This window comes from Somniosus microcephalus, unplaced genomic scaffold (assembly GCF_052327205.1).
Source record: "Somniosus microcephalus isolate GS21.2 unplaced genomic scaffold, FLI_Smic_1.0 unresolved_chr4, whole genome shotgun sequence".
NCBI lineage: Eukaryota > Metazoa > Chordata > Chondrichthyes > Squaliformes > Somniosidae > Somniosus > Somniosus microcephalus.
The window spans coordinates 43,400,193-43,522,884 of NW_028225182.1; the positions used below are offsets into that span (position 1 = coordinate 43,400,193).

At 50.6% G+C, this 122,692-nt stretch overlaps 2 protein-coding genes across 3 annotated transcripts; one reads left to right on the forward strand and one right to left on the reverse strand.

Annotated features, from left to right (window-relative positions):
* Positions 1–14,202: 14,202 nt before the first annotated feature.
* Positions 14,203–59,727, reverse strand: LOC147090646 (serine protease 55-like). Its single transcript, XM_085977140.1, has 5 exons — positions 59,554–59,727; positions 39,675–39,861; positions 34,339–34,595; positions 28,474–28,607; positions 14,203–14,592 (listed from the first exon to the last, which is right to left on the reverse strand). Exons 1-5 carry the CDS (start codon positions 59,696–59,698, stop codon positions 14,212–14,214), a joined length of 1,104 nt encoding a protein of 367 aa, XP_085833266.1. The 5' UTR covers positions 59,699–59,727; the 3' UTR covers positions 14,203–14,211.
* Positions 59,728–66,591: 6,864 nt separating this feature from the next.
* On the forward strand, positions 66,592–103,468 carry LOC147090647 (leucine-rich repeat-containing protein 55-like). Of its 2 annotated transcripts, none has more exons than XM_085977411.1 (3): positions 66,592–67,362; positions 67,560–68,324; positions 101,725–103,468. In XM_085977411.1, exons 2-3 carry the CDS (start codon positions 67,721–67,723, stop codon positions 101,970–101,972), a joined length of 852 nt encoding a protein of 283 aa, XP_085833537.1. In that variant the 5' UTR covers positions 66,592–67,362; positions 67,560–67,720; the 3' UTR covers positions 101,973–103,468. The 2 variants fall into 2 exon arrangements, with proteins under 2 accessions (XP_085833537.1, XP_085833538.1); XM_085977412.1 differs by having other exon boundaries at positions 101,737–103,468.
* The last annotated feature ends 19,224 nt before the right edge of the window (positions 103,469–122,692 follow it).

Consider the following 122,692-nt stretch of genomic DNA (forward strand, 5'->3'; position numbering starts at 1 on the left):
GCCCAATATTTATCCCTCAGCCAACAGCACTAAAAAAAAAACATAGAAACCTAGAAGATAGGAGCAGGAGTAGGCCATTCGGCCCCTCGAGCCTGCTCCGCCATTCAATGAGATCATGGCTGATCATCCACATTCAGTACCCTGCCCCTGCTTTCTCCCCATATCCCTTGATCCCTTTAGCCTTAAGAAATATATCCAACTCCTTCTTGAATATATTTAATGAACTGGCCTCCACCGCCCTCTGTGGCAGAGAATTTCACAGGTTCACCACTCTCTAGGTGAAGAAATTCCTCCTCATCTCAGTCGTAAATGGCTTACCCCTTATCCTTAGACTGTGACCCCTGGTTCTGGACTCCCCCCCCCCATCAGGAACATCCTTCCTGCATCTAGTCTGTCCAGGCCTGACAGAATTTTATAGGTTTCGATGAGATCCCCTCTCAATCTTCTAAACTCCAGTGAGTATAAGCCCAATCGACCCAATCTCTCCTCATACATCATTCCTGCCATCCCAGGTATCAGCCTGGTGAATCTTCGCTGCGCTCCTTCCATGGCGAGAACATCCTTCCTCAGATAAGGCGACCCAGAGGATCTGGTCATTGCTGTTTGTGGGAGCTTGCTGTGCTCAGATTGGCTGCCGCGTTTCCTACATTACAACAGCGACTCCACTTCAAAAAGTGCTTCACTGGCTGTAAAGAGCTTTGGGTCGTCCTGAGGTCGTGAGAGGTGCTGTAGATATTGTAATGATCAATAACATGTCATTCTATAGTGGACACTAGGTGGAGCCGTAGAGCTGTGTAGAGCTGTATATAAGACTACACTACCCAGCTGTATGTATATTAAGACTACATTACCCATGAGGCACTAGGCCACCCACAAGGCAGCAGTCAAGATGGATGCCTCTACAGATACTGTACCTAGTCCACATGTGCTCAATAAAAGTGTCTAGCAAAAGCTAGCTGTGTTCATAATAAGAATGTTTATTTATTAATGAACCTAAGAGATATGTAAGTCTTTCTGGGTTTTTTTATTGGCCAAAGGACAAGCGGATCTTCCACACAAGACATCTGTGAATATTGAAGAGAGAATTTTGAGGCGTCGGATGTTCTCCCCATTGTTTCATCTTTCTCCTCTTCCTCCAGGACTGGCTCTTTACTGGGTTCCAGTCCCGTGGGTACATCAGCCCAGTGGCCATTCTTCACACGAGAGCCTGGACCTTGACTGTATACGGGCTATTTGACCTTGAAGCGGTGGGGGGAGAGTGGGAGGGGGCGGCATTACGGGTGGCCCCCAAACTTCTTCCTCACCCACTGCCAACACACAAAATAAATAAGGAGAATCTGTGTTATCTGTTTCCACTGGCAGGGTCGGTAACCAGAGGACAATCTAAAATAATTGGCAAAAAAGCTAGAGAGGAGATGAGGAGAATTTTTTTTATGCAGCGAGTTGTTATGATAAGAACGTAAGAAATAGGAGCAGGAGTCGGCCATTCGGCCCCTCGAGCCTGCTCCGCCATTCAATAAGATCATGGCTGATCTTCTACCTCATCTCCACTTTCCTGCACTATCCCCATATCCCTTGATTCATTTAATATTCAAAAATCTATCGATCTCTGTCTTGAATATACTCAACGACTGAGCCTCCACAGCCCTCTGGGGTCGAGAATTTCAAAGATTCACCACCCTCTGAGTGAAGAAATTTCTCCTCATCTCAGTCCTAAATGGCCGACCCCTTATTCTGAGACTGTGACCCCTGATCCTAGACTCCCCAGCCAGGGGAAACATTCTCCCTGCATCTACCCTGTCAAACCCTGTAAGAATTTTGTATGTTTCAATGAGATCACCTCTCATACTTCTAAACTCTAGGGAATATAGGCCTAGTCTACTCAATCTCTCCTCATAGGACAATCCCCCCATCCCAGGAACCAGTCTGGTGAACCTTCGTTGCACTCCCTCTATGGCAAGTATATCCTTCCTTAGGTAAGGAGACCAACACTGTACACAATGATCTGGAATACACTGCCAGCACCTGCTGTCCTTGGGAGCAGAGGTTATGATCTGAAGTTGTTGAACTCAATGTTGAGGCCAATGTTGAGGGCTTCACAAATAGAGGTATAGAGTACAAAAGTGTGGAAATTATAATGAACCTTTTTAAAACACTGGTTCAGCCCCAACTGGAGTATTGTGTCCAATTCTGGCCACCGCACTTTAGGAATGATGTGAAGGCCTTAGAGAGGGTGCAGATAAAATTTACGAGAATGATTCCAAGAATGAGGGACTTCAGTTACGTTGATAGACTGGAGAAGCTGGGGTTGTTCTCCTTAGAGCAGAGAAGATTGAGAGGAGATTTGATAGAGGTGTTCAAAATCACGAGGGGTCTGGACAGAGTAGATAGAGGGAAACTGTTCCCATTGGCGGAAGAGTCGAGAACCAGAAGGCACAGATTTAAGGTGACTGGCAAAAGAATCAAAGGCGAGGTAAGAAAAAACTTTTTTACGCAGCGAGTGGTTAGGATCTGGAATTCACTGCCTGAAAGGGTGGTGGAGGCAGATTCAATCGTGGCTTTCAAAAGGGAGTTGGATAAGTAGCTGAAGGAAAGAAATTTGCAGGGCTACGGGGAAAGGGCGGGGGAGTGGGACTAGCTGAGAGTCGGCACGGGCTCGTCGGGCCGAATGGCCTTCTTCCGCACTGTAACCATTCTATGATTCTATAAGGTTGCAAAGTGCCTAATCGAAAGATGAGGGGCTGTTCCTCGAGCTTCTGTTGAGCTTCATTGGAACAGTGGGGGAGGCCGAGGACGGAGAGGTCAGAGTGGGATGGAAAATTAACGCAAGCGGAAGCTCGGGGTCTCGCTTGTGGACTGAAGGGAGGTGTTTAGCAAAGCGGTCACCCAATCTGCATTTGGTCTCCCCAGCGTAGAGGAGGCCGCATGGTGAGCAGGGAAGAAGTTAACTGGACCTAGGCCAGAGACTGGACCACTCAAACCTTCTCGATCTGTTCTAGTCAATCGCCCAGTGTATAAAGTCGTTGAGCGGTGATGGAGGGGGCGAATTGGTACTTCTAAAAAACGATGGCACTAAGGAGATTAGCACCCAGCTCCGAAGATTTGCAGGCAATTCTGAAGCCAAAGTGGACGGCACTCCGTCTGCACTGAAGCTGGATCCGGCCTACGCACGGTTTAATGAGTCCATTAACAAAAGATTGGCAAGTAATTTCACTCAGCGAATCAAGCGGCAAAAAGGGGACTGATTAGCGAAGGGCCACATGAGGGTGACATTCAACTGAGATTTGTCGAATTCTCGTCAACTGCAGCACTAAAGGCCCACTTGACCTTTCAGAGAAGCCGCTTCCTTTGATGGCCTGCGTTAAGGAGCTTTGGGTAGTTAAGTGGGGAAGAGGCGTTAGAAGGCTTGAAGCTGTCAGAGAATAAAATCATAGAATAGCACAGCACAGAAGGAGGCCATTCGGCCCATCGAGTCTGCGCCGGCTCTTTCGAAGAGCAATCCAGTTACTCCCACTCCCCTCGCTTTTTCTCCTTCAAGTATTTATCCAATTGCCTTTCGAAGGCTACTATTGAATCTATATCCACCACCCTATCAGGCAGCGCATTCCAAATCCCAACCACCCATTGTGTAAATTTTTTTTTCCTCATGTCGCCTCTGGTTCTTTTGCCAATCACCTTAAACCTGTGTCCTCTGGCTATCGGCCCTTCGGTCACTGGAAACAGTTTCTCTTTATTTATTCGATCTAAACCTTCATGATTTTGAACACCTCGATCAATCTCCTCTTAGCCTGCTCTGCTCTAAGGAGAACAACCCCAGAAATATTAGATTCATATTATGCCATAATGGGATTTAAACTCATTGGCCTAAAAATTCGGTGGGGCGCCAAGTTCGCCTGGGAACCGGAAGTCCCGCCCCGGAAGGAGCCGGGAGCGCCAGCGGGATATTCAGTTTGAGCGCCCCAAACGGAAGCCCGGTGCTGCTCGAGGTGCCCGCGTCCGTCTTGGGGCGCTGAAACTGAATATCGCAGTGCAACGACGGCGCGCTGCGGTACTGCAGGCCTTCCTCCCCTTCTTAAAGGGGAGGGGCCTGCACCAGCGTGATCTCCGATCGCGAGTGCCGGCAAAAGAGCCCGGCACCGAGGAGAGGTGCCGGGCTCTTGGGACACAGTCGGCACTGCCCGGGGGGAGGGGGGTGTCAGGAGGCCGGGGAGGGTGGCGCGAGGAGGTGCTGGCAGGCGGCCACCGAAAAAATGGCCGCCCCGCACCTCCCCTTTCATTTGCGCCACTACCGCCACAGGTAGGCCCCACTGAACCGGTCGCGATTTGCGACCGGCGCTACGGGGGGGGGGCGCGACCCAATATCGCGTTCGGGGCGGTAGCGGGGCGCTGCGCACACCGATGACATCATCGGTGGCGGCGCAGCGCTACAGGCTAACGCCGCCATTAGCGCCCTGCTAAATATCGCGGGAGGCATGGCCAGTGGCGCTAAAGCCACTCAGTGCCCTCTTTAGGCGCTAACTGGTGGCGCAGCCCACCGAATTTCTAGGCCATTAACTCTGGGTTGCTAATCCAATATAACCGTATCCAGCTTTATGCTATTGTACTGGATTTTTAAAAATTTGTTTATGGTATATGGACGTCGCTGGCAAGGCCAGCATTTATTGCCCATCCCTAATTGCCCTTGAGAATTACTCTTGAACCCCTGCAGTCCGTGTGGTGAAGGTGCTCCCACAGTGCTGCTAGGGAGGGAGTTGCGGGATATTGACCCAGCGACGATGAAGGATCGGCCGATATATTTCCAAGTCAGGATGGTGTGTGACTCAGAGGGGAACTTGGAGGTGGTGGTGTTCCCATGCGCCTGCTGCCCTTGTCCTTCTAGGTGGTAGAGGTCGTGGGTTTGGGAGGTGCTGCCGAAGAAGCCTTGGTGAGTTGCTGCAGTGCATCTTGTAGATGTTACACACTGCAGCCACGGTATGCCGGTGGTGGAGGGAGTGAATGTTTAAGGTGGTAGATGGGGTGCCAATCAAGCAGGCTGCTTTGTCTTGGATGGTGTCGAGCTTCTTGAGTGTTGTTGGAGCTGCACTCATCCAGGCAAGTGGGGAGTATTCCATCACACTCCTGACTTGTGCCTTGTAGATGGTGGAAAGGCCTTGGGGAGTCAGGAGGTGAGACACTCGCCGCAGAATACCCAGCCTCTGACCTGCTCTTATTGCCACAGTATTTATGTGGCTGGTCCAGTTAAGTTTCTGGTCAATGGTGACCCCCAGGATGTTGATGGTGGGGGATTCAGTGATGGTAATGCCATTGAATGTCAAGGGGTGGTGGTTAGACTCTCGCTTGTTGGAGATAGTCATTGCCTGGCAGTTGTGTGGCATGAATGTTACCTGCCGCTTATCAGCCCAAGCCTGAACATCGTCCAGGTCTTGCTGCATGCGGGCATGGACTGCTTCATTATCTGAGGAATTGCGAATGGCACTGAACACTGTGCAAACATCAGCAAACATCCCCATTTCTGACCTTATGATGGAGGGAAGGTAATTGATGAAGCAGCTGAAGATGTTTGGGCTGAGGACACTGCCCTGAGGAACTCCTGCAGCGATGTCCTGGGGCTGAGATGATTGGCCTCCAACCACCACAACCATCTTCCTTTGTGCTAGGTATGCCTGCAGCCAGTGGAGCGTTTTCCCCCCGATTCCCATTGACTTCAGTTTTACTAGGGCTCCTTGATGCCAGACTCGGTCAAATGCTGCCTTGATGTCAAGAGCAGTCAGTCTCAGCTCACCTCTGGAATTCAGCTTTTTTTGTCCATGTTTGGACAAAGACTGCAATGAGGTCTGGAGCTGAGTGGTCCTGGTGGAACCCAAACTGAGCTTTGGCGAGCAGGGTATTGGTGAGTAAGTGCCGTTTGATAGCACTGTCGACAACACCTTCCGTCACCTTGCTGATGGTTGAGAGTAGATCATCACAGATGTTTCCAAACAAGCCAAGAATGGTCTCTGGGTGGCAGGGGACAACCTGATGGTGCCTGCCTCTAAAGCAGTGAAGCACGGTATCAGCCATGGCTGAGTGGGTAGCACTCTTGTCTTCAAGTCAGATGGTTGTGGGTTCAAGGCCCCCTCCAGAGACTTGAACACTTAATCCAGGCTGACACTGTGAAGCACTTTGGGACATCCTGTGGCCATGAAAGGTGCTACTAAAATACAAGTCCTTTCTTTCTGTCATCCCCCTACCTCTTGCTTGGTGACCTTTGCCCTCCTGTAGAGCACCGTGGGCGTGATCTGTTATATGTGAAAGGCATTGTAGTGGTGCAGTTTGTTGCGGCTGAAACAGAATTCTTCATCCTGGACTCGAGTGTCAGATGTAAGACCTTAGGGATAGATTCTTGTTGTTCACTAAAACCTGCAGAAGAGGCTTAGAGTCATAGAGTCATAGAGTCATAGCGTTATACAGCACAGAAAGAGGCCCTTTGGCCCATCGTGTCTGCGCTGTCCATCAAGCCCTGTCCAGTCTAATCCCATTTTCCAGCATTTGGTCCATAGCCTTGTATGCAATGGCATTTCAAGTGCTCATCTAAATGCTTCTTGAATGTTGTGAGGGTTCCTGCCTCTACCACCCTTTCAGGCAGTGAGTTCCAGACTCCAACCACCCTCTGGGTGAAAAAGTTCCCCCTCAAATCCCCTCCAAACCTCCTGCCCCTTACCTTGAATCTATGCCCCCTTGTTATTGACCCCCCTACTAAGGGGAAAAGTTCCTCTTTATCTACCCTATCTATGCCCCTCATAATTTTGTACACCTCAATCAGGTCCCCCCTCAGCCTTCTCTGCTCCAAGGAAAACAACCCCAGCCTGTTTAGTCTTTCTTCATAGCTGAGGCGCTCCATCCCAGGTAACATCCTGGTGAATCTTCTCTGCACCCTCTCCAAAGCAATAATATCCTTCCTATAGTGAGGCGACCAGGACTGCACACAGTACTCCAGCTGTGGCCTCACCAGCGTTTTGTACAGCTCCATCATAACCTCCCTGCTCTTATATTCTATGCCTCGGCTAATGAAGGCAAGTATCCCATATGCCTTTTTAACCACCTTATCTACCTGTTCCGCTGCCTTCAGGGATCTATGTACATGTACACCAAGGTCCCTCTGACCCTCTGTACTTCCTAGGGTCCTACCACTCATTGTGTATTCCCTTGCCTTATTTGTCCGTCCAAAATGCATCACCTCGCACTTTTCAGGGTTAAATTCCATTTGCCACTTTTCCGCCCATCTGACCAACCCGTTTATATCGTCCTGTAGCCTGAGGCTTTCCTCCTCGCAATTTACCACCCCACCAATTTTCGTGTCATCTGCGAACTTACTGATCATACCTTTTACATTCTCATCCAAATCATTTATGTAGATCACAAACAGCAAGGGTCCCAGCACCGATCCCTGAGGTACCCCACTGGACACAGGCTTCCAGTCACAAAAGCAACCTTCGACCATCACCCTCTGCCTCCTGCCACTCAGCCAGTTTAGGATCCAACGCGCCAAGGCACCCTGGATACCATGGGCTCTTACCTTCTTGACCAGTCTCCTATGCGGGACTTTGTCAAAAGCTTTACTGAAATCCATGTAAACCACATCCACAGCATTTCCCTCATCCACACACCTAGTCACCCCCTCGAAAAATTCAATCAGATTGGTCAGACATGATTTACCCTTGGTTTACTGGAATGGCCCCGGAGATGAGGGACTTCAGTTGTGTGGATAGGCTGGAGAAGCTGGGGTTGTTCTCCTTAGAGCAGAGAAGGTTAAGAGGGGATTTGATAGAGGTGTTCAGAATTACGTGGGGTTTTGATAGAGTAAATTACGAGAAACTGCTCCCAGTGGCAGAAGGGTCGCTAACCAGAGGGACACAGATTTAAGGTGATTGGCAAAAGAACCAGAGGCGACAGGAGGAAACATTTTTTCAGGCAGCGAGTTGTTGTGATCTGCAACGCGCTGCCTGAAAGGGCGGGGGAAGCAGATTTAACAGTAACTTTCGAAAGAGAATTGGATAAATACTTGAAGGGAAAAAAAATGACAGGGAAATGGGGAACGAGCAGGGGGAGTGGAACTGATTGGATAGCTCTACCAAAGAGCCAGCACTGGCACGATGGGCCGAATGGCTTCCTTCTGTACTGTAGCAAGTGCTTCATTGGCTGTAAAGCGCTTTGAGATGTCCGGTGGTCGTGAAAGGCGCTATAGTCTTTCTTTCTGTGCTAACATCTCCTTCAGTGTCGAATTTTGATTGATGATCGGTCCTGTGAAATGCCTTGGGGGCGATTTACTACGTTAAAGGTGCTGTATAAATGCAATTTGTTGTTGATTCCAAGACCCCAAAGGAGCTCATTGGTGAAACTAGGCCTAAATCTACCACCATAAACATTCACTCCCTCCACCGCCGGCGCACCGTGGCTGCAGTGTGTACCCTCTACAAGATGCACTGCAGCAACTCGCCAAGGCTTCTTCAGCAGCACCTCCCAAACCCGCCAACTTTTCCACCTAGAAGGACAAGGGCAGCAGGCGCATGGGAACACCGACAGCTCCAAGTTCCCCGCCAAGTCACACACACCATCCTTACTTGGAAATATATCGGCCGATCCTTCATCGTCGCTGGGTTAAAATCCTGGAACTCCCTCCCTAACAGCACTGTGGGAGCGCCGTCACCACACGGACTGCAGCGGTTCAAGAAGGCGGCTCACCACCACCTTCTCAAGGGCAATTAGGGATGGGCAATAAATGCTGGTCTTGCCAGCGACGCCCACATCCCATAAAAATGAATATTAAAAAAAAATACTTCTGTAATTAAATGATAACAGATTCCCAGGATGCTAATTCACTAATGACTTATTTAATTGAGTTGTAAGTTTAGGAGACAGATTGCTCTCTTGGTGAATAGAGTGATAGTAAATGAAGAGCGAGATTAGAGGCACCTCATTATGCTAATTGGTGTTGCTCTACTATTAATTAGATTTATGAATGATGAATCTCTTTCGAAAGCTGCTAGGCTGTTTTAAGGCATGATTGAAACAAGCATAGCATGCTTCTGTGGAACACCACGGCACTCCGATTTTAAAATTCTCACCTTCGTTTTCAAGTAGTCCATGGCCTCGCACCGCCCCCCTCGCCACCTCTGTAACCTCCTCCAGCCCTACAACCCTCCTGAGATCTCTGCGCTCCTCCAATTCTGGTCTCTTGAGGATCCCCGATTTCCATCGCTCCACCATTGGCGGCCGCGCCTTCAGCTGCTTGGGCCCCAAGCTCCGGAATTCCCTCCCTAATCCTCTCCGCCTCTCCCTCTTCTCCTCCTTTAGGACGCTCCTTAAAGCCGACCTCTTTGACCAAGCTTTTGGTCACCTGTGCTATTATCTCCTTACGTGGCTCAATGTCGAATTTTGGTTGATGATGGCTCCTGTGAAACACCATGGGGTGTTTTACTGTGATAAAGGGGCTATATAAATGCAAGTTGATGTTGTGAAAGGCCCCAAAGTGCTTCACATTGGCCAGTGTGCATACTGAGCAGCGGCAGAGGAGTTGGGCAGTTAACGGGGGTGCTAACGGGAGGTGCACAGGCACCCAATTCCACCCCCTTTCAATCCAATGCATTGGAGGTCAGGACAGGGACAATGGGCAAATGGGACTTGGGACAGTGAGGGACAATGGGACTTGGGACAGCGAGGGACAATGGGAAAATGGGACAGTGAGGGACAATGGGACTTGGGACAGTGAGGGACAATGGGAATTGGGACAGCGAGGGACAATGGGACTTGGGACTTGGGACAGTGAGGGACAATGGGACTTGGGACAGCGAGGGGCAATGGGACTTGGGACAGCGAGGGACAATGGGACTTGGGACAGTGAGGGACAATGGGACTTGGGACTTGGGACAGTGAGGGACAATGGGCAAATGGGACTTGGGACAGCGAGGGACAATGGGACTTGAGACAGCGAGGGACAATGGGACTTGGGACAGTGAGGGACAATGGGACTTGGGACAGTGAGGGACAATGGGCAAATGGGACTTGGGACAGCGAGGGACAATGGGACTTGAGACAGCGAGGGACAATGGGACTTGGGACAGCGAGGGACAATGGGACTTGGGACAGTGAGGGACAATGGGACTTGGGACAGTGAGGGACAATGGGACTTGAGACAGCGAGGGACAATGGGACTTGGGACAGTGAGGGACAATGGGACTTGGGACAGTGAGGGACAATGGGAAAATGGGACTTGGTGGAGGATAGGGACAATGGGCAAATGGGACAGCCTGAGAGGGCAGCTGTGGCCACGATTTAATGTCTCATCCCAAAGACGGCGTCTCCGACAGTGCAGCACACCTTCAGTACTGCGCTGATGCATTAGCCTAGATTATGTGCCCACGTTTTAGAGTAGGGCTTGAAACCCACGTACCTCCTGACTCAGAACTCAAAGGGGGAGAAATTCAGTGGGCTGCGCCACCAGTTAGCACCTAAAAAGGGCACTCAGTGGCTTTAGCGCCACTGGCCACGCCTCCCACGATATTTAGCTGGGGCGCTAATGGCGGCATTAGCCTGTTGCGCTGCGCCACCACCGATGACGTCATCGGTGTGCACAGCGCCCCGCTACCGCCCCGATCGCGATATTTGGCAGCGACCGCCTCTGTAGCGCCGCTCGCTAATCGCGCCCTGTTCACGGGGCCTACCTGTGGCGGCAGTGGCGCAAATTAAGGTGGAGGTGCGGGGCGGCCGGTTTTTTCGGCGGCCGCCTGCCAACACCTCCGTCCCCGGCCTCCTGTTCTCCCCCCGCGGCATTGCCAGCTGCTTTCCGAGAGCCCGGCACTTCTCCTCGGTGCCGGGCTCTTTTGCCGGCACTCGCGATCGCTCATCGCGCTGGTGCAGGCCCCTCCCCCTTAAGAATGGGAGGAAGGCCTGCAGTACCGCAACGCTGTGATATTCAGTTTCAGCGCCCTAAGAGGGACGCGGAGCGCCTCGAGCCTCGCCCCGTGTCCCTCTTGGGGCGCTCAAGCTGAATTTCCGGCGGTCGCTACTGCTCCGATCGCTGCGCTAATTCCGGCGCCCAGGCGTGCTTGGCGCCCCGTTTGTGGCTCCACCCAGTTTCTCCCCCAAAGTGTTACCACTGAGCTAAGACTGAAATCCCACGAGACACCAGCTGTTGTGCTATTGGAGAGGTGGACTTCTCGATGGGCATGGGCCAACAAAATTAACACATATTTACCAATCTAATTCAGAGAGGCCGCACGACAGCAGGTCTGCAAATTGGGGAGTCTTCTACTTGGTGCTGTAGGGGGCGCTCTTCTGAGACTGGGTCTTCAACTCGCGTATGGGTTTGGCTAGAGCATGAATATCAACCTGGGCCCAGAAGACATCTGACGCCTCTCCGGTTAGCAGATTTCTATGAGTTATGAATAACAACACAATATGCCAACAATAAAAATGTTTATCTGAAATGCTAGCAATGCTTTCCTTTAGGCAGCTGATTTGTCCTTCTGAAGTTACTATTGGGATCCTTGGAATTGTGGCAGTATCTCCAGGGCCCCCATACACAGAATTTGGAAACTGTCGATGTAGAGGGAGCTTTACTCTGTATCTAACCCCGTGCTGTACCTGTTCTGGGAATGTTTGATGGGACAGTGTAGGGGGAGCTTTACTCTGTATCTAACCCGTGCTGTTCCTGCCCTGGGAGTGTTTGATGGGGCAGTGTAGAGGGAGCTTTACTCTGTATCTAACCCGTGCTGTACCTGCCCTGGGAGTGTTTGATGTGACAGTGTGGAGCGAGCTTTACTCTGTATCTAACCCTGTGCTGTACCTGTTCTGGGAATGTTTGATGGGACAGTGTAGGGGGAGCTTTACTCTGTATCTAACCCGTGCTGTACCTGCCCTGGGAGTGTTTGATGGGGCAGTGTAGAGGGAGCTTTACTCTGTATCTAACCCGTGCTGTACCTGCCCTGGGAGTGTTTGATGGGACAGTGTAGAGGGAGCTTTACTCTGTATCTAACCCGTGCTGTACCTGCCCTGGGACTGTTTGATGGGACAGTGTAGAGGGAGCTTTACTCTGCATCTAACCCGTGCTGTTCCTGCCCTGGGAGTGTTTGATGGGGCAGTGTAGAGGGAGCTTTACTCTGTATCTAACCCGTGTTGTTCCTGCCCTGGGAGTGTTTGATGGGGCAGTGTAGAGGGAGCTTTACTCTGTATCTAACCCGTGCTGTACCTGCCCTGGGAGTATTTGATGGGACAGTGTAGGGGAAGTTTTACTCTGTATCTATCCCGTGCTGTACCTGTTCTGGGAGTGTTTGACGGGACAGTGTAGAGGGAGCTTTACTCTCAATCTAACCCGTGAGGGAGCTTTACTCTCTATCTAACCCATGCTGTACCTGCCCTGAGAGTGTTTGATCGGACAGTGTAGAGGGAGCTTTACTCTGTATCTAACCCATGCTGTACCTGCCCTGGGAGTGTTTGATGGGACAGTGTAGAGGGAGCTTTACTCTCTATCTAACTTGTGCTGTACCTGCCCTGGGAGTGTTTGATGGGACAGTGTAAATCACGGGATTGGGGGTAATATTCTGGCATGGGTGGAGGATTGGCTCTCTAACAGAAAGCAGAGAGTTGGGATAAATGGTTCGTTCTCAGACTGGCAATCAGTAACTAGTGGTGTTCTGCAGGGGTCAGTGCTGGGTCCCGAACTCTTTACAATCTATATTAACGATTTGGAGGAGGGGACCGAGTGTAACATATCAAAGTTTGCAGATGATACAAAGATGGGAGGGAAAGTAGTGAGTGAGGAGGACATAAAAAACCTGCAAAGGAACATAGACAGGCTAAGTAAGTGGGCAGAGATTTGGCAGATGGAATACAGTACTGGAAAGTGTGAGGTTATGCACTTTGGCAGGAAAAATCATAGAGCAAGATATTATCTTAATGGCAAAAAACTGGAAAGTACTGTAGTACAAAGGGATCTGGGGGTCCTGGTGCACGGAACTCAAAAAGTTAGTATGCAGGTGCAGCAAGTGATCAAGAAGGCCAATGGAATGTTGGCTTTTATTGCTAGGGGGATGGAATATAAAAACAGGGAGGTATTGCTGCAGTTGTACAAGGTATTGGTGAGACCGCACCTGGAATACTGCATACAGTTTTGGTGACCATACTTAAGAAAAGACATACTTGCTCTCGAGTCAGTACAAAGAAGGTTCACTCGGTTAATCCCGGGGATGAGGGGATGGACATATGAGGAGAGGTTGAGTAGATTGGGACGCTACTCATTGGAGTTCAGAAGAATGAGAGGCGATCTTATTGAAACATATAAGATTGTGAAGGGGCTTGATCGGGTGGATGCGGTGAGGATGTTCCCAATGATGGGTGAAACTGGAACTGGGGGGCATAATCTTAGAATAAGGGACTGCTCTTTCAAAACTGAGATGAGGAGAAACTTCTTCACTAAGAGGGTGGTAGGTTTGTGGAATTTGCTGCCCCAGAAAGCTGTGGAAGCTACATCATTAAATAAATTTAAAACAGAAATAGATAGTTTCCTAGAAGTAAGGGGAATTAAGGGTTACGGGGAGCGGGCAGGAAATTGGACATGAGTCTAGGTTCGGAATGGTCATGGCCCTGTGGGTAGTGGAGTGGGCCCAGGGGCCGTGTAGCCTGGTTCTGCTCCTACTGTGTTCTAATTCTGTGTTAGATTTCAGGAGATGGTTTTATTCCTGTTCCTGGCTGGGGTGGAGATCGCCTTTACAGAAGGTAAGTACTGTAGAAAATATAGGGACAGAGTGATCTCCTGGACGAGTTTCGATCGCCTCGATTGGTCGGAGAGGAATTTCCCAGATTTTTTCTCCCAAATTGGCCATTGGGTTTTTTATCTGGTTTTTCGCCTCTCCCGGGAGATCACATGGGTTTGGGTGGATGGAGAGTGATAGAAGAGTTGAGGTTAGGATCAGATCAGCCATGATCTTATTGAATGGTAGAGCAGGCTCGAGGGGCCAATTGGCCTACTCCTGCTCCTATTTCTTATGTTCTTATGTTTATGTTCTGTATCTAACCCCGTGCTGTACCTGCCCTGGGAGTGTTTGATGGGACAGTGTAGAGGAAGCTTTACTCTGTATCTAACCTGTGCTGTACCTGCCCTGGGAGTGTATGATGGGACAGTGTAGTGGGAGCTGACACCAGTAAGTTCCTCATCCTTTGGAAATATTATTTAGTTTATTTATCGATCTCGGTGAATACAATTCTCCACGTAAAGGTAATTATTGAGAAGAAGACATTGCTGTGGTAAGGTCGGGGGCTGGCAGATGGTTGAGCCACACTCTGGTTCGTCACGAGTTGGAAGGGGATTGGAATCTCCGCCGAAGAGTTTGGGTTCGACACTTGCCTTGATGACCCCGAAAAAGTGTCCTTTCTGGGGATGTAGGGCTTCCCGGCCTTTTCAGCCGTGGCTTCAAGCCAGTCGATGTAGTTTGAAAGCACAGTGTACACACCTGGACTCTTGGATTCCGCGCAGCCTTTTCCCCAGCTCACAATCCCAACCTGGATCCACGAGTCCGAGTTGGGACCCTCACACATCAATGGGCCCCCGCTGTCTCCCTGTAAAGCAAGCACAAGCCACTTGGGGTTTGCATCTTCGAAAACCTCTCCATTACATTGGCCCAGAAATTCGGGTCGGGGGCTTCCCGCGGGTGTAAGCCCCTGACCTGCACTTACCTAGCGTGCCGGCCGTTGAGCTGTGGGCCCGTGTGGAATTCCGATCCTGGGCCTGCTCCAACTGCCGGCGCGCAGTGCTTGCGCATCCCAGGGGCGTAGTTAGTTCGATGCGTCCCCTGGGATCACGTGGGCCACGGGCAGCCAATCGGAGCAGGGAATGCTCCATTCATAAGTCTTGACAGGAAGTGCTGTCAAGACTTCTAAATACTACGACCCCAAAATAGCACTAAACCTTCAAATAATTTTTAAAAACATCACGTTTTTTAAATAAACTATAAATTACATTAAATAACTATTGTAAACAATAATTTAAATTTTTGAAAAAAATAATTTTATGTTCTAACGGGGCTAAAAATAAACTTACCTTGCTTTAAAGTATTTAAAAATAATAAACCTGTGGAAAAAATGTTTCAATTTTAATTAATTCACCACTTACCTTGTAAAAAGCAGGCCTTACGTCTGCTTTTTAAATTTCTAAATCCTGCAGACTTACCCTCACGGGAAAACCTGTAAAAAAAACCTAAGTTCGATGCGCACGTGCTGCATCTCCTGCGCACGCATTCGACCTCTGAACCCCTGCTTTCAGGGGAACGGAAGTGCCGGTTTCCCGCGCATGCGCAGTGCATGCAGGAAACCGGCACTTCCATTGGGCCTACGGGTGAGTACCCCGTGCGTACTCACCCGTGGAGACCCGAGTTTCTGGGCCAATGTCTTCATCACTAAGCTCACCTACTTCCAACTCCGTAACATCGCCCGTCTCCGCCCTGTCTCAGCCCATCTGCTGCTGAAACCCTCATCCGCGCCTTTGTTACCTCTAGACTCGACTATTTCGACGCACTCCTGTCCGGCCTCCCACATTACACCCTCCATCAACTTGTGCTCATCCAAAACTCTGCCGCCCCGTGTCCTAACTCGCACCGAGTCCCGTTCACCCATCACCCCCTGTGCTCGCTGCCCCGTGTCCTAACTCGCACCGAGTCCCGTTCACCCATCACCCCCTGTGCTCGCTGCCCCGTGTCCTAACTCGCACCGAGTCCCGTTCACCCATCACCCCCTGTGCTTGCTGCCCCGTGTCCTAACTCACCCCGAGTCCCGTTCGCCCATCACCCCCTGTGCTCACTGCCCCGTGTCCTAACTCGCACCAAGTCCCGTTCACCCATCACCCCCTGTGCTCGCTGCCCCGTGTCCTAACTCACACCCAGTCCCGTTCACCCATCACCCCCTGTGCTCGCTGCCCCGTGTCCTAACTCACACCGAGTCCCGTTCACCCATCACCCCCCTGTGCTCGCTGCCCCGTGTCCTAACTCGCACCGAGTCCCGTTCACCCATCACCCCCCTGTGCTCGCTGCCCCGTGTCCTAACTCGCACCGAGTCCCGTTCACCCATCACCCCCTGTGCTCGCTGCCCCGTGTCCTAACTCGCACCGAGTCCCGTTCACCCATCACCCCCTGTGCTCGCTGCCCCGTGTCCTAACTCACCCCGAGTCCCGTTCGCCCATCACCCCCTGTGCTCACTGCCCCGTGTCCTAACTCGCACCAAGTCCCGTTCACCCATCACCCCCTGTGCTCGCTGCCCCGTGTCCTAACTCACACCGAGTCCCGTTCACCCATCACCCCCTGTGCTCGCTGTCCCGTGTCCTAACTCACACCGAGTCCCGTTCACCCATCACCCCCTGTGCTCGCTGCCCCGTGTCCTAACTCACACCGAGTCCCGTTCACCCATCACCCCCTGTGCTCGCTGACCTACACTGGCTCCCGGTCCGGCAACGCCTCGATTTCAAAATTCTCAGCCTTGTTTTCAAATCATTCCATGGCCTCGCCCCCTCCCTATCTCTGTAACCTCCCTCCAGCCCTACAACCCTCCGAGATCTCTGCGCTCCTCCAATTCTGCCCTCTTGCGCATCCACGATTTTAATCGCTCCACCATTGGCGGCCATGCCTTCAGCTGCCTGGGTCCTAAGCTCTGGAATTCCCTCCCTAACCCTCTCCACTTCTCTCTCACCTCCTTTAATAAGCTCCCTTAAACCTATCTCTTTGACCAAGCTTTAGGTCACCTGCCCTAATGGGCCAGAAATTAGGTTCGGGGGCTTGCCGCGTGTGCAAGCCCCCGATGTGCACTTACCCGGCGCGCCGACATCTGAAGCCTGGGCCTGCTTGGAATTCCTGTCACTGGCCCGGTTCAGATGTCGGCGCGATGTGCTTACCTGATCCAGCGGCGTAGTTAGTGCGATGTGCCGGCTGGGATCAGGTGAGCACTGGGCAGCCAATCAGGGGAGGGAAAACTTCATTCATGAGTTTGATAGTAAGAACTGTCAAACTCATGAAAAGTACGGGCGCCCAAAAGATTAGTTTAACTTTAAATAAAATTAAAAAAAACATCCCAATAATTAAATAAACTATAAATAACTTTAAAAAACTATTTTAAACAATTAATCAAATTTTTGCAAAAAATAATTTTTTAAGCAATCGGGTCTAATAATAAACTTACCTTACTGTAAAGTCCTTAAAAACAATAAAGCTGTGGAAAAAATGTTATAATTTTAAATAATAGACCACTTACCTTCAAGAATCCAGTCCTTATGCCTCCTTTTTATATGTGTAAAAAGTTCAGGCCCTTACACACGGGCAAACCTGTCAAAAAGAAGGAAGTTCAATGCGTGCGCACAGAGTCCCGCGCGCACGCGTTGGACCTCTGAAACCCTTGGAGGAAATGCCGGTTTCCCGCGCATGCGCTGTGCATGCTGAAATCCGGCACTTCCAACGGGCCCACGTGTGAGTACCCCGTCCGTACTCATGCGTTGGGACCGGAATTACTGGCCCAATATCTCCTTATGTGGCTCGGTGTCAAATTTTGTTTGATAATCGTTCCTGTGAAGCGCCTTGGGACATTTTACTACGTTAAAGGCGCTGTATAAATGCACGTTGTTGTCTTATAACCAATGTTTTCCTGCTCTTCTACGGACCCTTGCTGAGGGGGCGGGGGGGGGTGCGGGGGGTAAAGTTTCACCAGCACTTCCCGTCCCCGAGACCATTCCTTAGCTCTCCTCCTTCACTGAGCTGTATAGTGTCATGGTCAGATCGCACCTTGAGGACTGTGCCCGGTTTCAGTTGCCAAGATTTATGCATTGGAGGCAGCGTGGAGAAGAGTCACAAAGTCTCATCCCTCGTGTCAGGGGTCCTACTTGTGAGGGACGACCGGAGTGACCTGGGCTTGGAAGCCGAGTCGAGCGGTGCGGTCATGTTAATGCGAATACTTTTCTGGTCCTATCGTGCCTATCGTGCAAACAGATCAATGGAGGATGCAATCACAACTGCTCTACACTCGGCACTGAATCACTTAGATGGTAAGGAGACCTACATCAGAATGCTGTTCAGAGACTACAGCTCAGCATTCAACACTATCGTTCCCAACAAGCTGGCCACCAAACTCCAAACTTTTGGCCTGAACACTTCCCTCTGCAACTGGACCCTGGACTTCCTAACAAACAGACCCCAGTCTGTCAAATTAGGTAACCACACCTCCCCCCCCCCGACCCTGAACACGGGGGCCCCACAAGGATGTGTGCTGAGCCCCCTCCTCGACTCCCTCTTCACCCACGACTGTGTGGCTGTTCATGGTTCCAACACCATCATCAAGTTTGCGGATGATACCACGGTAGTAGGCCAGATCACCAACAACGATGAGTCAGCCTACAGGGAGGAGGTCCAGCATCTCGTGAAGTGGTGCGCCGATAACAACCTGGCCCTTAACATCAAGAAAACCAAAGAAATCATTGTGGACTTCAGGAAGTCCAAAGGCGGAAGTCACACCCCCATCCACATCAATGGGGCTGTGGTGGAAAGGGTGGACAGCTTTAAGTTCCTCGGAGTCCACATCACGGAAGACCTCTCCTGGTCCCTCAATACCTCCTCTCTGGTGAAGAAGGCCCAGCAGCGCCTATATTTCCTAAGGAGGCTGAAGGGATGTAACCTGTCACCCCTGATCCTCTCTAACTTTTACCGCTGCACAATAGAGAGCATCCTGACGAACTGTATCACAGTGTGGTACGGCAGCTGTAGCTACTATGACTGGAAAGCCCTGCAGCGGGTAGTCAAAACTGCCCAACGCATTACCGGCACCCGGCTACCGACCATAGAGCACATATACCAGAAACGCTGTCTACGGAGGTCACGGTCCATCATCAAAGACCCTACCCACCCCAGCCACAGTCTGTTCGCCCTCCTGCCATCTGGGAGACGCTACAGATGCATTCGCACCCGTACGACCAGATTTAGGAACAGCTTCTTTCCCAGGGCTGTCATCCTACTGAACTCCACAAATAAACTCTAAAGCCCACACATCTGCCAATGCACTATATTATGGTTATGTTTATGTTAATATATTACAAGCCAAATGTATGTTGAATGTTTAAATGTCTTAATCCAAATGTACACTCTCGGGAGCCGCAAGCCTACATTTCGTTGTACTGCACTTGTGCACTAACAATGACAGTAAAAGTTGATTTGATTTGATTTTGATTTTTGAACTGCGGCAGTCATGGGGCCTAGTGAAGGCCTGTCTATGGAACACTGCCCCTTTCATAGAATCATAGAAATTTACGGCACAGAAGGAGGCCATTCGGCCCATCGTGACTTTGCCGGCCAAAAAAGAGCGATCCAGCCTAATCCCACTTTCCCAGCACTTGGTCCGTAGCCCTGCAGGTTACGGCACTTCAAGAAAATATCCAAGTACTTTTTAAACGCAATGAGGGTTTCTGCCTCGACCACCCTTTCAGGCAGTGAGTTCCAGACCCCCACCGCCCTCTGGGTGAAAAAAGTTCTCCTCAAGTCCCCTCTAATCCTTCTACCAATTACTTTAAATCCATGCCCTCCTGGTTATTGACCCCTCTGCTAAGGGAAATAGGTCCTTCCTATCCACGCTATCTAGGCCCCTCCTAACTTTTGCCTATTAGGGGAAGGAACACGGGAACAGGAGTAGGTCCATTCAGCCCCTCGATCCTGATCCACCATTCAGTTAGATCTGTACCTCATCCCCATTTACCCGCCTTTGCCCCATAGCCTTTGACACCCTTACCCAATATCCACAGCCTTTTGGGGGAGAGAGTGGCAGATTTCCACTCCCCTTTGTGTGAAGTGGAGAGGATGGATAAGAGGGTGCGGGGCAGCGGGGGGGGGAGTGGGGTGGGGGGGGGCAGTGGATTACCACTGTGAGAGAGGTTTTTTTTTCAAACGGGTGCTGAGAGAGCGATTGGAACACTGCTCTGGTGCTTCAGTTGCGTTGTGGCGGGTGCCCTAATTTAAATAATTTGGGGTTGCGGGGGGGGGGTCGGTGGGTAGGCTGCCCGTTGAGTCGATTACTCAGCTCCGGCCGAGTCTTGTTCCGCACTGGTCACCCACAGAGGGACAGGTGGCAGGACACCCACTGTCATGTTACCCCGGGCCCCCTCGTTATGCCAGGCTCCTGCTCGAAACATAGAAACATAGAAAAATAGGAGCAGGAGTAGGCCATTCGGCCCTTCGAGCCTGCTCCGCCATACAATATGATCATGGCTGATCCTCTATCTCAATACCATATTCCCGCTCTCTCCCCATACCCCTTGATGCCTTTTGTGTCTAGAAATCGATCGATCTCCTTCTTAAATATATTCAGTGACTTGGCCTCCACAGCCTTCTGTGGTAGAGAATTCCACAGGTTCACCACAACCTGAGTGAAGAAATTTCTCCTCATCTCAGTCCTAAATGTCCTACCCCGTATCCTGAGACTGTGACCCCTTGTTCTAGACCCCCCCAGCCAGGGGAAACATCCTCCCTGCATCCAGTCTGTCTAGCCGTCAGAATTTTATATGTTTCCACGAGATCCCCTCTCATTCTTCTAAACTCTAGTGAATACAGGCCTAGTCGACCCAATCTCTCCTCATACGACAGTCATCCCAGGAATCAGTCTGGTGAACCTTCGCTGCACTCCCTCTATGGAAAGTATATCCTTTCTTAGGTAAGGAGACCAAAGCTGCACACGGTACTCCAGGTGTGGACTCACCAAGGCCCTGTATAACTGTAGCAATACATCCTTGCTGCTGTACTCAAACCCGAAGAACGGCCATTGACCGCCAAGGTACCGAGGATAACCTGCGCGCGTGGTGCCACACGGGACCTGTTCAGGCGCACGGGATCTCAGTCTGGGCCGTGAGTTCTGGGCGGCACTCACTTCAGGACTGCGATAGAGGCTCGGCTTAGAATCAGGGCGCTGGTGATAGGGGCTTGCACCTGCGACCTTTGACCCAGGGGTCAGAATGATACCAACCGAGCCAATCATCACCAGCGTGGGGTGACTATCGTCAGGGCTCGTGTGACTGTCCACCGCACCTCTTTATCCATCGTGTATGATGGGAATTCTTCGGTGGGAATCCCACATTAGCTGAGTATTAGTTCTAGGCTCAGATCTTTTAACTTCCATATTTTGGTTCCCAGAATAATACTTCTGAAGGAATTTGCGGCCTTCATTTCTGTCTGAGCCGCCATATTGTCTTGGTATGTATGATACCTGCAATATTGGTAACTGAACACTAGATGACCTCCTAATGGGAGTAAGCACATTGCAGCAATTTCACTCCAAGGTCTCTCCTGTGGTGCTTTTGACAAGTAGATTCCAGAAAGTCTGGAAAAAGAATGGGTTTGTTACCCCCGCCAATATTTGGACTTACCGCATTGGAGATGTGGTCTTCCCGGATGACATCTCGGCAACTGAGCCAATACTGGTACAGCTTTGTGCCGTGTCACTGCCCGGAGGGGTTACCATGGCAACGTTGAAGGCCCCTCGTTAGGCTTTAACCAGTGGCCAGGTTTCAGTGGTCTGTAGGATTGAAGCGCAAAAGGATTTGGAGAGCTGTCTCCTGGCTTATCTGTTCCATTTTTTTCCCCATTCGTTTGCAGGATGTGGGCGTCGCTGGCAAGGCCATCATTTATTGCCCATCCCTAATTGCCCTTGAGAAGGTGGTAGTGAGCCGCCTTATAGAGTCATAGAGTCATACAGCACAGAAAGAGGCCCTTCGGCCCATTGTGTCCGCGTCGGCCATCAAGCCCTGTCCATTCTAATCCCATTTTCCAGCACTTGGTCCGTAGCCTTGTATGCTCTGGCGTTTCAAGTGCTCATCTAAATGCTTCTTGAATGTTGTGAGGGTTCCTGCCTCTACCACCCTTTCAGGCAGTGAGTTCCAGATTCCAACCACCCTCTGGGTGAAAAAGTTTTTCCTCAAATCCCCTCTAAACCTCCTGCCCCTTACCTTGAAACTATGCCCCCTGGTTATTGACCCCTCTACTAAGGGGAAAAGTTCCTTTCTATATACCCTAACTATGCCCCTCATAATTTTGTAAACCTCAATCAGGTCCCTGCTCAGCCTTCTCTGCTCTAAGGAAAACAACCCCAGCCTGCCCAGTCTCTCTTCATAGCTGAAGCGCTCCAGCCCAGGTAACATCCTGGTTAATCTCCTCTGCACCCTCTCCAATGCAATCACATCCTTCCTATACTGTGGCGACCAGAACTGCACACAGTATTCCAGCTGTGGCCTAACTAGCGTTTTGTACAGCTCCGTCATAACCTCCCTGCTCTTATATTTTATGCCTCGGCTAATGAAGGCAAGTATCCCATATGCTTTTTTAACCACCTTATCTACCTGTCCTGCTGCCTTCAGGGATCTATGTACATGCACACCAAGGTCCCTCTGATCCTCTGTCCTTCCTAGGGTCCTACCATTCATTGTGTGTTCCCTTGCCTTGCTAGTCCTCCCAAAATGCATCACCTCACACTTTTCAGGGTTAAATTCCATTTACCACTGTTCTGCCCATCTGACCAACACGTCTATATCATCCTGTAGCCTGAGGCTTCCCTCCTCGCTATTTACCACTCCACCAATTTTCGTGTATCTGCAAACTTACTGATCATACCTCCTACATTCATATCTAAATCATTAATGTACACTACAAACAGCAAAGGACCCAGCACCGATCCCTGTGGTACACCACTGGACACAGGCTTCCAGTCACAAAAACAACTTTCAACCATCACCCTCTGCCTCCTGCTACTAAGCCAATTTTGGATCCAATGTGCCAAATTGCCCTGGATCCCATGGGCTCTTACCTTCTTGACCAGTCTCCCATGCGGGACTTTGTCAAAAGCCTTACTGAAGTCCATGTAGACAACATAAACTGCACTACCCTCATCCACGCACCCAGTCACCCCCTCGAAAAATTCAATCAAATTGGTTAGACATGATCGCCCCCTGACAAAGCCATGCTGGCTATTCTTGATTAATCGTTGCCTCTCCAAGTGGAGACTAATTCTGTCCCTCAGAATTTTTTCCAATAATTTCCCTACCACTGATGTTCGGCTCACTGGCCTGTAATTCCCTGGTTTATCCCTACTACCCTTCTTGAGTAATGTTACTATGTTAGCTGTTCTCCAGTCCTCTGGCACCTCCCCTGTGGCCAGAGAGGTTCTGAAAAATTGTGTCAGCGCCCCTGCAATCTCCTCCCTTGCCTCACACAGCAGCCTGGGATACATCTCGTCTGGGCCTGGGGATTTATCCACTTTTAATCCCACTAAAACCGCTAGTATGTCCTCCCTCTCAATGCTAATTTGTTCAAGTATATCACAACCCCCCTGCCTGATTTCTATGCCTACATCATCCTTCTCCATAGTGAACACAGATGCAAAATATTCATTTAAAACCTCATCTACATCTTCCGGCTCTACACACAGATTGCCACTTTGGTCCCTAATGGGCCCTACTCTTTCCCTGGTTATCCTCTTGCCCTTAATATACTTATAAAACACCTTGGGATTTTCCTTTATTTTGCCCACCAGTGTTTTTTCATGCCCTCTCTTCGCTCTCCTAATTTCTTTTTTAAGTACCCCCCTGCACTTTCTATACTCCTCTAGGGCTTCCACTGTTTTTAGTCCTTTGTATCTGCCAAAAGCCTCCCTTTATTCCCTAATCCATTCTTGTATATTCCTTGACATCCAGGGTTCCCTGAACTTGTTGGCCCCACCCTTGACCTTTACGGGAACATGTTGGCGTTGTACTCTCCTTTCTGAATGACTCCCACTGCCTTCTTGAACCGCTGCAGTCCATGATACTTTGTAACAACTGAGTGACTCGCTCGGCCATTTCAGAGGGCAGTTAAGAGTCAACCACATTGCTGTGGGTCTGGAGTCACATATAGGCCAGACCGGGTAAGGACAGCAGATTGCCCTCTCTAAAGGACATTATTGAACCAGATGGTTTTTACGACAATGCGGTCACCATTACCAACACTTTTTATTCCAGATTTATTTAATTAACTGAATTTAAGAAAAGATATACTTGCTCTCGAGGCAGTTCAGAGAAGGTTCACTCGGTTGATTCCGGAGATAAGGGGGTTGACGTATGAGGAAAGGTTGAGTAGGTTGGGCCTCTACTCATTGGAGTTCAGAAGAATGAGAGGCAATCTTATCGGAAACATATAAGATTGTGAGTGGGCTTGATCGGGTGGATGCGGGGAGGATGTTTCCACTGATGGGTGAGACTAGAACTAGGGGGCATAATCTTAGAATAAGGGGCTGCCCTTTCAAAACTGAGATGAGGAGAAACTTCTTCACTCAGAGGGTAGTAAATCTGTGGAATTTGCTACCTCAGAGAGCTGTGGAAGCTGCGCCATTAAATAAATTTAAAACGGAGATAGACAGTGTCCTAGCTGATAAGGGAATTAGGGGTTACGGGGAGAGGGCAGGGAAGTGGATGTGAGTCTAGGTTCGGATCAGCCATGATCCTATTGAATGGCGGAGCAGGCCCGAGGGGCCATATGGCCTACTCCTGCTCCTTATGTTCTTATGAATTTAAATTCCCCAGCTGTCCTGGTGAGATTTGAACTCATAGTTTCATGTCTCATTATTACAGGCTTCTGGCTTATTAGTATAGCAACATAACCACTATGCTACCGTATCTGCCGCAGGGACTGCTGAAGGCCAGACATGGTGGGTCTCCTAAGTCATTGTAAAGAAGGAAGGGGCAATCTTGCTTTTATGTAACACCATCGCATCTTCAGGAAGCTCCAAAGCACTTCACAGCCAATGAATAAAGAATGACTTGTACTTGTATTGCACCTTTCACAACCAGCGAATGTCCCAAAGCGCTTACAGCCAATGAAGTACGTTTGAAGTGGAGTCAACTGTTGTAACATAGGAAACAGGGCAGCCAATTTGTGCACATCAAGCTCCCACAAGCAGCAGTGAGATAAATGACCAGATCATCCGCTCCGTATTGGCTTTGGTTGAGAGAGGAATGTTGAACAGGACACCGGGAGAGAGCTCTCGTGCTCGTCTACAACTGGTAGATGAAATAAAAACAGAAAATGGTGGAAACACTCAGCAAGTCGGTTTGCTGTAGCGTGCTGTTAAAACAAACTCTGTGGACTGTTTGCTGTAGTGTGCAGTTTAAGTAGACTCTGTGGACTGTTTGCTGTGGTGCACTGTTTAAATAAACTCTGTGGACTGTTTGCTGTACTGTGCAGTTTAAGTAGACTCTGTGGACTGTTTGCTATAGTGCGCTGTTTAAATAGACTCTGTGGACTGTTTGCTGTAGTGTGCAGTTTAAGTAGACTCTGTGGACTGTTTGCTGTAGTATGCTGTTTAAATAGACGCTGTGGACTGTTTGCTGTAATGTGCTGTTTAAACAGACTCTGTGAACTGTTTGATGTAGTGTGCTGTTTAAACAGACTGTTTGCTGAGTAATTAGTTTGATTGCTGTAAAATAAATGGTCTGCTGTGAGTCCTGCCTTAATTCCCACCTCCAATTGGGTGACCGCTTTGCGGATCCCCTCCATTCAGTCTGCAAGCATGACCCAGAGCTTCCAGTCGCCTGTCACTTTAATTCTCCGCTCCACTCCCACTCTAACCTCTCTGTCCTCGACCTCCTACACTGTTCCAACAAAACTCAACGTAAGCTCGAGGAACAGCACCTCATCTTTTGATTAGGCACTTTACAGCCTTCTGGACTCAACATCGAGTTTAACAATTTCAGACCATAACCTCGACCCCCTTTTTTTTCAGATAGCAGCTGTTGATGATTCTGCCTTCTCAGTTACACCTCTTCTAGACCCATCTTTTGCTTCTTCACTTGTCCAATTACCATCTCCTTTTGCTTTATACAATCATCCCTTTTTGTCATTTAATCTCTCCTGCCTTTCTCCCTATCACAGACCTTTTGTTCATTCTTTGTTGTCCCTCCATAAGGTTGAGGTCATCCAAAACTCTGCTGCCTGTGTCCTAACTCTCTCCAAGTCCCGCTCACCCATCACCCCCTGTGCTCGCTGACCTACATTGGCTCCCAGTTAAGCAACGTCTCGATTTTATAATTCTCATCCTTGTTTTCAAATCCTCCATGGCCTCGCCCCTCCTTATCTCTGTGATCACCTCCAGCCCTATAATTTCCCTAGACCTCAGCACTTCGCCTATTCTGGCCTTTTGATTATAATCGCTCCACCACTGGCGGCCGTGCCTTCAGCTGCCTAGGTCCTAAGCTCTGGAATTCCCTCCCCAAACCTCTCCACCTCTCCACTTCTCTTTCCTTCTTAAAACCTATCTATGAAAGGGAAATCGTGTTTGACAAATTTATTAGAGTTTTTTGAGGATGTAACTAGCAGGGTAGATAAAGGGGAACCAGTGGATGTTGTATATTTGGATTTCCAAAAGGCATTCGATAAGGTGCCACATAAAAGGTTATTACAGAAGATTAATCTCCTTTTGCTTTATACAATCATCCCAGGCTGATACCTGGGATGGCAGGAATGACGTATGAGGAGAGATTGGGTCGATTGGGCTTGTACTCGCTGGAGTTTAGAAGAATGAGAGGGGATCTCATTGAAACTTATAAAATTCTGACAGGACTGGACAGACTAGATGCAGGAAGGATGTTCCCGATGGTCGGGGAGCCCAGAACCAGGGGTCACAGTCTAAGGATAAGGGGTAGGCCATTTAGGACAGAAATGAGGAGGAATTTCTTCACCCAGAGAGTGGTGAACCTGTGGAATTCTCTACCACAGAAGGCAGTGGAGGCCAATGCATTAAATATATTCAAGAAGGAGTTGGATATATTTCTTAAGGCTAAAGGGATCAAGGGATATGGGGAGAAAGCAGGGACAGGGTACTGAATTTGGATGATCAGCCATGATCGCATTGAATGGTGGAGCAGGCTCGAGGGGCCGAATGGCCTACTCCTGCTCCTATCTTCTATGTTTCTATTAGGGCTCATGGGGTTGGGGCTAATATAGCAGCATGGATAGAGGATTGGTTAACAGACAGAAAACAGAGAGTAGGGATAAATGGATCTTTTTCAGGTTGGCAGGCTGTAACTAGTGGAGTGCTGCAGGATCAGTGTTGGGGCCTCAGCTATTTACAATCTAAATTAATGACTTAGATGAAGGGACCGAGTGTAATGTATCCAAGTTTGCTGATGATACAAAGCTAGGTGGGACAGTAAGCTGTGAGGAGAACACAGAGTCTGCAAAGGGATATAGATAGACTAAGTGAGTGGGCAGTAAAGTGGCAGATGGAGTATAATGTGGGGAAATGTGAGGTTATTCACTTTGGTAGGAAGAATAGAAAAACAGAATATTTTTTAAATGGTGAGAAACTTTCAAATGTTGGTGTTGAGAGAGATTTGGGTGTCCTCGTGCAAGAAACACAGAAAGCGAGCATGCAGGTACAGCAAGCAATAAGGAAGGCAAATGGCATGTTGACCTTTATTACAAGGGGGTCAGAGTATAAGAGTGAGGAAGTCTTGCTACAATTGTACGGGGCCTTGGTGAGACCACACCTGGAGAACTGGGCACAGTTTTGGTCTCCTTATCTAAGGAAGGATATACTTGCCTTGGAGGCGGTGCAACAAAGGTTCACTAGATTGATTCCTGGGATGATTGGGCTGTCCTATGAGGAGAGATTGTGTAGAATGGGCCGATACTCTCTGGAGTTTAGAAGAATGAGAGGTGATCTCATTGAAACATACAAGATTCTGAGGGGGATTGACAGGGTAGGTGCTGAGAGACTGTTTCCCCTGGCTGGGGAGTCTAGAATCAGGGGTCACAGTCTCAGAATAAGGGGTCGGCCATTTAAGACCGAGATGAGGAGGAATTTCTTCACTCAGGGTTGTGAATCTTTGGAATTCTCTGCCCCAGAGGGCTGCGAATGCTGAGTTGTTGAGTATATTCAAAGCTGAGATCGATAGATTTTTGAACTCTGGGGGAATCAAGGGATATGGAGATCGGGCGAGAAAGTGGAGTTGAGATGGAAGATCAGCCATGATATTATTGAATGGCGGAGCAGGCTCGAGGGGCCGAATGGTCCACTCCTCCTGTTACTTCTTATGTTCTTATGTACCCCTTCGACCAAACTTCTGGTCATTTGCCCTAACATCTCCTTATATGGCTCGGTGTCAAATTTTGTTTTGTATTTGATAACACTCCTGTGAAGCGCCTTGGGATGATTTATTATGTTAAAGGCGCTATATAAATATATAAGTTGTTGTTGTCCCGTTGGATTGGTCAATGGTTCTTTTCCTTTGCGACACGTAAACATCCCTTGCTTTTCGCTACATGACGGGAGTGATGTTTTTGCAGATCGTGGGAAGGCTTTCGATTGGGCAGGCAGCGTAAAGACGGATAACGGTGCATAACCGGGGTCGAGGAATTTCCTTTCCCTTCACCGCCCCTCGCCCCAAAAAAACACAAATATTACCTGGCAGGCATCTCGGCCGCCTTCCTCGTAACCGGCGCACAGCATGTTCCTGGTGATGCTGGGCATCCATTTCCGGCAACTGTGCCAGTCAATCAGCTCCACTTCCACCTCCTGCAGGATCACCGGCACCTTTGCTGTGGAAAGGGATCGGCCAAAGATTTACTGCTTCACTTCAGCTCCGGGCGAAACAAACGGGGGGAGAGGGAATGAGGGTGGGGAGGAGGGGAATCGAGGGAGGGAGAATGAGGGTGGGGAGGAGGGGAAATTGAGGGAGGGAGAACGAGGGTAGGGAGGAGGGGAAATTGAGGGAGGGAGAACGAGGGTGGGGAGGAGGGGAATCGAGGGAGGGAGAATGAGGGTGGGGAGGAGGGGAATCGAGGGAGGGAGAACGAGGGTGGGGAGGAGGGGAATCGAGGGAGGGAGAATGAGGGTGGGGAGGAGGGGAATCGAGGGAGGGGGATCGAGGGAGGGAGAACGAGGGTGGGGAGGAGGGGAAATTGAGGGAGGGAGAACGAGGGTGGGGAGGAGGGGAATCGAGGGAGGGAGAACGAGGGTGGGGAGGAGGGGAATCGAGGGAGGGAGAACGAGGGTGGGGAGGAGGGGAAATCGAGGGAGGGAGAATGAGGGTGGGGAGGAGGGGAATCGAGGGAGGGAGAATGAGGGTGGGGAGGAGGGGAATCGAGGGAGGGAGAATGAGGGTGGGGAGGAGGGGAAATTGAGGGAGGGAGAACGAGGGTGGGGAGGAGGGGAAATCGAGGGAGGGAGAACGAGGGTGGGGAGGAGGGGAATTGAGGGTGGGGGAATGAGGGGAATTGAGGGTGGGGGAATGAGGATGGGGGAATGAGGGGAATTGAGGGTGGGGGAATGAGGGTGGGGGAATGAGGGGAAGGAGGGAGGGAGAATGAGGGTGGGGGAGGAGGGGAATCAAGAGAGGGAGAACGAGGGTGGGGAGGAGGGGAATCGAGGGAGGGAGAACGAGGGTGGGGAGGAGGGGAAATTGAGGGAGGGAGAACGAGGGTGGGGAGGAGGGGAATCGAGGGAGGGAGAACAAGGGTGGGGAGGGGGGAAATTGAGGGAGGGAGAACAAGGGTGGGGAGGAGGGGAAATTGAGGAAGGGAGAACAAGGGTGGGGAGGAGGGGAATCGAGGCAGGGAGAATGAGGGTGGGAAGAAGGGGAATTGAGTGAGGGCGAATGAGGGTGGGGTGGAGGGGAATCAAGAGAGGGAGAACGAGGGTGGGGAGGAGGGGAAATTGAGGGAGGGAGAGTGAGGGTGGGGAGGAGGGGAAATTGAGGGAGGGAGAATGAGGGTGGGAAGGAGGGGAATTGAGGGAGGGAGAATGAGGGTGGGGAGGGGGGGAAACGAGGGAGGGAGAATGAGGGTGGGAAGGAGGGGAATTGAGGCAGGGAGAATGAAGGTGGGGAGGAGGGGAATCGAGGCAGGGAGAATGAGGGTGGGAAGGAGGGGAAACAAGGGAGGGAGAATGAGGGTGGGAAGGAGGGGAATCGAGGCAGGGAGAATGAGGGTGGGAAGGAGGGGAATCGAGGGAGGGAGAATGAGTGTGGGAAGGAGGGGAATCGAGGGAGGGAGAACGAGGGTGGGGAGGAGGGGAAATTGAGGGAGGGAGAATGAGGGTGGGGAGGAGGGGAAATTGAGGGAGGGAGAATGAGGGTGGGAAGGAGGGGAATTGAGGGAGGGAGAATGAGGGTGGGGAGGGGGGGAAACGAGGCAGGGAGAATGAGGGTGGGGAGGAGGGGAATTGAGGCAGGGAGAATGAAGGTGGGGAGGAGGGGAATCGAGGCAGGGAGAATGAAGGTGGGGAGGAGGGGAATCGAGGCAGGGAGAATGAGGGTGGGGAGGAGGGGAATCAAGAGAGGGTCAGCTAGAGTGGATCGCTGGAGTGAGTGGGCTGTAAAAGTACTTACATTTATTCAGCCCCTTTCCCATCCTCAGGACGTCCCACAGTGCTTCATAACCATTTATTTCCTCGTGAAGCGCAGTGTCTTGCAGGCAACTGTGGTGGCCTTTGTGTGTACAGCAAGATCCCACAAACAGCAAGTGGGATAAAAGACCACAGAATCCACTTTTGTTGGGGTTTAGTTGAGGGTGGAATGCTGGCCAGAACTCTTCCCTCCTTATCTTCCAACGGTGCCACGGGATCTTTTACATCCACCCGAACAGGGCCTCGATTAGGCTTGGCTCAGTTGGTAACACATTTCGCCTCTGAAGCCAGAAGGTCTATGGGTTCAAAGTCCCACTCGAGAGACTTGAGCGCAAAAAATCCAGGCTGACGCTCCCAGTTCCAGTGCTGAGGGAGTGCTGCACTGCCGAAGGTGCTGCCTTTCACATGAGAGGCTCCGTCTGCCCCCTCGGGTGGACGTAAAAGATCCCACGGTCACTATTTCGAAGAAGAGCAGGGGAGTTCTCCCCGGTGTGCTGGGCCAATATGTATCCCTCAATCAACATCACTAAAAACAGATTATCTGGCCATTATCACATTGCTGTTTGTGGGAGCTTGTTGTGCGCAAATTGGCTGCCGTGTTTCCTACATTACAACCGTGGCTACACTTCAAAAAGTACTTCATTGGCTGTGAAGCGCTTTGTGACGTCCTGAGGCAGTAGCTAAATGAGAGGTGATTTCATTGAAACATCTAAGATTGATCTGAGATCATCTCTCCTTCTTCTAAACTCCAGAGAACATAGGCCCGCTGTACTCAACCTCTCCCCATAGGAGAGGCCTCTCATCCCAGGAGGCCATGAGCCAGCGACTTAGCAAGGGAAACATTTTTTTTGTGTGGCACGGTGGACGAGACACAGGCGCCGACCAATTCCTTTCCTCCCTCGGCCTGGGCTCGATTTTTGAGCCTAGGCCCCCCAAAGGTGAAAGGTCAGTGTCAGCACCACCGCGCTGCCCGAGCTCCTGGCCGCACTTTCGCTCTTTACGCGACGGCTTCGAGCCCTTGTGGATTACAAAGCAGAGGTTTAGCAGGAGAAGCGTTAAGTGTATCTAGAGCAGCAGGTCTGAAAATAGATTGCTTGATCTATTGTACATCAATTCAAGATGAGAGGTGGGGGTGGGGGGGAGCTTTGGGGCTTTTTTTGAAGTGCTCACTGTCGGATTCATTTTCAGCCCGATAACAGTACAAGTGCTCCAAGGCTTCAAGACAATGGCCTAGAAATTCAGTGGGCTGCGCCACCCGTTAGCGCCTTAAGAGGGCACTAAGTGGGTCGGAAGCCACTGGCCACGCCTCCCGCTAAATTTAGTGGGACGCTAATGGCGGCGCTAGCCGTTGGCGCTGCGCCGCCACTGATAACATCATCGGTGTGCACAACGCCCCGCTACCGCCCCGATCGCGATATTTAGTAGCGCCCCCTGCTTTAACGCCAGACGCTATTTGCGACCGGTTCAGGGGGGCCTACCTGTGGTGGTAGAGGCGCTGAGGTGCGGGGCGGCCATTTTTTTTGCGGGCCGCCTGCCAGCACCTGTCCACGCTGCCGTCCCCGGCCGCCTGAGCCACCCCCCCCCCACCCCGCGGAGTGCCGACTGCGTTCCAAGAGCCCGGCAATTCTCCTCGGTGCCGGGCTTTTTTGCCTGCACTCGCGATCCTCAATCGCGCTGCACAAGGCCCCTCCCCTTTAAGAAGGGGAGGAAGGCCTGCAGTAGCGCAGCGCGCCGTGCCGCAGCGTGTGGCACTGCGGCAAGTTGCACAGCGATCTTCAGCTGTAGCGGCCCAAGAGGGATGCGGGGCGCCTCCAGTAGCGCCGCGCTTCCCTTTGGGGTGCGCAAAGTGAATTCTGGCAGGCGGCTGCGACTACTTCCGGGGCGCTACTTTTACCGCCCTGGCGAGGCTGGCGCCCCAAACAGGGCGCTACTGAATTTCTAGGCAATGTGTATTAGCACTAAGTATCTCTCTGCTTTACTGCAGATTATTATCTCCAATGCCCCATTGTTGTATGCCCGCAGTTTGCCCAAGGCCAGCTCGGGATAAGGATCGACATCATTGGACTGTTTTAGCCTCTGTTCATATTTTCCACCCTGAAGGTGGCATCTACTTCAGTCTCACTGGAATCCGTTATTCTATAAATAAACCACCAGAACCACCCCCGCTCCCCGCCCCCACACACTCCTGCAGCCCGTTAGATTCCAGCCTGTAACTCACTCCCGGGTATCTGTTATTCTATATATAAACCCCCCCGAACCCCTCGATTAGATTCCAGCCTGTAACTCACTCCCGGGTATCTGTTATTCTATATATAAACCCCCCGAAACCCTCGATTAGATTCCAGCCTGTAACTCACTCCCGGGTATCTGTTATTCTATATATAAACCCCCCGAACCCCTCGATTAGATTCCAGCCTGTAACTCACTCCCAAGTATCTGTTATTCTATATATAAACCCCCCGAACCCCTCGATTAGATTCCAGCCTGTAACTCACTCCTGGGTATCTGTTATTCTATATATAAACCCCCCGAAACCCTCGATTAGATTCCAGCCTGTAACTCACTCCCGGGTATCAGTTATTCTATATATAAACCTCCCGAACCCCTCGATTAGATTCCAGCCTGTAACTCACTCCCGGGTATCCGTTATTCTATATATAAACCCCCTGAAACCCTCGATTAGATTCCAGCCTGTAACTCACTCCCGGGTATCTGTTATTGTATATGTAACCCCCCGAACCCCTCGATTAGATTCCAGCCTGTAACTCACTCCCGGGTATCTGTTATTCTATATATAAACCCCCAAACCCTTCGATTAGATTCCAGCCTGCAACTCATTCCCGGGTATCTGTTATTCGATATATAAAACCCTCGAATAGCTCGATTAGATTCCAGCCTGTAACTCACTCCCGGGTATCCGTTATTCTATACATAAACCACCCAGAACCCCTCGATTAGATTCCAGCCTGTAAATCACTCCCGGGTATCTGTTATTCTATATATAAACCCCTCGAACCCCTCGATTAGATTTCAGCCTGTAACTCACTCCCAGGTATCTGTTATTCTATATATAAACTCCCCCGAACCCCTCGATTAGATTCCAGCCTGTAACTCACTCCCGGGTATCTGTTATTCTATATATAAACACCCGAACCCCTCGATTAGATTCCAGCCTGTAACTCACTCCCGGGTATCTGTTATTCTATATACAATCCCCCCGAACCTCTCGATTAGATTCCAGCCTGTAACTCACTCCCGGGTATCTGTTATTCTATATATAAACCCCCCGAACCCCTCGATTAGATTTCAGCCTGTAACTCACTCCCGGGTATCCGTTATTCTATACATAAACCACCCAGAACCCCTCGATTAGATTCCAGCCTGTAAATCACTCCCGGGTATCTGTTATTCTATATATAAACCCCTCGAACCCCTCGATTAGATTTCAGCCTGTAACTCACTCCCAGGTATCTGTTATTCTATATATAAACTCCCCCGAACCCCTCGATTAGATTCCAGCCTGTAACTCACTCCCGGGTATCTGTTATTCTATATATAATCCCCCCGAACCTCTCGATTAGATTCCAGCCTGTAACTCACTCCCGGGTATCTGTTATTTTATATATAAACCCCCCGAACCCCTCGATTAGATTCCAGCCTGTAACTCACTCCTGGGCATCTGTTATTCTATATATAAACCCCCCGAACCCCTCGATTAGATTCCAGCCTGTAACTCACTCCCGGGTATCTGTTATTCTATATATAAACCCCCCGAACCCCTCGATTAGATTCCAGCCTGTAACTCACTCCCGGGTATCTGTTATTCTATATATAAACCCCCCGAACCCTTCGATTAGATTCCAGCCTGTAACTCACTCCCGGGTATCCACTTTACATGTTTGACAGGCTCGTTCAGTGCCTCACCGTGGTGTGTTAAGCCCCAGCCAATGACGAAGCAAGGTGCCCAATTCTTGACGTCGAACTGCTCGTTGGGGGGCAGGAGGACGGGCACTTGGTTACTATCGAAGCTGATTGGTGCCTTCAGCTGGAGCATGGCGATGTCACTGTCGAATGTCGAATGGTTGTAGTCCTGGTGGATCATGATCTCAGCCACCTCGTGTCTCTGGGCATCACCATGTCCCAGTTCTATCGTTCCTGTCTCCACGGAGATGTGCTCAGACCTGGGGAGTAAAGAACTCCATTATTTTCAGCCCTGGATTTTCCCCTTTCATCTCCTGCTCTGGCTTCCTTCCGATATCTCACTCAAGTGCTGATCCCTCAAGAAGGAGCCTTGACGTAGAGGCCCAAATTTAGACAGGTCCCGCATAACATGGGAGCTACGGTTGTCCATGTTTGAGGTGGGGGTTGTTGGTTGGAGTCTCTATTGGTCCCAAGCAAGGCCGGTGATGCAGAGGGCCCAGGATGTCTCTACATTGGGGCTTCCTGCTTCCTCTACCCTAATGTATTTATTTATTTAATTCATTTTTTATGGGATGTGGGCGTCGCTAGCAAGGCCAGCATTTATTGCCCATCCCTAATTGCCCTTGAGAAGGTGGTGGTGAGCCGCCTTCTTGAACCGCTGCAGTCCGTGTGGTGAAGATACTCCCACAGTACTGCTAGGGAGGGAGTTCCAGGATTTTGACCCAGCGACGATGAAGGATCGGCAATATACTTCCAAGTCAGGATGGTGTGTGACTTGGAGGGGAACTTGGAGGTGGCGGTGTTCCCATGCACCTGCTGTCCTTGTCCTTCCAGGTGGAAGAGGTCGCGGGTTTGGGAGGTGCTGCCGAAGAAGCCTTGGCGAGTTGCTGCAGTGCATCTTGTAGATGGTACACACTGCAGCCACGGTGCGCCGGTGGTGGAGGGAGTGAATGTTTAAGGTGGTGGATGGGGTGCCAATCAAGCGGGCTGCTTTGTCCTGGATGGTGTCGAGCTTTTTGAGTGTTGTTGGAGCTGCACTCATCCAGGCAAGTGGAGAGTATTCCATCACACTCCTGACTTGTGCCTTGTAGATGGTGGAAAGGCTTTGGGGAGTCAGGAGGTGAGACACTCACCGCAGAATACCCAGCCTCTGACCTGCTCTTGTTGACACAGTATAGAAACATAGAAGATAGGAGCAGGAGTAGGCCATTCGGCCCCTCGAGCCTGCTCCACCATTTAATGAGATCATGGCTGATCATCCAAATTCAGTACCCTGTCCCTGCTTTCTCCCCAAATCCCTTGATCCCTCTAGCCTCAAGAAATATATCCAACTCCTTCTTGAATATATTTAATGAATTAGCCTCAACTGCCCTCTGTGGCAGAGAATTCCACAGGTTCACCACTCTCTGGGTGAAGAAATTCCACCTCATCTCAGTCTTAATGGCTTACCCCTTATCCTTAGACTATGTATGTACAGTATGCAGCTGGTCCAGTTAAGTTTCTGGTTAATGGGGCCTTGTGTACGTTTGAAGGCCAAGAATTCCAGTGGGATGAGTTGTACCGACCTCTGGAAGAGCATAAGGGTCAGGTCAGGGACAAAGGGACTTAGAGACCCCATTCAATGTACAGATATCTCCCTGAGCAAGAGGGACTGAGAGACCCCAGTCAGTGTACAGATATCTCCCCAAGAGAGGGACTGAGAGACCCCAGTCAGTGTACAGATATCTCCCTGAGAGAGAGGGACTGAGAGACCCCAGTCAGTGTGCAGATATCTCCCTGAGAGAGAGGGACTGAGAGATCCCAGTCAGTGTACAGATATCTCCCTGAGAGAGAGGGACCCCAATCAGTGTACAGATATCTCCCAGAGAGAGAGAGACCCCAGTCAGTGTACAGATATCTCCCCGAGAGAGGGACTGAGAGACCCCAGTCAGTGTACAGATATCTCCCTGAGGGAGGGGGACTGAGAGACACCTGTCAGTGTACAGATATCTCCCTGAGAGAGAGGGACTGAGAGACACCAGTCAGTGTACAGATATCTCCCTGAGGGAGAGGTACAGAGAGACACCAGTCAGTGTACAGATATCTCCCTGAGAGAGAGAGACTGAGAGACCCCAGTCAGTGTACAGATATCTCCCTGAGAGAGAGAGACTGAGAGACCCCAGTCAGTGTACAGCTATCACCCTGTGAGAGGAACTGAGAGACCCCAGTCAGTGTACAGATATCTCCCCAAGAGAGGGACTGAGAGACCCCAGTCAGTGTACAGATATCTCCCTGAGAGAGAGGGACTGAGAGACCCCAGTCAGTGTGCAGATATCTCCCTGAGAGAGAGGGACTGAGAGATCCCAGTCAGTGTACAGATATCTCCCTGAGAGAGAGGGACCCCAATCAGTGTACAGATATCTCCCAGAGAGAGAGAGACCCCAGTCAGTGTACAGATATCTCCCCGAGAGAGGGACTGAGAGACCCCAGTCAGTGTACAGATATCTCCCTGAGGGAGGGGGACTGAGAGACACCTGTCAGTGTACAGATATCTCCCTGAGAGAGAGGGACTGAGAGACACCAGTCAGTGTACAGATATCTCCCTGAGGGAGAGGTACAGAGAGACACCAGTCAGTGTACAGATATCTCCCTGAGAGAGAGAGACTGAGAGACCCCAGTCAGTGTACAGATATCTCCCTGAGAGAGAGAGACTGAGAGACCCCAGTCAGTGTACAGCTATCACCCTGTGAGAGGAACTGAGAGACCCCAGTCAGTGTACAGATATCTCCCTGAGAGAGAGGGACTGAGAAACCCCAGTCAGACAAATATCTCCCTGAGAGAGAAGGACTGAGAGACACCAGTCAGGGTATAGCTATCTCCCTGAGAGAGAGGGACTGAGAGACCCCAGTCAGACAGATATCTCCCTGAGGGAGTGGGACTGAGAGACACTAGTCAGTGTACAGATATCTCCCTGAGAGAGAGGGCCTGAGGGACACCAGTCAGTGTACAGACATCTCCCTGGGAGAGAGGGACTGAGACCCCAGTCAGTGTACAAATATCTCCCTGAGAGAGAGGGACTGAGGGACACCAATCAGTGTACAGACATCTCCCTGAGAGAGAGGGACTGAGACCCCAGTCAGTGTACAAATATCTCCCTGAGAGAGAGGGACTGAGAGACCCCAGTTAGTGTACAGATATCTCCCTGAGATCTGCTAGGGTCGTTCTGTCAGACCTGGGCCCTGACAATAAACCACCAAAAAACCAAAGTCCTTGTGTTCCAGCAAAGATCCAGACATCAGGGACCCAGAATAAATTTCACACTAGGAACAACTAAAATTGAGCAAACCACTAACTACACATACTTGGGCTTAAAAATCAGTTCTACGGGAAATTTTCATCTGGCTGTGAATGAACTGAAAGAGAAAGCAAGAAGGTCTTTCTATGCCATTAAAAAATCAATCCAAATAGAAATCCCAATTAGCATTTGGCTCAAAATTTTTAAATCAGTAATTATGTTGCAGCTTGCCATAAACAGAGGGACAACCATTAAATCTAAGAAAAGTGTATATACAAATTATATGAATGTATATTTATACACTCAGGGATATATCTGTTTATACACTGTATGGATAGATCTGCGTTTATGTGTGCAACCATAAATGTTTTTCGATGCTTTGGCAACATAAGATGTACCTTGTCCATGCCAATAAGGCGATTTGAATTTGAATTTGAATTGAGAGGGACTGAGAGACATCAGTCAGTGTACAGATATCTCCCTGAGAGAGAGAGACCCCAGTCAGTGTACAGATATCTCCCCGAGAGAGGGACTGAGAGACCCCAGTCAGTGTACAGATATCTCCCTGAGGGAGGGGGACTGAGAGACACCTGTCAGTGTACAGATATCTCCCTGAGAGAGAGAAACTGAGACACCAGACAGTGTACAGATATCTCCCTGAGAGAGAGGGACTGAGAGACACCAGTCAGTGTACAGCTATCACCCTGTGAGAGGGACTGAGAGACCCCAGTCAGTGTACCGATATCTCCCTGAGAGAAGGACTGAGAGACACCAATCAGTGTACAGATATCTCCCTGAGAGAGAAGGACTGAGAGACCCCAGTCAGACAGATATCTCACTGAGGGAGAGGGACTGAGAGACACTAGTCAGTGTACAGATATCTCCCTGAGAGAGAGGGACTGAGAGACACCAGTCAGTGTATAGATATCTCCCTGAGAGAGAGGGATTGAGACCCCAGTCAGTGTACAGATATCTCCCTGAGAGAGAGGGACTGAGAGACACCAGTCAGTGTACAGATATCTCCCTGAGAGAGAGGGACTGAGAGACACCAGTCAGTGTACAGATATCTCCCTGAGAGAGAGGGACTGAGAGACCCCAGTCAGTGTACAGATATCTCCCTGAGAGAGAGGGACTGAGAGACCCCAGTCAGTGTACAGATATCTCCCTGAGAGAGAGGGACTGAGAGACACCAGTCAGTGTACAGATATCTCCCTGAGAGAGAGGGACTGAGAGACACCAGTCAGTGTACAGATATCTCCCTGAGAGAGAGGGATTGAGACCCCAGTCAGTGTACAGATATCTCCCTGAGAGAGAGGGACTGAGAGACCCCAGTCAGTGTACAGATATCTCCCTGAGGGAGGGGTTCTGAGAGACCCCAGTCAGTGTACAAATATCTCCCTGAGAGAGAGGGACTGAGAGACATCAGTCAGTGTACAGATATCTCCCTGAGAGAGAGGGACTGAGAAACCCCAGTCAGTGTACAGATATCTCCCTGAGAGAGAGGGACTGAGAGACCCCAGTCAGTGTATAGATATCTCCCTGAGAGAGAGAGACTGAGAGACCCCAGTCAGTGTACAGCTATCACCCTGTGAGAGGAACTGAGGAAACCCCAGTCAGACAGATATCTCCCTGAGAGAGAAGGACTGAGAGACCCCAGTCAGACGGATATCTCACTGAGGGAGAGGGACTGAGAGACACTAGTCAGTGTACAGATATCTCCCTGAGAGAGAGGGACTGAGAGACACCAGTCAGTGTACAGATATCTCCCTGAGAGAGGGGGACTGAGACCCCAGTCAGTGTACAGATATCTCCCTGAGAGAGAGGGACTGAGAGACCCCAGTCAGTGTACAGATATCTTGCTGAGAGAGGGACTGAGAGACCCCAGTCAGTGTATAGATATCTCCCTGAGGGAGAGGGACTGAGAGACACCAGTCAGTGTACAGATATCTCCCTGAGAGAGAGGGACTGAGAGACCCCAGTCAGTGTACAGATATCTCCCTGAGGGAGAGGGTCTGAGAGACCCCAGGCACTGAGAATCTCACTCACCCCACCTCCTTGTGCTCACCTGAATTTTTTCATGCAGTGCGCTGCGGTTAACACCCACCATTGGTTGAGGATGGATCCCCCGCAGATGTGAGTCCCTCCCTTCTGGAGACTGACCTGCCAGGGCCAATCGCCTGGCCTGGCGTCGCTCCCTCCCATGATCTGCGCCTCCAGGCGCTTCTGCCTGTAATGGGATTGACGGCTGCAGTCTGAAACCACACAAGCGTGTTACATACAATTTACAGCAGAGAAACCGACCATTCAGCACAACTGGTCCATGCCAGTGTTCATGCTCCACACGAGCCTCTTCCCACCCCTGTTCATCTCACCCCGTCAGCATAGCCTTCTCTTCCTTTCTCCCTCATGTGGTTATCTAGCTTCCCCTTAAATGCATCTCTGCTATTCACCTCAACCACTCCCTGTGGCAGCGAGTTCCACATTCTCACCACTCTCCGGGTAAAGAGGTTTCTCCTGATGTTTTTCCTTGTCGGCTGTGGCTGAGTGGGTAGCACACTTGCTCCTGAGTCAGACAGGCTGTGGGTTCATAGTCCCACCCCAGAGACTTGGGCGCAGAATCATGCTGCGCTGGCAGAGGTGCCGCCTTTGCAACTGGCTGCAGTTGGCCTCAGTGGCCTGGGGCTGAAGAGGGGAATAAATGAGCCAGCGCTCCTGCTCTCGCTGCCCCTGATCCTGCTAATCCTGCCCTTGAAGTTCCGCTGGAAAAATTCCTTCCAAGTTGGAAGCAGGTGTCAGCTGTGGCTCAGTGTGGTAGCACCCTCGCCTTCTGAGTCAGAAGGTCGGGGGTTCAAGTCCCACTCCAGGGACTGGCGCTCAAAAATCTCGGCCGACACTCCCAGTGCAGTGCTGAGGGAGTGCCGCACTGTCGGAGGTGCCGTTTTTCAGATGAGGAAAGATTGGATAGGCTGGGGTTGTTTTCTTTGGAACAGTGGAGGCTGAGGGGAGATTTAATTGAGGTGTATAAAATGATGAGGGGCCTAGATAGAGTGGATAGGAAGGACCTATTTCCCTTAGCAGAGAGGTCAATAACCAGGGGGGCACAGATTTAAAGTAATTGGTAGGAGGATTAGAGGGGAGTTGAGGAGAACTTTCTTCACCCAGAGGGCGGTGGGGGTCTGGAACTCACTGCCTGAAAGGGTGGGAGAGGCAGAGACCCTCATCACATTTTAAAGTACTTGGATATGCGCTTGAAGTGCCGTAACCTGCAGGGCTATGGACCAAGAGCTGGAAAGTGGGATTAGGCTGGATGGCTCTTTCTCGGCCGGCACGGACACGATGGGCCAAATGGCCTCCTTCTGTGCTGTAAATTTCTATGATTCTATGCGATGTTAAACCAAGGCCCCGTCTGCTCTCTCTCAGGTGGATGTAAAAGATCCCATGGCCACTATTTCTTAGAAGAGCAGGGGGAGTTCTGCCGGTGTCGTGGGGCCAATATTTATCCCTCAATCAGCATCACTGAAACAGATTATCTGGTCATTATCACGTTGCTATCTGCGGGAGCTTGCTGTGTGCAAATTGGCTGCCGGGTTTCCTACATTACAACAGTGACGGTACTTCATTGGCTGTAAAGCGCTTTGGGACGTCCTGCGGTTGTAAAAGGCACTATATAAATGCAAGTTCTTTCTTTCTTTCTTTCAACGTTATTCCTAGTTCGATTCTGTTAACCACTCGGACAGGAGGTGAGTCCTCCCGGTGTCCTGACCCGACTCATCTGTCTAATCGCTGCTGTGTCGGTACAAATAGGCTGCTGGGTTGTCCCGCGTTGCTCTTTGAACGTGGTTGACTGTAAGCGAAGCTGTACGATCTTGCAGTGTCTCGGAGTGCTACGTAAATACAACGGCCAAAGTAGAGATCTGTTCGGTGAGGCAGGTGTAGTATCTGGTTCCCTCTGCTGGAGGAACTGAAGAACAGCCCTTAAGGCCTGCCACAGGGTCCCACTGCAGGCTGTCCACATCCCCAAGAATCATAGAATGATACGACACAGAAGGAGGCCATTCGGCCCATGGTGCCTGTGCCGGCTCTGTGAAAGAGCCAGTTAGTCCCGCTCTGCCCTGCTCTTTCCCCATAGCCCTGTAATCTTTTGTTTATCCAATTCGCCCCTGTGATGAAATAACTCTGTGTTCTGGCATTTGTATTGTCTGTTGTTGTTGTACTTGCTAATGTCTGGAATGTTCTACAGATGTAACCACTAATGCTCCTCCCTAGCCCCACCCCTCTGGATCCTCCGGATTGGTGTGAGTCTTACTCATAAGGGCTGGGTCGATGATGAATGATGGCTGCCTTGTGTTAACTCGATGCCATGTTCTTACTTAATAAAAGCCTTTAGTTTTAAGCTTTAACCTCTTGGATTCAGGCAGTTATTTGGCACATCAATTTTATTAAGTAACAACTTTTGGAAGATGGATCGATTTTTGAAACCAGAGCGTCTGGATGTCGATCCCTATTCGGCAGATGCGTTGAAGAAATTTACGCATTGGCTTCGTTGTTTTCAACACTTCATCGCATCGATCGATCCGTCGGTTAACAAGTTGGGTCTTCTAACCAACTTGGTAAGTCATCAAACTTACTCTATAATTGAAGATATTACTACATATGAAGAGGCCCTCGCAGCTCTTAAGGCCCAGTACCTTAAGTCGGTTAATGAAGTATACGCCAGGTATCTTTTGTCTACTCGCAGGCAATTACCCGAGGAATCCCTGGACGATTTCCTGCAGGACCTTAAGGCTTTGGCTAAGGATTGCAACTACAAGGCTGTCTCTGCCATAGTGTATCAGGAAGAAGCCATCCGCGATTCTTTCATATCTGGCCTCCGATCTAATTATATTAGACAGAGACTCCTCGAGAACGACTCGTTAGTTTTAAAAACGGTCGTCGCTACTGCTCGATCGTTAGATGTAGCCCAGAAGAATTTAGAAGTGTATGCATCAGCCCATGCGTCTCTCTCAGCCTCGTGTGTTCCGAGTATGGAGGCATCCATAACACCAATGGAGCCTCCACTTAATCCTATTGTTGCGGCTGTACCCCATGGGTCTAAGTGTTATTTTTGTGGCCAATCTAAACACCCCAGGCAAAGATGCCCAGCCAGAGAGGCTACCTGTTTTAAATGTAAGAAACGGGGACATTTTAGTAAAGTGTGTAAGGGTAATCCTGTACCCGATGTCTTCTCTGCTGCCGCCTATCGTTTTACTCTAGCCTCGGCTACGGTTGACCAGACCATACCGTGTTCCTTGTCGAAATCTATGATGGACATCAAGATTAATGGTCGTCCTACTGGGTGTTTGATAGACTGTGGCAGTACTGAAAGTTTTATACACCCCAACCTTGTTAACTCCTGTTCATTGAAGGTGTATCCTACTCGAAGTGAAATTGTGATGGCATCCAAGTCCCTTACTTTGGAGGTAACTGGATATTGTAAAGTCACATTGAATGTTAAGGATACGGAGTATAAGGATTTTAAACTCCTCATATTACCTCAGTTGTGTGTGAACTTAATTTTAGGCTTGGCCTTCCAGTGTCAGCATGAGAGCGTCACCCTTAAGTATGGTGGATCTCAGCCTCCACTCACAGTCTGCGGCCTTTCTACTTTAAAAGTAAGTCCGCCTTCTTTGTTCGCGAACCTTGCTCCTAATTGTAGACCTATAGTGACTAAGAGTCGACGGTATAGTTCAGAAGATAAAACATTTATAAAAGAGGAAGTGGAAAGGCTTCAACGGGAGGGAATCATCGAACATAGTAATAGCCCGTGGCGTGCCCAGGTGGTGGTGGTTAAAACTAATGAAAAGAAAAGACTTGTGGTCGATTATAGCCAGGCTATAAACTTGTATACCCAATTAGACGCCTATCCTTTGCCTCGTATTTCTGAGATGGTGAACCAGATAGCTCGGTACCGCGTGTTCTCCACCATTGATTTAAAGTCTGCCTACCATCAACTCCCCATCAAAATAGAAGACTGACCTTATACGGCCTTCGAAGCTAATGAACGCCTGTACCAATTCCTTAGGGTGCCCTTTGGAGTGACGAATGGGGTATCCGTCTTCCAACGGGAAATGGATCGTATGGTGGATGAATACGCATTGGAAGCAACATTCCCGTACCTGGACAATGTTACTATCTGTGGGCGCGACCAACGGGAGCATGATCAAAATCTCGCGAAATTCCTAGAGACTGCAAAGAGGTTAAATCTGACCTGCAACGAAAACAAGTGTACCTTCAATACTACACGTTTGTGTATTCTTGGTTGCGTTGTGGAGGATGGGGTAATCGGGCCAGATCCTGAAAGATTACATCCACTTAAGGAATTACCTTTACCTCACACTGTAAAAGCTTTAAGAAGGTGTCTGGGATTCTTCTCATACTATGCCCAGTGGGTGGCTAACTACTCAGATAAAGTCCGACCTCTTATTAAGTCGACGTCTTTTCCGCTATCGGCGGAAGCTCAGAAGGCTTTCTTTAATATCAAACGGGACATTGAGAAGGCAGTGGTATATGCCGTGGATGAGAAGATCCCTTTTCAAGTGGAAAGTGATGCATCTGATTTTGTGTTGGCAGCAACTCTTAACCAAGCTGGTAGACCAGTAGCTTTCTTCTCTCGTACATTGCAAGGACCAGAACTTCGACATTCTTCAGTGGAAAAGGAGGCACAGGCGATTATCGAAGCAGTCAGGTATTGGAGACATTATCTCGCTGGCCAACGTTTTACGCTTATTACGGACCAGCGATCTGTGGTCTTTATGTTCAATACTAAGCAGAGAAGCAAGATCAAAAATGATAAGATTTTAAGATGGTGAATAGAACTGCCAACATATGACTATGATATTCAGTACAGGCCTGGAGCATTCAATGAGCCATCGGATGTTTTGTCACAAGGAGTATGTGCTAGTCTAGGTATAGATAAGCTTCAAAATCTCCACGATGCACTCTGCTACCCTGGGGTTACCAGAATGAACCACTTCATTATGTCCCACAATCTACCCTACTCTATTGAGGAGGTCCGGACAATGACCAGAACCTGTCGTGTTTGTGCTGAATGCAAACCCCGCTTCTATAAGCCGTCCGAGCCAGCTCATCTTATTAAAGCAACTCGACCATTTGAGCGTTTGAGTCTCGATTTTAAAGGTCCCCTTCCATTGAGCGACCGTAATGTCTCTTTTCTTAATATTATAGACGAGTAGTCTCGGTTCCCTTTTGTTATCTCCTGTCCGGATGTGACCAGTGCTGTTGTAATTAAATGCCTCTGCCAACTGTTTTCCTTGTTTGGCATGCCTAACTATATACATAGTGATAGGGGTTCTTTATGAGCGAAGAATTGCGACAGTTTTTGCTATCGAAAGGGATTGCAACGAGTAGAACTACCAGCTATAACCCTCGTGGTAATGGGCAGGTTGAGAAAGAAAATGCGACAGTGTGGAAGGCTATCGTACTGTCTCTGAAGTCGCGAGGCCTGCCGACCTCTCGCTGGCAGGATGTCCTGCCAGACGTGCTGCATTCCATAAGGTCTCTTTTGTGTACAGCGACGAATGCCACCCCTCATGAAAGGATGTTTAGCTTGCCAAGAAAAGCTACTAATGGAGTATGGTTACCCACATGGTTGACGACCACGGGCCCTGTGCTGTTGCGCAGACATGTGAGAGGCCACAAGACTGATCCACTGGTGGAGGAAGTACAACTCCTCCATGCTAATCCCCAGTATGCGTACATTCAATATCCGGATGGGCGAGAGGATACGGTCTCTATTAAAGATCTTGCACCTGCTGGAGCTTGAAAAGAGTTCGACTCTGAGAGTAAAGTTCAATCATGGTATTGGACCTTCAGAGACACAAATCCTCAGTGTGGAAAACACTGATGATTCTGGGAATTCGAATGAACCAGAGTTAGTACTCTGGGAGGAGCCTCAGCAAGAGTTACGTCATTCCCAGAGGACTATCAGACCTCCTGACAGACTGAATCTATAGCAGGGGGTGAATGTGATGAAATAACTCTGTGTTCTGGCATTTGTATTGTCTGTTGTTGTTGTACTTGCTAATGTCTGGAGTGTTCTACAGATGTAACCACTAATGCTCCTCCCTAGCCCCGCCCCTCTGGATCCTCCGGATTCGTGTGAGTCTTACTCATAAGGGCTGGGTCGGTGATGAATGATGGCTGCCTTGTGTTAACTCGATGCCATGTTCTTACTTAATAAAAGCCTTTAGTTTTAAGCTTTAACCTCTTCGATTCAGGCAGTTATTTGGCACATCAGCCCCTCCCTATCTCTGTAATCATCTTCAGCCCCACAACCTCCCCCGAGATATCTGCGCTCCTCTAATTCTGCCCTCTTGAGCATCCCTGATTATAATCGCTCCACCATTGGTGGCCGTGCCTTCTGTTGCCTGGGCCCTAAGCTCTGGAATTCCCTCCCTAAACCTCTCCACCTCTCTACTTCTCTTTCCCCCTTTAAGACGCTCCTTAAAACCTACTTCTTTGCCTGCCCTAATTTATCCTTATGTGGCTCGGTGTCAAATTTTTTGTCTTAAAATACTCCTGTGCAGCGCCTTGGGAAGTTTTACTGCGTTAAAGGCACTATATAAATACAAGTTGTTGTTCTCTTTTTGAAACTTACTATTGAATCTGCTTCCACTATGGGAACAGGAAGAGGCCATTCAGCCCCTTGAGCCTGCTCTGCCATTCAATGAGATCATGGCTGATCTGCGACCTAACTCCGTCTACCCGCCATTGCCCCATAACTTTGGTTAACAAAAAAAAACAAACATTAACAATTGGTCTAACATCAATTGCCGTTTGTGGAAGAGAGTTCCACACTTCTACCACCCTTTGTGTGTAGAAGTGTTTCCCAAATTCACTCCTGAAAGGTCTGGCTCTAATTTTTAGACTATGTCCCCTAGTCTTAGAATCCCCAAACAGCGGAAATAGTTTCTCTCTATCTACCCTATCTGTTCCCCTTAATATCTTGAAAACTTCGATCTGATCACCCCTTAACCTTCTAAATTATAGGGAGAGGGTTCGAGTACAGGAATAAGGATGTCTTGCTGCAGTTGTACAGGGCCTTGGTGAGACCACACCTTGACCATTGTGTGCAGTTTTGGTCGCCTTACCTGAGGAAGGATGTTCTTGCCATGGAGGGAGTTCAGCGAAGATTCACCAGGCTGATACCTGGGATGGCAGGAATGACGTATGAGGAGAGATTGGGTCAAATGGGCTTATACTCACTGGCGTTTAGAAGAATGAGAGGGGATTTCATTGAAACTTATAACATTCTGACAGGACTGGACAGACTAGATGCAGGAAGGATGTTCGCGATGGTCGGGGAGTCCAGAACCAGGGGTCACAGTCTAAAGATAAGGGGTCAGCCATTTAGGACAGAGATGAGGAGGAATTTCTTCACCCAGAGAGTGGTGAACCAGTGGAATTCTCTAACACAGAAGGCAGTAGAGGCCAATTCATTAAATATATTCACGAAGGAGTTGGATATATTTCTTAAGGCTAAAGGGATCAAGGGGTATGGGGAGAAGGTAGGGACAGGGTACTGAATTTGGATGATCAGCCATGATCTCATTAAATGGCGGAGCAGGCTCGAGGGGCCGAATGGCCTACTCCTGCTTCTATCTTCTATGTTTCTAAGGGCTAAAAATTCAGTTTGGGGCGCCAAGCTCGCCTGGGCGCTGGAATTACCGCTGCGTGCGGAGCCACTTGCACCATCGGGATATTCAGTTTCTGCGCCCCAAATGGAAACCGGCCGCTAAACGAGGCTTCCCGTGCCCCGCTTGGGGCGCTGAAACTGAATATCGGCGCGCAAAGTGCCGCAGCGCCACCCGCTGCGGCACGGCACGCTGCGGTACTGCAGGCCTTCCTCCCACTGTTAAGGGGGAGGTGGCTACAACAGCGCGATCCCCGCTCGCGAGTGCCGGCAAATGAGCCCGGCACCAAGGAGAAGTGCCGGGCTCTCGGGAAACAGCCGGCAATGCCGCGGGGGGGGGGGGGGTGGGTGGTGTAGGAGGCCGGGGATGGAGGTGCGGGCAGGCGGCCGCCGAAAAAGCGGCCGGCCGCACCTCCACCTTAACTAGCACCACTACCGCCACAGGTTGGCCCCTGTGTACCGGTTGCTATTTGCGGCCAGCGCGGAAGAGGCGGGCACGGCCTAATATGGCGTTCGGGGCGGTAGCGGGGCGCTGCGCACACCGATGACGTCATCGGTGGCGGCGCAGCGCTACAGGCTAACGCCGCCATTAGCGCCCCGCTAAATATCGCGGTGGTTGTGGCCAGTGGCGCTAAAGCCTCTGAGTGGCCTCTTTGGGCGCAAACTGGTGGCGCAAGCAACTGAATTTCTAGGCCTATGTTTCTAATTTGTGTAATCTCTCCTCGTAGCTTAAACCTTGGAGTCTGGTATCATTCTGGTAAACCTACGCTACACTCCCTCCAAGGCCAATCTATCCTTCCTAATGTGTGGTGCCCAGAACTGCTCACAGTACTCCAGGTGAGGTCTAACCAGGGTTTTGTATCACTGCAGCATTACTTCTACCCCCCTTGTACTGTAGTCCTCTAGATATAAAGGCCAGCGTCCCATTAGTCTTTTTGATAATTTTCACCAACCTTTTATGCAGTGTGTTCCAGATCACAACAACTCGCTGTGTAAAAATAAAAAGCTTCCTGGCCAAGCGAGGGAGCCTGACCGCACGCACTGACCCTCTAACGTACTGACTTTAGCCGCGCGTTAGACACTCTGTGCTGCCCCAGCGGGAGCGGCTCCACATTCTGGGACGACAGACATCCCGTTCATTACATAGAAGCATAGGAGATAGGAGCAGGAGTAGGCCATTCGGCCCCTCGAGCCTGCTCCGCCATTCAATGAGATCATGGCTGATCATCCAAATTCAGTACCCTGTCCCTGCCTTCTCCCCATATCCCTTGATCCCCTTAGCCTTAAGAAATGTATCCAACTCCTTCTTGAATATATTTAATGAATTGGCCTCTACTGCCTTCTGTGGTAGAGAATTCCACAGGTTCACCACTCTCTGGGTGAAGAAATTCCTCCTCATCTCTGTCCTAAATGGCTTACCCCTTATCCTTAGACTGTGACCCCTGGTTCTGGACTCCCCAGCCATCTGGAACATCCTTCCTGCATCTAGTCTGTCCAGTCCTGCCAGTATTTTATAAGTTTCAATGAGATCCCCTCTCATTCTTCTAAACTACAGCGAGTACAAGCCCAATCGTCCCAATCTCTCCTCATACGTCATTCCTGCCATCCCAAGTATCAGCCTGGTGAATCTTCGCTGAACTCCTTCCATGGCAAGAACATCCTTCCTCAGATAAGGCGACCAAAACTGCACACAATACTCAAGGTGTGGTCTCACCAAGGCCCTGTACAACTGCAGCAAGACATCCTTGTTCCTGTACTCAAACCCTCTCGCTACGAAGGCCAACATTATGGCAGCCTCCCAGATGGTGTCTCTCCCTCTTGGTGTCCCGGATTTGTCCCATTGAGGGGCAAAGGTTCCCGGGGGAACGACTGCGCGCGGCACGGGACTTCGGGTGACCAAAGCGCGCAGCCGAGCTTTTACACGCTCCAGGCGTTGAACCAACTTCACCCCCACCCCCACTGCACCTCCCCCCCCCCGCCCCCCAGGCTCGCTCACGACAGCCAGAGCTCCACATAACTTCATGCCATGTTCACAAGACTGATTCCTGGGCTGAGAGGATTGTCCTATGAGGAGAGATTGAGGAGGCTAGGCTTATATTCTCTGGAGTTTAGAAGAATGAGAGGCGATCTCATTGAAACATACAAAATTCTTACAGTGTTTGACAGGGGAGATGCTGAGAGGCTGTTTCCCCCTGGCTGGAGAGTCTAGAACCAGGGTCAGAATAAGGGGTCGGCCATTTAGGACTGAGATGAGGAGAAATTTCTTCACTCAGAGGGTGGTGAATCTTTGGAATTCTCTACCCCAGAGGGCTGTGGAGGCTCAGTCGTTGAGTATATTCAAGGCTGAGATCGATAGATTTTTGGACTCTAGGGGAATCGAGGGATATGGGGATCGGGCGGGAAAGTGGAGATGAGGTGGATGATCAGCCGTGATCTTATTGAATGGCGGAGCAGACTCGAGGGGCTGAATGGCCTAAACCTGCACCTATTTCTTATGATTTTAAAACTACACTTCAGCATTCCCATGGTGTTAGATAGACAGCATTCCTGAGGAAATCCTGCAGCCATCTCCTTTATCTCGTCATAGAATCACAGAAATTTACAGCTCAGAAGGAGGCCATTCGGCCCATCTTGTCCGTGCTGGCCGACAAGCTATCCACCCTATACCACTTTCCAGCTCTTGGTCCGTAGCCCTGCAGGTTACGGCACTTCAAGTGCACATCCAAGTACTTTTTAAATGTGATGAGGGTTTCTGCCTCTACCACCCTTTCAGACAGTGAGTTCCAGACCCCCACCACCCTCTGGGTGAAAAAAATTCTCCTCAAATCCCCTCTCAACCTCCGACCAATTACTTTAAATCTATGCCCCCTGGTTATTGACCCGTCTGTTAATGGAAATAGGTCCTTCCTATCCACTCTATCTGGGCCCTTTATAATTTTATACACCTCAATTAAGTCTCCCCTCAGCCTCCTCTGTTCCAAAGAAAACAACCCCAGCCTCTCCAATCTTTCCTCATAGCTAAAATTCCCCAGCCCAGGCAACATCCTCGTAAATCCCCTCTGCACCCTCTCTAGTGCGGTCACATCCTTCCTGTAATGTGGTGACCAGAACCGATCGCAGTATTCTAGCTGTGGCCTAACTAGTGTTTTATACAGTTCAAGCATAACCTCCCTGCTCTTGTATTCTATGCCTCGACTAATAAAGGCAAGTATCCCGTATGCCATCTTAACCACCTTATCTACCTGCCCTGCTACCTTCAGGGATCTGTGGACATGCACTCCAAGGTCCCTCTGATCCTCTGCACTTCTCAATGTCCTACCATTTATTGTGTATTCCCTTGCCTTGCTTGCCCTCCCCAAATGCATTACCTCACACTTCTCCAGATTGAATTCCATTTGCCGCTGTTCTGCCCACCTGACCAGTCCATTGATATCTTCCTGCAGTCTGCAGCCTTCTTCGTCATTATCAACCACACGGCCAATTTTTGTAACTTCTTCAAATTTCTTAATCATACCCCCTACATTCAAGTCCAAATCATTGATATATACCACAAAAAGCATAGGACCCAGTACTGAGCCCTGCGGAACCCCACTGGAAACAGCCTTCCAGTCACAAAAACACCCTTCGACCATTACCCTTTGTTTCCTGCCTCTGAGCCAATGTCGGATCCAACTTGCCACTTGGCCTTGGATCCCATGGGCTTTTACTTTCGTGACCAGTCTGCCATGCGGGACCTTATCAAAGGCTTTGCTAAAATCCATATAGACTACATCAAACGCACTACCCTCATCGACCCTCCTTGTTACCTCCTCAAAAAGTTCAGTCCAGTTCGTCAGACACGACCATCCCATAACAAATGCATGCTGACTGTCCCTGATTAATCCGTGTCTTTTTAAATGAAGATTTATCCTGTCCCTCAGAATTTTTTCCAATAATTTTCCCACCCCCGAGGTTAGGCTGACTGGCCTGTAATTACTCGGTCTATCCCTTTCTCCCTTTTTAAACAACGTCCTCCTGAGTGAGGAGTTAATAACATAACCGAACACGAAACAAAAAGAAAGACTTGCATTTCTGTAGCGCATTTCACAACCACAAGATGTACCAAAGCGCTTTACAGCCAATTAAGTACTTTTTGAAGTGTAGTCGCTGTTGTAATGTAGGAAATGCAGCAGCCAATTTGTGCACAGCAAGCTCCCACAAACAGCAATGTGATGATGACCGGATCATCTGTTTTGGTGATGTTGATTGTGGGGAAATCTAGAACTAGGGGGCATAGTTTCAGAATAAAGTGTCGCCCTTTTAGAACTGAGTTGGAAGAGGAATTTCTTCTCTCAGAGGGTCGTAAATCTGTGGAATTCTCTGCCCCAGAGAGCCGTGGAGGCTGGGTCATTAAATACATTTAGTCATAGAGTCACAGCGTTATACAGCACAGAAAGAGGCCCTTCGGCCCATCGTGTCCGCGCCGGCCATCAAGCCCTGTCTAATCTAATCCCATTTTCCAGCACTTGGTCCGTAGCCTTGTATGCTATGGCGTTTCAAGTGCTCATCTAAATGCTTCTTGAATGTTGTGAGGGTTCCTGCCTCTACCACCCTTTCAGGCAGTGAGTTCCAGATTCCAACTACCCTCTGGGTGAAAAAGTTCTTCCTCAAATCCCCTCTAAACCTCCTGCCCCTTACCTTGAAACTATGCCCCCTTGTTATTGACCCCTCTACTAAGGGAAAAAGTTCCTTTCTATCTACCCTATCTATGCCCCTCATAATTTTGTACACCTCAATCAGGTCCCCCCCTCAGCCTTCTCTGCTCCAAGGAAAACAACCCCAGCCTGTCCAGTCTTTCTTCATAGCTGAAGCGCTCCAGCCCAGGTAACATCCTGGTGAATCTCCTCTGCACCCTCTCCAAAGCAATCACATCCTTCCTATAGTGTGGCGACCAGAACTGCACACAGTATTCCAGCTGTGGCCTAACTAGCGTTTTGTACAGCTCCATCATAACCTCCCTGCTTTTATATTCTATGCCTCGGCTAATGAAGGCAAGTATCCCATATGCCTTTTTAACCACCTTATCCACCTGTTCTGCTGCCTTCAGGGATCTACGTACATGCACACCAAGGTCCCTCTGATCCTCTGTCTTTCCTCGGGTCTTACCATTCATTGTGTATTCCCTTGCCTTGTTAGTCCCTCCAAAATGCATCACCTCACACTTTTCAGGGTTAAATTCCATTTGCCACTGTTCTGCCCATCTGACCAACCCATCTATATCATCCTGCAGACTGAGGCTACCCTTCTCGCTATTTACCACCCCACCAATTTTCGTGTCATCTGCGAACTTACTGATCATACCTTTTACATTCACATCCAAATCATTAATGCAGACCACAAACAGCAAGGGACCCAGCACCGATCCCTGCAGTATCCCACTGGACACAGGCTTCCAGTCACAAAAACAACCTTCGACCATCACCCTCTGCCTTCTGCCACTAAGCCAGTTTTGGATCCAATGTGCCAAGTCACCCTGGATCCCATGGGCTCTTACCTTCTTGACCAGGTGGAGATAGACAGATTTTTGCAAGATAAGGGAGTGAAGGTGTGATGAAATATTCCATTCACCACTGCCTGCGACTGAGATCGGTTTCAGTGTCATTTCCCTTCCCCCAGACCTCATTGTATTGTGTACTGGAATGTGCTGTATTGTATACTGGAATGTGCTGGAATGTGCTGTGTGTAGGGCTCCGCCCATACCTGGCCCCGTTTGTAAGCTAGCTTCAGTCTGGCCTCAGTCTCCAGAAGGAAGACATCTCTCTCTCTTACGTGTTACTTTCTAAGTTAATAAAAGCCTTGTTTTTGTTCTGCTAACTTCGAGTCTCGGAATTATTGAGGCACATCAATTTTATTAACTTATTTTTCAACACTATGGATCAACTCCTGAAACCCGAACGTTTGGATTTGGATCAACATGCTCCGGACGCATCAGCACGCTTCGGACACTGGTTTGAGTGTATGGAATTCTTCCTGGACAATTCCGCAGCCGTCAAAGACGCTACGGACGCTGCGAGGATGAGACTCGGAATTCTGCGGAATTGGGTAAGCCACCGGGTTTACCCCCTCATCCAAGACGCCGAGACGTACCTGGCCGCCTGCGACATCTTAAAGGCGCATTACCAGCAGCCTACGAATGAGGTGTATGCTAGGCACCTGCTCGCTACCCGCGCACAGCGACCTGGGGAATCGGTGGAGGAGTTCCTAAGCACCCTGAAAATGCTTGGCAAAGACTGCAAGTGCCAAGATGTAAAAGCCGCAGTGTACACTGACGAGCTTGTTCGTGATGCCTTCATCACAGGCCTCAGCTCCACTTACATCCGGCAAAGACTGCTGGAAAAAACGGGGTTGGACCTGAAACAGGCTGCGGACACCGCGCGATCCCTGGATGTGGCCCAGAGAAACTCGGACGCCTACTCTTCAGCCCGCGCCGTCCACGCCGCCACGTGTGCACCGAGGGCGCCGCCATCTTGGAAGGCATCTTCCCCGCCCGACAGCCCGACACCGGCTGGGCCCCGCTCTCCCCCTAGAAGCCCTACGACAGCCGCGACGCGTCAGGGACCCAACTGCTACTTCTGCGGGCAGCCAAAGCACACCAGAAACCTGTGCCCGGCGAAAGGCACCACCTGCTTTAAGTGTGGTAAGAAGGGGCACTTCGGGAAGGTGTGCAGAGGGAACCCCGCCGGAAAACCAACCGCCGGAAAACCCACCACCGCCACGTGTGCGCCGTGGGAGCGGCCATCTTGGACGCCATCTTGCCCGACCTCGTGGGGTCCGCCATCTTGTGAGCAGACAGCATGGACGCCATCTTGTATCGATCAGGGCCCTACAGTGGCATCGGTCACAGTGGACCAGACCAGGCCGCACCCGCTATCCAGATCAATGGTGGACATCGAGGTAAACGGGTGCCGGGTTAAATGCTTAATTGACAGTGGAAGCACGGAGAGCTTTATCCACCCAGAACTGGCACAACAACTCTCCCTAAAGGTGGTCCCTACTCAGGGTACCATCTCTATGGCTGATAAAACCCAGACATCGACCATTCTGGGTTACTGCACGGTTCAATTGTGCGTTAACGGAACTGTATATGATAATTTTAAAGTATTAATCATGAAGAACCTATGTGCGAGCGTGATCTTGGGCCTGGATTTCCAGTGCAACCACCAAAGCATCATGCTCAAGTACGGTGGGTCCCAGCCGCCCCTCACAGTGTGCGGTCTGGCTACCCTGAAGGTAAAGCCGCCTTCGCTATTCGCGAACCTTACCCCTAACTGCCGGCCAATAGCGACCAAAAGCAGGAGGTACAGCTGGGAGGACAGGCGGTTTATCGCGACCGAGGTAGACAGGCTCCTGAAAGAGCGCATTATTGAACGCAGCAACAGCCCGTGGCGCGCCCAAGTGGTAGTGGTAAGGGGTAGCAAGAAGAAACGGATGGTGATCGACTATAGTCAAACGATCAACAGGTACACCCAACTAGACGCCTACCCGCTACCCCGCATATCAGAAATGGTGAACCAAATCGCCCAATACCGGGTGTTCTCCACCATCGACCTCAAGTCAGCGTACCACCAGCTCCCTATCAGACCAGAGGACCGCCCGTACACCGCCTTCGAGGCGAACGGACGCCTCTACCAATTCCTCAGAGTCCCCTTTGGGGTGACGAATGGGGTCTCGGTCTTCCAGAGGGAGATGGACCGCATGGTCGATGACCACCACTTGCAGGCAACCTTCCCCTACCTCGACAACGTCACCATCTGCAGTCACAACCAGCAGGATCACGACTCGAACCTCGAGAGGTTCCTGAAAACCGCACAAAAACTCAACCTCACCTACAACGAGGACAAGTGCGTTTACAACACCACGCGCCTCTGCATACTAGGCAGCGTGGTGGAGAATGGGGAAATCGGGCCAGACCCCGACCGATTGCGCCCCCTACGGGAGCTGCCCCTGCCCAACACTCCCAAAGCCCTGAAAAGGTGCCTGGGGTTATTTTCTTATTATTCCCAATGGGTCCCCAACTACTCCGACAAAGCCCGCCCCCTCTTGAAAGCATCCTCTTCCCCGCTCTCTGCTGAGGCCCACGCCGCCTTCAAAAGCATTAAGCAGGATATTGAGCGGGCCACGCTACAGGCAGTGGACAAGAACACTCCATTTCAAGTGGAAAGTGATGCGTCTGACTTCGCCTTGGCGGCCACCCTCAACCAGGCGGGGCGGCCCGTAGCTTTCTTCTCGAGGACCCTCCAAGGGTCCGAGATCAGACACTCCTCCGTGGAAAAGGAGGCCCAAGCCATCGTGGAGGCAGTGTGCCACTGGCGCCACTACCTAGCCGGCAAACGCTTCACCCTACTTACCAATCAGCGGTCGGTAGCGTTTATGTTCAATAATAAACAGAGGGGGAAGATTAAAAATGATAAGATTCTTAGGTGGCGGATCGAGCTCTCCACCTTCGAGTACGACATCATTTACCGGCCAGGGGCCCTTAACGAATCCCCTGACGCCCTCTCACGAGGGATGTGTGCCAGCGCCACCGGGGATCGGCTACAGACCCTCCACGACGACCTCTGCCACCCAGGGGTCACGCGGCTGTTCCACTTCATAAAGTCCCGTAACTTACCCTACTCGATTGAGGAAGTTCGGTCCCTGACCAGGAACTGCCGCACTTGCGCTGAGTGCAAGCCTCGGTTCTACCGCCCAGATAGAGCCCACTTAATCAAAGCTACACGGCCCTTTGAGCGGCTCAGCTTAGATTTCAAGGGCCCCCTCCCGTCCGTCGACCGCAATGTTTACTTCCTGAACATTGTGGACGAATACTCCCGGTTCCCATTCGCCTTCCCCTGCCCAGACATGACCAGCGCCACGGTCATTAAATGCCTCAACAGCCTGTTCTGCCTGTTCGGTATGCCGAGCTACATCCATACGGATAGGGGGGGCGTCCTTCATGAGTGAAGAGCTCCGCCAGTACATGCTGTCCAAGGGGATCGCCACGAGCCGTACCACCAGCTACAACCCCCGGGGTAACAGCCAAGTGGAGCGAGAGAACGGGACAGTATGGAAAGCAGTCACTCTAGCTCTAAGGACCAAGGGCCTCCCTATCTCCCGCTGGCAGGAAGTCCTCTCGGATGTGCTCCATTCGATACGGTCGCTATTGTGTACGGCCACTAATACCACGCCTCATGATCGAATGTTTGTCTTTCCCCGGAAATCCACCTCAGGCGTATCCATGCCGTCATGGCTCTCCACCCCAGGTCCGGTACTCGTGCGAAGGCATGTGAGGGGCCACAAGACGGACCCTCTCGTGGAGCCAGTACACCTACTTCACGCCAACCCCCAATACGCATATGTCTGGCACGCCGACGGAAGGGAGGACACCGTGTCCATAAAAGACGTCGCCCCAGCCGGCATCGACAACAACCACGGCAATGGCGGCAACGACGATCACAGCAACTCTTACCCACCCACTACTCTTTCATCACCCCCGGAAGAACACCGACCAACGGCACCCCCACCAACTACCCCTCCAACAACCCTGGCGGCACCCCCGGCAGAGACCCAGGAGGCTACCGGGGACACCCAGCCGACACCCGCGGCACCGCAACAGCCACGTCGGTCGCAGAGGACTATCAAACCCCCGAACAGACTAAATCTATAGAAGGGGTGAATGTGATGAAATATTCCATTCACCACTGCCTGTGACTGAGATCGGTTTCAGTGTCATTTCCCTTCCCCCAGACCTCATTGTATTGTGTACTGGAATGTGCTGTATTGTATACTGGAATGTGCTGGAATGTGCTGTGTGTAGGGCTCCGCCCATACCTGGCCCCGTTTGTAAGCTAGCTTCAGTCTGGCCTCAGTCTCCAGAAGGAAGACATCTCTCTCTCTTACGTGTTACTTTCTAAGTTAATAAAAGCCTTGTTTTTGTTCTGCTAACTTCGAGTCTCGGAATTATTGAGGCACATCAGAAGGGTTATGGGGAGCGGCCAGGGAAGTGGCTTTGAGCCCAAGATCAGCCATGATCTCATTGAATGGCGGAGCAGGCTCAAGGGGCCAAGTGGCCTATTCCTGCTCCTATTTCTTATGTTCTTATAAATATTGTCGCAGGACCCCAGAGGAGAACTCCCCTGCTCTGTTTCCAATAGTGGCTGTGGGATCTTTTACGCCCAGCCGAGAGGGCAGGTGGGGCCTCGGTTTAACGTCTCATCCGACAGATGGCACCTCCGACTGTGCACCGCTCCCTAAGTAACTGCTGAGTGCTCCTAAGCCAGATAAAGGGTTGGCCAAACAGCCAGAGTCGTGCATAATAGAAGAGCGCCCCTTCACTTTCTTTAAACCTTTCTGTAAATAAAGCTTCAATAATTGATGCCTAATCGCTGTCCTGCGGTCTCCACGGGTGGGCTACCTTTGCCTTCAAAGGCGCTGCGCTGGGGAATCGCTTCGGGTGACATAAATAGAAGGAGTGCTGTAATTAAAGAGGCACTGTCTTCATTAACAGGGGCAGGACCTTCTGTTGAGTCTGCTTGGTGTAGGGCTGAGTTACACAGCTAGTTAATTTAAATCTGAGATTGACAGATTTTTGTTAACCGAAGGAATTAAGGGATATGGGGCAAAGGCGGGTATAGGGAGTTAGATCTTTTCTTGATATATATTAATGACTTGGACGTGGCTGTACAGGGCACAATTTCAAAATTTGCAGATGACACAAAACTTGGAAGTATAGTGAACAGTGAGGAGGAGAGTGATAGGCTTCAAGAGGACATAGACAGCCTGGTGGAATGGGCGGACACGTGGCAGGTGAAATTTAACGCAGAAAAGTGTGAAGTGATACATTTTTGTAGGAAGAATGAGGAGAGGAAATATAAACTAAAGGGTACAATTCAAAAGGGGGTGCACAAACAGAGAGACAGACCCGGGGGTATATGTGCACAAATCATTGAAGGTGACAGGGCAGGTTGAGAAAACATTTTAAAAGGCTTATGGGATCCTGGGCTTCATAAATAGAGGCATTGAGTACAAAAGTGTGGAAGTTATGATGAACCTGTATAAAACACTGGTTCGGCCCCAACTGGAGTATTGTGTCCAATTCTGGGCACCGCACTTTAGGAAGGATGTGAAGGCCTCAGAGAGGGTGCAGAAAAGATTTACAAGAATGGTTCCAGGGATGAGGGACTTCAGTTACATGGATAGACTGGAGAAGCTGGGGTTGTTCTCCTTGGAGCGGAGAAGGTTGAGAGGAGATTTGATAGAGGTGTTCAAAATCATGAGGGGTCTGGACAGAGTAGATAGAAACTGTTCCCATTGGCGGAAGGGTCGAGAACCAGAGGACACAGATTTAAGGTGATTGGCAAAAGATCCAAAGGCAACGTAAGAAAAAACTTTTTACTCAGCGAGTGGTTAGAATCTGGAATGCACTGCCTGAAAGGGTGGTGGAGGCAGACTCAATCACGGCTTTCAAAAGGGAGTTGGATAAGTATCTGAACGAAAGGAATTTCCAGGGTTATGGGGAAAGGGCGGGGGAGTGGGACTAGCTGAGGTGTTCTTGCAGAGAGCCAGCATGGACTCGATGGGCCGAATGGCCTTCTTCCATGCTGTCACCATTCTAGGATTCTATGATTCTCGGTCACAGATCAGCCATGATCCCCTTGAATGGCAGAACAGGCTCGATGGGCTAAATGGCCTCCTCCTGTTCCTATGTTCTTACACCTACCGCACAGTGCCAGCTGTGGATCAGTGGGTAGCACACTCAGATCTGAGTCGGAAGGTGGTTGGTTCAAGTCGCTGACACTCCCAGTGCCAGTACTGAGGGAGAGCTGCACTGTCGGAGGTGCCGTCTTTCGGATGAGACGTGTGGACATAAAAGATCACACGGCCACTATTTCGAAGAAGAGCAGGGGAGTTATCCCTGCTGTCCTGGGCCAATATTTATCACTCAATCAACATCACATAAACAGATTATCTGGTCATTATCACATTGCTGTTCGTGAGAGCTTGCTGTGCACAAATTGGCTGCCACGTTTCCTACATTACAACAGTGACTACACTTCAAAATGACTTCATTGGCTGCAAATCACTTTGGGACGTCCTGAGGACCTGAACGACACTATAGAAATTCAAGTCTGTTTGCGTGCGCGCGTGCGCGTCTGTGTGCATGGATGCACTCCACACTATTTCAAAATATTGATCACCCCATGCACCCCTGATCCCATCCAATCAGGACACTCACCTGCTGGACTGTGTTCAATGCAGATTAACCCTAGGAGGATGTAAACAGGGATCATCTCTCCTGTGGTTAACATTCTCTCAGGAAGAGCATTGTCAGTTTGCAGAGCAGAGAACCAGGAAACCTGCAGAACAAGACTGGGCAACATACCATGATCCTAATAAAGCTCACTCGCCCAGACAGGAACACTATACAGTAGGGGCCATCAGTCAGAGCCCGTCACTGTGACATCACCTCCATCATTGCACTCCAGCTACATACCGATGACATCATAATCACTGTCCCACCAATGACATCATATTCACTGTCCAAACCGATGACATCATAAACACTGTCCAAACTGATGACATCATAAACACTGTCCAAACCGATGACATCATAATCTCTGTCCAAACCGATGACATCAGAATCACTGTCCCACCAATGCCATCATAAACACTGTCCAAAACGATGACATCATAAACACTGTCCACACCGATGACACCATAATCACGGATTACATCATAATCACTGTCCCACAGATGACATCATAATCAATGACATCATAATCACTGTCCCACCGATAACATCATAATCACTGCTCTACCAATGACATCATAATCATTGTCCCACAGATTACATCATAATCACTGTCCCACCAATTACATCATAATCACGGCCCCTCTTACTGGAGTACACTGACTCGCACTGGCATGCACTGACTCTCACTGGAGTACACTGACTCTCACTGGGGTACACTGACTCTCACTGGGGTACACTAACATTCACTGAAGTACACTGACTCTCACTGGGGTACACTGACACTCACTGGGGTACACTGACACTCACTGGAGTACACTGACTCTCACTGGGGTACACTGACTCTCACTGGAGTACACTGACTCTCACTGGGGTATACTGACTCTCACTGGGGTATACTGACTCTCACTGGGGTACATTGACTCTCACTGGGGTACATTGAATCTCACTGGGGTACACTGACTCACACTGGAGTACATTGACTCTCACTGGGGTACACGGACACTCATTGGAGTACACTGACTCTCACTGGGGTACATTGAATCTCACTGGGGTACACTGACTCTCACTGTGGTAAACTGACTCACACTGGAGTACATTGACTCTCACTGGGGTACACGAACACTCATTGGAGTACACTGACTCTCACTGGGGTAAACTGACTCTCACTGGAGTACACTGACCCTCACTGAGATATTCTGACTGTCACTGGGGTACACTGACTCTCACTGGAGTACATTGACCCTCACTGAGATACTCTGACTGTCACTGGGGTACACTGTCTGTCAATGGGGTAAAACTGACTCTCACTGGGGTACACTGACTCTCACTGGAGTACACTGACTCTCACTGGGGTACACTGACTCTCACTGGGGTAGACTGACTCTCGCTGGAGTACACTGACTCACACTGGGGTATACTGACTCACACTGGGGTACACTGACTCTCGCTGGCATACATTGACTCACGCTGGAGTACACTGACTCTCACTGGGGTACACAGACTCACACTGGGGTATACTGACTCTCACTGGAGTACACTGACTCTCACTGGAGTACAGTGACTCCCACTGGGGTACACTGACTCTCACTGGGGTACACTGACTCTCACTGGGGTACAGTGACTCTCACTGGAGTACACTGACTCTCACTGGGGTAAACTGACTCTTACTGGAGTACACTGACCCTCACTGAGATATTCTGACTGTCACTGGGGTACACTGACTCTCACTGGAGTACACTGACCCTCACTGAGATAGTCTGACTGTCACTGGGGTACACTGTCTGTCACTGGGGTACACTGACTCTCACTGGGGTACACTGACTCACACTGGAGTACACTGACTCTCACTGGAGTACACTGACTCTCACTGGGGTACACTGACTCTCACTAGAGTACAGTGACTGTCACTGAGATACCCTGACTCTCACTGGAGTACACAGACTCTAACTGGAGTACACTGACTCTCACTGGGGTACACTGACTCTCACTGGAGTACACTGACTCTCACTGTAGTACACTGACGCTCATTGGGGTACACTGACTCTCGCTGGGGCATACTGACTCTCACTGGGGCATACTGACACTCACTGGGGTACACTGACTCTCTCAAAGGTACACTGACTCTCACTGGAGTACATTGACTCTCACTGGGGCATACTGGCTCTCACTGAGGTACACATCCTCTCACTGGGGTACACTGACTCTCACTGGGGCATACTGACTCTCACTGGGGCACACTGACTCTCACTGGGGTATACTGACTCTCACTGGGGTATACTGACTCTCACTGGGGCATACTGACACTCACTGGGGTACACTGACTCTCTCAAAGGTACACTGACTCTCACTGGAGTACATTGACTCTCACTGGGGCATACTGGCTCTCACTGAGGTACACATCCTCTCACTGGGGTACACTGACTCTCACTGGGGCATACTGACTCTCACTGGGGCACACTGACTCTCACTGGGGTATACTGACTCTCACTGGGGTATACTGACTCTCACTGGGGCATACTGACGCTCACTGGGGTACACTGACTCTCACTGGGGTATACTGACTCTCACTGGGGCATACTGACTCTCACTGGGGTACACTGACTCTCACTGGGGTATACTGACTCTCACTGGGGTATACTGACTCTCACTGGTGTACACTGACTCTCACTGGGGTATACTGACTCTCACTGGAGTACACTGACTCTCACTGGGGCATACTGACTCTCACTGGGGTATACTGACTCTCACTGGGGTATACTGACTCTCACTGGAGTACACTGACTCTCACTGGGGTATACTGACTCTCACTGGTGTACACTGACTCTCACTGGGGTATACTGACTCTCACTGGGGTATACTGACTCTCACTGGGGTACACTGACTCTCACTGGGGTATACTGACTCTCACTGGGGTACACTGACTCTCACTGGGGTACACTGACTCTCACTGGGGTATACTGACTCTCACTGGGGTATACTGACTCTCACTGGGGTACACTGACTCTCACTGGGGCATACTGACTCTCACTGGTGTACACTGACTCTCACTGGGGTATACTGACTCTCACTGGGGTATACTGACTCTCACTGGGGCACACTGACTCTCACTGGGGTATACTGACTCTCACTGGGGTACACTGACTCTCACTGGGGTACACTGACTCTCACTGGGGTATACTGACTCTCACTGGGGTATACTGACTCTCACTGGGGTACACTGACTCTCACTGGGGTACGCTGACTCTCACTGGGGCATACTGACTCTCACTGGGGTACACTGACTCTCACTGGGGTATACTGACTCTCACTGGGGTATACTGACTCTCACTGGGGTACACTGACTCTCACTGGGATATACTGACTCTCACTGGGGTATACTGACTCTCACTGGGGTACACTGATTCTCACTGGGGTATACTGACTCTCACTGGGGTATACTGACTCTCACTGGGGTACACTGACTCACACTGGAATACACTGACTCTCACTGGGGTACATTGACTCTCTCGAAAGTACACTGACTCTCACTGGAGTACCCTGACTCTCACTGGGGCATACTGGCTCTCACTGAGGTACACTGCCTGTCACTGGGGCATACTGGCTCTCACTGAGGTACACTGCCTGTCATTGGGGTACACTGACTCTCACTGAGGTACACTGCCTGTCATTGGGGTACACTGACTCTCACTGGAGTACACTATCACTGGCGTACATTGTCTGTCACTGGAGTACACTGATTTTTACTGGGGTACGCTGACTCTCACTGGAGTACACTGACTCATACTGGGGTACACTTACTCTCACTGGCATACACATGAATCTCACTGGATTACAGTGACTCTCACTGGCGTTCACTGACTGTCACTGGGGTATACTGACTGTCACTGGGGTCGTCCATCCGTCCATCTATCTATCTATCTATATATATATCCCCATCATAATAGCATCGATGTGCTTATCTCTAACAAGTGCTTGTAGTAACCACAATAATGTTGACAATGATTCAGACATTTTAGCAACAAGCTTGTTTCTAACTTGATCAATAGGACTTGCTGCTGATCACTCGCTGTGCCTGACCTTTTACTGAATGTGCAAAAGGTTTGTGTGTGAGAAAATATGTGTTTGTTCCACAACCCGGGCATACTGTCAGTCATGAAATAATATTCTGACAGTGTCTCTAGCTTATTATCTATAAATCTGTCTGTCTGTCTATCGCTGTCTGTCTGTCTGCCTGTCTATATCTATGTATAAATGTCTGTCTATCTATCTATCTATCTATCTATCTGTCTATCTATCTATCTATCTATCTATCTATCTCTCTGTCTGTTTGCCTGCCTCTCTGTAACTATGTCTGTCTTTCTATCTATCTATCTCTCTGTAAGGGGTGGTGTGTGTGGTCAGCTTTGCCCCTGACTCCCTGAGCGGTTCGAATCGCTCCCACTCCCTTGATTCTAGACTTTGGACTTATTTGGGGATTGTAATTAAATTGCAACAGACAACTGAGTTGGTGAAAAATACTTGGATTTTTATTGAGACAGGAAAATATACACAACACAATATTCTTATCACTCTAAAAGGGGGAGCACTTCGGAATATGTGAGGGAGAATGACAATAGACCAAATACTTCACCCCTCCCAATCACACTACACTAACTAGGTTGGATTCCAGAGGACCAGGGAAATGCTCACCAAACGACTTTCTTGACAGTTGTAGAGGTTCGCGATTTCGGGGTTCTCTTTGTGTGGCGGTTGGGGCCTGCCGTACCCCGGACGTGGTGGAAGACTTCACCTGCGTTGGGTTTTCAGTCTTTGCGTGTCCGCTGATGCGGTCGGGTGCATATTGGATCTATCGGGTAAGTACCCAATTTCCTTTGGTTAGGTATAGGTTTTAGAGTCTTTTGCATTAAATCTTACCCAGGGGTAAGTCAGGATAGCTTGTAGAGTGGAAACAAACTTGCAAATCTTCGGTTGCTTCCAGGTTGGTTTCTTGTTGGTCGCGGTGGCCCAATATTACCTCGTTGTTGGTAATATTGTTGGTTGTTTGTTTCTTGGGGCCCTTGGTTGCCGTGATTCCTTTCGTTCTCCTTCTGTTGTCCTTTCGTCGATTGATTGTCCCGAGGCAGATGTGTCTTTCAAATGAGCTGTGCCTCTGTCTGTATGAACTGTACCTTCAAATTCACTGACTGTCCGAATGACTCTCTGACCGTTTCTGTGTAAAAGCAAGCTTCAATTATACTGTTTGAGGCTTTGCTTATCTGCTGGCCAAACCTTCTCTGGCTGATTGTTAATTTTGGCGGGCTCGTTAACTTTAATAGTTTTTTAATTCTTTTCGAGTTTCGACTTGGTCCTATCTATTTTTTAATTGATTTTTAACTAGTTTCGAGATTGCTACGAAATTGGCTTAAGTGTGTGAAGTGGTTTTGGATGCCTCTCTGAGTGGTTTAAACTGCTGTTCGATTGTCTTCGACTGCTGGGGCCAGGGTCCCTTTTGTTGATCAGTGGCATGTACTGTATTATTCATGTTCTTGATGGCTCTGTAGTTTTGGCGGGAACTGTCCTTCCGTGGGCCTATTGTCTTTATGTGGAATGACTGAGACGGTCCAGAACATTCCCAGACAATCTGGCCTTTGCCAATACTCAAACTGTTTGTCTTACAGGGGCCCATCCCAACTCCTTTTGTCGCAGCCTTCCACAGGCCTGGACATGTCTCTTTTAAAATTGACCAAAATCCTGGGGTTTTAACTTTAAGCCCCTTTTGGCCCAATATTCGTTTAAACAGTCCAAAATCTCTTCTCTTCTTGGTTTGGGGGAATCTGTAGAATTTGTGAACCTTACAATACAATACAAATCGCTTTATTGGCATGATAAGGTACATCTTATGTTGCCAAAGCATCAAAATACATTTATGGTTGAACACATAAACGCGGTTCCATTCATACAGTGTATAAACAGGTATATCCCTGAGTTTATAAATATACATTCGCCTTGTTTATATATACTCTTGTCTTAGTTTACTGGTTGTCCCTCTGTTCATGGCAAGCTGTAACATAGTGTGCCGCCAGTGTTACACAGCTTCTCTCCTCCCCCAGTAGGAATGGGAGTTTTTGGTTGTCAGTCACTATCTATCTATCTGTCTCTCTGTCTGCTTGCCTGCCTGTATCTATGTGTACATGTCTGTCTGTCTATCTATATATCTCTCTATCTATCTATCTGTCTGTCTCTCTGCCTGCCTGTCTCTCTGTCTGTCTGTGTGCCTGCATCTGTGTATAAATGTCTGTCTGTCTATCTATATATCTTTCTATCAATCTGTCTGTCTAGCTCTCTGCCTGCCTGTCTGTCTGTCTGTGTCTGCCTGCATCTATGTATAAATGTCTGACTGTTTATCTATATATCTATCGATCTGTCTGTCTGTCTCTCTGCCCGCCTGTATCTATGTATAACTGTCTATCGCTCTGCCTGACTGTCTCTCTGTCTGCCTGCCTGTCTGTATCTATATATAAATGACTATGTGACTCACTGTGTATTTATATATCTATGTATCTGTCTACTTCTCTCTCTCTCTGTCTCCCTCACAGTGCCTTGTTCGGTACTGTGCTGCCCCTGGCACAATCCCATTAAATGGGATGATCCTGAATCTTCCTTGTGGTCCTTTCTCTCTCTCTCTCTCTCTCGCTGACAGATTGCCCGAGCAATCGTTTGTGTCTGCGGCTCAGCAGTCAGCAGGTTTCAAAGGGTTGGTTAGTCGGGTGGCAAATAAGGCGCAAGTTTAAAACAACAGTGGGCTCATTAACTGTGACCAGTGCGCAGGCCTCAATCTGTTCTTTTGAAACCTGTTTGTGATTCCATTACACGTAAATCCTCCCCCTTTGTTTGGAGACGAAGAAGGAAATAAAGGGCTCGAAATTCGCCTCGGGCGGAATCGGACGGGCCGCCCGTTATACGCAGCGCCCGATGTTCAGCTCCATTGACCGCCCTTTAGCGCCACGAATTTCTAGGCCACGGAGCTTGAAAAAGTAGGAGCGCCGGAATAAAACGAGGAACTATTGGGAAATGGGGAGTCAGTAGAAAAATCGGGTTTACGGAATTGTTCCCGGGATGCTGGCGTCGTTGGCACGGCCGGCATTTATTGCCCGACCCTAGTTGCCCCTGGAGAAGGTGGCGGTGAGCCGCCTTCTCGAACCGCTGCAGTCCGCGCGGTGACGGCCCTGTTAGGGAGGGAGTTCCTGGGTTTTGACCCAGCCATGATGAAGGAACCGGGCGATTGGTGCTTTTCATTCAAACTCTTTGGGAAGAATTAAATTGTCACAGAGGGACAATCTACGATTAGTTGGGGGAAACGTCCCCGCCCTCCCTCTCTCCCTTTTGTTTATTGCCATGAGAGTGGGAGTTTGGAATACCCACTCTGTGTCACTGAGTTACTTGGCGAATGCTGTGGTCTGAAAACCTCCCTGTGCCTTGATGCGATGGTTTGGTATATGTGGAGACAGTCGCTAAGCGACAGCATCACGTCATCGGATGCTCTAGGCCCTATAGGGAAAGAAATCAGTTTAATTTCATTGTGAACACGTGAAGACCCTGGTTTGTCTCTCTCTCTCTCTGTCTGTCTGTGTGTGTGTGTCTATCTCCCTCTCCCTTCTAACAGATCTCATTGCAAAGGGACTCGGAGGTCGGTGGACTGGGCGGAGACACATTTGCTAAATGGGAGGAGGTCCTATCCTGTGAATGATTTCAACCTGGGAGCATGAGAGGGAGAAGCGCCTTTGTCCTGGTCTATCTATAGCAGCAGCTTCGGTAAGCCATGCATCTTATTCATTGCACACACACACAATATATGCAACGACTGAACCTGATCTGAATCGTTTGGTGTCTGTACTTGCAATGTCTACATCTTGTTGGTGGCTCTAGCGTTGCTAACCCATTGCATGTATCGTTTTTTTGACTTGTCGCCCTCCTCGTTTTATTCTCTCAATGTGCTTCTTCCTTGACAGAGCCCATGGGAGCCTGAGAAGAGAAAGAAGCTTACTTTGCAAGGCAGACGAGAAGAAGGGCTAGCCGCTGCCTTGGGACCTTCTGCGGAGGAGGAAGAGAGGGGAAGGTAGGGTTGGGGGAAACAAAACAACCCAAGGAAAATCGTACACAGGCCAGGATTATGTACGCCAGCTCTTTGCTTCTGATGCTTGTAGCTCGGGGATTGGCGAGGAGCTGTCCAGCACCCTGTACTTGTTGGAACAAGGCGTTGGACTGCAGCGAGAAGGACCTGGTCGCGGCGCCGTCTGGTCTGCCCATGGACATCACCAACCTCAGCCTCGCACACAACAAGGTGCTCGCCCTGCCCGCCGGCTACTTCTCCTGCTACACGGAGCTGGTGGTGTTGGACCTGCGCAACAACTCGCTCACCGACCTGCCCAGCGGCCTCTTCCTGCCCCTCAAGAAACTGCTCCACCTGGACCTGAGCTACAACAACCTGACCCGGGTGACACCCGACCTGCTGCGGCCCGCCCACCACCTGGCCAAGCTGATCCTCAGCCACAACCCCGGGCTGGCTGCCATCGCCCCCCAAGCCCTGGCCGGCCTGCCCCACCTCCAGTACCTCGACCTGAGCTACAATGGCCTCACCTTCATCAGCCAGGAGCTGCTGGAGGGCCTCCCCGCCGCCGTCTCCGTCCGCTTGGCGGGCAACCCCTGGATCTGCGGCTGCACCATGGAGCCACTTCTCAAATGGGTGGCCAGGAACCTCCACCAATGCAACTCTGGTAGGCGACACGGGCGGATGGGGGGAGCGGTTTCAGGGCTCCGCGCGGGTTATTCAGCATGAACAGCGCCATTAAGGTAGTAAAACGCCCCAAGGCGTGTCTGCCGGAGCGATTATCAAGCTAAACTTTGACACCGAGCCACATAAGGGGATATTAGGGCAGATGGTCAAAGAGGTAGCTTTTAAGGAGCTGTGGCTCCGTTGGTAGCACACTCGCCTCCGAGTCAGAAGGTTGTGGGTTCAAGTTCCGCTCCACAAAAATCTAGGCTGACGCTCCCAGTGCTGCGCTGTCGGAGGTGCCGTCTTTCGGATGAGACGTTAAACCGAGACCCCGTCTGCCCCCTCAGGTAGATGTAAAAGATCCCATGGCACTATATCGAAGAAAAGCAGGGGATTTATCCCCGGTGTCCTGGCCAATATTTAGCCCTCAATCAACATAATAAAAACAGATGATCTGGTTATTATCACATTGCTATTTGTGGGAGCTTGCTGTGCGCAAATTGGCTGCTGCGTTTCCCACATTACAACAGTGACTTCACTTCAAAAAGTACTTCATTGGCTTTGAGATGTCCGGTGGTTGTGAAAGGCGCTATATAAATGTAAGTCTTTCTTTCTTAAAGGAGGAAAGAGAGGCGGAGAGGTTTAGGGAGATAATTCCAGAGCTTAGGACCCAGGCAACAGAAGGCACGGCCGCCAATGGTGGAGCGATTAAATTCGGGGATGCTCGAGAGGCCAGAATTGGAGCACCACAGATATCTCGGAGGGTGGCAGGGCTGGAGAAGATTGCAGAGATGGGGAGGGGGGCGAGACCATGGAGTGATTTGAAAACAAGGATGAGAATTTTAAAACCGAGCCGTTGCTGGATCAGGAGTCAGTGTAGGTCAGCGAGCACAGGGGTGATAGTTTATGCTTTAATTTACACTTTAGGAAGGATGTCAAACATAGAAACATAGAAGATAGGAGCAGGAGTAGGCCATTCGGCCCCTCGAGCCTGCTTCGCCATTCAGTGAGATCATGGCTGATCATCCAAATCCAGTGCCCTGTCCCTGCCTTCTCCCCATATCCCTTGATCCCTTTAGCCTTAAGAAATATATCCAACTCATTTTTGAATATATTTAATGAAGTGGCCTCCACCGCCCTCTGTGGCAGAGAATTCCACAGGTTCACCACTCTCTGGGTGAAGAAATTCCTCCTCATCTCAGTCCTAAATGGCTGACCCGTTATCCTTAGACTGTGACCCCTGGTTCTGGACTCCCCGGCCATCGGGAACATCCTTCCTGCATCTAGTCTGTCTAGTCCTGTTAGAATTTTAGAAGTTTCAATGAAATGTCAAGGCCTTGGAGAGGGTGCAGAAGAGATTTACTAGAATGGTACCAGGGATGAGGGATTCAGTTACGTGGAGAGACTGGAGAAGCCTAGGGTTGTTCTCCTTAGAGCAGAGACGGCCAAGAATCATGAAGGATTTAGATAGAGTAAATAAGGAGAAACTGTTTCCACTGGCAGAAGGGTCGATAACCGGAGGACACAGATTTAAGGTGATGGACAAAAGAACCAGAGGCGACATGAGGAAACTTTTTTAATGCAGCGAGTTGTTGTGATCTGGAATGCGCTGCCTGAAAGGGCGGCGGAAGCAGATTCAATAGTAACTTCCAAAAGGGAATTGGAAGGAAAAAAAAAAATTACAGGGCTCTGGGGAAAGAGCAGGGGAGAGGGATTAATTGGATAGCTCTACCAGGCACGATGGGCCGAATGGCCTACTTCTGTACAAAAGCAAAATACTGCGGATGCTGGAAATCTGAAATAAAAACAGAAAATGCTGGAAATACTCAGCAGGTCAGGCAGCATCTGTGGAGAGAGAAACAGAGTTAACGTTTCAGGTCGGCGACCCTTCGTCAGAACTGGAAAAAGCTGGAGATGGAACGGGTTTTTAAGCAAGTGTCGGGGCAGGGAGAGGGGGGAGGGGAGGACAGAACAAAAGGGAAGGGCTGTGATAGGCTGGAAGGCAGGAGAGATTAAGAGACAGAAGGGATGCTGGTGCGAGGCAAAAGGAGATGGTAACGGGACAAGTTAAGAAACAAAAGGTGACCCTAGATGAAGTGTAAATGGCACTGGCAGAGTGATTGACAGCTGCCACGCGAGAGAGGAAAAAAAAATGATAGGGGCCGAGGTTATGGTCTGAAATTGTTGAACTCTATGTTGAGTCCAGAAGGTTGTAAAGTGCCGAATTGAAAGATGAGGTGCTGTTCCTTGAGCTTACGCTGAGCTTCATTGGCCTCCTTCTGTACTGTATCATTCCCTGATTCTATGATTAGGATCATCGGAGGACATGGGGATTTTTTTAAAGTTTTTTTTCCTTTAATGATTTTTAGAGAGTCTCATCGAATACAACCAGCACAGAAACCAGCCCAACTGGTCTTTGCCTGTGTTTCTGCTCCACACCAGCCTCCTCCCACCCCCTACTTAGAGCGGTGAGAACGTAAGAATCAGGAGCAGGAGACGGCCGTTCGGCCCCTCGAGCCATTCAGTAAGGTCACGGCTGACCTTCGACCTCCACTCCGCTTCTCCCGCCTGCTCCCCATATCCCGCGATTCCCCGAGAGTCCGATGTGGAACTCGCTGCCACGTGGAGTAGGTGAGGCGACTAGCTAGATAGGTACATGAGAGGGGGGGGAAGGAATCGAAGGTTATGCTGATAAGGTGAGATGAAGTAGGGTGGGAGGCGGCTCATGTGGCCCATGGACCAGCTGGGTCGAATGGCCTGTTTCTGCTCTGTAAATTCCGTATAATGTAATACTTCATCTAATCTTTCCAGCGCGTCCTTCTATATGGTTTCGACCACATAACCCAGAAAAGTGGAGAAACATTGGGGTAGATTTTCAATGCAAATTAAAACTGGGGCAATTTTACCAATGGGCAACACCAGTTTAATGCCTGGTGGCACGTTGGCAATATGCTCCGTGGATACATCCACGGGACCATTCACACGACACGCTCAACAAAGGTGGCGAGGGGGGGCTTTGGTTTGGCATTGGCGTGTAGGTTGGACATCAAGGCCCCAAGCGGTTCCACAGTGAAGTGGGACTGAGGCGGCCAACCTCCTCCTCCCCCAGGGAGACTCACTCCACCAGGTGGGCTTTGACTTTTGGCCGAGCGACTGGGGTGGGTGGGTGGTGGTGGGGGGGGGGGGGGTGGTGGCGGTCGAAGTGACCCACCCGCCCTGTTGAAGCCTCCTTTAAACCTGGCAGGTGATCTGCGGGACGCCTCACTCGCCTCCAGATGGAGGCCTCAAGATCAGGCCTGGGCGGCCTCCAGTGAGGTAACTTGTGGGGTGGGGGTGGGGAAGCCACGATCATGAAAGGTGGGTGGGGGCTGCAAAAATAATTCAAGACTTACTTTTGGCCAGGTCTTTTCGGTTCCAACGGCCGTGGAACTGGTCGGAGTGAGCTCGGCCTAGGCTCTGACCAGTTTCCACCTAAAGTGGCGATTGGGGCCCTATTTACGTCACAGGTCCCCGATTTCCACATTAAAAGGGGCTTACCTCCTGAAACAAGGCAGGAAGGCTACTGACCCCATTTTGAGGCCACTACCCCCCCCCCATTCCCCTCCATTCCCCCCCCCCGTTAACGTCAAGCAATGGGGTTGAAAATCAATGCCCCCTCTTTACAGTGGACCTGCAGCCTCCTTGTTGAGTGAAGCCATTTCATTTGCAGTGATTTTGCACCCCAAGGTTGTCCTGATTATTGAGGGACTCAGATTACAACATAGAAGGGCTCTGTTTTAGTTAAGAGCGTACAGTTTTGCTGCCCTGAATTTTCCAGATCCACCTACAAATACATAGTGTGCATCTCATAAACACATATATTTCAGGAAGTGTGTGATTGAGTGAGTGGTGTGGCATTATTTTTGGTACTGGCCAGATGTTCTCCAGTCCTGGGCTCTCGTTCTATGAGGTAGATTTTCAACTCTCTCCCTTTCTGTCTCTTTCTGTCTGTCTCTCTTTCTCTGTCTCTCTCCCTCTCGCTTGGCCTTTCTCTCTTAGTCTCACTTTCTCTCTTTCTGTCTGTCTCTCTTTCTCTGTCTCTATCTCTCTCGCTTGGCCTTTCTCTCTTAGTCTCACTTTCTCTCTCTCTGTCTGACTCTAACTCTCTCTATCTATCTGTCTCTGTCTCTGCCTCACTCTCTATCACTCTCTCTCTCTGTCGGCCTCTCTCTGTCCATGTCTCTCTCTGTCTCTCTTTCTTTATCTCTCTTTTTCTGTCTCTTAAGGCCTCTCTAACTCTGTCTCTCTTTCTCTCGCTTTCTGTCTCTCTATATATCTCTGTGTGTCTCTCTCCCTCTATCGTTCTCTCACTTTCTCTCTCTCTCATATAAAACATATGGCCCATAGAACAGAGAGCGGAACATTTCACAAATAAGACTTTGGCCCACATAAGTTTGAAATACATACTTTTGTTTTGAGAATCTAGCTTGATAACCTCAGGCTCCTGTTATAGCTTCCTGTACTGTAATGTATGTACTGACCCCGATCGTTCCTGGTAATTGGCTTTAATTATGACTGGGTAAATGTGCAGAGATCATTAATCTTTCAGTGCAGATGTTGTCGTACAGATAAAACGAGCACATCCTCTGGACCGGCTTTACAGGTGCAGTTCCAATTCGGATACTGGGTGGGGGCACTCCCTGTTTAAGGTACAGTGGAACTGACAGACCTAAGTTATACTGCCAGCTCAACATAGTTGTCAAGTCATGGGAAGCCCCCCGCACAACGATCAAATGGTGGTTAAATTGTAGTGCAAACCAGTAGTCAGCGGGACAACAGACTCCTAGTAACATTATCAATGGAAAAAGGTGAAGGTCCCAGGACTCAGTGACTGGTTCAAAGACAAAGGAGTGCGAGACTACCTACTTAAGGTGAGACCATCTCCTTGAGGTGAGACCATCTCCTTGAGGTGAGGCCATCTCCTTGAGGTGAGACCATCTCCTTGAGGTGAGGCCATCTCCTTGAGGTGAGACTATCTCCTTGAGGTGAGACTATCTCCTTGAGGTGAGACTATCTCCTTGAGGTGAGACTATCTTCTTGAGGTGAGACCAACTCCTTGAGGTGAGACTATCTCCTTGAGGTGAGACTGTCTCCTTGAGGTGAGACTATCCCCTTGAGGTGAGGCCAACTCCTTGAGGTGAGACTATCTCCTTGAGATGAGACTATCTCCTTGAGCTGAGACTATCTCCTTGAGATGAAACCAACTCCTTGAGGTGAGACTATCTCCTTGAGGTGAGACTACTTCTTTCAGTGACACTATCTATGCTAAGCAAGACTGTCTCCTTGAGATTGAGACTATCTCCAACAGGTTAGAGAATCTCCTTCAGGTGAGATTAACTCCTCGAGACAGGATGACCTCCTCGAAATGGTCACACACATGTTTGAGATGGTCACACGCTGTTTGAGATGGTCTCACACTGACATGGTCTTACACTGATTGAGATGGTCTCACACACATGTTTGAGATGGTCTCACACTGTTTGAGATAGTCTGTCACTGTTTGAGATGGTCTGTCACTGTTTGAGATGGTCACATGCTGTTTGAGATGGTCTCACACTAACATGATCTTACGTAGTTCGAGATGGTCACACACACTGTTTGAGATGGTCACACGCTGTTTGAGATGGTCTCACACCGTTTGAGATGGTCTCGCACCGTTTGAGATGGTCTCGCACCGTTTGAGATGGTCTCGCACCGTTTGAGATGGTCTCGCACCGTTTGAGATGGTCTCGCACCGTTTGAGATGGTCTCGCACTGTTTGAGATGGTCACACACTATTTGAGATGGTTTGTCACTGTGTGAGCCATTACTTTAGTAGAAGCCCGTGTTAACTGGGTTTCCATTGAAGTTATGGCAGGAGAAACCCCGAGGAGCCTCAGAGAGTGACTCTACCTCTCGTCTACCTCTATTCAGCCCATCTCCTTAGGCGCAGCCAAGAACAGGATGGATTATGAAAGACCATCTCTCAGTCACAGTTGCGTTGGCATTGATAAGAGAAAACAAAGTGTTGATGTTTGGGTAGGTTCAGTACTTTCAAAAGAAATGTTTAAGGAGACGTGACTGAGATCAAGGCAAACCGTGGCCCAATGTGCAAGAGGAGCCTATAAACCGCAGCCACAAAACTTATTGAGAACTAGGTCATTGAACGTGAAGATAAATTCACATGTGGCACAGGGGACTCGGGGAACCTGCCATTTCAACGAAAAATATAACAAGCTCTTCCATATTCAATTCATGCTTAGTTGAGAAGAAAATTGAGGAGAAGATGAATGGATACAGGTAGCGAGGGCAATTTACAGCCAGTAATAAATCTCCGGGTTGAGACGACTGTACAAGCTCTCAGAGCAATAGTAGAGAAGATAAATAACTGTCTCCCCAGCTCTCCTGAGAGGTTTCTCTGATTCCGATCACACTCCAGAGCATGTGGCAGTTAAATGGTCACAGTACAAGACTAGTAATCCACTGGTTGTGAGTTATGGAGAGAGAGCGGGGCAATGGGATTAGTTTTGGATTGATGCAGGGCTATGGGGAGGGAGCGGGGAAGTGGGATTTATGGGGAGTTACATACAAGCATATGAAAACTGATGGATTGGAAAAGACCTATTGGGACCCTCCATCAACTTGAGCTCGTTCAAACCTCTGTCGTCCGTATCCTAACTCGCACCAAGTCCCGTTCGCCCATCGCCCACTGTGCTCGCTGACCTACATTGGCTCTTGGTCCAGCAACGCCTCAAATTAAAAATTCTCATCCCCGCTTTCAAATCCCTCCATGGCCTCGCCCCCCCCTGTCTCTATCTCTGTAACCTTCTCCAACCCTCCGTGAACTCTGCGCTCCTCCAATTCTGGCCTCTTGTGCATCTCCCACTCCCTTAGCCCAACAATTGGCGGCCGTGCCTTCAGCTGCCTGGGCCCCAAGCTCTAGTATTCCCTCCTCCAACCTCTCCGCCTCACTACCTCTCTCTCCTCCTTTAAGACGCTTCTTAAAACCAACCTCTTTGACCAAGTGTTTGGTCACCTGCCCCAATACCTCCTTATGTGGCTCTTGGTTGATTTTTGTCGGATTATGCGCCTGTGAAGCACCTTGGGATGTCTTACTTTGTTGAAGGCGCTATACAAATACAAGTTGTTGTTGTTGTCTCACACAACTGTGATGCCAGATACCTCCACCCACCTGGTAGCTATGCGATCTCCCGGGAGAGGTGAAGAACCCGATAAAGAACCAGGGCTATTTAGGGGGGAAAAAATCTGGAAAATTCCTCTCCGACCCCCTTAGGTGATCGAAATTAGTCCAGGAGATCACTCTGACCCTGATTAATGATACCAGGTACCCACCTTTCGGACGGGGCGATCTCCGCTCCAGCCAGCAACAGGTCCAGCTCTCACTTGAAGGAATTCAGTAAACCAGCATCCACCACGCGAGCTGGCAGCCTGTTCCAGAGGGCCGCCATTCTCTGGGAAAAGAACCATCGCCTGACACCTAGCCTAGATCTGGCCTTACCTATCTTGAGAGTACTCCTGGTCCTCTCTAACCTATTCCGTTAAAACAACGAGTTGTAATAGTAAATTCAATAAATCTGGAAATTTGTGGACTGGCAACAGAGGCAAAATGGCCATGAAAGTTGCTGGATTGTTGGTAAAAACCCAACTGGTTCACTAATGTTCTTCCAGGAAGGGAACCTGCAGTCCTTACTCAATCTGGGCCTACACATGACCCCAGCCTCACCCCTTCACAGTCTGGGCCTACATGTGACTCCAGTCACACCCCTTCTCAGTCTGGGCCTACACGTGACTCCAGTCACACCCCTTCTCAGTCTGGGCCTACACGTGACTCCAGTCACACCCCTTCTCAGTCTGGGCCTACACGTGACTCCAGTCACACCCCTTCTCAGTCTGGGCCTACACGTGACTCCAGTCCTACCCTACTCAGTCTGGGCCTACACGTGACTCCAGTCCTACCCTACTCAGTCTGGGCCTACACGTGACTCCAGTCCTACCCTACCCAGTCCGGGCCTACAAGTGACTCCAGTCCCTCCTCTACTCAGTCTGGGCCTACACGTGACTCCAGTCCCTCCTCTACTCAGTCTGGGCCTACACGTGACTCCAGTCCCTCCTCTACTCAGTCTGGGCCTACACGTGACTCCAGTCCCTCCTCTACTCAGTCTGGACCTACACGTGACTCCAGTCCCACCTCTACTCAGTCTGGGCCTACACGTGACTCCAGTCCCACCTCTACTCAGTCTGGGCCTACACGTGACTCCAGTCCCACCTCTACTCAGTCTGGGCCTACACGTGACTCCAGTCCCTCCTCTACTCAGTCTGGGCCTACACGTGACTCCAGTCCCACCTCTACTCAGTCTGGGCCTACACGTGACTCCAGTCCCACCTCTACTCAGTCTGGGCCTACATGTGACTCCAGTCCAACCTCTACTCAGTCTGGGCCTACACGTGACTCCAGTCCCACCTCTACTCAGTCTGGACCTACACGTGACTCCAGTCCCACCTCTACTCAGTCTGGGCCTACACGTGACTCCAGTCCCACCTCTACTCAGTCTGGGCCTACACGTGACTCCAGTCCCTCCTCTACTCAGTCTGGGCCTACACGTGACTCCAGTCCCACCTCTACTCAGTCTGGGCCTACACGTGACTCCAGTCCCACCTCTACTCAGTCTGGGCCTACACGTGACTCCAGTCCCACCTCTACTCAGTCTGGGCCTACACGTGACTCCAGTCCCTCCTCTACTCAGTCTGGGCCTACACGTGACTCCAGTCCCTCCTCTACCCAGTCTGGGCCTACACGTGACTCCAGTCCCTCCTCTACTCAGTCTGGACCTACACGTGACTCCAGTCCCACCTCTACTTAGTCTGGGCCTACACGTGACTCCAGTCCCACCCCTACTCAGTCTGGGCCTACACGTGACTCCAGTCCCACCTCTACTCAGTCTGGGCCTACACGTGACTCCAGTCCTACCCTGCCCAGTCTGGGCCTACACTTGACTCCAGTCCCTCCTCTACTCAGTCTGGGCCTACACGTGACTCCAGTCACACCTCTACCCAGTCTGGGCCTACACGTGACTCCAGTCCTACCCTGCCCAGTCTGGGCCTACACTTGACTCCAGTCCCTCCTCTACACAGTCTGGGCCTACACTTGACTCCAGTCCCTCCTCTACTCAGTCTGGGCCTACACGTGACTCCAGTCCCACCTCTACTCAGTCTGGGCCTACACGTGACTCCAGTCCCACCTCTACTCAGTCTGGGCCTACACGTGACTCCAGTCCCTCCTCTACTCAGTCTGGGCCTACACGTGACTCCAGTCCCACCTCTACTCAGTCTGGGCCTACACGTGACTCCAGTCCCTCCTCTACTCAGTCTGGGCCTACACGTGACTCCAGTCCAACCCCAACCCGATCTGGGCCTACACGTGACTCCAGTCCCTCCTCTACTCAGTCTGGGCCTACACGTGACTCCAGTCCCACCTCTACTCAGTCTGGGCCTACACGTGACTCCAGTCCCACCTCTACTCAGTCTGGGCCTACACGTGACTCCAGTCCCTCCTCTACTCAGTCTGGGCCTACACGTGACTCCAGTCCCACCTCTACTCAGTCTGGACCTACACGTGACTCCAGTCCCTCCTCTACTCAGTCTGGGCCTACACGTGACTCCAGTCCCACCTCTACACAGTCTGGGCCTACACGTGACTCCAGTCCCTCCTCTACTCAGTCTGGGCCTACACGTGACTCCAGTCCCTCCTCTACTCAGTCTGGGCCTACACGTGACTCCAGTCCCACCCCTACTCAGTCTGGGCCTACACGTGACTCCAGTCCCACCCCTACTCAGTCTGGGCCTACACGTGACTCCAGTCCCACCCCTACTCAGTCTGGGCCTACACGTGACTCCAGTCCCACCCCTACTCAGTCTGGGCCTACACGTGACTCCAGTCCCACCCCTACTCAGTCTGGGCCTACACGTGACTCCAGTCCCACCTCTACTCAGTCTGGGCCTACACGTGACTCCAGTCCCACCTCTACTCAGTCTGGGCCTACACGTGACTCCAGTCCCACCTCTACCCAGTCCGGGCCTACACGTGACTCCAGTCCCACCTCTACTCAGTCTGGGCCTACACGTGACTCCAGTCCCACCTCTACTCAGTCTGGGCCTACACGTGACTCCAGTCCCACCTCTACTCAGTCTGGGCCTACACGTGACTCCAGTCCCACCTCTACTCAGTCTGGGCCTACACGTGACTCCAGTCCCTCCTCTTCTCAGTCTGGGCCTACACGTGACTCCAGTCCCACCTCTACTCAGTCTGGGCCTACACGTGACTCCAGTCCCACCTCTACTCAGTCTGGGCCTACACGTGACTCCAGTCCCACCTCTACTCAGTCTGGGCCTACACGTGACTCCAGTCCCTCCTCTTCTCAGTCTGGGCCTACACGTGACTCCAGTCCCACCTCTACTCAGTCTGGGCCTACACGTGACTCCAGTCCCTCCTCTTCTCAGTCTGGGCCTACACGTGACTCCAGTCCCACCTCTACTCAGTCTGGGCCTACACGTGACTCCAGTCCCACCTCTACTCAGTCTGGGCCTACACGTGACTCCAGTCCCACCTCTACTCAGTCTGGGCCTACACGTGACTCCAGTCCCTCCTCTTCTCAGTCTGGGCCTACACGTGACTCCAGTCCCACCCCTACCCAGTCTGGGCCTACACGTGACTCCAGTCCCTCCTCTTCTCAGTCTGGGCCTACACGTGACTCCAGTCCCACCTCTACTCAGTCTGGGCCTACACGTGACTCCAGTCCCTCCTCTACTCAGTCTGGGCCTACACGTGACTCCAGTCCCTCCTCTACCCAGTCTGGGCCTACACGTGACTCCAGTCCCTCCTCTTCTCAGTCTGGGCCTACACGTGACTCCAGTCCCTCCTCTACTCAGTCTGGACCTACACGTGACTCCAGTCCCTCCTCTACTCAGTCTGGGCCTACACGTGACTCCAGTCCCACCCCTACTCAGTCTGGGCCTACACGTGACTCCAGTCCTACCCTGCCCAGTCTGGGCCTACATGTGACTCCAGTCCCTCCTCTACTTAGTCTGGGCCTATGCGTAACTCCAGCACCACACTTGGTGCTTGACTATGCTGTTAGAGATGGGCAATAACAATAGGGTAGGAATTAACTTTGGAGATGTTGAGCGCACTGGTATGATATTCCTCTCTCGGCTATTTCCACAGAGGAGTTTAACCCATTTAAAATGAGTGAATAAAACTCAAATAATGAGGAGCATTGAAAGGAGTCTGGGGACTTCCAGCCGACTTCACAATCAGCAGCAGCTGGACGGAAACATGTTGGTGTTAAGGGGTTAAATTATTCACTGCACCCATACTTGGCACATAACTAGTGGAAAATGACACAGTCCCAACCTGTGATATTCGACCAATGGAAGAAAGATCACAGACTTGGAGAGTGCAACTTTCCGATGTGCGTGTTGGGACAGTGTAGAGGAAACTTTACTCTGTATCTAACCCGTGCTGTACCTACCCTGGGAGTGTTTGATGGGACAGTGTAGAGGGAGCTTTACTCTGTATCTAACCCGTGCTGTACCTGCCCTGGGAGTGTTTGATGGGACAGTGTAGAGGAAACTTTACTCTGTATCTAACCCGTGCTGTACCTACCCTGGGAGTGTTTGATGGGACAGTGTAGAGGGAGCTTTACTCTGTATCTAACCGCTGCTCTACCTGCCCTGGGAGTGTTTGATGGGACAGTGTAGAGGGAGCTTTACTCTGTATCTAACCCGTGCTGCACCTGCCCTGGGAGAGTTTGATGGGGACAGTGTAGAGGGAGCTTTAATCTGTATCTAACCCGTGCTGTACCTGCCCTGGGAGTGTTTGATGGGACAGTGTAGAGGGAGCTTTACTCTGTATCTAACCCATGCTGTACCTGCCCTGGGAGTGTTTGATGGGACAGTGTAGAGGGAGCTTTACTCTATATCTAACTTGTGCTGTTCCTGCCCTGGGAGTGTTTGATGGGGCAGTGTAGAGGGAGCTTTACTCTGTATCTAACCCGTGCTGTACCAGCCCGGGGAGTGTTTGATGGGACAGTGTAGAAGGAGCTTTACTCTGTATCTAACCCATGCTGTACCTGCCCTGGGAGTGTTTGATGGGACAGTGTAGAGGGAGCTTTACTCTGCATCTAACCCGTGCTGTACCTGCCCTGGGAGTGTTTGATGGGATAGTGTAGAGGGAGCTTTACTCTGTATCTAACCCGTGCTGTACCTGCCCTGGGAGTGTTTGATGGGACAGTGTAGAGGGAGCTTTACTCTGTATTTAACCCGTGCTGTACCTGCCCTGGCAGTGCTTGATGGGACAGTGTAGGGGGAGTTTTACTCGGTATCTAACCCGTGCTGTACCTGCCCTGGGAGTGTTTGATGGGAGAGTGTAGAGGGAGCTTTACTCTGTATCTAACCCGTGCTGTACCTGCCCTGGGAGTGTTTGATGGGACAGTGTAGAGGGAGCTTTACTCTGTATCTAACCCGTGCTGTACCGGCCCTGGGAGTGTTTGATGGGACAGTGTAGAGGGAGCTTTACTCTGTATCTAACCCGTGCTGTACCTGCCCTGGGAGTGTTTGATGGGACAGTGTAGAGGGAGCTTTACTCTGCATCTAACCCATGCTGTACCTGCCCTGGGAGTGTTTGATGGGACAGTGATTAGGGAGCTTTACTCTGTATCTAACCCGTGCTGTACCTGCCCTGGGAGTGTTTGATGGGACAGTGATTAGGGAGCTTTACTCTGTATCTAACCCGTGCTGTACCTGCCCTGGGGGTGTTTGATGGGACAGTGTACAGGGAGCTTTACTCTGTATCTAACCCGTGCTGTACCTGCCCTGGGAGTGTTTGATGGGACAGTGTAGAGGGAGCTTTACTCTGTATCTAACCCGTGCTGTACCTGCTATGGGAGAGTGTGATGGGACAGTGTAGAGGAAGCTTTACTACGGACTACATTTAGATAAATGTACCGTGTCTTGTACACAATTTTGCGACATTCTCTAAGGGCTAGATTTTCAGTAGCTTGCGCCAGCAGTTAGCGCCTTAAGAGAAGTGATTTCCGGGCGCTATGCGTGTAGCGCCCGGGCGCAGCGCAGTTTGCGCCCCGCCCCAAATTAAGTTGCCCGTTAGCGCCGGCGCAAAGTTTAGCGCCCGCCCGGATGCGCGCGCAGAAAATGACGTCACATCCTCGTGCAACGCCCTTTGGCCGCCCCGATTGCAAACTTCAGTCGGACCGCCCCATTGTGCGGCGGGCGGCCGGAGCGTTTGGAAAAAGGAACGCAACACAACCAGCGCGGGCCCCGGGGGGCGCTAATTAAAGGGAACGTCCTCTCCAGTATAAAGGCCATCCTTTTTTCAGAAAACAGTCTTGTGCAACGCATTTCTGGAGACACAACAAGGAGGATAGCTAACTGGTTTCAAGCAGCAAGAGCCAGGTATTTTTGGACTCAGGCAACAGCGCTGCAAGTGGCCATTTGGAAATTAGAGTGTTTGCCAGGATTTGATGGGGGTTGCATGGGGTGCCAACGCGGAGCTGCAGCTCCATGTCCGTAGGGCTCGCAGACGCATTGTGAGAGGGGCAGCCCTGGCTAGAGGCAGAGGGGGCTACAGGCGTCGGCCACGTAGGCCTTACCCAGTCAGGCTATACCGCCAGCAGCGCTCCTACCTAAACATGAGTGCCGCGCGATGTGTTAAAAGGCTCCGATTCCGAAAGGGGGTGATTGCAGAGATCTGCCACCTGCTTCGCCGAGATCTGCGGCCAAAGCTCAGGTGCAGGACGTCTCTGTCGGTGGAAGTGAAGGTGACAGTGGCATTGAACTTCTATGCCACCGGCTCCTTCCAATACGCTGCTGGGGACATAGCAAACATCTCCCAGTACGGCGCGCATCGCTGCATCCGCCAGGTGACCGAAGCACTGTTCAGAAGGAGAAGCCAATTCATCTCCTTCCCCATGGCCCTGGAGAGCCAGCATCAGCGCGCATTGGGATTTTCCAGACTCGGGGAATTCCCCTTGGTGCAGGGCGCCATTGACTGTACGCATGTGGCTTTGCGGGCCCCTCTGGAGCATGGCGAGCAGTATCGCAACAGGAAGGGCTACCATTCTCTGAATGTGCAGCTGGTCTGTGACCACAAGCAGCGCATCATGGCAGTCAATGCCAGCTTCCCAGGCAGCAGCCACGATGCCTTTATCCTGCGGCAGAGTACTGTGCATGACATGTTCCAGGCACAGCCTCCCCCAAGAGGATGGCTACTCGGGGACAAAGGCTATCCTTTGTGCACCTGGCTCATGACCCCGCTCCGCGCGCCCAGGACCGCTGCTGAAGAGGCCTACAACGAGAGCCATCAAACCACCCGCAACATCATCGAGCTAACTATTGGGGTCCTCAAGCAGCGGTTCCGCTGCCTTGATCGCTCCGGAGGAGCTCTCCAGTATTCGCCGGACCGGGTCTCCCAATTTGTGGTGGTTTGCTGCATGCTACACAACCTGGCTATCCGCAGGACTCAGGCACTGCCACCTGACGTTGGACCAGCACCTCAGGAGGAGGAGCAGGAGGAGCATGAGGAGGAGGAGGAGGAGGAGGAGGAGGAGCAGGAGTACGTTCCCAGGAGGGAGCGACCAGGGCCAAGGGCCGCACGACGCCACCTTATTACACGGTACTTCTAAGCCCCCTGTCAGGGAATGGCCAGGGGCCATGAGGGAAGATGAATGCAGCCGCTCCGCAAGCCCTCAGCCGGCGAAGCCAACAAACACTAAGAAGAACAACCATGGAGACTGCATGAATAAAGATAATTTTTTATTAAACAAAAATGAAAAGCCCTTCCCACATGAATCCCCAAAAACAATAAACGGGCCCCACAAAAAGCCCAACAAACGACTCACTCCCACAAACTGGGGAGGAGCCACTCCACCTTTATTGAAACCGGGCCTCAACGTCGGCCTAACGCAAAAAAAAAGCCCTCCAAAAGCACAACCATGGGCAAAATAAAGATGGCCACCGCCATATTAAAGGAAAGCTGGCCACACCCTCTACTGAGTGGCCCGCGAGGGCGAGACCTTGGCCAGCATTTTGCCTCCCCTGCCCTGCCTGCTGCTCCTTCGCAAGCTCTGCCCAGTGGCTGCTGCGAGGCTGGGGGAAGGCGCCTGAGGCTCAGATGCCCTTCCGCCAGATGCCGCTGGGGGGCGGCCTACACGGCGTTTGGGCCTCGAGGGGCCGTCTCCTGAGTGGCGCACCTGAGCCTGGCCACCATCAGCTGCAGCCGCTTGCCCTTGACGCCCCAGAGGGGGAATGGCGGCGACGGATGGCGCAATGTGGGCCAGCTGGCGTCTGGGATGCGCTGGCTGGTGCTGTGGCGCGGTGGCACTCGGCCGGGCCCGCACTGCAGGATCCGCAGCAATCAGCCGACGGCCGGCTTGCTGGGATGGTCCAGCGCGGCGCCTGCCCTGGCGATGCCTGCCTGAGACAGCGCGTGTGGCAGCAGTGAGTGGCCCTGTGGTCCTGGTGTGCGCGCGCATCACATCCGCCAGGGTCTTGACGGCATCAGTTAGCATGCGGCCAGTCGCGGCAGTTGCTGCCCCGAACTCGCGCACACTGGTCGCCAGCGACTCGATGGCCTCAGGCATGCGCCCCACCACGCTCATGAGCTCCGTGTGGCGCCGGTCCGAGTCGTCGGCCATCTGATCGAGCTTCCGCACCTCCTCCGAAGTGAAGGTGTCCGGACTGGAGTCGCGACTCTCCCGCTGGGGAGGAGGGGGCCGAACTAGGGGACCCTTGCCGCGTTGGTGACGGCGAGTGTGCCGAGCAGCAGCACTCCCCTCTGATCCTTCCCCCCTTTGGGGGGAAGGCCGCGGGCCACGCGCACGGCTGCTGGGTGGCTGGACGCCACTGGTCCCAGAAGCTGCATTGCCCTGCGACAGTTCCTCCAGGCACTCGTCCAGTGAGGAGGTGTCAAGCATTTCCTCCTCTCCTGCGGGACGTGACTGTTCCCCCGAAGGTCCGGCTTGCTCCTCCTCCTCCTCCTGGTTGGAGGTGCTGTCACTGGCAGCCTCAGGGTCCTGGTCGTCACCAGCTGAAAGCAGGAATGCACAAGAGTAGCTTCAGAGTGAGGAGACGGCGTCAGCGAGGGAGTTAGGACTGGTGGGATTCAGCGCATTGGTGGGACAGTGGCAAAGGAGGTAGCTCGGATGGGCCAGTGCGACGCGAGAGGGCCAAAAGGCGAGGTCCTTACCATTGCCGGGCAGTGGAGGGTCGGATACACCGCACGCTGTGGGGACAATCACACGGGCTCCCATGAGCACACACACGCGCTCCTCCAGCCGAGTGAGCTTCTGCAGCTTGGCGCGGCCACCCCTGGCACGGGCCTGGCGATTAAACGCTACTTTAGCCTGCAAGAGAAAGGACGGGCTGTAAGTGCGCAGTGAAGCCCTGATGTAGTGTGCACTGCCTCCCATGGTGGAATAGCTTGGACAGAGTGAAGCCCTGATGTAGTGTGCACTGCCTCCCATGGTGGAATAGCTTGGACAGAGTGAAGCCCTGATGTAGTGTGCACTGCCTCCCATGGTGGAATAGCTTGGACAGAGTGAAGCCCTGATGTAGTGTGCACTGCCTCCCATGGTGGAATAGCTTGGCCAAAGTGTAGAGTGCCGAATGGCCATTTGATGCTCATGACTGTCCCAATGCTGCTGGCTGAGGGCTGGCCAAAAGGACTTTCAGGTCCCTTTGCCCATCATGTCAGGTGTACATGCAAGAATGAGGAGGAGACTGGAAAGGCTACTCACCCTCACAATCCTGGTCAGATCGTTGTATTTCTTACGGCATTGTTTGTGGGTCCTGGGGGCCTCGCCGGTGAACGTCACCCTCTGGGCGATCTGCTTCCAGGCTTTGGTGTAGTCGTGGTGGGTTGGATTCCTCCCACTCTCTGGAAACAAGATCTTGCGCCTCACCTCCAGAGCTGTGACCATTATGTCCAGATCACCCTCTGAGAAGCGCAGGGCACGCTGACGGGCCTTCTCTGGCGTTGCCATGACTCCCTGGGGCTGAGCAGCAGTGTTGAGGCCTCTTTGCAAGGCTGCAGTGTGCAGGGCGTGGCAGCAGACCAATTCGTCCCTTCCCCCTTTAAGAGCTGGTCGGCACCACGGGGTCTGCTGTCAGTGCAAAAATGACCGCACCCGTGCTGCGCCCCGCCTGGGCGCTATCCCTCTGGACCGCCGGCTTAGCGCCTAAAGAGAGTAGTGGAACGCCTCTTTTAGCGCTCCACCAACCTCTTAGGGCGAAGCCACTGAATTCCCGGCAACGGGGCGCTACTTTGGGGCGGGCGCTAACTTCGGGCGGGCGCTAAAGCTAGCGCCCCAAAACTGCCTATACTGAAAATCTAGCCCTAAGTGTTTAATTAGTGCCAGTTGGAGTAAAATGTCCATTAGATCAGGAGTTTCCTGAGTGTCTCTGATCTGCGTTCGCTCAGCAATGACACTGTGATTCCGACACTCTTTTATATCCCAGTGTTTGTGAGATTTGTTTTAAGAGTGACTCACAAGTACTTGAATCCAACAAACGAGCTCCAGCTCTTTCTCTTTGGCACTCTGCCTGTCTTAAAAGTGATATCACACCTCTCAAAACAAGCTCTCATTCACTGTCTGATTATGCTGCAGCTGCATTGGGCTGTACTTATTTAAGACGTCTAGTTACTACAGCCTGCCGACACACAGTCAGACTGCAGGAGTTCCTTTACTCCGGATCACTGGCTCCGAAGCCCGTTCGAATGGGCTGCACACTCACTGCAAAGGGTGTGCGAAAATCCCACGGCCTCACTCCATCCCCGTAGCCCGGTATCAATCCCAAACTAATCCCACTGCCCCGCTCTCTCCCCAAAGCCCTGAATCATTCCCAAACTAATCCGACTGCCCCGCTCTCACCCCATAGCCCTGTATCAATCACAAACTAATCCCACTGCCCCGCTCTCTCCCCGTAGCCCTGTATCAATCACAAACTAATCCCACTGCCCCGCTCTCACCCCATAGCCCTGTATCAATCACAAACTAATCCCACTGCCCCACTCTCTCCCCGTAGCCCTGTATCAATCACAAACTAATCCCACTGCCCCGCTCTCCCCGTAGCCCTGTATCAATCACATACTAATCCCACTGCCCCGCTCTCTCCCCGTAGCCCTGTATCAATCACAAACTAATCCCACTGCCCTGCTCTCTCCCCGTAGCCCTGTATCAATCACAAACTAATCCCACTGCCCCGCTCTCTCCCCGTAGCCCCGTATCAATCACAAACTAATCACACTGCCCCGCTCTCTCCCCGTAGCCCTGTATCAATCACAAACTAATCCCACTGCCCCGCTCTCTCCCTGTAGCCCTGTATCAATCACAAACTAATCCCACTGCCCCACTCTCTCCCCATAGCCCTGTATCAATCACAAACTAATCCCACTGCCCCGCTCTATCCCCATAGCCCTGTATCAATCCCAAACTAATCCCACTGCCCTGCTCTCTCCCTGTAGCCCTGAATCAATCCCAAACTAATCCCACTGCCTGTCTCGCCACATAGCCCTGTATCAATCCCAAACTAATTCCATTGCCCCGCTCTCTCCCCATAGCCCTGTATCAATCCCAAAATAATCCCACTGCCCCGCTCTCTCCCCATAGCCTGAATTAATCCCAAACTAATCCCACTGGCGCACTCTCTCCCCATCAACCTCTATCAATCTAAACGTAATCCCACTGCCCCGCTCTCTCCCCATAGAACTGTATCCATCCCGAACTAATCCCACTGCCCCGCTTTCTCCCCATCGCCTGAATTACTCCCAAATTTATCCCACTGCCCCGCTCTCTCCCCATAGCCCTGTATCAATCCCAAACTAATCCCACTGCCCCGCTCTCTCCCTATTGCCGTGCATCAATCCCAAACTAATCCCACTGCCCCGCTCTCTCCCCATAGCCCTGTATCAATCCAAAACTAAACCCACTGCCCCGCTCTCTCCCCATAGCCCTGTATCAATCCAAAACTAATCCCACTGCCCCGCTCTCTCTGCATAGCGCTGTTAAAATCCCAAACTAATTCCACTGCCCCCTCTCTCCCCATAGCCCTGTATCAATCCCAAACTAATCCCACTGCCCCACTCTCTCCATAGCACTGTTTCAATCCCAAACCAATCCCACTGCCCTGCTCTCTCCCCATAGCCCTTTAGCAATCCCAAAGTAATCCCACTGCCCCGCTCTCTCCCCATAGACCTGTATCAATCCCAAACTAGTCCCACTGCCCCGCTACCTCCTCATAGCACTGTATCAATCCCAAACTAATCCCACTGCCCCGCTCTCTCCCCATAGCCCTGTATCAATCCCAAACTAATCCCACTGCCCCGCTCTCACCCCATAACCCTGTATCAATCCCAAACTGATCTGACTGCCCCACTCTCTCCCCATAGCCCTGTATCAATCCCAAACTAATCGCACTGTCCCGCTCTCTCCCCGTAGCCTTGCATCAATCGCAAACTAATCCCGCTGCCCCGCTCTCTCCCCATAGCCCTGTAACAGTCCCTAACTAATCCCACTGCCCCGCTCTCTCCCCATAGCCCTGTATCGATCCCAAACTAATCCCACTGCACTGCTCTCTCCCCATAGCCCTGTATCAATCGCAAAATACGCCCACTGCCCCGCTCTCTCCCCATAGCCCTGTAACAGTCCCTAACTAATCCCACTACCCCGCTCTCTCCCCATAGCCCTGTATTGATCCCAAACTAATCCCACTGCCCCGCTCTCTCCCCATAGCCCTGTATCAATCCCAAACTAATCCCACTGCCCCGCTCTCACCCCATAACCCTGTATCAATCCCAAACTGATCTGACTGCCCCGCTCTCTCCCCATAGCCCTGTATCAATCCCAAACTAATCGCACTGTCCCGCTCTCTCCCCGTAGCCTTGCATCAATCGCAAACTAATCCCACTGCCCTGCTCTCTCCCCATAGCCCTGTATCAATCCAGAACTAATCCCACTGCCCTGCTCTCTCCCCATAGCCCTGTATCAATCCCAAACTAATCCCACTGCCCCGCTCTCTCCCCATAGCCCTGTATCAATCCAAAACTAATCCCACTGCCCCGCTCTCTCCCCATAGCCCTGCATCAATCCCAAACTAATCCCACTGGCGCACGCACTACCCATAGCGCTGGTTCAATCCAAAACTAATCCCACTGCCCCGCTCTCTCCCTATAGCCCTGTATCAATGCAGAAGTAATCCCACTGCCACGCTCTCACCCTTTAACCCTGTATCAATCCCAAATTAATCCCATTGCCTCGCTCTGTCCCCATAGCGCTGTTTCAATCCCAAACTAATCCCACTGCGCGTCTCTTCCCATAGCCCGGTATCAATCCCAAACTAATCCCACTGCCCCGCTCTCTCCCCATAGCCCTGCATCAATCCCCAAACTAATCCCACTGGCCCGCTTTCTCCCTATAGAGCTGTATCAATCCCAAACTAATCCCACTACCCCGCTCTCTCCCCATAGCCCTGTATCAATCCCAAACTAATCCCACTGCCCTGCTCTCTTCCTATAGCCCTGTATGAATCCCAAACTAATCCCACTGCCCCGCTCTCTCCCCATAGCCCTGTATCAATCCCAAACTAATCTCATTGCCCCGCTCTCTCCCCATAGCCCTGTATCAATCCCAAACTAATCTCACTGCCCCGCACTCTCCCCATAGCCCTGTATCAATCCAAAACAATCCCACTGCCCCGCTCTCTTCCTATAGCCCTGTCTCAATCCCAAACTAATCCCACTGCCCCGCTCTCTCCGTATAGAGCTATATCAATCCCAAACTAATCCCACTAACCTGCTCTCTCCCCATAGCCCTGTATCAATCCCAAACGATTCCCACTGCCCCACTCTCTCTCCATAGCCCTATATCAATCCCAAACTAATCCCACTGCCCCGCTCTCTCCTCATAGCCCTGTATCAATCCCAAACTAATTCCACATGCCCCGCTTTCTCCCCATAGCCCTGTATCAATCCCGAACTGATCCCACTGCCCCGATCTCTCCCCATAGCCCTGTGTCAATCCCAAACTGATCCCACTGGCCCGCTCTCTCCCCAGAGCCCTGTATCAATCCAAAACTAATCCCACTGCCCCGCTCTCTCCCCATAGCCCTGTATCAATCCCAAACTAATCCCACTGCCCCACTCTCTCCCCATAGCCCTGTATCAATCCAAAACGAATCCCACTGCCCCACACTCTCCCCATATCCCTGTATCAATCCCAAACTAATCCCACTGCCCCGCTCTCTCCCTATAGCCCTGTATCAATCCCAAACTAATCCCACTGCCCCGCTCTCTCCCCATAGCCCTGTATCAATCCAAAACGAATCCCACTGCCCCACACTCTCCCCATATCCCTGTATCAATCCCAAATTAATCCCACTGCCCCGCTCTCTCCCTATAGCCCTGTATCAAACCCAAATTTATTCCACTGCCCCGCTCTCTCCCCATAGCCCTGCATCAATCCCAAACTAATCCCACTGGCGCATGCACTACCCATAGCGCTGGTTCAATCCAAAACTAATCCCACTGCCCCGCTCTCTCCCGATAGCCCTGTATCAATGCAGAAGTAATCCCACTGCCCCGCTCTCACCCTATAGCCCAGTATCAATCACAAATTAATGCCACTGCCCCGCTCTCTCCCCATAGCCCTGTCTCAATCCCAAACTAATCCCACTGCCCCGCTCTCTCCTCATAGCCCTGTATCAATCCCAAACTAATTCCACATGCCCCGCTTTCTCCCCATAGCCCTGTATCAATCCCAAACTATTCCCACTGCCCCGCTTTCTCCCCATAGCCTGAATTAATCCCAAACTTATCCCACTGCCCCGCTCTCTCCCCATAGCCCTGTATCAATCCCGAACTGATCCCACTGCCCCGATCTCGCCCCATAGCCCTGTGTCAATCCCAAACTGATCCCACTGGTCCGCTCTCTCCCCAGAGCCCTGTATCAATCCAAAACTAATCCCACTGCCCCGCTCTCTCCCCATAGCCCTGTATCAATCCCAAACTTATCCCACTGCCCTGCTCTCTCCCCATAGCCCTGTATCAATCCCAAACTATTCCCACTGCCCCGCTCTCTTCCCATAGCCCTGTTTCAATCCCAAACTAATCCCACTGCTCCGATCTCTCCCCATAGCCCTGTATCAATCCAAAAGTAATCCCACTGCCCCCTCTCTCCCAATAGAACAAGTATCCATCCCTAACTAATCCCACTGCCCCACTTTCTCCCCATAGCCTGAATTAATCCCAAACTTATCCCACTGCCCCGCTCTGTCACCAGAGCCCTGTATCAATCCAAAACTAATCCCACTGCCCCGCTCTCTCCCCATAGCCCTGTATCAATCCCAAACTAATCCCACTGCCCTGCTCTCTCCCCATAGCCCTGTAACAATCCCAAACGAATCTGACTGCCCCGCTGTCTCCCCATAGGCCTGTATCAATCCCAAACTAATCCCACTGCCCTGCTCTCTCCCCATAGCCCTGTATGAATCCAGAACTAATCCCACTGCCCCGCTCTCTCCCTATAGCCGTGCATCAATCCAAAACGAATCCCACTGCCCCGCTCTCTCCCCATAGCCCTGTATCAATCCAAAACTAATCCCACTGCCCCGCTCTCTCCCCATAGCCCTGTATCATATCCAAACTAATCCCACTGCCCCGCTCTCTCCCCATAGCCCTGTATAAATCCAGAACTAATCCCACTGCCCCGCTCTCTCCTCATAGCGCTGTTTCAATCCCAAACTAATTCCACTGCCCCGCTCTCTCCCCATAGCCCTGTATCAATCCCAAACTAACTCCACTGGCGCACGCTCTATCCATAGCGCTGTTTCAATCCAAAACTAATCCCACTGCCCCGCTCTCTCCCTATAGCCCTGTATCAATGCAGAAGTAATCCCACTGCCCCGCTCTCACCCTTTAACCCTGTATTAATCCCAAATTAATCCCATTGCCTCGCTCTGTCCCCATAGCGCTGTTTCAATCCCAAACTAATCCCACTGCCCGTATCTTCCCATAGCCCGGTATCAATCCCAAACTAATCCCACTGCCCCGCTCTCTCCCCATAGCCCTGCATCAATCCCCAAACTAATCCCACTGGCCCGCTTTCTCCCTATAGCGCTGTATCAATCCCAAACTAATCCCACTACCCCGCTCTCTCCCCATAGCCCTGTATGAATCCCAAACTAATCCCACTGCCCCGCTCTCTCCCCATAGCCCTGTATCAATCCCAAACTAATCTCATTGCCCCGCTCTCTCCCCATAGCCCTGTATCAATTCCAAACTAATCTCACTGCCCCGCACTCTCCCCATAGCCCTGTATCAATCCAAAACAATCCCACTGCCCCGCTCTCTTCCTATAGCCCTGTATCAATCCCAAACTAATCCCACTGGTGCACTCTCTCCCCATACCCCTGTATCAATCCAAAACTAATCCCACTGCCCCGCTCTCTCCCCATAGCCCTGTATCATATCCAAACTAATCCCACTGCCCCGCTCTCTCCCCATAGCCCTGTATAAATCCAGAACTAATCCCACTGCCCCGCTCTCTCCTCATAGCGCTGTTTCAATCCCAAACTAATTCCACTGCCCCGCTCTCTCCCCATAGCCCTGTATCAATCCCAAACTAATCCCACTGGCGCACGCACTACCCATAGCGCTGGTTCAATCCAAAACTAATCCCACTGCCCCGCTCTCTCCCTATAGCCCTGTATCAATGCAGAAGTAATCCCACTGCCACGCTCTCACCCTTTAACCCTGTATTAATCCCAAATTAATCCCATTGCCTCGCTCTGTCCCCATAGCGCTGTTTCAATCCCAAACTAATCCCACTGCCCGTATCTTCCCATAGCCCGTTATCAATCCCAAACTAATCCCACTGCCCCGCTCTCTCCCCATAGCCCTGCATCAATCCCCAAACTAATCCCACTGCCCCGCTTTCTCCCTATAGAGCTGTATCAATCCCAAACTAATCCCACTACCCCGCTCTCTCCCCATAGCCCTGTATCAATCCCAAACTAATCTCAGTGCCCCGCGCTCTCCCCATAGCCCTGTATCAATCCCAAACTAATCCCGCTGCCCCGCTCTCTTCCTATAGCCCTGTATGAATCCCAAACTAATCCCACTGCCCCACTCTCTCCCCATAGCCCTGTATCAATCCCAAACTAATCTCATTGCCCCGCTCTCTCCCCATAGCCCTGTATCAATTCCAAACTAATCTCACTGCCCCGCACTCTCCCCATAGCCCTGTATCAATCCAAAACAATCCCACTGCCCCGCTCTCTTCCTATAGCCCTGTATCAATCCCAAACTAATCCCACTGGTGCACTCTCTCCCCATACCCCTGTATCAATCTTAAATCATTCCCGTTACTCCACTCTCACACCATAGCCCTGCATCAATCCCAAACTAATCCCTCTGCCCCGCTCTTTCCACATTGCCCTGTATCAATCCAAAACTAATCCCACTGCCCCGCTCTCTCCCCATAGCCCTGTATCAATCCAAAACTAATCCCACTGCCCCGCTCTCTCCCCATAGCCCTGTATCAATCCCAAACTAATCCCACTGCCCCGCTCTCTCCCCATAGCCCTGTATCAATCCTAAATCATTCCCATTACCCCGCTCTCTCCCCATAGCCCTGTATCAATCCCAAATTTATTCCACTGCCCCGCGCTCTTCCCATAGCCCTGTATCAATCCCAAACGAATCCCACTGCCCGGCTCTCTCCCTATAGCCTTGTATCAATCCCAAACTAATCCCACTGCCCCGCACTCTCCCCATAGCCCTGTATCAACCCTAAACTAATCCCACTGCCCCGCTCTCTCCCTATGGACCTGTATCAATCCCAAACTAATCCCACTACCCCGCTCTCTCCCCATAGCCCTGTATCCACCCCAAACTCATCTCAGTGCCTCGCGTTCTCTTCATAGCCCTGTATGAATCCCAAACTAATCCCACTGCCGCGCTCTCTTCCTATAGCCCTGTAGCAATCCAAAACTAATCCCACTGCCCTACTCTCTCCCCATAGCCCTGTGTCAATCCCAAACTAATCCCACTGCCCCCTCTCTCCCCATAGCCCTGTATCAATCCCAAATTAATCCCAAGACCCACTCTCCCTGTAGCCCTGTATCAATCCCAAAGTAATCCCACTGCCTCGCTCTCTCCCCATAGCCCTGTATCAATCCCAAACTAATCCCACTGCCCCGCTCTCTCCCCATAGCCCTGTATCAATCCCAAACTAATCCCACTGCCCCGCTCTCTCCCAATAGCCCTGTATCAATCCCAAATTAATTCCACTGCCCCGCGCTCTTCCCATAGCCCTATATCAATTCCAAATGAATCCCACGGCCCCGCTCTCTCCCTATAGCCTTGTATCAATCCCAAACTAATCCCACTGCCCCGCACTCTCCTCATAGCCCTGTATCAACCCTAAACTAATCCCACTGCCCCGCTCTCTCCCTATGGACCTGTATCAATCCCAAACTAATCCCACCGTCCTGCTCTTTCCCCATAGCACTGTGTCAATATCAAACTAATCCCACTGCCCCGCTCTCTCCCCATACCCCTGTACCAATCCGAAACTGATCCCACTGCCCCGCTCTCTCCCCATAGCCCTGTATCAATCCCAAACTAATACTACTGCCCCACTCTCTCCCCAAATCATTGTATCAATCCAAAACTAATCCCACTGCCCCGCTCTCTCCCCAAATCCCTGTATGAATCCAAAACTAATCCCACTGCCCCGCTCTCTCCCCATAGCCCTGTATCAATCCAAAAGTAATCCCACTGCCCCGCTCTTTCCCTATAGCTCTGTATCAATCCCAAATTAATTCCACTGCCCCGCACTCTCCCTATAGCCCTGTATCAATCCCAAACGAATCCCACTGCCCCCCACTCTCCCCATAGCCCTGTATCAATCCCAAACTAATACTACTGCCCCACTCTCTCCCCATAGCCCTGTATCAATCCAAAAGTAATCCCACTGCCCCGCTCTTTCCCTATAGCACTGTGTCAATATCAAACTAATCCCACTGCCCCGCTCTCTCCCCATACCCCTGTACCAATCCGAAACTGATCCCACTGCCCCGCTCTCTCCCCATAGCCCTGTATCAATCCCAAACTAATACTACTGCCCCACTCTCTCCCCAAATCATTGTATCAATCCAAAACTAATCCCACTGCCCCGCTCTCTCCCCAAATCCCTGTATGAATCCAAAACTAATCCCACTGCCCCGCTCTCTCCCCATAGCCCTGTATCAATCCAAAAGTAATCCCACTGCCCCGCTCTTTCCCTATAGCTCTGTATCAATCCCAAATTAATTCCACTGCCCCGCACTCTCCCTATAGCCCTGTATCAATCCCAAACGAATCCCACTGCCCCCCACTCTCCCCATAGCCCTGTATCAATCCCAAACTAATCCCACTGCCCCGTTCTCTCCCCATAGCCCTCTATCAATCCCAAATTAATCCCACTGCCCTGCTCTCTCCCCATAGCCCTGTATCAATACCAAACTAATCCCACTGCCCCGCTCTCTCCCCATCGCCCTGTCTCAATCCTAAATCTTTCCCATTACCCCGCTCTCTACCTACAGCATTGTATCAATCCCAAACTAATCCCACTGCCCTGCTCTCTCCCCATTGGCTGAATTAAACCCAAACTAATTCCACTGCCCCGCTCTCTACCCATAGCCCTGTATCAATCCCAAATTATCCGATTGCCCAGCTCTCTCCCCGTAGCCCTGTCTCAATCCCAATCTAATCCCACTGCCCCACTCTCTCCATATAGCCCTGTATCAATCCCAAACTAATCCCAGTGGCGCACTCTCTCCCCGTCGCCCTGTATCAATCCTAAATCTTTCCGATTACCCTGCCCTCTCTCTACAGCCCTGTATCAATCCCAAACTAAGCCCACTGACCCGCTCTCTCCCGATAGCACTGTATCAATTCCAAACTAATTCCACTGTCCCGCTCTCTCCCCATAGCCCTGTATAAATCCCAAACTAATCCCACTGCCCCGCTCTCTCCCCATAGCCCTGTATCAATCCAAAATGAATCCCACTGCTCCGCTCTCACCCCATAGCCCTGTATCAATCCCAAACTAATCCCACTGCCCCACTCTCTCCCCATAGCCCTGTATCAATCCCAAACTAATCCCACTGCCCCACTCTCTCCCCATAGCCCTGTATCAATCCCAAACCAATCCCACTGCCCCGCGCTCTCCCCATAGCACTGTATCAATCCCAAAATTATCCCATTGCCCAGCTTTCTCCCCGTAGCCCTGTATCAATCCCAAAATAATCCCACTGCACCGCTCTCTCCCCATAACCCTGTATCAATCCCAAACTAATCCCATTGCCCCGCTCTCTCGCCGTAGCCCTGTATCAATTCCAAACTAATCCAACTGGTGCACTCTCTCCCCATAGCCCTGTGCCAATCCTAAATCATTCCCATTACCCCGCTCTCTCCCCATAGCCCTGTATCAATCCCAAACTAATCCCACCACCCCGCTCTCTCCCCATAGCCCTGTATCAATCTCAAACTAATCCCACTGTCCCATTCTCTCCCCATAGCCCTGTATCAATCCCATACTAATCCCACTGCCCCGCTCTCTCCCCATAGCCCTGTATCGCTCCCAATGCAATCCCACTGCCCCCCTCTCTCCCCGTAGCCCTGTATCAATCCCAAACTAATCCACTGCCCCGCTCTCTCCCCATAGCCCTGTATCAATCCCAAACTAATCCCACTGCCCGGTGTGCTCCCCATACCCCTGTATCAATCCCAAAGTAATCCAAGTGCCCCGCTCACTCCCCATAGCCCTGTATCAATCTCAAATTATCCCATTGCCCAGCTCTCTCCCCATAGCCCTGTATCAATCCCAAACTAATCCCACTGCCCCGCTCTCTCCCCATAGCCCTGTATAAATCCCAAACTAAACCCACTGGCGCACTCTCTCCCCGTCACCCTGTATCAATCCTAAATCTTTCCCATTACCCCGCTCTCTCCCCTTAGCCCTGTATCAATCCCAAACTAATCCCACTGCCCCGCTTTCTCCCCATAGCCCTGTATCATATCCCAAACTAATCCCACTGCCCCGCTCTCTCCCCATAGCCCTGTATCAGTCCCAAACTAATCCCACTGACCCGCTCTCTCCCCATAGCCCTGTATCAGTCCCAAACTAATCCCACTGACCCGCTCTCTCCCCATAGCCCTGTATCAATCCCAAAGTAATCCAACTGCCCCGCACTCTCCCCATAGCCCTGTATCAATCCCAAGCTAATCCCACTGCCCCGCTCTCTCCACATAGCCCTGTATCAATCCCAATCTAATCCCACTGCCCCGCTCTCTCCCCATAGCGCTGTATCAATCCCAAACTAATGCCACTACCCCGCTCTCTCCCAGAGCCCTGTATCAATCCCAAACTAATCCCACTGCCACACTCTCTCCCCATAGCCCTGTATCAATCCCAAACTAATCCCACTGCCACACTCTCTCCCCATAGCCCTGTATCAATCCCAAACTAATCCCACTGCCCCGCTCTCTCCCATAGCCATGTATCAATCCCAAGCTAATCCCACTGTCCCGCTCTCTCCCCATAGCCCTTTATCAATCGCAAACTAATCCCACTGTCCCACTCTCTCCCCATAGCCCTGTATCAATCCCACTGTCCCGCTCTCTCCCCATAGCCCTTTATCAATCGCAAACTAATCCCACTGTCCCGCTCTCTCCCCATAGCCATGTATCAATCCCAAAATAATCCCACTGCCCCGCTCTCTCCCCATAGCCCTGTAACGGAAACAAAAAATATTAAGTACAGACACACAAAGGAAGAGCAAAATACTGCGGATGCTGGAAATCTTTAATAAAAACAGAAAATGGTGGAAATACTCAGCAGGTCAGGCAGCATCTGTGGAGAGAGAAACATATTTAATGTTTCAGGTCGATGACCCTTCGTTAGAACTGGAAAAGGTTAGAGATGGAACAGATTTTAAGCAACTGCAAAAAGACAAGGGAAGGCCTGCGATAGGATGGAAGGCAGGAGAGCTTACATGACAAAAAGGGATGATGGAGTGAGGCGCTAGGGATCTGGTAATGGGAGCACTGTTGGTAATGGTTCTTCTATTGCCATTTCCACCTCCTCTACACTCATCTTTTGTTTCTTTACTTGTCCCATTATTCTGAAACGTTAACTCTGCTTTTCTCTCTCCACAGATGCTGTCTGATCTGCTGAATATATCCAGCATTTTCTGTTTTTATTACATAAAGGAGGAAAGTACTTGCCTTTATATAGCGCCTATCACGATTTCAGGACGTCCCAAAATGCTTCACAGCCAATTAAGTCACTAGGCTGACACTCCAATGTAGTATTGAGGGAGCGCCGCACTGTCGGAGGGGCAGTACTGAGGGAGCGCCGCACTGTCGGAGGGGCAGTACTGAGGGAGCGCAGCACTGTCGGAGGGGCAGTACTGAGGGAGTGCAGCACTGTCGGAGGAGCAGTACTGAGGGAGCACCCCACTGTCGGAGGAGCAGTATTGAGAGAGTGCCGCACTGTCAGAGGAGCAATACTGAGGGAGCTCTGCACTGTCGGAGGGGCAGTACTGAGGGAGCGCCGCACTGTCGGAGGGGCAGTACTGAGGGAGCGCTGCACTGTCGGAGGGGTAGTACTGAGGGAGCGCTGCACTGTGGGAGGGGCAGTACTGAGGGAGTGCTGCACTGTCGGAAGGGCAGTACTGAGGGTGCGCCGCATGTTGGAGGGGCAGTACTGAGGGAGCGCCGCACTGTCTGAGGGGCAGTACTGAGGGAGCGCCGCACTGTGGGAGGGGCTGTACGGAGGGAGCTCTGTACTGTGGGAGGGGCAGTACTGAGGGAGCTCTGTACTGTCGGAGGGGCAGTACTGAGGGTGCTCTGCACTATCGGAGGGGCAGTACTGAGGGAGCACTGCATTGTTGGAGGTTCCATTTTTCGGATGAGACGTTACACCGAGGCCCTGCCTGCTCTCTCAGGTTGGACGTAGAAGACCCCATGGCCACTATTTCAAAGTTGAGCAGGGGGAGACCTCCCCGGTGTCCTGGGCCAATAGTTATCCCGCAACCAACAACACTTAAAAATACAGGTGATCTGTTCATGAACAAATTGCCATTTGTGTGACCTTGCAAATTGGCGGCCGCATTTTCCTATATTACAACGTGGCTACACTTCAAAAAGTACTTAATTGGTTGCAAAGCACTGTGGGACGACCTGAGGATGTGAAAGACGCTATAGAAATGCAAGTTCTTTCTTTGTGTTTGGATTGAGCATAGTTTGTTTCTGGGTCTGTTTTTCTCATACCATGAGCACATTGGAGGAGTGTTTGTGTAGAATCATAGAAGCACAGTAGAAGGCCATTCGGCCCGTCGAGCCCGTGCCGGCTCTCTGCGAGAACACTTCAGCTAGTCCCACTCCCCCGCCCTTTCCCTGTAGCCCTGCACATTGTTTTCCTTCAGGTACTTATCCAACTCCCTTTTGAAAGCCGTGATTGAGTCTGCCTCCACCACCCTCTCAGGCAGTGAATTCCAGATCCTAACAACTCGCTGCGTAAAAAAGTTTTTCCTCCTGTCGCCTTTGGTTCTTCTGCCAATCACCTTAAATCTGTGTCCTCTGGTTCTCCAGCCTTCCGCCAATGGGAACAGTTTCTATCTATCTACTCTGTCCAGACCCCTCGTGATTTTGAACACCTCCAACAAATCTCCTCTCAACCTTCTCTGCTCTAAGGAGAACAACCCCAGCTTCTCCAGTCTATCCACGTAACTGAAGTCCCTCATTCCTGGAATCATTCTCGTGAATCTTTTCTGCACCCTCTCTAAGGCCCTCACATCCTTCCTAAAGTGCGGTGCCCAGAATTGGACACAATACTCCAGTTGAGGCCGAACCAGTGTTTTATAAAAGTTCATCATAACTTCTTTGCTTTTGTACTCTATCCCTCTATTTATGAAGCCCAGGTTTTTCATCCGCTTTCTCAACCTGCCCTCCACCTTCAAGAATTAGCTGCGCCTCTGGCCAAGCTGTTCCAGTACAGCTACAACACTGGCATCTATCCGACAATGTGGAAAACTGCCCAGGTATGTCCTGTCCACTAAAAGCAGGACAAATCCAATCCGGCCAATTACCGCCCCATCAGTCTACTCTCAATCATCAGCAAAGTGATAGAAGGTGTCGTCAATAGTGCTATCAAGCGGCACTTACTGATAACCTGCTCACTGGTGCCCACTTTGGGTTCTGCCAGGACCACTTGCCTCCCGACCTCAATATAGCCTTGGTCCAAATGTGGACAAAGGAGCTGAATTCCAGAGGTGAGGTGAGAGTGACTGCCCTTGATATCAAGGCAGCATTTGACCGAGTGTGGCATCAAGGAGCCCAAGTAAAACTGAAGTCAATGGGAATCAGGGGATACTCTCCACTGGCTGGAGTCATACCTAGCACAATGGAAGATGGTTGTGGTGGTTGATGGTCAATCATCACAGCCCCAGGACATCGCTGCAGGAGTTCCTCAGGGCAGTGTCCTAGGCCCAACCATGTTCAGCTGCTTCATCAATGACCTTCCCTCCAGCATTAGGTCAGAAGTGGGGATGTTCGCTGATGACTGCACAGTGTTCAGTGCCATTCACAACTCCTCAGATAATGAAGCAGTCCATGCCCGCATGCAGCAAGACCTGGACAACATTCAGGCTTGGGCTGATAAGTGGCAGGTAACATTCACGCCACACAAGTGTCAGGCAATGGCTATCTCCAACAAGCGAGAGTCTAACCACTGCCCCTTGGCATTCAACAGCATTACCATCGCTGAATCCCCCACCATCAACATCCTGGGGGGGTCACCATGGACCAGCCACATAAATACTGTGGCTACAAGAGCAGGTCAGAGGCTAGTTATTCTGCGGTGAGTGTCTCACCTCCTGACTTCCCAAAGACTTTCCACCATCTACAAGGCACAAGTAAGGAGTGTGATGGAATACTCTCCACTTGCCTGGATGAGTGAAGCTCCAACAACACTCAAGAAGCTCGACAACATCCAGGACAAAGCAGCCCGCTTGACTGGCACCCCATCCACCACATTAAACATTCACTCCCTCCACCACCGGCGTACCGTGGCTGCAGTGTGTACCATCTACAAGATGCACTGCAGCAACTCGCCAAAGCTCCTTCGGCAGCACCTCCCAAACCCGCGACCTCTTCCACCTAGAAGGACAAGGGCAGCAGGCGCACGGGAACACCACCACCTCCAAGTTCCCCTCCAAGTCACACACACCATCCTGACTTGGAAATATATCAGCGATCCTTCATCGTCGCTGGGTCAAAATCCTGGAACTCCCTCCCTAGCAGCACTGTGGGAGTATCTTCACCACACGGACTGCAGTGGTTCAAGAAGGCATCTCACCACCACCTTCTCGAGGGCAATTAGGGATGGGCAATAAATGCCGGCCTTGCCAGCGACGCCCACATCCCAGGAATGAATTTAAAAAAACAATTTGTGCACCTATACCCCCAGGTCTCTCTGTTCATGCACGCCCTTTAGGATTGTACCCTTTAGTTTATATTGCCTCTCCTCATTCTTCCTACCAAAATGTATCACTTTGCACTTTTCTGCGTTAAATTTCATCTGCCACGTGACCGCCCATTCCGCCAGCCTGTCTATGTCTTCCTGAAGTCTATCCCTCTGCTCCTCACTGTTCGCTATACTTCAAAGTTTTGTGTCATCTGCAAATTTTGAAATTGTGCCCTGTACACCCAAGTCTATAAGTCATTAATATATATATATATCAAGAAAAGCAGTGGTCCTAGTACCGACCCCTGGGGAACGCCACCGTATACCTTCCTCCAGTCCGTAAAACCATTCACCACTACTCTCTGTTTCCTGTCACTTAGCCAATTCCGTATCCATGCTGCCACTGTCCCTATTTATTCCATGGGCTTCAACTTTGCTGACAAGCCTATTATGTGGCACTTTATCAAACACCTTTTGGAAGTCCATGTACACCACATCCACCGCATTGCCCTCATCAACCCTCTCTGTTACCTCATCAAAAAACTCGATCGCGTTAGTTAAACACAATTTGCCTTTAAAAAAATCCATGCTTAATCCTTAATCAATCCACACCTGTCCAAGAAGTAAGCTAACTTTAATTAGACGCTTGAATATTGAGATAGACTTCTGTGGTGCACCATCTCCAAAACCAATGCTAACATGATTACTAATCATAGATATAAGGTTCGCTCCAATGTATGTGGAATAAAAATGAGGGTTCTTGTCCCTTTGTAACATTCTAAGGCTCTGTGTCAGATTCCAGCGAAGTGGAGTGTGCTGGTCCCGCAGAGGTCAAAGGTATTCCACTCATCACCTTGACTGAAGAGAGCTTTAAAGCCTGCCGCTTCTCATTGACTTTGGACGACTATCTCTTCATCGCCTTTGTGGGCTTCATTGTGTCCATTGCTTCGGTCGCCACGAACTTCCTGCTGGGTATAACCGCCAACTGCTGCCACCGCTGGAGTAAGGCCAGCGAAGAGGAAGAGATGTGACATCAGCGGACTGACTGCCTGCGACCGCAGCTGCAAGCTGTAAGGAAGATTGGATTTTGACTCCCATTCGGCCCGCATGCCTGGAAGAGCGAGGGAGGAGAAACTGGGACGAGATCTCCCACCGCGAGGCAAAAGCAAGACTGCAAAGCGTTTTTGTCAGGAGCAGAGCCCGGGTTCGCGAAGAACCAACTTTTCCTTTTATATACTTGCTGTCTTCGGCAGGGAAAAGCACGTGAGGAAGACATGGATTTGGCTCCACGACTCGTGACACTCTTCTGTGAAGATAGTGAAGAAAATGGGGCTGTTGGAGCTAATGATTTGAAGACGATATGGTCTGTTTGGACTTGGTCACTATTTGTATTGGACAACAGGGTATAGGTGAACCCACCAGTCTTTGCCAGCACTGGAACAGAATGACCTTGAAAAGAAAGTCAAGTCTCTTGACGCTATTACCATTGCACCTGGAGGGTGAAGTCTTATAGTCTCTGTGCTGTTTCTACGGTTGAAGATCTGAGTTCCGGCACTGATTCCAAACTGTTTTCTTTGTGGTGAAGATGAGATTAAAAAACAAACATCGTAATGAAAAAGGAAGGTGTCAAGCAAGGAAGACGAGCGTTGAATCAACCAATTGACCAACCAAATTTTAACCGAGATTTCAAAGCGACCGAACCTTTAATATTTCAAAATTGGGATGAGAACAAGGAGCTTGAACCCTTCGCTTATAGTTACAGCCCGGTATAAGGAATTGAAGATGAGATTGAAGACTTTCCGACGGCAGAAGACAAGAGTCAGTTTGCCCTACAAACCATTTGAAAAGGAGAGAAGATCAGAATTGATTCTTCATTAGTACCTAGCGCTGGATAATACAGCAAGAGGATGACCGTGTTTAATTCTGGGTAAAGTGTCGCCAAATGGCTTTTGGAACTCAATTGAGCATTTGATGAACAGGATTGATTAGAAAGCAGAGGACAATGATTTGAACACTTGGCTGTGCATCAGATTTCTGATTTAGAGTGAAGAGCAAATTTATTGCATAGTATGTACAGCACAGAAACCGGTCATTGGGCCCAACAGGTCCGCGCCGGTGTTTATGCTCCACACGAGCCTCCTCCCACCCCTCTTCATCTCACCCTAACAGCGGAACACTGCCAAGCAGATGGTGGGGAGATTTAATAATCTGTATGGGAGGTGTTTGAAGGTATGTGACTCTTATATACGTTGTGTGCTAGCCGTGGGCAGGCATAGCCCTTTACATACAGAGTGGGTGATCAGTTCCGAACTGAATCCAACTCAATGAGGTTGCTTGATAGAAAAAGCTATTTGTCAACATAGTTATCATCAGATTAAGGTTTGAACACCCAAGGAATTTTTTGATGGGCGAGGAGAAGACAATATTAAAAACAATTTTAACGGAATATAACTCAGTGTTGCAAACTGTGTAGGCATCTCCCGATAACTGCCTGAATATTAAACATTATATAAAGAGCTTCATATCTGTTTGACTATTTCAAAGAAAACTGCAGAGGGATTGAAATACAGCTTTCTGAAAATAAAGTTGAGCGAGGACGACATTGTTAGAATTGGTTCGGGAAAGTCAATGATGCTGAGAGTGTGTGGGGACTGGATTAACATGTGCAGTAGAACCGAGTTGCAAAAAACACCCTATCGCAACAACCACCACCACAACTTTAACCTTTAAACCTTTAACCAAATAAAACATCCCAAGGCGCTTCACCGGAGCGGGTACCAAAAGAAAATTTGACACCGAGCCACATAAGGAGATATTAGGATGAGTGACCAAAAGCTTGGTCAAAGAGGTAGTTTTTAAGGAGCATCTTAAAAAGGGGAAAGAGACCAAGAGAGGCGGAGAGGTTTAGGGAGGGAATTCCAGAGCTTAGGTCCACGGCCGCCAATGGTGGAGCGATGGAAATCTGGGATGCCCAGAGGCCAGAATTGGAGGCGCGCAGATATCTCCTGTCGTGAGCATTTTTAAAGATGAGCAAAAAGTCCATTAGACCCCACCAGCCCAGCCCTTGTTTATTCATCCTCAGGATGTGGGGAAGACTGGCATTTATTGCAGATTCTTCGTTGACCTAGCAATTGAGCCAACCTGGTGTGTGGATCAGTCACCAGGAAGAAGGTCCCCTTCCTTGAAGGAGATTAATGAACCATTTGGGTTTTTACAACAATTCCACTGCATATCTGGTGCTAGCTCACAAAGTACCAGATTTATTCAATTCAGCACAACTTACTGTGGTGGGATCTGAACTGATGCCCTGTAGGTGGCTAATACAGTACCATAACTACAACACCACTAAGGCCCGTATTTTCCGATGCCTACGCATGCCAAGCGCATGCGCTGAAAACCGGCATTTCCGATCTGTCAAGAATCCTCTTGACAGATCGGACGCCTACCCTGGAGAAGGGCCTCTGCGGGGGGAGAGTTCCACTTTCTGCAGAGCCTCCGCCCACAGAAAACAGAATGGCCCAGAAATTCGGGTCGGGGGCTTCCCGCGGGTGCAAGCCCCCGACCTGCACTTACTTTGCGTGCCGGCGGTTGAGGTGTGGGACCCGCGTGGGATTCCGATCCTGGGCCTGCTCCAACTGCCGGCGCGCAGTGCTTGCGTATCCCAGGGGCGCAGTTAGTTCGAAGCGTCCCCTGGGATCACGTGGGCCATGGAGAGCCAATCGGAGCAGGGAATGCTCCATTCATAAGTTTGACCTGTCAAACCTTATAAATACTACGGGCCCCAAAACATCACTAAATCTTCAAATAAAAATTTTTTTAAATCACATTTTTTAAATAAACTATAAATTACATGAAATAACTATTTTAAACAATAATTTAAATTTTTTGAAAAAAATAATTTTATTTTCTAACGGGGCTAAAAATAAACTTACCTTTCTTTAAAGTATTTAAAAAATAATAAACCTGTGGAAAAAATGTTTTAATTTTAATTAATTCACCACTTACCTTGTAAAAAGCAGGCCTTGCGACTGCTTTTTAAATGTGTAACTTCTGCAGACTTACCCTCCCGGGAAAACCTGTAAAAGAAACGTAAGTTCGATGCGCACGCGCTGCCTCTCCGGCGCATGCGTTCGACCTCTGAACCCCTGCTTTCAGGGGAACAGAAGTTCCGGTTTCCCGCGCATGCGCAGTGCGTGCAGGAAACCGGCACTTCCATTGGGCCTACGGGTGAGTACCCCGTGCGTACTCACCCGTGGAGACCCGAAGTTCTGGGCCTTTAAAAATTCTTCCGCAGACGCAAGGCGTAAGAGTTTAAAAAAGTGGAAAAAAAATTTTTTCACTCATTTATAATTTAAAAATACTTTTAAAAAAGGTAAGTTTATTTTTAGCCCCGTAAAAAACTTTTAATTATTTTTTTCAAAAAATTAAATTTTTGTTTCAAATATTTAATTTAATGTAATTTTAACTCATTTTAAAAAACATGATTTTTTAAAAATCTGTTTTATGTTTTGATGTGTTTTTGGGGTGAGCTGTCAAAAGTATGAAGGGAGATTCCCTTCTATTGGCTGGCCTGGCCTACGTGATCCCAGGGATGCTTGCGAACCGCCTGCGCCTCCGGGATACCTGGGCCCTGCGCATTTCAACTGTGGAGCGGCCCAGGATCGGAAATGTCCGGACCTCGGGAGCCCTCGGGTAAGTTCGTAGATTTTTTTCCGATAGGATGCATCCGCAAGTAGGAAGCCTCATATCGGAAATTACGGGCCATATATATACGCACATATGGTAGTTAGAGCTCAACCTACTTACCCACCTCTCTTAAGGCGCTAACGCCGAGGAGCGAGGCGCTACCTCAGAGCGCTGGCGAAGCTCATGTGTTGTCAGTCAGCAATGGAACACAGACACACTGGCGCCGGCCAGTTCTTAAAGGGGAGGGTCGATCTTACTCTCCATCCACACCCTGCTCATTGCAACCTTGAATCTCGGCCTGGAGAGACCTGTACATCAAATCTGCTGGAAAGAACAATGGAGAGACCCAGGGAAAGAGCTCAGAGTGCATCCCCCACATTCTCTTCTAAATCGATGCAAGGAAGGTCAAATCAAAATGAACCTACAAAGTGCTGCTCAGTACCCAAAACTCCTTCACACAGCGTTGAATCTCTCCAGAAGTCTCTCTCTCTCTCTCAGAATGTGTGGTGCAAAAATGTCGCTGACAAAAAAAGGCAGGAAGCGGCCGCCTTTAAATAGCGCTCCCCCAGTCCCTTCCCAACTGCAAAACGTTCCCCTCAACCTGTCGTTGCTAGCGACAGGCAGAAAGGCAGGGGGCGCCACTCAATATCCGGTCCGGGGCGTTGCACGCTCGACTGATGTCATGATCTGTGGGCGCAGGAGATCATGGCGGCAGTGTTTAGCGCCGCCTCAAAATGTCTGGTCAATTCCGCGCCCGGGCGCTAGTTGCTTTGCACCCCATTAGCTAACAGAAGGCGCAAAGCAACCGAATTTTTCCCCCATAGAATGGTTACAGCACAGAAGGAGGCCATTCGGCCCGTCGAGCCCGTGCCGGCTCCCTGTAGGAGCATGTCAGCTAGCCCCACTCTCCCGCCCTTTCCCCGTAGCCCTGCACATTGTTTTCCTTCAGGTACTTATCCAACTCCCTTTTGAAAGCCGTGATTGAATCTGCCTCCACCGCCCTTTCAGGCAGTGTATTCCAGATCCTAACCACTCGCTGCGTAAAAAAGATTTTTCTTACGTCGCCTTTGGTCCTTCTGCCAGTCACATTAAATCTGTGTCCTTTAGTTCTCCACCCTTCCACCAATGGGAACAGTTTCTCTCTCTACTCTGTCCAGAATCCCTTATGATTTTGAACACCTCCATCAAATCTCCTCTCAACCTCCTCTGCTCTTGATAGACTTTGAGTGTCAAAGCTACCCCCTTGCTTCCCTACTGACACCTAACTTCCCCCACCCAATCTTAATCTATTTTCCCAAGGATTTTAACCCTCCACCACAGGGAACGATTTACAAGGAGCACATACCCCTCGAGGAAGGGAAAAAAAAGCAAAATCTTGTAGATGCTGGAAGCCTGAAATAAAACAAAGAGAAGATGCAGGAAGCACTCAGCAGGTCTGGCAGCGATGGTGGAGCGAGGAAGGTAGGGTTAATGTTTCAAGTCAATGACCTTTCATCTGAACCCTTTCGTTCAGTAGATCCCTCAATTTCCTTTGTAATCCTGCAATTTTCAACACCGACAGTAGACCAGAAACTGGGCGCTTTGGCTATATTCCCGGACAAATGCTTGATGTTTTGGACTCTGAGGGAACTAAGGGATATGGGGATTGGGCTGCAAAGTGTAGTTGAGGTGAAAGATCAGCCATGATCTTATTAAGTGGCGGAGCAGGCTCAAGGGGCCATATGGCCTGTTCCTATTTCTTATGTTCTCAAGAAGCTCGACACCATCCAGGACAAAGCAGCCCGCTTGATTGGCACCCCATCCACAACCTTAAACATTCACTCCCTCCACCACCGGCGCACCATGGCTGCAGTGTGCACCATCTACAAGATGCACTGCAGCAACTCGCCAAGGCTTCTTCGACAGCACCTCCCAAACTCGCGACCACTACCCGCTAGAAGGACAAGGGCAGCAGGCGCATGGGAACACCACCACCTCCAAGTTCCCCTCCGAGTCACACACCATCCTGACTTGGAAGTATATCGGCCGTTCCTTCATCGTCGCTGGGTCAAAATCCTGGGACTCCCTCCCTAACAGCACTGTGGGAGCACCGTCACCACACGGACTGCAGCGGTTCAAGAAGGCGGCTCACCACCACCTTCTCAAGGGCAACTAGGGATGGGCAATAAATGCTGGCCTTGCCAACGACGCCCAGATCCAGAGAATGAAAAAAAGAAATGGCAGCGAGAGAACTGTTCCGTGAGAACTATTTTTTTGGTATTCATTCACGGGATGCGGGTGTCGCTGGCAAGGACACAGAGGGTCAGAGGGACCTTGGTGTACATGTACATAGATCCCTGAAGGCAGCGGAGCAGGTAGATAAGGTGGTTAAAAAGGCATATGGGATACTTGCCTTCATTAGCCGAGGCATAGAATATAAGAGCAGGGAGGTTATGATGGAGCTGTACAAAACGCTGGTGAGGCCACAGCTGGAGTACTGTGTGCAGTTCTGGTCGCCTCACTATAGGAAGGATGTGATTGCTTTGGAGAGGGTGCAGAGAAGATTCACCAGGATGTTACCTGGGATGGAGCGCCTCAGCTATGAAGAGAGGCTGGACAGGCTGGAGTTGTTTTCCTTGGAGCAGAGAAGGCTGAGGGGGGACCTGATTGAGGTGTACAAAATAATGAGGGGCATAGATAGGGTAGATAAAGAGGAACTTTTCCCCTTAGTGGGGGGGTCAATAACAAGGGGGCATAGATTCAGGGTAAGGGGCAGGAGATTTAGAGGGGATTTGAGGAGGAACTTTTTCACCCAGAGGGTGGTTGGAATGTGGAACTCAATGCCTGAAAGGGTGGTGGAGGCAGGAACCCTCACAACATTCAAGAAGCATTTGGATGAGCACTTGAAATGCCATTGCATACAAGGCTATGGACCAAATGCTGGAAAATGGGATTAGACTGGACAGGGATGGATGGGCGGCGCAGACACGATGGGCCGAAGGGCCTCTTTCTGTGCTGTAAAACTCTATGACTCTATGACTCTATGACTCTATGACAGCATTTATTGCCCATCCCTAATTGCCCTTGAGAAGGTGGTGGTGAGCCGCCTTCTTGAACCGCTGCAGTCCGTGTTGGGGAAGGCGCTTCCACAGTGCTGTTAGGGGTTAAAATCCCTCCCCACCCCAAACTGGGTGGCCGACATGAAAAGTGTTCCATCTCCGGCACTAATGTCCATCATCTTGATGAGCGTAACACAAAGAAACACTTAAAGGGCAACCGCACTGCAGGAGGAAACACTCTCAGTGTAAGGCCCTTGTGACATTTGCAGGAAGGCCATTAGTCCCAGGGCTCCAGCAGGGCATCCTGCTGGCTGACATTTCACTGAAGCGGTCATGTTCTCTGGCGGTTGATACCTGGGATTCTCCCAGAGCAGATCTACCAGCCCACCACCCCCCCCCCACCAACTGAGCCACACACAATCATCGTCTTTACAGAACCAATCTTCTTAAAGCTGACATTTGTCCTGCTCTCATTGTGACAGAGGAAGGAGGGCTCCCAATTGGCATGCAAAGCGGCCAAGTGTTAGAGGAAGGTTTGTATTGATGATTAGATGTTCTATCTGCTCCTCCAATCAATAAACTTTTCAGTTGTAGAGGTCAGAGCTCATAGCTTTATTAAGCATACAGTACATGCAATATATTTAACCGCTTAACAGATAATACTTACAAACGCACCAGGGCACGGATAGGTTAGGGACTCAAAAGCATTAAAAAGAGAAGAAAGACTTGCATTTATACAGCGCCTTTCATGACCAGTGGACATCTTAAAGTGCTTTACAGCCAATAAAGTAGTCACTGTTGTTAAATGTGGGAAATGCAGCAGCCAATTTGCACACAGCAAGGTCCCACAAACAGCAATGATCTAATGACCAGATAATCTGTTTTTGTTATGTTGGTTGATGGAAAATTATTGGCCCAGGAAGAACTCCCCCCTGCTCTTCTTCGAAATAGTGGCGGTGGGATCTTTTACATCCACCTGAGAGAGCAGACAGGGCCTCAGTTTAATGTCTCATCAGAAAGATGGCACCTCCGACAGTGCAGCACTCCCTCAGCCCTGCACTGGGAGTGTCAGCATAGCTTTATGTGCTCAAGTCTCTGGAGTGGGAACTTGAACCCACAACGTTCTAACTCAGAGGCGAGTGTGCTACCGCACTGAGCCACAGCTGACACTCATACAGTTCTGAGCTCAGTATCTTAGGCCTTTACGAAGCCAAGATATCTGTACAAAACTGCCACATTTCTCTCACGCCATCTACTTGACAATGACCATTTTTTTTCCTGCATTGCATGATTGTACAAAAGTTGAAATACAACGCCATACAAGGAGAATTGAATTGAATTTGTCCCTTAACCAGTTAATAAGATGGTTTCATAGAAACATAGAAGATAGGAGCAGGAGTAGGCCATTCGGCCCCTCGAGCCTGCTCCGCCATTCAATGCGATCATGGCTGATCATCCAAATTCAGTACCCTGTCCCTGCTTTCTCCCCATACCCCTTGATCCCTTTAGCCTTAAGAAATATATCCAACTCCTTCTTGAATATATTTAATGAATTGGCCTCCACTGCCTTCTGTGGTAGAGAATTCCACAGGTTCACCACTCTCTGGGTGAAGAAATTCCTCCTCATCTCAGTCCTAAATGGCTGACCCCTTATCATTAGACTGTGACCCCTGGTTCTGGACTCCCCGACCATCGGGAACATCCTTCCTGCATCTAGTCTGTCCAGTCGTGTCAGAATTTTATAAGTTTCAATGAGATCCCCTCTCATTCTTCTAAACTCCAGCGAGTATAAGCCCAGTCGACCCAATCTCTTCTCATACGTCATTCCTGCCATCCCAGGTATCAGCCTGGTGAATCTTCGCTGCACTCCCTCCATGGCAAGAACATCCTTCCTCAGATAAGGCGACCAAAGCTGCACACAATACTCAAGGATGTGGTCTCACCAAGGCCCTGTACAACTGCAGCACGTGCTCTTTTTCCATTGAGCGAACAAGTTCGGTATAACTCCCTCACTTTGTTATCTTAATCGCTCTTGTTGTTATATTTAATGGCTATTCCACCAAGTGAAAGCTTTAATTCTCAGTATGGTTCTGTGCCATTCAGTACCAGCCAATCTCCTGATTCTACAAAAACCCCAATTAAAAAGGATGATGTATACCCAGATGTTTTCCTTTAGCCGGATTAACTATTGCCCCTGCACCCATTAGCAACGATCACAGCTCCCCGAGACTTAGGAATCAGAAGACAATGGCTCCTCTTTAATAGGTTCCTCATTACGCAGGGGATTACTTCATCCCGAAACTGACCATTGATGCAGTCAGCCTTGGCTCAACAACAACAACTTGTATTTATACAGCACCTTTAACATAGTAAAACGCACCCAGGCGCTTCACAGGAGCGATTATCAAACAAAATTTGACACCCAGCCACACGAGGAGCTATTAGGGCAGATGACCAAAAGCTTGGTTAATTCTCACTACAGGAAACTTTTTTTATCCGGCACTGACGGGACCGGCGTGGTGCCGGTTGATCAAAAAGTCCGGATTACAGAGAGGTATACTTACTAAGGTACGAGAGCCCCGTGCACAGCCACAGATCCAGGCGTCCCTGTTGCATGGCAACAGGTGCAGGAACCCCGGTTACACGGCCACAGATCCAGGTGTCCCTGTTGCATGGCAACAGGTGCAGGAACCCCGGTTACACGGCCACAGATCCAGGTGTCCCTGTTGCACGGCAACAGGTGCAGGAACCCCGGTTACACGGCCACAGATCCAGGAACCCCGGTTACACAGCCACTAATATGAAGTAAAACTTACCTGAACCTACTCCTGAATTTTGCCGGTTAAGAGAGGTTTCCGGTTATTTAGGTGCCAGTAAAAAGAGAGTTTCCTGTACTTTGAATTGATTTATACTTCCCTGCTTAACAAGCAAAGGCCAAAGATTAGTATTACTACAGGGTGACAGGAGTTCTGGCCACTCTGATTAACCCTTTCCTCACACAGCCATGCAGGGATTGATGGTGGCGAGAGGAATAGGTCCATGAGCGACCGCCCCTTCTCAATGGATATGTTCGTTGAGGTCAGAGTTCACACGAATGACAGGCGCCATCAGTTGCTGGATGGCCGGTCTGTTCGAAAACCATCTTGACCTACTTGGGCCTGGAGGAATTGTGGGATAGAACACTGTTGTTTTAACTCAGGGTCCGCGCGTTTTAGATTTGGCCCAAACTGAGGACTTGCATTTCTATAGCACCTTTCACCACCTCAGGACGTCCCATAGCGCTTCACAGCCAATGAAGTACTCTTGAAGTGTAGTCGCTGTTGTAATGTAGGGAAGGCGGCAGCCAATTTGCGCACAGCAAGCTCCCACAAACAGCAATGAGATAAATGACCAGATAATCTCTTACTTCGTGATGTTGGTTGATGGATTAATATTGGCCATTGTCACTAAGAAATTGAGGAGTGAGGTTAAGGACAATTTCTTCACGCGGAGGGGTTCTTGGAACATTGAATACTTTACCACAGCAAGCGGGTGAGGCAGAGACCATTGCATCTCTTAATGGAGAAGTGAATAAATATTTGAAGCACAGGGCTATAGGGAGAGAGTGCGGGGCCGTGGGATTAGTTTGGGATTGATACAGGGCTATGGGGAGAGAGCGGGGCATTGGGATTAGTTTAGGATTGATACAGGGCTATGGGGAGAGAGCGGGGCAGTGGGATTAGTTTGGGATTGATACAGGGCTATGGGGAGAGAGCGGGGTAGTGGGAATAAGTTTAGGATTGATACAGGGCTATGGGGAGAGAGTGGGGCAGTGGGATTAGTTTGGGATTGATACAGGGCTATGGAGAGAGTGCGGGGCAGTGGGATTAGTTTGGGATTGATACAGGGCTATGGGGAGAGAGCGGGGCAGTGGGATTAGTTTGGGATTGATACAGGGCTATGGGGAGAGAGCGGGGCAGTGGGATTAGTTTGGGATTGATACAGGGCTATGGGGAGAGAGCAGGGCAGTGGGATTAATTTGGGATTGATACAGTGCTATTGGGAGAGAGCAGGGCAGTGGGATTAGTTTGGGATTGATACAGGGCTATGGGGAGAGAGTGGGGCAGTGGGATTAGTTTGGGATTGATACAGGGCTATGGGGGGAGAGCGGGGCAGTGGGATTAGTTTGGGATTGTTACAGGGTTATGGGGAGAGAGCGGGGCAGTGGGATTAGTTTGGGATTGATACAGGGCTACGGGGGGAGAGCGGGGCAGTGGGATTAGTTTGGGATTGATACAGGGCTATGGGGGAGAGCGGGGCAGTGGGATTAGTTTGGGATTGATGCAGGGCTATGGGGAGAGAGCGGGGCAGTGGGATTAGTTTGGGATTGATACAGAGCTATGGGGAGAGAGCGGGGCAGTGGAATTAGTTTGGGATTGATACAGGGCTATGGGGAGAGAGCGGGCCAGTGGGATTAGTTTGGGATTGATACAGGGCTATGGGAGAGAGCGGGGCAGTGGGATTAGTTTGGGATTGGTACATGGCTATGGGAGAGAGCGGGGCAGTGGGATTAGTTTGGGATTGATACAGAGCTATGGGGAGAGAGCGGGGCAGTGGGATTAATTTGGGATTGATACAGGGCTATGGGAGAGAGCGGGGCAGTGGGATTAGTTTGGGATTGGTACATGGCTATGGGAGTGAGTGGGGCAGTAGGATTTGGGATTGATACAGGGCTATGTGGGGAAATCGGGGCAGTGGGATTAGTTTGGGATTGATACAGGGCTATGTGGGGAAATCGGGGCACTGGGATTAGTTTGGGATTGGTACAGGGCTATGTGGGGAAATCGGGGCACTGGGATTAGCTTGGGTTTGGTACAGGGCTATGGGGGGGAGAGCAGAGCAGTGGGATTAGCTGTAACTCAATGGAAGCTTGAGGAACAGCACTTCATCTTTCAAATAGACACTTTACAAATTTCCAGACTCAACACTGATTTCAACAATTTCAGACCATAACCACTGCCCCCATTTTTTCCAAGATGGCAGCTGTTGCTGATATTCCCATTTACCCCTCCTCTAGACCCATCTTTTGTTTCTTTAAGTGTTCCATTACCATCTCCGTTCGCCTTGCACTATCATCCCTTTTGTCTTTTAATCTTTCCTGCCATCCGCCCTATGGCAGACCTTCCCTTTAGCTCTTTCCTCCCCTTCCCCCCATTCCCTGTCTCTGCATTTGCTTAAAACCTGTCACATCTTTAACCTTTTCCAGTTCTGCCGAAAGGTCATCGACCTGAAACGTTAACTCTGTCTCTCTCTCCGCAGATGCTGCCTGACCCGCTGAGCGTTTCCAGCATTTGTCTGTTTTTATTTCAGATTCCCAGCAGCCGCAGTATTTTGCCTTTTGAGTGGTGTTGGGATTAGTTTGGAATTGTCCTGGCAAAGAGCTAGTAGAAACATGATGGGCCAAGTGGCCTCCTGCTGTCACTGGGTCAACGCAATGTGATAAGGCCCTGTATAAATGCAAGCCTTTCCACCTCCCCTCTCTCATAGAATCATCACAGGCTTTGCACAGCGCCAGTAATTATTGCTCACCAATAATCTGTTGAGATTGAGATGTTGCCTGGGAGCAATGGATGGTTCACTGATGAGAAACATGCCTCTCAGTCCCGCTCTTTAATAAATAACTGAACAACCTTAGTTTGAACAGTGAAAATGACCGATCCTGTTTGTCAGATTAAAGAGGTAACTCTGGAGGAGATCTTCTAACGTTTCAAGAAAAATAACTCTTGTGGCCAATATTTGATCTGTTCGTCTGTTTTCCCTCTCTTCCATGCCTCTATTGAGCTGCGGTTGGGCCCTCAGCAAGTGGCTCCAGGGAAAGTCCATAGAACATACAGCACAGAAACTGGTCATTCGGCCCACCTGATTCATGTTGGTGTTTATGCTCCACACGAGCCTCCTCCCACCCCTCTTCATCTAACTCTGTTGACATATTGCATCTTACTGCAACTATAATGGGCCCTGGTGAGGCCACACCTGGAGTATTGTGTACAGTGTTGGTCTCCTTAGCTAAGGAAGGATATACTTGCCATAGAGGGAGTGCAACGAAGGTTCACCAGACTGGTTCCTGGGATGGGGGGATTGTCCTATGAGGAGAGATTGAGTAGACGAGGCCTATGTTCTCTAGAGTTTAGAAGAATGAGAGGTGATCTCATTGAAACGTATAAAATTCTTACAGGGCTTGACAGGGTAGATGCAGGGAGGATGTTTCCCCTGGCTGGGAAGTCTAGAACCAGGGGTCACAGTCTCAGAATAAGGGGTCGGCCATTTAGGACTGAGATGAGGAGAAATTTCTTCACTCAGAGGGTGGTGAATCTTTGGAATTCTCTACCCCAGAGGGCTGTGGAGGCTCCGTCGTTGAGTATATTCAAGACTGAGATCGATAGATTTTTGAATATTAAGGGAATCAAGGGATATGGGGATAGTGCAGGAAAGTGGAGATGAGATGGAAGATCAGCCACGATCTTATTGAATGGCGGAGCAGGCTCGAAGGGCCAAATGGCCGACTCCCGCTCCCATTGGCCCTGAAATTAGGATCGGGTGCTTGCCGCGCGTGCAAGCCCCCGATGTGCACTCACCCTGTGCGCCGACATCTGAAGCCTGGGCCTGCTTGGAATTCCTGTCACTGGCCCGGTTACGATGTCGGCGCGATGTGCTTACCTGATCCGGCGGCGTAGTTAGTGCGATGTGCTGGCTGGGATCAGGTGAGCACTGGGCAGCCAATCAGGGGAGGGGAAACTCATTCATGAGTTTGACAGTAAGAAAAGTATGGGCTGCCAAAACACTACTTAAACTTTAAATAAAATTTAAAAAAACATCCCACTGATTATATTAACTATAAATAAGTTTTTAAAAATGTTTTAAACAATTAATCAATTTTTTGAAAAAAATAAATTTTTAAAAAATAGGGTCTAAAACTAAACTTACCTTACTGTAAATTCTTTAAAAATAATAAACCTGTGGAAAAAAAATGTCTAAATTGTACTAAAAACCCACTTACCTGAAAAACTAAATACTTACGTCTGGTTTTTCCACGCGTAAAAACCGGAGGCCTTTACACTCGGACAACTCTTGGAAAAAAAAGGAATTTCACTGCGCACGCGCTGCCTGTGCAGTCGCACGCATTCTGCCTCTTAACCCCTTGGGTCAGTGGACAGGAAATGCCGGTTTTCAGCACATGCGCTGTGCATGCTGAAAACCGGCAATTCCTCCGGGCACACGCGTGAGTACCCCGTCCGTACTCACGCGTTGTGCCCGGAATTACTGGGCCATAATGTTCTTATGGCCATGTCCTTCTATTCCTTTCTCCCTCATCTGCTTATCCAGCTTCCCCTTAACTGCATCTGTGCTGTTCGTCTCAACCACTCCCTGTGGTAGCGAGTTCCACATTCTCGCCACTCTCTGGGTAAAGAAGTTTCTCCTGAATTCCCGATTGGATTTATCAGTGACTATCTGATATGTATGCCCCTAGTTCTGGTTTCGCCGGCAAGTGGAAGCATCTTCTCCATGTCTACCCCTACAAACCCCTTTAATAATCTTAAAGACTTCTATCAGGTCACCCCTTAGCCTTCTCCTTTCTAAAGGCTTCGGTCTTTCCTGATAGTTCTAACCTCTCAGTTCTGGTATCAGCCTTGTAAATCTTCAGTGATATAAATCAACATCTTTTCCTGTCCTAAACGCCAGCTGGTATTCTCTTGAATTTCCCCAGCACGGACTGTGGTGGAAATAGAGGGAAATTTTCTGTATTATCTTTGTTTTTACATGACTTTAGATAGATGGTGCAGTCTTTTGGGTACGAACAATAAACAAATAAACTGTAAATTAACAAAAATACATTAAAAGGAAACTTAATAAATTAAATTAAAATTTCTATTCCCCGGGGGGAGATGATGCACTCCAGTCCCTGCGGTGCCCACTATCGTGGAAGGCCTCGAGCATGCCGGCGGACACCCTGTGCTCCATCTCCAGGGCCACCCGGGCGCGAACGTGGCCGCGGAAGAGAGGCAGGCTGTCGGGACGAAGGACCCACCTCGACCGCTCACTGCCTGGACCAGTTGATGGCCACGTTGGCCAGGCCCAGGAGCAGTCCTATGAGGAGGTCCCACCCCACCCCCCCCGCCGACCTGCCCGCTCCCCTCCGCAGTGGGTGACCAAAGATCAGGAGCGTGGGGGCTGAAGTCCAGCCAAAACTCGAGGAGCAGCCCCTTCAAATAATGGAAGAGGGGCTGCAACCTCTCACACTCCATATAGACGTGGAACACGGATTCCTCCAGGCCGCAGAAAAGGCAGGCGGCCTGGGAGTCCGTGAACCGTCTTAAAACCTTATTGCACGGGACTGCTCCATATAACACCTTCCAGGCCAAGTCCCCAATAGATAAAGGGAGGACTCCCGCGTAGAGAGCCCTCCATTGGGGACCCCCGCCTCCTCTAGATAGATGGTGTACTCTTTTTTTTTGATTGGACCAAAAACAAATTATCTGTAAATTAAACAAACTTTAAATAAACCTTAACAAATCAAATTAAAATTTGGTTGTCCGAATTTATTATGCACTCCAGTCCCCACGGCGCCCACCGGTCGCGAAAGTACTCAAGCGTGCTGGTGGACACCGCGTGCTCCATCGCCAGGGCCACCCAGGCGCGAACATGGCCGCGGAAGAGAGGCAGGCAATCTGGCTGAACGACCCCCTCGACCGCCCGCTGCCTGGACCAATTGATGGCTTTTTTAGCCAGGCCCAGGAGCAGACCCACGAGGAGGTCCTCCAACCTGCCCGCTCCCCTCCGCACCGGGTGACTGTAGATCAAGAGCGTGGGACTGGAGTGCAGCCAAAAATCGAGGAGCAGCCCCTTCAAATAATGAAAGAGGGGCTGCAACCTCTCACACTCCGTGTAAACATGAAACACGGACTCCTCCAGGCCGCAGAAAATACAGGCGGCCTGGGAGTCCGTGAACCTATTTAAAACCATATTGCACAGGACTGCTCCGTGCAACACCCTCCAGGCCAAGTCCCCAATAGATAAAGGGAGGACTCCCGCATAGAGAGACCACCATTGGGGACCCCCGCCTCCTCTAGATAGATGGTGTAATGTAAATTAACAACCGGCCTTGGACTGGCTGTATTTTTAAATGGAGGGAATAGTGTCAGCCAATGAGTTGGAGGCGGGGCGAGTCTCCCGAGTAGGGAAGGATTGTTTCGCCAGCACAGTGCAGTGAATGGAGAGCAGTCACACGACACAAATTATGTGCGTGAAATGAATCCCAGTCACTTACAGGGGTGCGGTCTCCAGGCGTGACTGACGGGGGAAATGACCCAGTCATCTCCACTCTGGCCGGGGCTTGTGCGTGTGTCACTCTACGCAGCCCATTTTGAAAAGACTTTCATCGTTCCTGGGTCAACAAAGCAGCCCGTATATAAAAGCGCTCAGCGGGTAAGGCAGCATCTGTGGAGAGAGAGAAAGAGAGAGAGACAGACAGAAAGACCGAAAGAAAGACAGAAAGAGAGAAAGACAGAAAGAAAGAAAGACTTGCATTTATATAGCGCCTTTCACAACCACCGGACGTCTCAAAGCGCTTCACAGCCAATGAAGTACTTTTTGAAGTGGAGTCACTGCTGTAATGTAGGGAAACGCGGCAGCCAATTTGCACACAGCAAGCTCCCACAAACAGCAATGTGACAATGACCAGATCATCTGTTTTTTAGTGATGTTGATTGAGGGATAAATAGGTCTGTTGAGAGAGAAACAGAGTTAACGTTTCGGGTCAATGACCCTTTTCGTCAGAACATCGACCTGAAACGCTAACTCGGTCGCCTTCTCCACGGATGCTGCCCGACCTGCTGAGTGTTTCTAGCCTTTTCTGTTTAGAGTTAAGATTTCCAGCATCCGCAGTATTTCGCCTTTGCATAAAAGCCCTCCCCCTAGGGTGTCCAGCGCCCCGTGAGAGAGCCAGCGGCCTGCTAGGCCCTTTGGACTGCAAGTTAGCCAGTCGAACTAGCACTGAAACTAATGAGATTAACTAGCGGTCAAAGCATTAATTACTCCTGCCATGTCGGGACGAGGCGTGACCTTCACCTTATTCTATGCACTGAATAGCACCGTTGTGCCTTTGAACTGGCTTGATTGGCAGTTCTTTATCTAGAGTCCTGCTCGTTTGGCAATGCACGCGCAGAGCTTTCCTGCAATGCTTCTTTTCCTTAGTTCAGTTACAGTTGTGTCTAAAATTGGCAGCGGGACCCCCACATGGAGCATTGCCTCACCACATACACATATTGCATCCAGGAGACTTATCAGTCTGTGTCAGAAATGCATTTCGGAGGAGCCCACGGAAGTCTTGTGGATTCATTCAACCTTTTCTTGTGAGCATTTGTACGATCGGTATCTTGTGTTTTTCCCTTCCCCCTCCCCTGCTTCTGTGTAATTATCTCATTTGTAAAATAAATTTATTAGTCCTAGCCTCAATGTAATGGTCTGGCAGTGTGATGCTTACCACCTCTCATGGCGCACCGTGGCTGCTGGGTGGACCGTCTACAAGATGCGCTGCAGCAACTCGCCAAGGCTTCTTCGGCGGCACCTCCCAAACCCACCACCTCTTCCACCTCGAAGGACAAGGGCAGCAGGCGCATGGGAACACCACCACCTCCAAGTTCCCCTCCAAGTCACACACACCATCCTGACTTGGAAGTATATCGGCCGATCCTTCATCGTCGCTGGGTCGAAATCCTGGAACTCCCTCCCTAACAGCACTGTGGGAGCACCTTCACCACACGGACTGCAGCGGTTCAAGAAGGTGGCTCACCACCACCTTCTCAAGGGCGATATGGGATGGGCAATAAATGCTGGCCTCGCCAGCGACGCCCAGATCCCACGAACGAATTTTTAAAAAAAGGGGACAACCCTCATAACCTCGGGTGCATAATGCCATGGTCAACGCCGTCAGAAACCAGATGGGGTGCCCACCACGCCATTGCTGTTGGAACACCACCCCACTCGCATTACACACAAGGTTCAGTTCAAAGGAGGGGCAGGACGGCTTCTAGCTTCTGCTTTCTTTGAAAGGGTTAAAACCGCCTGGAGAGAGCCCGAACTCCTGGAAGAGCCATTGGTTTGCATTGAAGAGATAAGTTATTTATTACGTGGGATTTTTACCAGTGTTTTGGGGATAAGCTGTGCACAGTTTTAGTCTCCTTACCTAAGGAAGGATATACTTGCTTTAGAGGGGGTGCAACGCTGGTTCACCAGATTGGTTCCTGGGTTGAGAGCCTTGTCCTATGAGGAGAGATCGAGTAGATTGGAGTTTAGAAGATTGAGAGATGATCTCATTGAAACGTATACAATACTTAGAGTGCTTGACAGGGTAGATGCTGAGAGTTTTCCCTGGCTGGAGAGTCTCGAACCAGGGGTCACAGTCTCAGGATAAGGCCTCGGCCATTTAGGACTGAGATGAGGAGGAAGGTCTTCACTCAGAGGGTGGTGAATCTTTGGAATTCTCTACCCCAGAGGGCTGTGAATGCTGAGTCTTTGAGTATATTCAAGGCTGAGATAGATTTTTGGATTACAGAGGAATCAAGGGATATGGAGATTGGGCAGGAAAGTGGAGTTGAGGGCGAAGATCAGCCATGATCTTATTGAATGACGGAGCAGGCTCGAGGGGCCGTACGGCCGACTCCTGCTCCTAATTCTAATACTCTAAAATTCCACCCACTTTTCCATGAAAAGCATGCCTATGAGGAATACTTAGCGTGGCACCACAGTAGGTGTGAAACTAAGCTATAACATGCAAAGGGACTGCTATTTCCGATAAACCGAGCTTGCTTATAGGAAAAGACAGAACCTGCATTTATATAGCACCTTTCACGATCTCAGGACGTCCCAAAGCGCTTTACAGCCAATTAAGTTCTTTTGAAGTGTAGTCCGATGATAGGCAAGCATTGGGAATATGCCATTCAGCATCTTTCCTGTTATTTGTAATGTAGCGATGCCGGGATTTGGGAATGCCAATGTGTGTCCTGGGTCAGGGGCGCGAAGGAGCAGGATGCTCAGTAGCAGAAACTAAAGTGGACCGGGACTGTATTGTTTTAAACTGGCCGGCACCAGGAGCCCCCAGACAGGTTACACTGTGGGACACGGCCCCAGACAGGTTACACTGTGGGACACGGCCCCAGACAGGTTACACTGTGGGACACGGCCCCAGACAGGTTACACTGTGGGACACGGCCCCAGACAGGTTACACTGTGGGACACGGCCCCAGACAGGTTACACTGTGGGACACGGCCCCAGACAGGTTACACTGTGGGACACGGCCCCAGACAGGTTACACTGTGGGACACGGCCCCAGACAGCACACTCCAGGCACACACCAGACACAGCACCCCAGACACACTCCAAACATGCTCCAGACACACTCCAGACACCGCACCCCAGACACACTCCAGACATACTCCAGACACCGCACCCAGACACACTCCAGACACAGCACCCCAGACACACTCCAGACATACTCCAGACACCGCACCCAGACACTGCACCCAGACACACTCCAGACACCGCACCCCAGACACACTCCAAACATGCTCCAGACACACTCCAGACACCGCACCCAGACATGCTCCAGACACACTCCAGACACCGCACCCAGACACACTCCAGACACCGCACCCAGACACACTCCAGACACCACACCCCGACACATTCCAGACACACTCCAGACACCGCACCCAGACACACTCCAGACACCACACCCCGACACACTCCAGACACCGCACTCCAGACATACTCCAGACACGCTCCAGACACTGCACCCCGACACACTCCAGACACCACACCCCGACACACTCCAGACATACTCCAGACACCGCACCCAGACACTGCACCCAGACACACTCCAGACACCGCACTCCAGACATACTCCAGACACGCTCCAGACACTGCACCCCGACACACTCCAGACACCACCCTCCAGACATACTCCAGACACCGCACCCAGACACACTCCAGACACCGCACTCCAGACACACTCCAGACACCACACCCAGACACACTCCAGACACCACACCCCGACACACTCCAGTCACCGCACTCCAGACACACTCCAAACACACTCCAGACACACTCCATACATTGCACCCCGACACACTCCAGACACCGCACTCCAGACATACTCCAGACACCGCACCCCAGACACACTCCAGACAAACTCCAGACACACTCCAGACACTGCACCCCGACACACTCCAGACACCGCACTCCAGACACACTCCAGACACCGCACCCTGACACACTCCAGACACCGCACCCCGACACACTCCAGACACCGCACTCCAGACACACTCCAGACATACTCCAGACACACTCCAGACACCACACCCCGACACACTCCAGACACCGCACTCCAGACACACTCCAGACATACTCCAGACACCGCACCCAGACACTGCACCCAGACACACTCCAGACACCGCACTCCAGACACACTCCAGACACCACACCCGGACACACTCCAGACACGCTCCAGACACCGCACTCCAGACACACTCCAGACATACTCCAGACACGCTCCAGACACCACACCCAGACACACTCCAGACACCACACCCAGACACACTCCAGACATACTCCAGACACACTCCAGACACCACACCCCGACACACTCCAGACACCACACCCCGACACACTCCAGACACCGCACTCCAGACACACTCCAGACATACTCCAGACACGCTCGACACCGCACCCCAGACACACTGCAGACAAACTCCAGACACACTCCAGACATGCTCCAGACACTGCACTCCAGACACCACACCCAGACACACTCCAGACATACTCCAGACACGCTCCAGACACCGCACTCCAGACACACTCCAGACACGCTCCAGACACGCTCCAGACACCGCACCCCAGACACACTCCAGACACCGCACTCCAGACACACTGCAGACAAGCTCCAGACACACTCCAGACACTGCACCCCGACACACTCCAGACACCGCACCCC

What these genes read in the sequence shown, in the direction of transcription:
- LOC147090647 (XM_085977411.1), top strand. Translation starts at nt 67,721, where the DNA reads ATGTACGCCAGCTCTTTGCTTCTGATGCTTGTAGCTCGGGGATTGGCG. An exon ending in CCTCCACCAATGCAACTCTG is followed by an intron (nt 68,325 to 101,724) that starts GTAGGCGACACG and finishes TAACATTCTAAG; the next exon opens with GCTCTGTGTCAGATTCCAGC.
- LOC147090646 (XM_085977140.1), bottom strand. Translation starts at nt 59,698, where the DNA reads ATGTTGCCCAGTCTTGTTCTGCAGGTTTCCTGGTTCTCTGCTCTGCAA. An exon ending in CATTGAACACAGTCCAGCAG is followed by an intron (nt 39,862 to 59,553) that starts GTGAGTGTCCTG and finishes GTGTGGTTTCAG; the next exon opens with ACTGCAGCCGTCAATCCCAT. An exon ending in CTGGGGCTTAACACACCACG is followed by an intron (nt 28,608 to 34,338) that starts GTGAGGCACTGA and finishes CCCTTTCCACAG; the next exon opens with CAAAGGTGCCGGTGATCCTG.